At 44.8% G+C, this 144,179-nt stretch overlaps 2 protein-coding genes and 2 non-coding genes across 7 annotated transcripts; 3 read left to right on the forward strand and 1 right to left on the reverse strand.

Moving 5' to 3' along the window:
- Positions 1 to 16,134: 16,134 nt before the first annotated feature.
- TRNAR-UCU (transfer RNA arginine (anticodon UCU)) lies at positions 16,135 to 16,212 on the reverse strand. Its single transcript has one exon. It is a non-coding gene; the product is annotated as a tRNA-Arg (tRNA).
- A 41,428-nt stretch (positions 16,213 to 57,640) lies between these two features.
- Positions 57,641 to 85,406, forward strand: LOC133071753 (sodium-dependent phosphate transport protein 2B). The gene is made up of 13 exons (XM_061164493.1): positions 57,641 to 57,795; positions 70,942 to 71,056; positions 71,161 to 71,295; positions 72,199 to 72,327; positions 73,752 to 73,895; positions 74,729 to 74,840; positions 76,627 to 76,822; positions 77,717 to 77,812; positions 78,219 to 78,339; positions 79,526 to 79,693; positions 81,058 to 81,174; positions 81,270 to 81,394; positions 83,011 to 85,406. Exons 1-13 carry the CDS (start codon positions 57,685 to 57,687, stop codon positions 83,635 to 83,637), a joined length of 2,196 nt encoding a protein of 731 aa, XP_061020476.1. The 5' UTR covers positions 57,641 to 57,684; the 3' UTR covers positions 83,638 to 85,406.
- A 2,441-nt stretch (positions 85,407 to 87,847) lies between these two features.
- Positions 87,848 to 87,954, forward strand: LOC133071991 (U6 spliceosomal RNA). Its single transcript, XR_009696603.1, has one exon. It is a non-coding gene; the product is annotated as a U6 spliceosomal RNA (small nuclear RNA).
- Positions 87,955 to 91,052: 3,098 nt separating this feature from the next.
- On the forward strand, positions 91,053 to 116,733 carry LOC133071754 (sodium-dependent phosphate transport protein 2B-like). 4 transcript variants are annotated; one of them, XM_061164496.1, is made up of 14 exons: positions 91,222 to 91,260; positions 91,353 to 91,434; positions 102,127 to 102,241; positions 102,346 to 102,480; positions 103,378 to 103,506; positions 104,762 to 104,905; positions 105,963 to 106,074; positions 108,125 to 108,320; positions 109,205 to 109,300; positions 109,707 to 109,827; positions 111,022 to 111,189; positions 112,554 to 112,670; positions 112,767 to 112,891; positions 114,499 to 116,732. In XM_061164496.1, the coding sequence occupies exons 3-14, from the start codon at positions 102,130 to 102,132 to the stop codon at positions 115,093 to 115,095; spliced, it is 2,052 nt and encodes a 683-aa protein (XP_061020479.1). In that variant the 5' UTR covers positions 91,222 to 91,260; positions 91,353 to 91,434; positions 102,127 to 102,129; the 3' UTR covers positions 115,096 to 116,732. The 4 variants fall into 4 exon arrangements, with proteins under 4 accessions (XP_061020477.1, XP_061020479.1, XP_061020480.1 ...); XM_061164494.1 differs by lacking the exons at positions 91,222 to 91,260; positions 91,353 to 91,434 and adding an exon at positions 91,053 to 91,088 and having other exon boundaries at positions 114,499 to 116,733; XM_061164497.1 differs by lacking the exon at positions 91,353 to 91,434 and having other exon boundaries at positions 91,241 to 91,260.
- Positions 116,734 to 144,179: the final 27,446 nt, after the last annotated feature.

Consider the following 144,179-nt stretch of genomic DNA (forward strand, 5'->3'; position numbering starts at 1 on the left):
TGCACAAGATTCTAACTGAGCAAGGGGAAGGAGGCGCCCCCAGCCTCCTTAATACACACCTGCCCCCAACAGCAAACTCAACTCAGAGCCAGACTCATTAGCATCCTGTCCCATCACACGCCTTTTCATCTCAGGAGCTCCGCAAACAAGCAGTCTCATTAACGCCCATTTTACAGATGGGGGAAACTTTCATCATCATAATGACATCTCAGGGAGAGTGGCCTTTCATCTGTGGATCACAAAGGACTCTTTCACATACTAATTAGGTCCCAGAGGAAGATTCACCCCTGTTCTTCCCACCCTGTAGTTCTGGAAAGAGGAGGCGGAGGAACCTCAGGATTAGGCTATAGCGATGCGGGGCCCATTTCCCAATTGAGGAAGATGACTGGCTGGGTGGGTGGAGTGTGCACATCAGTAACTGGACCATGGAACCCTCAGGGAAGGGAGGGAGGAATGGGGAAGCCTCGGAATATGACTTGTAACAGTGATAATCACCAGAGCTACTATGGTGATACTTCTTCCTATGTGAGAAGCACAGTTCCGTTATAAACCACAGGGCTGTCGTTCCAGGGGATAAGGTAGGGACAATTTTTAAGCATTTCCCAGCACACCAGTGCTTGCAAGACACTGAAAGTTTCTCAGCAGGTGAAGCATGATGCTCCAGGGCAATGGGTCTTAAAGCCATGCATGAGATGGATTGAGAAGAGAGTGCTAGAAGAGGCTCGGGGCCATTGTCCAAGGGCTGGCTCAGGCCTGGGTTGACCCGGATAGGATCTATTTTAGAACTTGGCAATGGAAAGGAAGAGGGCTGTATATAAGGCAACCTGGCAACTGGATGCTGGGAACATGGACAAGAAAGCAGCTGTTTGCCTTCATGGTTTTAATCTAGGTTTCCCAGAAGTCTGGAAAACAGATGCAGCTGATCACATTTTGGGAGAGTTTTAAAAATGCTTATGTTCAGGGCCCACCCCAGATTTTGACTCAGTAGGCCTGAAGTGGGGTCAAATATGCCCCCTATGTGATCCCAGAGAACAGCCAGAGCTGAAACTCACTGTTCTAAATTTTCACTGCTCAGGGTGTGGACCACACCCTCTAGCCTGGCATCAGCTGGAAACTTTCTAGAAGTGCATGTTCTCAAGCCCTGGCCCTTCAAGACCCGCTGAATCCGGGTTTGCATCCTCAATACCTTTCAGACTTTAATCTGCTTGAGTACTACCTGGGGACCTTGGTAAAACTCAGGTTCTCATTCTCATTTGATTCTTTTGAATGCTAACTCTGAGATCTGCTCCTGAGCCCAAAAGGTTCTCAGCATGACGACAACTGACTTTTCTAGCAACTTGGAGCTGATCAGGCACTTTCGGTGACTTTTACATTTTGCCTGACTCTTACCTTCATGCTACACTTTTGCAAAGCAGGCAGACGAGGCACCCTTAGCTCTGCTTTAGTGGTTCCATTTTACAAACTGGAGGCTGACGTTCAGAGCCATAAGATCACCTCTTGCTCAGGCCTTACATCTGGTGTGTAGCCAAGTTGGAAGTTGCAACTCCACTTCTGGCATCAGATACCAGACTCCACTGATGAGGGTAACCAGCCTCCTTGATCCTTTGCTAGTTGAATGGCAGATGACCACACTCAGTGAAGGCAGAAGATGATTAGCCTGTGACTTGTGTAAGGGGAGGGAAGGTTGTAGGTCAGTGTTTCTCAACCTTGGCTACACAATGGCATCTTCAAAGTGGGCCTTAGAAATACCCAAGCCTGTATCCCAACCTCAGTGATTCTGATTTTACTGATGTGGATGTGGTCTGTGCTTTGAGATGTTTTTAAAGCCACCCCTCTAATTCTCACATGCAGCTGAGTTTGGGAACTTCTTTCTGTTTCCCACATCACATGACCCAGTCCTGTCTTCTCAGTGGAAACAGCTTCTGACTGTTCAAACCTCCCCTCCAGGCCTCGAATCCATGTATTATCCCTGGGCAGCCTATTAGCAGAGAGGCCTGTTGGGAAAACATGCCCTTTTAGAATCCCAACCCACAACTTCATTGGAGATTGCCAGATTTAGTAAATGGAAATGCAGGATGCCTAGTAAAATGTGAATTGCAGAAAAACAGTGAGTCACTTTTTTAGCAGAAGTATGTCCAGTGCAGTATGTGGGACATACTTATACTTTAGATTTATTCATTGTTTATCTGAAATCCACGTTTAACTGAGTGTCCTGTATTTTGTCAGTCATTCCAGATTCTTGTTCCTAGCAACCAGGTCTTCTAAAAGGAGGGCATTTGAGTTGAGCCTGTCTGGGCTGGATGGGGGCATCCAGTTTTGTCAGATGAGGCAGCTGATAAGGATTGGTTTTCAGGTGCCTTTATTGAAACTGCCCCAGATGGACAGACTCAACATCCTTCTTGTCTTTTTGGCTGCGGAATCGGCTTTCCATGAATGTGTCCTATGTGAATGAGTAAACCAGTTTCTCCTCTCCCTGGCCCCAGGCCATGTACACCAGTGACGCAGCCCAGAGAGATGCTACGAGCTCAGAATTTGGACACGGAAAGATTTTTTTTCCTGGAACCAAGTAACATGAGCCAAACAGCTATATATAAAATTTGGTAGAAATGTCATAGACTGCACATTCCAAGAAAGTTGGTTGTAGGGATCCTGACTTACATAGGCAGCTGGCATTCATGCTGTAGGCCTACAACATGTGCTAATAAAAATAATTGTCAGGTGAGGTCAGGTGACAGGAATCTAAACTGCAATGGTATAAATCAGTATCAGTTGCCTGTTTATTCATTAATTCATTCAAAAAACATTTCTTGTCCACTTACTATGTACCAGGCACTGGGCAAAGATGCATCCTGCACTGAAATTGCTCTTATTCTGTTGGGAGAGACAGATAGGTGGAGACAATTACAATTCAACAAGAGGAACACTCTGATGAAGGTAAGTACAAGGTGCTATGAGGACCCTCGGAGGGAACGTGCCCTGAGGTGGGGGCAGGAAAGGGTTTCCTCTAGAGGAAAACCAGAAACATATATGTGAATTAGTGGGATGAAGAAGGCGGGAAGGACAGAGTACCCCAGGCAGCATATGCCAAAGCAGAGAGAAGGAAGAGAACATGGAACTCTGTGGGATATAACTGGAGATGAGATTGGAGAGCTGAGCAGGGGCCACAGAGGACACCAGTATGCCTGAAGTTTGGAACAAAGGAAAATAATAGAAGGATATGAAGCTGGAGAAGGACATGAGCAAACTTGCTCTGGCCATAGTATGGAGGCTGAATGGAAAGGGACAAGCCTGGAGTCAGGGAGACCAAGTTGAAGGCTGGTATAGGCATACACAGGAGAGATGATGGTGGACCTGCTTAGGTGGAGACATAAGGGGTGGAGAGAAGTGGGTATGCCATACAAGATTTATGGAGGGCAGATCTCCAGGATGTGGAGAGTCCATAGGATATGAGGGATGATGAAAGGGCAGTGTCTAGCACGGCTCCTGGGATAGGAGATGCATCTGGATAGGAGATCAACCTGGCACTTGAGTTCAGGCTTAAAGACTGACTTCTTGACCATCCTTATAGGTGATTCTTAGGTTCTTTGAACTGCATGCGGCTATAAGGGAGGGAAAAACTATCCTCTATCTTTTCTTAGGTTCTTTGAATTGCATGCAGCTATAAGGGAGGGAAAAACTATCCTCTATCTTTTTCAGTTCAGTTCCCAGGACCCTGAAAATTAAACTGACACAAGACAGATTAATAGAAGAAAAGCCATAAAAATGTAATTTGTTGTTACTATTTTGATTTTTACTTGTACACAAGGGTCTCAAAGAAAAGGAAGGCAGTTCAGCCTGAGTTTGTATACCAATTTAACAAAAAGTAACAATATGTAGAGAAGTGATAAGACTAATGAAAAGGGTTGGGATTTCTAGGGGTGGTAACTTTCTAGGGGTGGAAACATATGGGTGAAACTAATGGGAGGTGTGTTCTTTCCAGTAAGGTTTGTGAATGCAGATTCAAGTCATACCATCTCCAGCAACAACTTATATCCTCTTCCTAGTACAGAAGAAAGTAAATATTTCACAAAGGGGAATTTATGCCTGCTGTTTTAGACAGAAAGGGGGAAGATAAAGAGCTCTTCCTGCATCTGCTGACTCTCAATTGCCTTCAATTCAAAATAATCCTGATGCTAAAGTGGTTTCTTTTGGGTGGCATATTCTCATCCCCTTCATGGCCAATATAAGAAGTCTTGGGCTCATCTTCCCCAAGCCCCTCTGAGTCTCCTTTCCTTCCTTTTTTCTCTCCCTTAATCCCAGTTCAGATCCCATCTGTTTGACCTCAGGTGAGTCACACAACCCCCCTGGACCTTAGGTTCAGTAAAATGGAGGCACCAGTGAACTTTCTGTAAGTCATCTTTGAGGCCCTGGGCCTTCAAGGAAGCAGAACATAGCATTTATAAGGGTGAGATTCCAAGTCCAACCAGTAGGGTTTTATCCAAGCTGTCCCATTGCTAGTTATTTAATTGAGGGTCAGTTGCATCAACTTTCCAAACCTCAGTTCCCCATATATATGTTTAGAGTGGGAATAATAATAAAGCTCTACTGCATATAGTTTTTTGTAAGGAGATAATCTATTTAGCATTGTGCCTGGCATATATTAAGCTTCCAATATATGTTAGATAATAAAATACAATAATCATGATACATTAATAATCACCATTATTATCATCTATGTACTAGCAAATGTGAACAGGGAAGTGAGCATTACAAATATTTATTGAGCACCTACAATAATGTCAGGAATGTTTATACATTTCACAATAATTCATTCTTGAGGTAGACACCATAATTATCATTATTTTATGTCAAGGAAGCTGAAGCACAGTGCAGTCAAGTAACTTGCCCGAGGTCACATCACTAATTAGTGGCAGAACCTACCCTTCCAAACCAGGAAATCTGGTTTTGTGGACCACACTTGTAGTCACTATGTGGTACATAGACCAACCATAATACACTTAGCATCTTACTCCCTCTCTCTCTTTTTTCTTTTGCAACACTTCCAGTATTTCCTCATCCAGGAAAAATATATGACCTTCGTTTAGCATGTGTTATTTTCTCCACTGAGAGCTCCAGATAACCCAGATCTGTGTTACTCAAACTGTGTTCCATGGTCCATGGAGGATTTCATGGCCAAAAGAGTTTGAAAAATGCTAGACTAAGAAAAATCTGTTGTTCCTGTTGTTCAGTGGCTAAATCATGTCTGACTTTTAGCAACCCTATGGACTGCTGCATGCCAGGCTCCCCTGTCCTTTGCTATCTCCCGGAGTTTGCTCAAATTCATTTCCATTGAATCAGTGATGTTATCTAACTATCTCATCTGCTGTTGATTCTTCTCCTTTTGCCTTCAGTCTTTCCCAGCATCAGGGTCTTTTTCAATGAGTTGGCTCTTGGTGGTCAAAGTATTGGAGCTTCAGCTTCAACGTCAGTCCTTCCAGTGAATGTTCAAGGTTGATTTCCTTTAGAATTGACTGGTTTGATCTCCATGCAGTCCAATGGACTCTCGGCAGTCTTCTCTAGCACCACAATGCAAAAGCATTAATTCTTCAGTGCTCAGCCTTCTTTATCGTCCAGTTCTGACATCTGTGCATAACTACAGATCTGGAAAAACCATAGTTTTGAATATAAGGACCTTTGTTGGCAAACTGATCTCTCTGCTTTTTATACTTTAATACATTGTCTAGGTTTGTGACAAGCAAAGTTTATTTGCTTAGTAAACCACGGAACTTCTGGGGACTTTAAAATACTAGTGTATGCTGGGAATCTCTGGGTGGGAAACCCAAAGAAGTGTTTCTCAGACACATTTAATTATGGACTTCCCTGGTGGCTCAGACGGTAAAGCGTCTGCCTACAATGCGGGTTCCTGGGTCAGAAAGATCTCCTGGAGAAGGAAATGGTAACCCACTCCAGTATTCTTTCCTGGAAAGTCCCATGGTCGGAGAAGCCTGGTAGGCTACAGGCCATGGGGTCGCAAAGAGTCAGACACGACTGAGTGACTTCACCTCACTTCCCTTTTCTTTTCACAGAACATCCCAAAGGACTTGTGTTCCATAGAACACACTTTGGGAAATACTGACCTAGGTGTGAATGGTGAAATAGGACACTGGAGAGCTGGAAAGACTGAAGAGAAACAAGAAATTAAAGCCTGTAGTTTGCAGGGAAGGCCAGTTGGAGTACCAGTTCATAAAGAATGGGAACTCTAACTTAGAGGTCACATACAAGGGCAAACTGAAACAAGGATTGTGTTTGGCCTTCACTATTAAAAAAAAGTGGGGGAAATTTTATATAAAGATCCAGTATCAGAGCATTTGATACCATTGGGCTCACATTCCTACATGACAATAATCGTCTGCCCTGTTTTAATTAGGCAAGTATTCTCCCATTTGCCACAGTCCTCACCACTCCCTATTATTTTAATTGGCCCACTTCCATTATTTATGTTATGTAAAAGTTTTTGAGTTTGTGACCCCTGATCCTACTGCATCTTGTAAACCTCAAGGAAGCTGAAATAAAGGTTTATGCTTGATAAATATCACTCAGGCATACATTTTTATAACTAGCTCTTTTTCTCATTATAAAGATACTCATGCCCATTGCAGAAAACTTGGAAATACAGAAAAGTATGAAAATGAAACAATGGTGTGTATAATAACCACAATTCAGAGATAGCTACGGCTAACTTTCTGTTATATTCCTTCATTTTTGTTTGTGCCTACATATCTAGTCCAACTTTTCATCATATTTTGCTTGGATCATATCATACATGTGATTTTGTATCTTCCTTTATTCAGAGAATATTCTATTATTTACTAAGCATGGTTTATTCTGCTAAATTGTCATAGTTGAGTTTCTAAGAAAACTCACTTAAAAAAAAAATCGCTTACAGTAGGACCAGAGAGGTTAGGGGCTGGAAAATGTTAGACTTGCAATAAAAAAGGTATTTTTTTTCTGCCAGAATGCTTATCTTAGAGTTGTTTTTTATAGTCATAAAGGCACAGCTCTAAAAGTTAAACATTATTGAACAAATCCAACATTATATGGTTGAAAAGTGACTCTAATAAAAAAGAAAGTAATGCCAAAGTACATGTGAAGGGCTTGAATGTTATTTCACTAAATGTGAGAATGGATAAAGTGACTTTTCTAAATTCACATGTGATAATTTTATATAATATATCAATGCAAAGCTTTATGTGGCTGATATCATAAATTAAGCATAGGAATGCATATTTAACTATTCCTCTGCTTCCTAAAAGTTTGTATCCTCAAATTGCTCAAAATTCCTTTTTAATGGAAAAATCAGAGATACTCTTATATTGAAGGCAGAAATAATAGTTATATTTGGCACTTTATTTAGAATCCTAAGTGAGGGGGCTTAGTGATCAGCCTGTAACTGTGCCCTTGAAGTAGAAATCTGCACTATTGGAGTCAGAGGCTGTCCATTCTCAACATGAGTATCTCCTGTGATGAGAGCCCTCACCCTCAGAGATGCAATCCAGAGCTTGTTACTAGACAGTATGTCCTCACGTGGAAGCCATGCATCCTCTGACTTCCACCCAGTCACCCAATTCTGCTCTTCAGGTTGACATCTATTTCTTTTTCCTGCGACAGCCTCAAGTATGTTAAGAAAGCTATTATTTTACCAAACAATCTTTTCTAAGCCAAAGCGCCTTTTGCACTGTAATTTTTGTTTTTTTGGAGGTGTAGTTGATTTACAATATTATGTTAGTTTCAGGCCTACAGCAAAGTGATTTGGTCATAAATATATCTATAGTACATGGATAATAATCTGATATACACCTCTATATATAATATAAATGGGCTTCCAAGGTGGCACTAGTGGTAAAGAACCTGCCTGCCAATGCAAGAGACATAAAAGAAGCAGGTTCGATCCCTGGGTCAGGAAGATTCCCTGGAGGAGGGCATGGCAACCCACTCCAGTATTCTTGCCTGGAGAATCCCATGGACAGAGCAGCCTGGAGGGCTAAAGTCCATAGGTCTGTATGAGTCACAAAGAGTCGAACACAGCTGAAGCAATTTAGTACACACACATAAAATACAGTAATACTTATTATATAAACACATATATACTTCAGATTATTTTCCATTAAAAGCTATTATTTGATATTGAATATAGTTCCCTGTGCTGTACAGTATATCCTTGTTGTTTGTCTATTTTAAGTATAGGAGTTTTATCTGCTAGTCCATAATCCTAATTTATCCCTCACCCCTGACTTTCCCCTTTGGTATCCATAGGCTTCTTTTCTATGACCGTGAATCTGTTTCTGTTTTGTATATAGAGTCATCTGTATTATCTTCTGATTCCACAATGAGTGATACCATACAATATTTATCTTTCTCTACCTGACTTACTTCACTTAGTATGATATTCTCTAGGTCTACCCACATTGCTGCAAATAGCAGTATTTCATTCTTTTTCACAGCTGAATAGTAAATGTATGTACATACTACATCTTCAACCACTCATCTGTTGATGGGCATTTGAGTTGTTTACACATCTTAGCTATTGTAAATAGTGCTTCTGTGAACACTGGGATGTATGTATTTTTTCAAAGAAGGGTTTTCATCTTTTCTGGATATTTGCCCAGGAGTAAAATTGCTAGATCATATGGTTAAGGTAAGCTTTTTAATTTTTTCAAGCTTCTAATATATCATAGTTTTGAGACATTTACAGAAACCCAGAATGATTTTGGTAGTACGTAAAATTTTTAAAGGAGTTAAATGAAGGAAATTCCCTGGTGTCTCAGTGGTTAAGGCTCTTTGTTCTCACTGCCAAGAGCCTGGGTTCAACGCTTGGTCAGGGAACTAAGACCCCTTCAAGCAGCCAGTAGTGCAGCCAAAAAAAGAAAAAGGAGTTAAATTAAGATCGATTTGGCTTCCCTGGTGGCTCAGATGGTAAAGAATCTGCCTGCAATGTGGGAGACCTGGGTTTGATCCCTGGCTCGGGAAGATCCCCTGGAGAAGGGAATGGCTCCAGTATTCTGGTCTGGAGAATTCCATGGACAGAAGAGCCTGGCAGGCTACAGTCCATGGGATGGCAAAGAATCGGACATGACTGAGCGACTTTCACTTTCAAGAACAAGGCAGGGAAAGGAAATCTGATCCTTAGTAGGTTCATGTCGTTCCATCTTGATTAATCCTCACAGCTTCCTAATGAGACCATACTGGTCAAGGCTTACTATCCTACAAGTGACAGAAAGCCCAACTCAAACTGGCTCAAGCAAATCAAACAGATTAAACTATAAATCCCAAGAGCTGGGGTTTTGGCCTTCAGTATAACTTGATCTAAGCACTCAGAGAATGCTACTAGGAATTTTTTTTTTTTTTTCCCCACCTCTAAGCAATATAAGCTGCTTTACTGCCTTGATTCTTGTCAAAAACTTGGTGACTCCCTGCAATTCCTAGAAAAGGAACTGGCAACCCACTCCAGTATTCTTGCCTGGGAAGTCCTATGGACAGAGGAGCCTGGCAGGCTACCGTCCATGGGGTCCCAAAGAGCTGGACACAACTGAGGGACTAACACTCCACTCTCACCTCACTTTTAGAGACAAGGCGACTAAAAGTCAGAGGCAGGAAGCTGTCTGTCCAGGTTCACACTCACAGGAAGTGGCAGGAAGGGGGGTTTGTGCGCGCTCCACTACAAAGGCCTGCTCTTTCCCCTTTTCCCCACAACAGGGTCCGGTTCTGCTGACTGGAGCTGAATCATAGCAAATGTGTGTCTACTTTTTATGATTCAGTAACTTTGGGTGACAGAATAATTAACTAATTGTAAGCCCTGGGGATAAAAGCTCCTGAATCCTTTCATCCAGAATTTCTGGCAAAGGTGCTAGAATTTCTTCATGATTGGTCACTGAACTCATCAGTATCTTTCCAGAACCTGGGGGACACGGCTTTGGGGACTGCACAAGCCAGTTACTCACTTTGATCCCGATTTTCATTTCCTGGTAGCAAGTCTGGTTCTGTCTGCCATGGGGCTTTGATGGTCATGGATAGCCTCTGTGGCATGTCTTGGGGACACAGGAGTGGAACCCCATGACGATCCTGCTCCCCGGCCAGATTAGCTCAGCCAGGGCATTGCTTTAAGATGTAAATGCAAACATCTCAGTCTTCATGGACACTAGTCTGCCTATTATCCCTAGAGCGTTTCGTGTGTTTCTCTAACGCATTTGCTCTGAAGACATTTGAAATTCCACCCCAATAGACCTTAGAAAGTTAAACTACATTCCTTATCAATAGCAGAGTAAACTGTGCTGAAATCACACATGAAATACTTTCATGTATGAATTACCATCTAGCCATTAAAATAATAAAATAAGGCAATTGAGTATCAGTACTGGCAAATCTCATAAACTTAATGTTGAAAAACAAAAACAAAAAAGTTGTGGAAGGAAACATGCAAAATCATGCTATATTTGGCACAGAGCTACTTAAGGAGTAAAAAGGTAAAGACATGTATAGGCATTTCATGCTGTTAAGTCCTTGGGGTAGGAGAAGGGGCTCCAAATGATAAAGGGGAAAGAGGATGTCATCAGTTTTATCTGTAATTTTTTTCTTAATCTGGGTAGTGGATACAGATATTTGTCATATTTTTCCCTATACTTTTTTTTTTTTAAATACAATATTTGATAATGAGACATGTCACCCATCAGTCATGGTCAATTTTCCACTCCTCAGATGCTGTATCGGGCAGAATTCAATGGCAGAGACATAATCCACTCTAGCTCCCTAGTGAGTTTAGGCTGAAGGAGATTTAATACTGTGCTGGAGAAGGAAATGGCAACCCACTCCAGTATTCTTGCCTAGAGAATCCCATGGACAGAGGAGCCTGGCAGGCTACAGCCCATGGGGTCGCAAGAGTTGGACACGACTTAGTGACTGAACCACCACCACCGCAGAATTACTCAAGAGGCTGGAGGGACCACGCTGAGCTTTCAGGAATAGTTCTGAGAACCACGCTGCAGCTCGAGGGGACACGAAGGGCACTGCTGTCTTTTACAATTGGACACTGCCAGCTGGATGGGGAAGAACATCATGGAAATTCCAGACTCCGAAGCAATGGTACTTGCCAGCAGACACATTGCAAGCAGCCCAAGTGCGGTCTCTCCCTCCCTGCTTCCTTCTGGTTGCCGGAACCCCAAGTGCATCTGGGAATTACAGACCTTGATTTTCAGCCTCTGCAGTGGAGAAAGCCCCGTGAGAAGGCCGGAAGTATTGATCCACCACGTTTCTCCCAGGAGCTGCACTGTTCGCTCACATCGTCTCTTACTGCCCCTACACCACCAGGCCCAGCCCTTTAAGCCCACCTTCGTCCCATTCTGAGCGCCTTCCCCAGCCTCCATATCACACTGGGGATTGGTGGTCAGAGGACTCGGTGAAAAACAAAGGCAATTCTGTAGGCCCTGTTATCAGCTGGCAGGTTTATGCATATAGGATCCAGGCATAGGATTGCAAAGAAGGCATTAGACCTGGAGAAATATCTGGGGTCACAGTGGTCTTCAGTCAGCTAGGTGTCCCCCTGGGGAAGGTAGTGGTTTTTAGTGGTGAGAGAGCTTGGCTCCAGACTGAGACCATCTCAGGCCATTTTTGATGGCCTCACCACTTACTCAAGGGTCACTCTGGGCAAGCTGCTTGATTTCTCTGCCCTTCAGTTTTCTTATCTACAAAATGGGAATGATAATGATACTAAGAAAACCTCCCTCATTGGGCTGCTGCGGGGGTTCAATGATGCAGGATTAACAAGATAGCAAGCACAAGCAGTGCTTACCAGGCACTGGGCTAAGTGTAGCATATACTTCGGCTCATTTAACTTCACACTGGTGCTGGAGATGGGTACTTTTTGTTGTTTATATCTCACATATATGGTTCTAATCCAACAGCCTGGAGTCAGACTCTGAGCTCACAATTGCTCCATGATACTCCTCTCAGGATACGCAGAGGGTTCAGGGCCGACTGAGTACCTGGTCAGACTAAATAATCCTTAGATGTTATTATTCAGAAGAGCAGGGGGAGGAAGAGAGGTGAATGTGAAACCAACAATACTGAATTCCATCAAATGGCAAAGTGCCCCACCTGTGGGCCTGGGGATAGGGCCAAGGATCTAGAAACAGGTGTGCTGTCTATCATCAAACGTCCCTATGTCTGATGTCGGGAGTGTGAGTGGGTGAAAAGAAAAAGAGGCTCTAGCAAAAGTGGTTGAATGTTTATGGTTCTTTAGGAAGAAGTCTCCCCGTTTGAACTAGTAGCAACCCAACCTCACTGCCTCAATAAAAAGAGAATCTATTGGAGTCGGTAGGGACTCTCACAATTAGTGAGTGCCTGAAGGTGCAGGCTGGGAAAACAGGTAGGAACTGAAGGGGAGGCTGGGAAGGATGTGCTGTATCCTTTATTTCTTTTACTGAAATCGACCATCATGGCCATCCCACAAGAGAATCTCATCACCTCTTCATCTCCTGGTGGGAGCTGAGGTGTCCCTGGGCTCCTGGCTCCCAGGGGTGGGAAGTACCAAGGTGTTCAAATCTAAGCATATACCTCTATTAATACTTGAGGAAGAGTCTGAGCCTGCAGGCACTTTTCTATCCTAGACAAAGGAACATGGTGAGTGTTATAAAAGTAAAGATATGCTGGAACCCAACTGTGACCTTCTCCTATACAAACTACATCTAATGCTAAAATGCCATTTTAAATTAAGGAACTCTTTCAAGTAAACATGTATTTTATTAAACTCATCCATGACTACATGACTTTTAAAAATAGAGGTAGATAGATATGCAGAAAGACTATAAAATGATAATGAATGCTTGGTGAGTCTGTACATCAGATGACAGGGACTTGGTCTTTGTTTACCAGGGGATGAAGAGTAGGAGGATCTGAGCCCCCAGCCCCTTCTCCCCAACTTCCATACTCACCAGGCAGGACCAACTATATAATTTGCAAAGCCCAGTGCAAAAGGAAAACGTAGGGATCATTGTTAAAAATGTATTAAGAATTTCAGCATGGTGACAATAGACCATCAAAGCAATTTCAGGGACCCTCTCAGTGTGGAGTGCTGGACAACTGCCCAGGTCATGTCCACAAAAAGTTGACCATGCTGCCCAGGGGTTCTCCCCAAATGGAAGCAGAGTGTGGATGCCAGACAATGGCCTCTCCTCTGGTATGTCCTTGTTTATTCTAAGCAATTAGCTGAGCAGGGTGACAAGCCATTTCTTGGGGTATCACAACACACACAGCTCAAAGTTTCCCATTGCCCCTCTTCCCTTCCTTTTCTTACACGCAGCTATGGAGCATTTTCTGTGTGGGGCCCTGGGAAAAATCACAGTTCCAACTTTGGACTACTCACAATCTAGTGAGGGAGATGGTTTTACAGGCAAAATTAAATTCCAGTGTGATCCCTTACAAGGGAGGAGTGCTAGCTTCTCAGTTGTGTCAACTCTTTGCAAGCCCATGGGCTGCATAGCTCGCCAGGCTCCTCTGTCCATGGGATTCTCCAGGCAAGAATACTGGAACGGGTTGCCAAATCCTCTAGGGGATCCTCCCCATCCAGGGATCAAACCCGTGTCTCCTGCATTACAGGTGGATTCTTTACCTTGATGGTCTGAACCACCAGGAAAGCCTTTACAAGGGGGGAGGGTGAGGTGCATTTTGAAGAAGGGCCCCTAGTTGGCCTGGGGGAGGCAAGAAGGGTCATGGATGGCTTCTTCTGAGGAGGGGCTTTGTAGATGTGGAAAGTTGGGCTCTTAGGGCATCACACTGGCACAGTGTGGAGGCTGGGTGTGTGAAAGGCCAGACTGGTACTAGGGAGCCTGGTTATGGGACTGCATGCTGCCCTGGGAGACAATACTGGGTCCTGAATGACAGCAGGGTACCTAGCTCTTCTCCTGAAGAGTTCAGAAGTGGAATCACCTAGCTTTGGTAATTGGTTGGAGGTGCGTGGGTAGTAAAATTGAAAGAAAATCCTAAAATGACTAATTGGCTTCTGACTTTGGGCAGATACACAGACACAATTAAAAAAAAAAAAAAAAAAAGCCAGTTTGGGGGGGAAAGATTACACATATTATTAGTAATTTTGCAAATCAGTAAAGCTATAGGGAGAGCTCTGTATCACTAATGCTTTTCCAATTTTTACATCACACTTTTCCTTCCTCCCCATCAGGATCCCATCCCCCAAATCACCACATAAACAAAAACACAAAAGAATTGCCAACATCTTTCACAGAAATACACAAAATTGAAAAGCAAGGTTGCACAATGAAGTAAATTAGCGATTCCACTCCAGAAGCAATGAAAACAACACAATTTTAGAAAAGGAAGTTTCAGGTCTATAATTGCTTCTAGTTGTGTAATCAAGGGCAGTGATCCTAATACAAATACTTTTTTTAAAAATAGAAGTAATTTCCCTGGCTTTTATCACCAGGTTATTTAGTAACTTGTTTATTTACACATTTAACAGACTATACTGCAGCGGTCACTGAAACTTTTTGACACACAGGACTGTTATGCCCGATGTCCGAATCCCCGAGCGGGAAGAGAGAAGGCTTCCAAGACAATGCAACTCGCAAAAAGAGAAGTTTATTGCTGACTCGAGTCTGGGCTCCTGCCGCATCCATCGCAGTGGTGCGGGTCGGAGAGCCCCGAGCCCAAGCTCTTATACAAATTTATAGGGTGAGCACACGCCGTTGGTAGTTGGTTTAAGCGGATTGGTTACAAGTTTGCAAAGCAATTTCATTGGTCAAAACTTTCCCGCGCGCGGGACTTTCCCGGGGGTTTCCGCCCCGTTCCTAATTTCCTAATTGGCAAACAGCGGTCAGTGTTTAAGCGAAAGCTGATTGGTTGTATCCAGGTGGCCTGATAATCTTACCACCCGGAAGTAGGAAGGCCTGCTCCTAATCTAAGCTGCCTGCCATGGCGTTACTTCTGCTTGCCTCACAGGGACCAGTTTCATGTAAGATAATTTTTCCATGGGTTCCTTGGGGAGGGGTGGTTTGGGGATGATTCAAGTACATTACACATATTGTGCACTTCATCTTTATTATTGCATCAGCACCACCTCAGATCATCAGGCATTAGATCCCTGAGGTTGGGGACCCCTGCTGTAATAGATGAATTCAGATCCTTAGTTAAAAGGAATAGAGATGGGGAGGGGAAAGGAGGATCATCCTCAAGTTCAGCTAAATCTTGAAATTAAAAAAAAAAATACCCTAAAGGGTTAATTGCTTAATAGTCACCTTGTGTGGACAATGTGCTTCCTTGAAATGATTAACAGGAGGGAAAGATTGATGGCAGCCCATAACACTCCCTTTATTTAGAAAGCATTTGGGGCAGACTGTATATTCAGTCTTAAAAGAGGTACTAATCAGATTCTGGTTCTGGGAGCTGTAAGGATGTGGAAGCCCAGCCCCATCACCTGAGTGGTCATTAGCATTAAGCTGCACCACGTCCCTTTCTCATTTCACAGTTTATAGACCCTTTAGTTCCAGCTCAGCAGTCTTGGAGGGAAACTATTCAGGTATTCATATATGCCAAATCACACCAGGTACTCTCAGAGGAAAAACAGTCCTTTGATAGAACTGGGCAAGTGAATTCTTGCCTGTTGAAATACACACCAGTGTTCACGTTAACCCAGATGTGGTCTTAAAGTAGGTCCTCTGCTTTCCTTCCACGTTGTGATGAGGACTCTGACCCTTGGGTGTCTACCTCGAAGCCATGCGCTTTCCTTGGGCTGGCTTTGGGAGATGGCATGGGCTCTGCAGCAGTTGAGACCACTCACCTTGGTAGCTTCTCCGCTTTCTTCATAACTTCTGTAGATGGGTGCTGCTGTTGCACTTGGAGGGAGAGATCAAGAGGGAGACTTTCCTACTGACTTAATCCATGATGTGAGAGCATACTTTTCATATCAATAATTGTTCAGTGCATTTGCTTCTCTTTTTTATTTATCATTAGAATTATATTTTTAAATATTTATTTACTTATTCGGCTGCCCTGGGTCTTAGTTGTGGCACTTGAGTTCTTCAATTTTTATTACAGCATGTGGGATCTTTAGTTGCAGCATGCAGACTCTTAGTTTCAGCGTATGGGGTCCAGAGGCCTGACCAGGGATCGAACCTGGGCCCCCTGCATTAGAAGTGCAGAGTCCTAGCCACTGGACCACCAGGAAAGTCCCACATTTGATTATTAAATTCTTCCACCTGCACGGCTGGGCAGCTGGGGAGGATGCATTGCAAAATGAGGTCTGATGATACAGCTCCTACTCTCTGGATTGTGTCAGAGGCCAAGTCTGTCTAGCAGTACATGCGCCCTCTTTGGCTGAAGGATCTGAGTTGGCTTAGAAGAATTCATATGTGGGAATGGCTGCTATTTCTGACAGGAACTCGTCTCTCTATGCTTCGAACCAGACAAAGCAGACTTCTCTCCAGGACAATGTTTGATTAGGAATGTTTCCATCTCATGACAGGCTGTGCTCTTGGGATTGAAAAGTCCCCAACTTGATTTGGGTTCTAAAGACTTAATCAAGCATCTTAAATGGGATTACACACATTCCTGAGGCATGTGAAGTGAAACAGGAATCTGCTCCAACATTCTCACTGGAAGCAGGTGAAAGCTCTTTGCTGCTGCTGCTGCTGCTGCTAAGGTGCATCAGTCGTGTCCGACTCTGTGCGACCCCATAGATGGCAGCCCACCAGACTGCCGTCCCTGGGATTCTCCAGGCGAGAATAATGAAGTGGGTTGCCATTTCCTTCTCCAGTGCATAAAAATGAAAAGTGAAAGTGAAGTCGCTCAGTCGTGTCCAACTCTGCACAACCCCATGGACTGTAGCCCACCAGGCTCCTCCGTCCATGGGATTCTCCAGGCAAGAGTATTGGAGTGGGTTGCCATTGCCTTCTCCGGAAAGCTTTTAAACAGCCTTTAAAAGAAGATGCCAGGTGCCCAAGGGCTTCCAAGGTGGCTCAGTGTGTAAAGAACCAGCTTGCAATGCAGGAAATGCCAGAGATATGGATTCGATTCCTGGGTCAGGAAGATCCCCTGGAGGAGGGCACAGCAACCCACTCCAGTATTCCTGCCTGGAGAGTCCCATGGACAGAGGAGCCTGGTGGGCTACAGTCCATGGAGTCACAAAGAGGAGGACATGAATGAAACAGCTGAGCACATCACAACCAGGTGCCCAGATGCAGATGAAGTGACCTTCCTGGGGGGGCTGGCAGGCAGAGGGCATGAATGGAATCACAGATTATACATCGGAGCCAGACTGAGATGGTTGCTGGCCCTGGAGGAATTGTTGAGGGATCGCTTGTCAGTGTCAGGCTGTGTGTCCAAGTGTCAGACCATGAAAAGCCTTGGTCCTAGGTAATTTCTGGATGAGTGAGTGCAGAACCCATCCTTCTGCTGAGTTAGTGACAGTCACTGTTTGGTTATCAACTCCTGGGTTGAGGTGGGGAGGAGCAGAGCCTTGGTTGCTAAACAAAGGGAAATAAAACAATCCACTCCACTGAGAGCAGATGACCTGTCTCTGATGTGTACTCTATGTCATAGTGGGACAGCCTTCAGATTAACTGCAAGATGTGTTAATTCAGGTACTGCAAAAACTTCCTTCTAGAAAGCAGGGTTTGAGTTTGCGCAAACCCCTCAAAGAATGTGGTTGTTTTGTTTTCTTCTCTCCACCTCAGGGAAGTCTGTCAGTGGCTCTGTGACACAAAGATTCTTCCAGCTGGGGAAGGGCATGTCTGGGAGCCAAGAGGGTGGGATGGGGGATGGGAATGGCTCCCAACGTCCCTCCTCGGTGAGGCCTTTCATGGCTGCCCCACCCTAGGCACGGTCTACCCCATGATCCTGACACAGCATTCCGATCTAGTTTCATATGTATTACAGCACTTAACTTCTTATCTAAACTTACCTTCTTCACTGAAGTATTTCCTAACTTAAGGTCATTTCCCCACCCAGAATGTAAATTTCAATGGAACAAGGACCCCATCTGTCTTCTCACTCCTCTGTTCTCCCTCATTGGACAGTTCCTGGTCTATGGCAGGGGCTCATAACTATTTTTTGAATGAATGTATGTACGCACTGAGTGTGAATATTCTACAGAGACTCATGCTTAAAAAAGTTTTTAGACATCTGGATTAGAAATTTGACTAAGATGAATCATTTGGTTTTGAGCTTTCCAAATATAGAAGATAACCACAAAATTCAACTTACTCTGAATGACCTGGAACATCACCATGAAGGGTGGGGGGCAGGGAGGGTGACTGGACTGCTCCCTGAAGGTGGAAAAAAGGGTCATGGTAGACAGTTTCACTCCTTCCCAGGACCCGGCACTTAATAGAATTCAATTAATTGCTTTGCAGATGTTAATCAAGTTCTCTTCAGAGATAGATACAGGTTTCTCGTTTTTTTTCAGAGGTTCTTCCTTGGATGGATGGATGATAGATGGTGGATTATGGATAGATGGGAAGAGAGGCCCATTTCAGGTTATAGGGCAGCTCACCTAATGGCTCGAGAAAGCACCATAGTCTCACAACAATAATTCTTTCAAAAGAGCATGTAGACCGAGGGAGTAGAGAAAATCAGAAACTGGCCCTTCAATCCAACTAATTCTTAGTGGCAGGCACTTAGGGTTTGAATATTCATCCTTTAGTAGGTTGAGTCTTGACTCAAAAATGCACATGTATCATTCCAAGGAAACGTTTTCAGTTCTTCTTCACTGCACTGGGTGCTGGATGTGCATCAGTGAACAGGACAGATGTGGTTTCCGTCTTCTCTGATATTTCTGCAGTTAAATAAGATATTTTATGAGAACGTACTTAGTACAATGACTGGAAGCTAGTATGTGCTCAATCAGTGTTGTTATTATTGTTCACTCTCTCAGTCGTATCTTACTCTTGGAGACCCCATGGACTGTAGCACTCCAGACTTCCCTGTCCTTCACCATCTCCCGGAGCTTGCTCAAACCTGGAGCTTGTCCACTGAGTCAGTGATGCCATCCAACCATCTCACCCTCTGTCGTCTCCTTCTCCTCCTGCCTTCAGTCCTTCCTAGTATCAGGGTCTTTTCTGATGAGTCATCTCTTTGCATCACGTGGCCAAAGTATCGGAGCTTCATCCTCAGCATCAGTCCCTTCCATGAATATTCAGCATTGACTTCCTTTAATATTGACTGGTTTGATCTTCTTGTAGTCCAAATGACTCTCAAGAGTCTTCTCTAAGACCACAGTTCAAAAGCATCAATTCTTTGGTGCTCAGCTTTATGGTCCAATTCTCACATCCATACATGACTACTGGAAAAACCATAGATTTGACTATATGGACCTTTGTCTGCAAAGTTATGTCTCTGCTTTTTAATACACTGTGTAGTGTATTAAATAGCTTTTCTTCCAAGGAACAAGTGTCTTTTAATTTCATGGCTACAGTCACTATCTGCAGTGATTTTGGTGCCCAAGAAAATAAAGTCTCTCACTGTTTCCATTGTTTCCCCATCTATTTGCCATGAAGTGATCAGTATTGATGCAATGAAAAGTGAGAGAATGAATGATAATAACAAAGCTATCTATTTCTATGAAATCATCTCATTCAGTGTTTACCACTCTTTTGTCATTTTCATACCATATCATGAGTTTTAGATCTTCCCAAGTGGTTTAGTCAGAGGTAAAGAATCTGCCTGCCAATTCAGGAGATGCAAGAGATGAGATGCGGGTTAGATCCCTGGATCAGGAAGATCCCCTGAAGAAGGAAATGGCAACTTGCTCCAGTATTCTTGCTTGGGAAATCCAATGGATGGAGGAACCTGGGAGGCTACAGTCCATGGGACCAAAAAAAGTTGGACACGACTGAATGATTGAGCACACACGTATCATGACTTTTGCCTTATATATAAGTAACATTACCATTATTTGTTGAATATTCATTCTTAAAATATAATCACTTGATTTTTGCTGTAGAAATGTATCTGAAATGAAATCACCCTATAACTACTACAAATGGAAAGCCATTAAAACTTGCTATTAAATACATGTACCTGTGCAAATACATAGAATAGTAAAAATAAAACAGTGATGCCATTCGGTTATAGCCAGATATTCCTGCTTGGGGACAGTTCTGAGCCTGAGGTTTTTTGTATACAAGAGAGCTTAGCCAGTGTTAGACAAGTGTTAAAGACATGCTAGTACCCAACTGAGAATTTATCTAGTACAAAATACATATAATGACAAAATGCCACTTAGAATCAAGGAACTCTTTCAATGAATGTGGATTTTATTAAATGCAACTATTGCCCATAAGGCCTTGAAAAATAGCAATAGAAAAATACCCCTAAAGTATGCATATAGCGCTTTGAAAAATGAATGCTTGGTGGATATATGCATTGGAAAACAGGGACTTGGTCTCTTTTGCAACTACAGTGTTAGTCTTCTAGGGCTGCAAAAAAAGTACCACAGATTGGATGGCTTAAATAATAGACCTTTGTTTTCTTACAGGGCCTTCCCAGGTGGCTCAGTGGTAAAGAATCTGCCTGCCAAGGCAGGAGACACCAGAGACGCAGTTCCATCCCTGGGTCAGGAAGATCCCCTAGAGAAGGAAATGGCAACCCATTCCAGCATTCTTTCCTGGAGAATTCCAGTGATTGAGCAGCCTGGAAGGCTACGGTCCATGAGGTTGCAAAGAGTTGACACAACAGCATGCACACACATACACATTTTCTCACAATTCTAGAGGCTGGAGGTCTAAGATCAAGGTGTCAGCATATTGGTCTCTTCTAAGACCTTTCTCCTTTGCTTATAGACGGCCATTTTCTACTTGTGTCTTTATATGGTTTCCCTCTATGTCTGTGTCCAAATTTCCTCTTCATATAAGGGCACCAGTTATATTGGATTAAGATAAGCCTAATGACTTCATTTTTATTCAGTTACCTCTTAAGAAATCCTATATCCAAATATAGTCACACTGTAAGATGCTTAGGGTCAGGACTTCAGTATGTGAATCTGGGGTGGAAACAGTTCAGCCCCAAACAAGTTGTATCCTTCCTAGCATCTAGAACTGTGCTTAGCACACAGTACATGCTCAGTAGATGTTTGTTGAATGGGTGAATAGAGATTGAGTGGATGGCCCTGCAGCCCCTGGGGGTCTATGATATCAGAAGAGTCTACCAGCTTAATACTGTTTAATCTGTTTAGGAATTGTTTTTCCTAATTGCCTGTGAATAGTTAGCAGCTTCATGTCCATAAAGAAAGCTACTCCCAGTGAGTTCACAGCAATTTGAAGGACCTAGTCTTGCCCACTCATTTCCTTCATTCCCTCGTTCACTCATTCATCAATAAGTGTGTTTCTAGAAGGGATGACTAAAAATTGGTCTTGAACTCTTTCTCGTGTTTTCATTCCCTTGGTTTCACCTCTGGTTATGTCATAAGTCTTGGCCCACACCCAACTCCAGGAATCCCTGACAGATTATCTGTTTATCTGCAGACTAAGATCCAGCCAAATTAGATTCCAGGGGGCCCCACATTTGTCCATCCCAAACTATATATTAGAATCACTTGGGAAACTTAAAAGAAATTTCTTTTCCATTGCTTAGCTTCAGCTCAGACTCATTGAATTGGAATCTCTGCAGGAGGGGCCCAAGCATCAGTATTTTGTCAACCTTCCCATGTGAACCCACTATACAGCAAGCACTGAGAAGCAAAGAACTCCATGCCCCTTTGGAGAACAAGCAGATGATGTGATTGTAAATAAGAGTTCCCCATACTCTTCATTTACCTAAAGATGTTGCCTTCCTGCTTTTTTTTTTTTTTTTTGCCTTCCTGCTTTGACCATCCTTTTTAACTCTCATTTTCCTGCATGAAGATACTCTTGTTCATCCATTCAACCAAGACTCCTTGAGCACTAATGTAGAAGCCATCGGGAGAGAAATATAAATATGACATGATCTGTCCTATTTAAAAAAAAAGCTTACAATCTTGTAGGAAAATCAGACAAGTGAGTATTTGCTGAGTATAATAATGCTATTCACTCATGTATTCACTCATTCATCAACTATTTTTGAGTCTATTATGTACCAGGCTTGGGGATACAGAGCTGAGCAAGAGAGCCAGTGCCCATCCCCATGGGGTTGACAGTATGGCAGGAAAGAGAGAGGTTAAACAATAGTAAGGTGTGGTGTATGTTAAACAGAGAATAAGGTAACCCAGGGATACACATTAAGGGACTTACCCTAGTTTAGGGGAGAGGGAGCATTTCCTTGAAGAGCTCATATAAAAGCTGATTTCAGGGAATTACCTGGGGGTCCAGCAGTTAGGATTTCAAGCTTTCATTTCTTAGGGTTTAATCCCTGGGCAGGAAAGTAAGATCCCACAGGCCGTGTGGCACCACCAGGGGAAGTGGGGGGAAAGCTGAGATCTCAGTGATGGAAAGAAACCAACCAGACCAGCACAAGCCTCCTGAGGACAAAAATCATGTTTATCTTACTGACCTCCCAGTGCCTGGCTCATGCAAAGGTTCAGTAAATCTGTTGAATTAATAGTAAGTGAGTGAATGGTGAAAACCCTAGGGGAAAGTTTAGCATGTCTGAAGCAGGAAGTGTTAGAGGGAAAATCTCAAAGTTTACAATGGAGAGGTAGACAGGGGTTCGATCAGGAAGTCCCGTAGACCATAAAAAAAGGTTTGGACTTTACCTCGGGGTCAAGGGGAAGCCACTAAAAATTAGGCAGAGCAACAACTGACCAGATTTGTGCCTTATTTATGCTTTGTTGTTATTTTTAAGTTCTACTTATTTATTTATTCATGGCTGCCCTGGGTCTTTGTTACTGCAAGCAGGCTTTCTCTGGCTGTGGTGAGCAGGGGCTACTCTCTAGTTGCGGTGTGCAGGCTCAATAGCTGTAGCACAGAGCCTCCCATGCCCCTTGGCGTGTGGAATCTTCCTGGACCAGGGATCGAATCTGTGTCCCCTGCCTCGGCAGGCAAATTCTTAACCACTGGACCACCAGGGAGGTCCCAGATTTGTGTTCTAAAAGCATCCCTTTGGCTGTGATGTAGGATGGGTCTGGAGGGGGAGGAGGTGGTTGGCGACCAACAATCGTGTGATGGGGCAGGAGTGAAGGTGAGCTGCTGTAGGGAGTGGAGAGATGAGGATTATCCAGGCAGGATGCACCGGGTTCCGAGGAGGATTTGGGCTGTGGAAGGAAGAGAAGTGAGCCCTGGGCAGGTGGTTTAGGAAGCTTACAGATGGCGACGCCATTCAGTGAAGCAGGAAGTTCTGCAGGCAGAGAAGGCTTGGGGTTAAAAATGCAGTGTTTGTCATTGGCTGTGCTGAGTTTGAACCACCCATGGGCCACTGAGGCAGAAGTGTCTGACAGACAGCTGGGGGGAGGGGGTGCAGATAAGAGTCCAGTTGAAGCCATGGGAGAGGTGAGGTCACTGGGAGGATTGTGTGAACGGAGAGAGAGACAGACTGTTATTTCAAATTTTGCACCTGCCTTGGGTGGAGACCTACACAACCCTTCCTCACATGTGGGATGCTACCTAAATCATACACTGACTTTGTGGGACTTGTTAAAATCCTTTGACTAACACACATAACAGCTACCACACAGCAACACAAGTAGGAGGCCCTCTGGCACTTGTTAGCTGTGCAGCTTTGGGGAAATTACTTAGCCTCTCTGATCCACAGTTTCCTAACCTTTAAAATGAGTGAAAGGGTTTACTTCATGGGGTTGTTGTGAATGAGTTACTCTATGTAGGCTCTTTGGACAGGTGATGGAACATGCTAAGCACTAGCTAAAAGTTATCCTCAGTGACTTCATTATTGTTGCTATTTTATCCTTCCAGTTTGTCTGCGCAGCGGGAATCAGTGACACCATTTTCAGGAAGAAGAAACTGGCTTAGAGAGGTTAAGCAACTTGTCTAGGAGCCACCCCCACCTGGAAGAACTCTTGGTCATAAGAAACGGCAATCCACACCATCTCACTGCAGGCTGATGGATGGTCTCATGGAACCCTAGCACATGCTGTAACTGTGAATGTCAACCAGGACTTCTTACTTGTGAACAAGAGAATGCAACTCCTGTTTTAAAAGAAATAAAGTATAAAGGAAGAGTGATGGGGGTGCACGCATGGCTGACTGCAGATGGGGTGAGGCCCCAGGCTGCCTGGAAAGACAAAAGGAGGAGGGCTGAGCTGCAAGAGCCCGGTCAGGCAGCCACTGTTCAGTCGACCGGGGTGAGCGGTCCCTGGTCAGCCACTTGCCATTGTGTTTGTTCAGCTCTGGACTTAAAGCCTGTACGTGGAGGTCCCTGGGGTGGGCAGAAGGATCTTGTTCCCCCACTAACAGTGAGCCTGGAATGACTAACCCCTGCAGTGACTCACAGAGGAGACAGGTCACTCCTCCAAAGGAAACAAAGACTTAATTAGGAAGGCGATGGGCGCTGGATTGTGAAAACACGTAACCCTGCTCTTCGCCAGCTCTTAAACTACCTGCAATAGTGGTTCAATGCTTTGACGTCTCCATACCCACCTCGGGGGGAGCTGGCCTAGTCTGGGGTCACTCCCAGTATCAGTGGTCTTCAGAGACCCTTCCAGCTCAGCAGGACAGATATGACAGGACACTCGTCCTGTGAGACCAGAGGCAAGAGGGAGCCCGCCTTGGCTGAGGCAGCCCTGGAGATATGGGGGGGGGGGAGGAGGCTGGGGGAGGGGTGTGCGCAGGATGTGGGGCCTGTGAGAAGATGTACAAAGTGAATGAAGGCCCAGCTTTGCCCCGGGCAGCTCTGCCCTGACACGCAGGCAGGTAGCTGCGACTCTGGTTCCTGGGGTCTGAGGCGGTGAATCCAGGGACGGAGGAGAGAGTTGGAGCCCAGAATGAGGGGTTAGAACTCAGGAGGGGCCCGAGGGACATCAGCCCAGCTCCCTCACCACAGACTCAGAGCCCCCGGGATGTGGAGCCTTCCTCCCTGGGTTGTGACAGAGCCTGGACCTGCTCATTGGTCTCTGGGTTCTTTGCCTGGGACACTCCTCACCTCATGCACCATCTCCCATGTTTATTTTAGAATAATGCTTTATTCTGAGCTTCTCACCCAAGTAGAGGGAAGGATGTGATCTTTCCTGGGAAGGCTGTGGGTTTGGTGTCACCTTGGATTCTACATGTGTGCTGTGCTGGTAACTCAGTCGTCAGGCTCCTCTGTCCATGGGGATTCTCCAGGCAAGAATACTGGAGTGGGTTGCCATGCCTTTCTCCAGGGGATCTTCCCAACCCAGGGATCAAAGTCGCGTCTCTTATATCTATCTCCTGCATTGGTAGGTGGGTTCCTTACCCCTAACACCACCTGGGAAACCCCTTGGATTCCATAGTTATTTCCAAATGTGAGTCATTGACTGTGATATTTTTTTTTCCTCTCCAATGAACGGAGAGAGTGGTCCAGGCCCGTTACAACTCCTCTACATGCTTCAGGAGCTGTCCTGTGAAGCCTATTCTTGTGTCTGGATCATTTGAGGCTCTGAGGAAAGCCTTGCAGGCCCAATGTCACTCCAGGTCTATCTGATAGAAACAGAAATTTGGACATCTGGAGAATCTAGAATGCGACCCCAAGGGTGAATTCACCCAGGAGAGACTGGCTCCCCTCCCCAGCCAGGGAGGACCATACTAGGGGATCCACTGAGGTTTTGCTGAAACTGAACATATTTAGGGGCTAATCCACTCCAGGATTCTCCTGAAGATAATTCATAAGTCTGTCTTTTCTTTTTTTCTTTTTGAACTTCAATATTAGCATTTATTTTATTTTTTTAAATTTATTTTTATTAGTTGGAGGCTCATTACGTTACAGTATTGTAGTGGTTTTTGCCATACATTGACATGAATCAGCCATGGATTTACATGTGTTCCCCATCCCGATCCCCCCTCCCGCCTCCCTCCCCATCCCATCCCTCTGGGTCTTCCCAGTGTACCAGCCCTGAGAACTTGTCTCATGCATCCAACCTGGGCTGGTGGTCTGTTTCACCTTTGATAGTAGCCAGAAAGATAAAGACCAATACAGTATACTAATGCATATATATGGAATTTCAAAAGATGGTAATGATAACCCAATAGCATTTATTTTAAAACAGGTAATAATTATATTCAGATGGTTCAAAGTTCAAAAGAGCAGAGTACACAGCACGATGTTTTGGTTCCCCCCACCCCTCCCCAGGCAGCCAGCTCCATCATGTAAAAGCAGTCAGTGGTAATGGGTAATTTGCCTTCTCAAGGGGAGAAGCTGCCTGATGAGCATGGGTTACCGTTGGTGTCAGGAATTTTCTGTAAGACAGTGTTAGCTGGCATTCATTCCTCCTGAGCCCTAGCTGCTCCAGACACCTCCTAGGGCTGCCAGGAGGCAGTGGGCGGAAGATCAGCTCTGAGGGCAGGTGTGGAATCCCTAGTCTGTCTCTCGCTCCTTGTGGGATCTCAGCCAAGTCCTGATCTCGCACTGACTGGCCCGGCCTTCAAGATCTGGGAGCAGTGAGAGAACCTCCTTTACAAGCAGGTTGAGAGGGTTACACAACATCCCATGCATCCTCAGTACATTCTCGGGCGTGTGTATTACACAAATAATTCTTTAATATATATATATATATATATATAGTTGAAGTATAATTGCCTTACAGTGATATGTTAGTTTCTGCTGTACAATGAAGTGAATCAGCCATCCATATGTATACACTTATCCCCTCCGTCTTGGACCCTCCTCCCACGCCCAGCCCCTATCCCACTCATCTAGGTCATCACAGAACACTCGGTGAGTTCCCTGCGCTACATAGCAGCTTCCCACTAGCTATTTACTTTGCACGTAGAGTATATATATGTCAGTCCTAATCTTCCCATGCATTCTACCCTCTCCTTTCCCCTCTGTGTCCATGCGTCTGTTTTCTACATCTGCGTCTCTATTCCTACCCTGCAAGTAGGTTCATCTGTACCATTTTTCTAGATTCCACATATACGTGTTAATATACGATATCTGTTTTCCTCCTTTTTACTTACCTCACCCTGTACAAAACTACCATATGAACCAGAAATCCCACTCTTGGGACATACCCTGAGAAAACCATAATTCAAAAATGTACCCCGCATGTACCCCAACATTCACTGCAGCACTATTTACAATAACCAGGACATGGAAGCAACCTAAGTGTCCATCAACAGATGAAGAGATGAAGAATATGTGGCACATATATAAAATGGAAAATTATTCAGCCATAAAAGGGAACGAAATTGGGTCATTTGTAGAGTTGTAAGTGGAACTAGAGTCTGTCATACACAAATAACCCTTGATATCACCTGTTAACAGTCTGACCCTCTCACTAGAACATGGACCCCTGGAGGGCAAGGTTGTGTCTGTCACCAGCAACACTGGATGCCCTGTCCCTGGCACAGAAATTGGCAGGTGGCAGACACTCAATAAATGACCATCACTGCTAATGTTTTGAAGCACTTGCTATGGGCCAGGCACTGTACCAAGCTCACTGCAGACAAACTCACAATAGCCGCTCTCTGAGGTGGTTGCTGCTTCATTCCTGCTGTGTAGATGAGGAGATGCGTGCACAGAGAGGTTGTCCCAAACCACAGAGCAGCCACACCAGGATTTGATATCTGGCAGTCCAGGGGTGACCAACTCTAACTGATTTGCCCGGGACCACCCTAATTTTAAAATGGAAAGATCTACCTCCCAGAAAAGGGCAAAGGAGAAGGTCCAGATCAGGATGAAACAAGTAAGGTACTTGCCTGGAGCCCAAAATTTAAATGGATGCCCAAATACTCAGTATCAAGAGAAATTACATTTTAATGCAATATTTTAAAAATAATCAAAATTCATGTAAAAAATTCATGATGAACAACATAACAAAGTTTAAAGAGTCAATTCCTGTGTGGGTCACCACTCCTCTCCTCCTGCCATGAGAATGTGTCACAATGAGGGAAAACCATGAAGTGTCTCAGGCTGGTCAGTAGAGACAGGGAGGCCAGCCTCTCCTCCTCCCACCAGTTGGGACCCAGGGATCTATCCTTCTGGTTTGCCTTAGCTTTAAGCAAGCGGGCGGGGAATCTCTGGGAGAAGTGGGAATAGCTGCTGCAAAGCAGAAGGAATGGCTGAGCTTAGAGGAATTCCAAGAAGTGGTATTCTCTCCCAGAAACCTGCATGGCTAGCAAGGGCAAGACTTTGGGAGGAAGGCCGGAACAGGAGACAAGAGAGTGTTTTCTCTTAACATCAGTGGAAGAGAGGATGTCTCTGTTGAGAAATGCTTCAAAAGCTCCATTTGCTGCACAGGCTGCAGTCAGGGTGTCACTGGCAGCTGAAAGCAGAGGACAGGGAAAGCTATTGTGTAACAGAGGAAAGAGCACTGAATTAGAGCTGGCTGGAGGATTTTGGATGCAAGAGAGGAGGCAGAGAAGGATGCTACTGCAGTAACTCCATGTAACTCCTCTTTGTGACCTTCCATCTTCATCTTAAATTACATTTCCAACCATCACAAATTGCTGGGAGTGAGGCCCGTCAAAAGACTGCAGAGGCCAGGGTCTGTGTGGTCCTTGGTCCACTTCTGGATTTCATTAACATCACATCTGCAGGAAATGAATTCATCCACTCTTTCTGGGAAGGTTGGCTCCTCTGTGGCTGCTAGCAATTAAGAGGTTCCAGAGTGATTTTGCTATTGACCAAATGCTTATTTTTATATCCACTTTAGTTCTCTCTACTTTTGGGATAATGGTCATGCTCTCCCAGGTTATTATAGTGGCTTTGCCACTTGGTAGAGATTTATGGAGCTCATTTTGGGGTGCTCAGAAATTTGAACTCTTGGTTTTATTCCTGAACTTGCTTTTCTCTCTGTTGGCTCAGATGGTAAAGAATCCACTTGCAGAGCAGGAGCCCTGGGCTCCATCCCCAGGTCAGGAAGATCCCTTGGAGAAGGGAATAGCTACCCACTCCAGTATTCTTGCCTGGAGAACCCCATGGCCAGAGGAGCCTGGTGGGCCACAGGCCATGGGGTCACAAAGAGTCATACACAACTGAGTGACTAACCTTTAGTCCTCTGTCCTTGTAGGATAGCAGTAATACCCTCCCAAGTTATATTCGTGGCTTCGCCACTTGGTAGAGATTTATGGAGCTCATTTTGGGGCACTCAGAAAGTCAAACTCTTGATTTGATCCTTGAACTTGTTTCTCTCTCATCCACCAGTAAATGGCACCCACCATCTACCCAGCTGTTCAAGCTAACTCCTGTCATTCTCTGTAGATTGTCTTTTCTTCCTTCCCTCCCATCCATCAGCAAGTCAGATGGCCTTGCCTCCAAGCGTGGTGGCCTATGATAACCAACCACCCAGGTCAGGGGTTTTCCCATTTTAACAGGAAAGGTCCCATGTCCCAGGAAACCCCTTAGTCCCAGGCCAACAGGGGCAGCCGGTCACCCTAACCTGCTACGGCCTCACCTGTCTGATACACACTACTGCGTATTCTCCAACTGGTCTCCCTCCTTCCCTCTGCACCCACAGCCTTGCTCCACACTGCGGCGGGGTGAGCCTTCAGACAACTGACTCGGATGGCACCCTCTACTTGAGACCCTCTGATGCACCTAAACCCACAGACCCCTCAGCACGTCCTCTCGAGGCCTCATGTGACGGGCTGTGGCCTCACTCGGCCTCTCTGGTATAGCACTTCCTCGGTCACCACACCAGGACCACCATCTCATTAGGACAAGTCCCCTCATCCCACACACATCTGCCCTCACTGCCCCCCTCTTCCCAGGACGCTGCCCCCGGGTCTCCACATGGGGCTTGCTTCTCGTCATTCTGGTCTTGGTACAAATGTCACCATCTCAGAAAGGGCTCTCCTACCATCCAGATGGCAAGTGCCCCCCCCCCCAAACTGTCACACTTTATCCCATAACTCTGTTTCATTCTCCTCATGTACCAGTCACCACTGAAACAATTGTGTGTGTGTATGTGTTTGCTGATTGCCTTTCACCTCCTGTCTAGCCCCCTAAGACATAAACTCCTTGAGAGTAGGAACTTTCTTTCCCTCATTCTCCCCAACACCTAGAACAGTGCCTGGCAAAGAGTTGGTGCTTAAGAAATGAGTGGAAACGAGGCATCCCTTCACAGATTTCACCCTGGCGGAAGGCATGGTTTCTGTCTTCCAGAGGCTTTGAGAACAGAGGGGCTGGAGGACACAGCAACAGAAGACGGATGTGTGATTGTTACTTGAATCGTTTAAAGGAAAAGAAGGCCCCTGAGGAGGTTAAGTCCTGAAGGAAAATGGGATTTCCAGAGGCAAAATTAAGGACACTCCAAGGGCATTCCCTGCATTTGGAGGATGGAGGCAGGAACAGCTGCACTCAGGGATCTGTCCTTGGCGTGACTTTCAGAGTTTGCATAAAGTCACCATTGCCTGGGTGATGAGACCTCCACAGGGGTAGCCAGGAAGTGTGGAAGGCTCTAGAGCAACACACTGAGGGCTTTGGGGGGAACGTCATTCAAGGTGGTGGGGAGAACCATCAGTTGCTGCAGCACTGATGCGTCTGTGAGTACTGGGAGAAAGGAAAACAGGGGGAATACTCAGAGGGAAGAATTACTAGGGCTTGGGGGAAACTTGGATCTTTGCGGCAAAGGGAAAGGAAACAGCCAACCAGTTGTCTAATTCTATTGATCTCCAATAGAATCAATTAGAATTGATCAATAGGTTAGGCAATTGCAGAAATCAATAGAAGAGGGAAAGCCAGTAGAGAGAACAATAGAATTAGGACATTGGTTAGATTTTTTGGTAAAGAAGGGCTTTGGAAGCTGAGAGCATCTGGGTTGCAGGTTGGAGAGGCATCTCTGTGGGAGGGACTGGTTTGGGAGGGTCCCTCTCATAAAATAATGAGCTTCCCAGGTGGTGCTAAGGGTAAAGAACCTGCCTGACAATGCAGGAGACATAAGAGATGTGGGTTTGATCCTTGGGTCAGGAAGATCCCCTGGAGAAGGGAATGGCAACCCATTCTGCCAGTATTCTTGCCTGGAGAATCCCATGGACAGAGGAGTGTGGTGGGCTACGGTCCATGAGGTCACACAGCGTTGGACATGACTGAAGCGACTTAGCATGCATGCACACTCATAAAGTGGTTTTGCAGACTGTTGCATGTGGGGCGCTGGTGGGAGGTCCAAGTGAAGCTCCAGGGTACCCTCAGGACCCATGGGGCTGGAGAGAGAGATGTATAAGTCAGCCCATCCACAGACAAAGATTTTTAAACTTTTGGGATGAAGGACACTTGTGAATGTGAAAAAAGATTGGACCCACTCTCTTGAAAAATGCACAAATCCACTTACTCTGAAAAACTTCATTCAAGTTCAACCCAGCTGTCAACTGGATATTTTTTTGTTTGTTTATTTTTTGTGTGCCCTGGAGACTGGCATTTGGAAAGGATTCTTTTACAGAAAGGATTATTCTGAAAGGATAATCCTTTATGGAAAGGATTATTCTATAAAGATTTAAGTTTCAATTTTTAAAACCTCTACTTCTCCCTTCATCTTTTTTCTTAGCCATGCTCTCAGCAATGAAAGCACAGAATCTTAACCACTGGCCCATCAGGGAATTTCCCTTCTCACTTCATCTTCATTCAGTTTTAAAATATCTTTTTACTATGTATAAACCTACCAAAGTTTGAACAACTAATTTTAAAATCACTTTATTTACATTTTAAACTTCATTTGCACTGTCAATATATTTGGTCTCTTTAAGTCATTGTGATAATTGAATATAACAACTAGATACTTATCTCATTTTTATAAAACAAATTAAATCTTAAAATAATGGATTTCAAGTACTCTTAAGTGTTCTGATATGGTTTACAAACTGAATAAAATTTCAATTTAAGTTCACAAATCTACATCAATTATGCAATCACTATTTGAAATTAAAATTTCTGGGTTCAATTCAGTCACTCAGTCATGTCCGACTCTTTGAGACCCCATGGACTGCAGCGCGACAGGCCTCCCTGTCCATCACCAACTCCTGGAGTTTACTCAAACTCATGTCCATTGAGTCAGTGATGCCATCCAATCATCTCATCCTCTGTCTTCCCCTTCTTCTCCTGCCTTTGATCGTTCCCAGTTTCAGGGTTTTTTCAATTGAGTCAGTTCTTCGCATTACATGGCTAAAGGATTGGAGTTTCAGCTTCAGCATCAGTCCTTCCAATGAATATTCAGGACTGATTTCCTTTAGCATGGATTTGTTGGATCTCCTTGCAGTCCAAAGGACTCTCAAGAGTTTTCTCCAACATCACAGTTCAAAAGCATCAATTCTTCAGCACTCAGCTTTCTTTATCGTCTAACTCTCACATCCATAACATGACTACTGGGAAAACCATAGCCTTGACTAGATGGACCTTTGTTGGCAAAGTAATGTCTCTGCTTTTTAATATGCTGTCTAGGTTGGTTATAACTTTTCTTCCAAGGAGCAAGTGTCTTTTAATTTCATGGCTTCAGCCACCATCTGCAGTGATTTTGGAGCCCAAGAAAATAAAGTCTGATACTGTTTCTACTGTTTCCCCATCTATTTTCCATGAAGTGATGGGACCAGATGCCATGATCTTAATTTTCTGGACGTTGAGCTTTAAACCAACTTTTTCACTCTCCTCTTTCACTTTCATCAAGAGGCTCTTTAGTTCTTCTTCACTTTCTGCCATAAGGGTGGTGTCATCTGCATATCTGAGGTTATTGATATTTCTCCCAGCAATCTTGATTCCAGCTTGTGCTTCATCCAGCCCAGCGTTTCTCATGATGTACACTGCATATAAGATAAATAAGTAGGGTGACAATATACAGACTTGATGTACTCCTTTTCCTATTTAGAACCAGTCTGCTGTTCCATGTCCAGTTCTAACTGTTGCTTCCTGACCTGCATACAGGTTTCTCAAGAGGCAGGTCAGATGGTCTGGTATTCCCATGTCTTTAAGAATTTTCCAGTTTGTGGTGATCCACAGAGTCAAAGGCTTTGGCATAGTCAATAAAGCAGAAATAGATGTTTTTCTGGAACTCTCTTGCTTTTTTGAAGATGTAACAGATGTTGGCAATTTGATCTCTGGTTTCTCTGCCTTTTCTAAAATCAGCTGGAACATCTGGAAGTTCATAGTTCACGTATTCTTGAAGCCTGGCTTAGAGAATTTTGAGCATTACTTTACTAGCATGTGAGATGAGTGCAATTGTGTGGTAGTTTGAGCATTCTTTGGGATTGCCTTTCTTTGGGATTGGAATGAAAACTGACCTTTTTCCAGTCCTGTGGCCACTGCTGAGTTTTCCAAATTTGCTGGCATATTGAGTGCAACACTTTCCCAGCATCAGTTTTCAGGATTGGAAATAGCTCAACTGGAATTCCATCACCTCCACTAACTTTTTCATAGAGGTGCTTCCTAAGGCCCACCTGACTTCACATTCATTCCAGGATGTCTTACTCTAGGTGAGTGATCACACCATCATGATTATCTGGGTCATGAAGATCTTTTTTATACAGTTCTTCTGTGTATTCCTGCTACCTCCTCTTAATATCTTCTGCTTCTGTTAGGTCCACACCATTTCTATCCTTTATTGAGACCATCTTTGCATGAAATATTCCCTTGGTATCTCTAATTTTCTTGAAGAGATCTCTAGTCTTTCCCATTCTATTGTTTTCATCTATTTCTTTGCATTAATCACTGAGGAAGGCTTTCTTATCTCTCCTTGCTATTCTTGGGAACTCTGCATTCAAATAGGTATATTTTTCCTTTTTTCCTTTTCTCCTTTGCTTTTTGCTTCTTTTCTTTTAACAGCTATTTGTAAGGCCTCCTCACACAGCCATTTTTATTTTTTGCATTTCTTTTTCTTGGGGATGGTCTTGATCCCTGTCTCCTGTACTGTGTCACGAACCTCCATCCGTAGTTCATCAGGCACTCTGTTTATCAGATCTAATCCCTTGAATCTATTTCTCACTTCCACTGTATAATTATAAGGGACTTGATTTAGGTCATACCTGAATGGTCTAGTGGTTTTCTCTACTTTCTTCAATTTAAGTCTGAATTTTGCAATAAGGAGTTCATGATCTGAGTCACAGTCAGTTCCTGGTCTTGCTTTTGCTGACTTTATAGAACTTCTCCATCTTTGACTGCAAAGAATGTAATCAATCTGATTTCAGCATTGACCATCTGGTGATGCGCATGTGTAGAGTCTTCTCTTGTGTTGTTGGAAGAGGGTGTTTGCTATGACCAGTGCATTCTCTTGGCAAAATTCTATTATCCTTTGCCCTGCTTCATTCTGTACTCCAAGGCCAAATTTACCTGTTACTTTAGGTGTTTCTTGACTTCCTATTTTTGCATTCCAGTCCCCTAAAATGAAAAGGACGTCTTTTTTGGTTGTTAATTCTAGAAGGTCTTGTAGGTCTTCATAGAACCATTCAGCTCCTTCAGCATTACTGGTTGGGGCATAGACTTGGATTATTGTGATATTGAATGGTTTGCCTTGGAAATGAACAGCGATCATTCTGTCATTTTTGAGATTGCATCCAAGTACTGAATTTCAGACTCTCTTGTTGACTATGAGGGTTACTCCAGTTCTTCTAAGGGATTCTTGCCCACAGTAGTAGATATAATGGTCATCTGAGTTAAATTCACCCATTCCAGTGCATTTTAGTTTGCTGATTCCTAAAATGTCAATGTTCACTCTTGCCATCTCCTGTTTGACCTCTTCCAATCTGCCTTGATTCATGGACCTAACATTCCAGGTTCCTATGCAATATTATTCTTTACAGCATCAGACCTGGCTTCTATCTCCAGTCACATCCACAACTGGGTGTTGTTTTTGGTTTGGCTTCATCTCTTCATTCTTTCTGGAGTTATTTCTCCACTGATCTCCAGTAGCATATTGGGCACCTACCAACCTGGGGAGTTCATCTTTCAGTGTCCTATCTTTTTGCCTATTCATACTGTTCATGGGCTTCTCAAGGCAGGAATACTGAAGTGGTTTGCCATTCCCTTCTCCAGTGTACCACATTCTGTCAGAACTCTCCACCGTGACCCGTCCATCTTGGGTGGCCCTACATGACAAGACTCATAGTTTCATTGAGTTAGACAAGGCTGTGGTCCATGTGATCAGATTGGTTAGTTTTCTGTGATTGTGGTTTTCAGTCTGTCTGCCCTCTGATGAAGAAGAATAAGAGGCTTCTGGAAGCTTCCTGATGGGCGAGACTGACTGAGGGGGAAACTGGGTCTTGTTCTGATGGGCAGGACCATGCTCAGTAAATCTTTAATCCAATTTTCTGTTGATGGGTGGAACTGTGTTCCCTCCCTGCTGTTTATCTGGGGCCAAACTATGGTGGAGGTAATGAAGATAATGGGGACCTCCTTCAAAAGGTCCCATGTATGCGCTGCTATAAGAGTTCCCCCAGCCCTGCAGCAGGTCGCCACCGACCCACGCCTCCACTGGAGACTCCTGGACATTCCCGGGCAAGACTGGGTCAGTCTCTTGTGGGGTCACTGCTCCTTTCTCCTGGGTCTTGGTGCACACAAGGTTCTGTTTGTGCCCTCCAAGATTCTATTTCCCAGTCCGATGTAAGTTCTGGCAGCTCTATGGTGGGGTTAATGGCGACCTCCTCCAAGAAGGCTTATGCCATACCCAGGTCTGCTGCACCCAGAGCTCTTGCCCCTGCAGCAGACCACTGCTGACCCGACAGGAGACACTGCGGGAGACAGACACAGTTCTGTCTCAGTCTCCGTGGGGTCCTGGGTCCTGGTGCACACAAGGTTTGTTTGAGCCCTCTGAGCCTCTCTGGCAGAAATGGGGTTTGATTCTAAATGCAAATTCACCCCTCCTACCGTCTTGCTGGGCCTTCTCCTTTGCCCCTGGGCGTGGGCTGTCCCCTTACAGCTGCTCCAGGGCCACCCAGCAGTGGCTCCAGAGCTTACGGGTCTTGCTGTAGACCTTTTTGTTTGATATAGTCCAATTTGTTTATTTTTACTTTATTGCCTTTGCCTGAGGAGAAAGATCCAAAAAGATACAGCTAAGACCAATGTCAAAGAGTTTACCTACTCCTTATGTTGTCTTCTAAAGGTATTATGTTTCAGGTCTTGCATTTAAGTCTTTAGTCCATTTGAATTTGTTTTTGTGTATGGTGTAAGAAGGTGGTCTAATTTCATTCATTGTATGTGGCTGTCTCGTTTTCCCAGCATCATTTATTAAAGACGCTGTTTTTCCTCATTGTATATTCTTGTCTCCTTTGTCATAGATTGACCGCGAGTGAAAGTGTTAGTTGCTATGTCTGACTCTTTGCGACCCTCACAGACTGTAGCCCAGCAGTCTCCTCTGTCCTTGCAAATCTCCAGGCAAGATACTGGAGTGGGTTTCCATTCCCTGCTCCAGGGGGCCTTCCCAATCCAGGGAGCAAAGCTGGGTCTCCTGCATTGCAGGCAGATTCTGGCACAAAAATAAACCAGTAGATGAATGGAACAGAATAGAGAGCCCATATAGATTGACCGTATAAGTGTAGGTTTATTTCTGGGCGCTCTATTCTGCTCCATTCTGTGTGTCTGTTTTGTGCCGGCACTATACAATTTTGATTACTATAGCTCTGTAGTATAATTTGGAAGCAGGAAATATAATGGTTCCAGCTTTATTATTCTTTTTCAAGATTGCTTTGACTATTTTGGGTCTTTTGCAGTTCTATTTTAGAATTATTTGATCTAGTTTTCTAGAAAAGGTCATGGGTATTTTTATAGGGAGTGCTTTGAATCTGTAGATAGTTTGGAGTTATTATAAACACTTTAACATGAGTATGGAATATCTTTCCATTTACTTTTTTTGTCTTCCATTTATTTCATCATTGTCTTATAGTTTTCAGAGTACAGATCTTTTACCTCCTTGGTTAAATTTATTCCTAGGTATTTTATTCTTTTTTTTGGATGCAATTATAACTGGTGGTGTTGTTTCATTTCTCTTTCTGATGGCTTATTATCTGTGTATAGAGATGTAATGTATTTCTGTATATTGACTTTTATTTTATTCTGTATTGGTATAGAATTGATGAACAGGATTGTGTTAGTTTTGGGTGTACAGCAAGCTGTATATATTAATTTTGTATCTTGCAATTTTACTGAATTTTACTGAGTTTTTTGGTAGAGTCTTTCGAGTTTTCTGTATATAGTATCATCTACCAGTAGTGATAGTTTTACTTCTTCCCTTCCAATTTGAATGTCTTTTACTTATTTTTCCTCCTATGATTGCTGTAGCTAGGACTTACAATGCTATGCTGCATGAAAGTGGTGAGACGGGCATCTTTGTCTTATTCCTGTTCTTAGAGGAAAAGCTCCCAACTTTTACCTTTGAGTGTGATGTGAGCTGTGGGTTTGTCATAAGTGGCCTTTAGTGTGCTGAGATGTGTTTCCTCTGCACTCACTTTGTTGTGAGTTTTTATTGTCAGTGGATGTTGAACTTTGTCAAATGTTTTTTCTGCATATATTGAGATGGTCATATGATTTTTATCTTTCATTTTGTTAATGTGATGAATCATGTTGATTTATGAATATTCAATCATCTTATACTCTTGGCATAAATTCCATGTGATCATGGTGTATACTCCTTTTAAAGTATTATTGAATTCGGTTTGGTAATATTTTACTGAGGATTTTTTGTTCCATCTATTTTTTTATCCAGGATATTGGCATTCAATTTTCTTTTTTTTTTTTTTTGGTGGTGCCTTTGTCTGATTTTGCTATCAGGGTAATGCTGGCCTCATAGAACGAGTCTGTAAGCTTTCCTTCCTCTTCAATTTTTAAAAATAATTTGGTAAGGATAGGTATTATGTCTTTCTAATGTTATGCTCTTAAGTTTTTAATGTGGACAACTGAGTGACTTATTACCAAAATCAGGAAGGCTGGGGGAGTCAGGAGTGGAATTTAGGTCATGTCAAGTTTGAAAGGCTGATGGGATATGCCTATGACAGGAACTGTTGAGAAGCAGTTGGAATTTCATGTCTGAAACTCAGATAATTCCAGGCTGGAAATAAATATTTGGGAGTTGTCAGCAGAGAGAGGGCATTTAAAGGCATTTAATGACCTATGCCCCAGTGGTAATCCTGATCAGCATTTAAAAAAAAGTGAATAAAATAGAAATTTCAGAGTGTGTTATGCATAGTACATGGTCACTGTTTTGTGAAATATTTTATTTCAGCTGTGTTTGTGTACATGCACAAACTGGGTCAGGATGTAAAATGTATTTCTTACTGTGAAAGTGAAAGTCGCTCAGTTGTGTCTGACTCTTTGCAACCTCATGGACTGTGTCCTACCAGGCTCCTCTGTCCATGGGATTCTCCAGGCAAGAATATTGGAGTGGGTAGCCATTCGCTTCTCCGGGGGATCTTACCAACACATGGACTGAACCTGGATCTCCCACGTTGCAGACAGATTCTTTACTGTCTGAGAGTCATGGTCAAAAGTTTGAAGGTCATTTACCTAAGGGTTGAGTAAAAGAGAACTGAGGACTGATCCCTGGGGCACTTTGAGGTATAAAGTTTAGCAAAGAATTCCAACAAGCAACTCATGAGAAGGAGTGATGTAGGAGGAACATTAAGAAGCTGAGCAGTGAAAACATTTGAATCAGCGAGAGAGATGGTGTGCCTCAAAAATGCTATCACAAGATTGAGTAAGGTGACCAAGCACAGAAAATGAGATTAGCAACATGGAAAGCAATGGGCACCTTGAGAAAGTGCTTTAGGTGGCATATGGGGGCCAAAACCTGGTTAGAATGGGTTCCAGAGAGACTGGGATGGAGGAAAGAAGTAAAGACAGGGTCTGGATGACTGAAGGAATTTTACTAAAAGGTGAGAAAGAGAAATGGGACAGTAGAGGGAGATGTGAGGTCAGTGAGGAGGATGACTGGGAGAGATGTCCTGGAGCAGGACAGAGGGAGGAGGGGAGAGGATCTAGTAAAGGGTTGTTTGGTGTAGGAGCCAGGAGGGCTCAGCCATGGACGAAGAGGGAATGCAGAGGACGTGGGTATGAATTCAGGAGGATGAGTCAGCTTGGTGGAGGCATGGGAAGGTCTCTTCAGCTTCCATTTTCTCAGCAAGATTAGAGATGGTATTGTTAGCTGAGGAGAAGGTAGGGGGAGTTAGAGATTCTTGCTCACTCACTCAAACAAAAATTGATAAAGCCCTCCAGTGGTCCGCAGTCTGCCGCTGGAGTGTACCTACCTGCTCTCCCTTGACTGTGGCTGAACGCTTGGATGTCCAGGTGGTGGCTTTAGCTCTGGGCTTACTTGGGGCTAAGTGTAGCCTGCTTTCCCATCAAAATCTCTCCCAAGGGCCCTGAGTCTGCAGCTTATGCTCATCCATGGTAAACAGTGAGGCCACCAAAAAGGATGATTGTGATTCCAAATGGAATGGAGCCAAGTCTGTGGAATCAGCCCAGTATGGATGGAAGTCTGTGCATCTCTAACACAGGCCCAGTTCTGCCTCCCCCTTCCATATGCATAGGGAAGAGGTGTCTTCACTGGTGGTACACAGACCCAGGCAAAAATTAAAAACCAACAAAACACCTCTGGGTGTGAGAAAATAAAACAGCTAGAGTGAAATGCACCCAAACTCGTCATAGTGACTATTCACTGACAGTAACTTCCCTCCTTTTTTGGAAATGTCACAATTTCTACAACAGCCATAGATTCCTTTTATAATAGAAATCTTCAATAAATGTATTTTTCTTCTTTTTTTCTGAATATGAGGACTGATTCAGTTTTGCAGGCTGCAACTCAGAAATCCCAGGGGTTTCACAGAGCTCCCTCCTAATCTGCACCCCTATCCCACCCCAGAGCTCCCACCCAGGTTATAAAGGCTGGAAGGGAGATTGGGAGGTGGAAAGAGCATGGGAGGCTGGGGGATCAGATCATTCAATTCTGCTTTTATCTGTTTTATCTGTTTGCACAGAAAAAAAAAATCACTGGAACGGATGATTTCTAAGGTTTGTTCCAACTTAAACATTCTGTGTTCTGTGTTACCTGTAAATTGTTGAGATGATTGCAGTACTGTAATTTTATCTGAGCAAAGGTTTCCACAGAGCTATACACAGGATGACGCCTTAGATTCCTGGCAGAGTGGAAAGTGCTTTGACAGGTTCCCTGTGTGAGGGCTCAGCATGTACCACAGTGTCTAGATCAGAAGGGTTACTTCGGAGGTTTCTGGAAAGAATTGAAATTTGGTCAAAGTTACCATTCAGGGCAAGGACTATGTAACTTGTGCAGTGACCCCAAATCAGAAGAGGTTCCTTTCCTGAAACAGGATGAGACTAGGTTGTGTTTGCTCCACTGTGTCTACCCACTGCTTTTTTCTGAGTCACATTCAAGGGTCCCCCCCCCCCCACCTCCTATCCCCCACAGATCAGAAAGAATGAAATAACAGCGAACAGTAGCAGTTAAAAATGGCAAACCTCTTGCCCTTTCTCAGGAGTTACAAAGCTTCTAGCAAGGGAGGGAAAGGATTTTCATTTTGTTGAGTTTCTATAAGGACAAAGAGGCTTCATTGTTCCTGGTACCTAGCAGCTGCTCGCAGGATGAAATCCTCTGGACAGTTGCCCAGTACAAACATGGACACCTCACAGGGACAAGGAGGCCCTCTTCACCTTCTTCATTCTGTGATGGGAGAGAGCCAAAGGGCAACCACATCACCGTTAGTGATGGCAAGGCACTGGCGTTTTAAAGAGTTGGGACAGGAATGCGATGCCTGCAATCAGGTGGTTTCTTAGGAGCCTTCTTTCCTGAGATGAGGCTGATTCTGATGAAGGGAAAACTGGCACAGAGGCAGGCCATGATGCTGATGACATAGGCCTGTTCTCTGTGACATTCATTCACTCCACAAACTTCAGCTGAGTTCTACTCTGAGCCAGGTGCCCCTCCAAGTTTGGGGGTCAGAGCAATGAGGGAGAGAAAAACCCCTGCCTCCATGCAGTGTATATTCTATTGTCATCTAGAACTTAGTTCTAGAAAGAACTAAACACTGATGCCATTCAGAGGTAGTGAGCTAGCCAGCAGCTAGCATGCTGCATTTGGCCTGAGATATATTTTGTTCGGCTCCCCAAGATGGGTTTTTGGAGGTTTTTATGATTTAAAATTTTTCAGCCAACCTCAAAAATTCTGAAATTTTATTCTTTTCACTTATTTTTTTGATATCTTATTTATTTATTTGGCTGGGCTGGGTCTTAGTTGTGGCATGTGGGATCTAGTTCCCTGACTGGGGATGGAACCTAGGCCCCCTGCATTGGGTGCATGGAGTCTTAGCCACTGGACCCTCAGGGAAGCCCCCAAATTCTAAAAGTTTCGCTAAAGGGCTTAAGTTTTTGAGCTGTGAGAGATGTAGCAACACAGGTCCTCATGCCAAATAGCAACAGTCAACTGAAGTTGAGGAGTGGCCGCTGCTGCTTTTTATTTTTTTGGTTATCAGCTGGTGGGATCTCAGATTCCTCACCAGGAGTGGGACCTGTGCCCCCTGCAGTAGAAGCACAGAGTCTTAACCACTGGACTGTCAGGGAATTCTGGGGCCTTCTGTTACACTGGGCTTTTTCACTGGAGACTCGCCTGACTGCGGCACTGGCCCCTGGCCAGAGTTCCAGCTCAGGGAGGTGTCGCACTTCTGTGGACACTACCCTGAGCCCCGCTTTCTCATGTCTGCTTTGATTTTATTACTATTCAACAAATATTCACTGAGAACCAGATTCTGTGCTGGGCACCAGGGACACAAAGATTAAGAAGGTACAGGGTTGGCTCTTCCTTGGGAGGGCTTCCTGGGAGAGGTGGCACAGGGGAAGAAAAGAAATGAGGTTGGATGTGTAGGCAGAGCCATGGAGAGACTGCCAGAGCAGACTTTGGGTTCTATCTTATCAGCTAGTGGTTCTTAAAATTAGGTGCACACCAGAATCACCTGTGTGACTGCTGGCCCACATCTCCAGGCTTCCTCATCAGAAAATCTGGGGTGGGGATAAGAAACTGCATTGCCAAAAAGGTCCCAGTGCTGCTGGTCTGGGAACCACATTTAAGGAACTAGTGTTTAGAGGATGAGGAGCTGTTGTGAGTTCTCTGGCCTCTCCTGCCAGCTGCCTGACTCTTGCTTTAATGCCTTGGAGACTATAAAGCATCCTTGGCCTTTGGAGTTGTGTCTGCTCCTGCTGTTAGACCACCGCCCTGTAATTCAGATTTAAGTGAGCCCAGTGCATGGAGCAGCCTTTTTCTTTAGAAACTGCTGGTCCTGAGATTTGTGCTTCTGGAAAACCAGGGATGGAGAGACCTGCTTGCTATGGTTTTAGAGCAGAACAGAGGCCAACTCTGAGGTGGGTCAGACAAAAGAAAGTGGTGGGGGGATGGAGGGAAGAAAGAAGGAGGAAAGGAAGAAAGGAAAGAATGAAGGAAGGAGAAGGAAGAAGGAGGGGAGGAAGAGAAAGGGAGGGAAGAAGTCTACAGGCAGAGAAAGGACATGTTAATTTCACTTTGATTCAAATCACAGAGATTTGAATCTCACCAGGTGTGAAGTGATGCAAACATTAGTAAACTTTTGGGGTCTTGGAGGGAATGTAAATGCCTGCACTTGAACCTGAGCGTGAGTCCGTCCTTGAGTTCTGTGCTTTAAATGCCTGTTGCCTCTCGTGATGCAGGCCCTGGACAGACGTACAAGCTTTGGAGTTAGGCAGACGTGAGTGAATCTCAACAGGTGGGAAAGTAATGAACCTCTTGGTCTGGATTTCTCATCTTTAGCATGTAAATAATTAATAATCCAGTCACTCAATGGGCTTCCCTGGTGGCTCAGTGACAAAGAATCTGCCTCCAGTGTGAGAGACCTGGGTTTGATCCCTAGGTCAGGAAGATCCCCTGGAGAAGGGAACGACAACCCACTCCAGTATTCTTGCCTGGAGAATCCCATGGACAGAGGAGCCTGGTGGGCTATCGTCCAGGGGGTCGCAAAGAGTTGGACATGTTTGAGCAACTAACACACAACAACTGAGGATGAAATGAGATGATGCATGAGGAGCTAGATTTGGGGTTTGGAACATAGAGGCTCCCCACATAGAATTAAGACAAGAATCACAGTGGAGTCCTACTGTGTGCCAAGCTGTATATTTGGTATTGTACACGCCTCTGTTAAATTAGTCTTGATGGCAACCTGCTGCTGTAAGCACTATAAGTGCAGGAACCAGGCCTCCACATAGAGCCTGACACATAGTAGGTGCTCCATAAAGGCTTCCTGCCTATCTGCTGTGGAAGGGCCCCAGTCTCTCAGCTGGCCAGAGAGAAAGGACAGGGGAAACCTCAGATTCCAGAGGAAAATAAATGCAAGAATGATTTATCCCCATAGGAGAGATGGAGAAGAAACTGGTTATGATAAATTAAGTAGCAGTGAAACAAAAGAGGGTAACAGGGGACTTTAAGGAACCATTTATAATTAATAATAATAATAAGATTCAAGGTAAAAAAAAAGCTCAAAGTACTGAAGCCTTCTCATTAAATTGATAATTATACATCATACCTTCTATCTGTTCAAAATGTGTGATAAGGATTTGAGAACCAGAGAGGCCAAGGTTTGCGAGCCTAACTTTGCTTCTAGTTGTTACAGACCTTTAGCAAGAATTAAATGGAATAATAGCTTTTTCCTGAGTCCCTACTGTGTACTAGGCACTATAATAATACTTGACATTCATTAATTTACTAAACAGCTTATGAAATATGCAAAGTTCTATAAACTTTATTATTAGGACCTATTAGTTATTACTCAAACAGAACATTCATATCTCTTAGAAGTACCAACAGTCACTACTGTGGTTGATCGCCTGTGTGTCAGACATCATGCAAGGCACTTTACCCATAAACATTTACATTCATCAGTTTCATAGGAGTTTGTTACACCTGTGATTATAACTCTCTAGGACTTGTTACTAGATACCAGCATAGTACCTGACTATAGCAAGCACTTAATAAATGACGCCATTACTAGTCTCTGCAAGGCTTCTAGATGAATTTTACATCTTACTGAAAATCATCTTATTTGAATACTCAAAACCACCTTTGGAGTGAGTTGAGTAGATACTATCTTATTGAGAAATGGAGTGACACTGCTTCAAATCTGAGAACTCAGGGATGGAGGGCTCAGGTCCAGCACCAATTTCTTTAAAAAGCATTTACCTTAAGAATTTCTGGTTACGAAAGGAAAATATGGTCTTGAAAAATATTTTAATAGAAGGAAAGTCTTGAGCATCTAGTTTTTTTTTTTAATCTAATGGACACCATAGGTTTTTAACTAGTGTTATTTCCCCCTTCCAGTTGGTGACTAGAAAACTGAGAACCAAAGTTGCCCAAGCTCCAGCAAGTATAGATCTGCATTTTATATTAAGTTGGGCCACATGAGATTGGGAAAGATTTTTGATCTACAAAAAATGGCAATTTCATTTGGCTCCACTTAATATACAGCACCTGCCTCTTTCCTACCTCAATCTTACTTCCCCATCTTTCTCTTTGCCTCTTGTTTCTCACTTAATTTTGAATCAATTTCTTTTGTGTCTTTGTAGATTTCCTAAAATCCTCTTCAGTGGTCTAGTTGCTAAGTGGTGTCTGACTCTTATGACCACATGGACTGTACCCTGCCAGGCTCCTCTGTCCATGGGATTCTCTAGGCAAGAATACTGGAGTGGGTTTCCATTTCCTTCTCCAAGGGATCTTCCTGACCCAGGAATCGAACCCGAGTCTCCTGCACTGCAGGCAGATTTTTTACCGACTGAGCTGCATTTCCACTACCAGATAAAGCCACTGGGAACCTTCCTGTGCATTGCTTTCCAGAATTTTTCTCTGCATATGTATACACATATTTAAGCAAAGTTGAAAACAGCCTATAGTTGTGTCAGTCTGTCTTCCACTTCTTTAACCTTTTCCCATTTAAACCTGATTCTTTGAAGCCTAGTGCTGTCTCACAACTATGCAGCATATTCTTTGACATTTCCTGAATTCTGGCTGCACTGAAGAGTGGGCCCGGCTGAACAGTCTAAAATTATCAACGCTGCCACAGGCCCTGAAGAAGCTCCTAATGTATGTGAAAGGTTCTAAGTGGTTTTGTTCAGGTGTTATTTTTGGAGCCACTTTTTCAGGCTTTTATGGTACAAACCACTTTATGCCTTTTTATTGCAGGGGCTGTGGTCAGGACAGAACATGCTGCTTGCCCACTGCCCTCCGGGGTGGGTGCCTGAGCAGACAAGTTCTCCGGGCCCAGTTCTCACGGCTGAGACCCAAACAGGCATATTTGCCATCCCCTTTTTTTCTTGTTTCAGTCACTGGCAGCTTCCCACTGCTGAGGAATTGGGGATGAACTGGGCAAGGCCAGTGGTGGGTTCTCCTATCTGTCGGAGTGCCTCGGTTTTCTCAGGCCTGGTGACCCGGAGGGCAGGGCACTGAGCTGAGGAAGAGAAATGAAAGAGTCTGGCTCCCAGTGCCCATCTCTCAGGGCACAGCCATCTCCCAGCAAGAAAGCCATTGTCTCCTCTTGAGAGCTTCTCTCTACCACTTTAAAGAACACCAGCCCCACCGAGTGGATTAGGAGACCAGCAGGAAGAAGCACCCAGGGGTCCAGAGACAAGCCATGTATTAATACATAGCTGGTGAAAAGGGCCAGGGTCTGAACATCTGAGGACAGATTCTGGCATCAGGATTGAACACCGAATTGGCGGTCCACAGACCTGCTTTGGGGCTTTCTCAGTGTTCCAGTGGTAAAGAATCCACCTGCAATGCAGGAGACACAGTTGACACGGTTTCGATCCCTGGGTTGGGAGATCCCCTGGAGGAGGAAATGGCTACCCAATCCAGTATTCTTGCCTGGAGAATCCCATGGACAGAGGAGCCTGGTGGGCTACGGGGGTCTCAGAGAGTCAGACACAACTGAGCACGCATACAGGCCTGTTTTGTTTGGCCTGCCAATTTTTTTTTCTGGTGGTAAATTTCACATGAAAAACTGACTTCTTCAGAAAAGTCCAAGTATCTGGCAGTATCCCGTCCCTATCTGTCCTGCAACATCTGGAGCTAAGCCCTGGCCTGGGCTTAGCTCCTTGGCAAGAAAACACTAGTGAACAGGCTGACAGTACAAAGTGAACCCTGCTCCCAGATGGTTCTCTCAGTTCCTATGGGGCAGTGCTAGGCTCTCTCTGGCCTCTCCTGTTCAGATTAGCACAGAACACACCTGTCTTCTCCTGCCTGGGGCCTGCCCCTGAGGGGGTAACTCCTGCCTCAATCTGTGCTCAGGCACTTTATCTGTGTCTTTAACAGCTAAGACTGATGAGTTTAAAAATATCTGGAAAAAAGTAAAAAAGATATCTGGAAAAAAAAAAAAGATATCTGACTCCTGCCTTCCAAAGTCTTCCTTCTCCAAAGGCAGGAACTTTGGGGTGGGAGGGGTTTTCTGGAAAGCAGGGACATCTGGGGAGTCTCAGCCTGCTGGATTTCCCCAGGTGGCACTAGTGGTGAAGAACCCGCCTGCCAATTCAGGAGACAAAAGAGACACGGGTTCAATCCCCGGGTTAGGAAGATCCTCTGGAGGAGGAAATGGCAGCCCATTCCAATATTCTTGCCCATGGACAGAGAAGCCTGATGGGCTTTGGTCCATAGGATCACAAAGAGTCAGACAGAAGCAACTTAGCAGCAGTAGTAGCAAAGCTTTCAAGAAGGAAACAGTGGGAAAGGACACTATTTATGAACAAAAAGTCCAAAAGCCTTCTTCTGTTGACTGGTAAAGTGTAAAGCAGATAACAGGGTGGGTGAAAGCAGGATGCATTTCAGGAGGAAGAGATAGGACAGGAGTGTCCTGACACAGGCCAGGCTTCCCCTTCACCTAATCCTGGGTTGGATTGTTACATGCATGAGAGTAGGTATCCCAAAGAGCTAGAGTTTATGTTATAATAATTTATTATGCATTTCAGCAGCTTTTCAGGTAAAACCAAGGACAAATAAGTGATATAAATATTCTAAATGGAATTCCAATCCTTGTCAATGCACAAGTACACATTTGGTAGAGGTTATTGGGGATGCAGAAGGACCACCCTGTTTCTACCTACTGAACACAACAATATTTGTGTATGTGTATATAGAGTGTTGAAACAATCCAACTGTCAGACATCTGTCTAACTCTTTAGAGTTGCTCTTTCCCTGTGCTATCTTACTAAATTTCCATCATCTGTGAGATTGCTGTTTTTCAGTCACTAAGTCGTTTCTGACTGTTTGTGATCCCAGGGCCTGCAGTACATCAGGCTTCCATGTCTTGTACCATCTCCCAGAGTTTGGTCAAACTCATGTCCATGGAGTTAGTTGGTGATGCCATCCAACCATCTCATCCTCCCTGTGGCCCGCTTCTTCTCCTGCTCTCAATCTTTCCCAGCATCAAGGTCTTTTACAATGAGTTGGCTCTTCCTGCTTGACCACCTCCAATTTGCCTTGATTCATGGACCTAACATTCCAGGTTCCTATGCAGTATTGTTCTTTACAGGACTTTACTTTCTCTACCAGATACATCCACAACTGAGCATCATTTCTGCTTGGGCCCAGACTCTTCATTCTCTTTGGAACTATTTCTCTACTCTTCTCCAGTAGCATATTGGACACCTTCTGACCTGGGGGATTCACCTTCCAAATCTTTTTGCCTTTTCATACTGTTTATGGGGTTCTCAAGGAAAGAACACCGGAGTCGTTTGCCATTCCTTGCTCCAGGGCACCATGTTTTGCCAGAACTCTTCACTATGACCTGTCCATCTTGGGTGGTCTTGCACAGCATGGCTCATAGCTTCATTGAGTTATGCAAACCCCTTCCCCACACCAAAGCTGTGATCCATGAAGGGGATGAGTTAGGTAAAGCAGATCAAAACATTGCCTCCATATAACAAGTAAGAAAACTGAGGTTCAATTAGATGACCTGTCCATGTCAGTTAGTGACAGAATAAATCATTATTCTATTCAGATCCACTGTCTATCCTTCTTTCCAAGCTCTCTGCTCCATGAGACCTGTATGAACTCTATCAAAGGGCTCGCGTTCTGCTGGCCTCTAGGTTGGGAATTCAGGAATACTTGGTCAGTCATGTCTGACTCTTAATGACTCCATGGACCATAACCAGCATGGACTGTAGCCCAACAGGTTCCTCTGTCCATGAAATTTTCCAGGCAAGAATACTGGAATGGGTTGCCATTGCCTCCTCCAGAGGATCTTCCCAACCCAGGGATGGAAACCATGCCTCTTGCATCCCTTGCATTGGCAGCCAGAGTCTTTACCTCTGTGCCACCTGGGCTTTTAGCAATAAATGGATGGATAATGGATAAAAATTAAATTTTTATTTCTTGGGAATTTCCTGGCAGTCCAGTAGTTAGGACTTGGTGCTTTCACCACCAAGGACCTGAGTTTGATCCCCGGTCAGGGAACTAAGATCCCACAAGCTGTGTGACATGACCAATAAATAAATAAATAAATTTCTGTTTCTAATTTCAAAATAAATATGTATAGATACATACACATATATACAAGAATAAATTGTTAAATCCTCAGATTATCCCTGTTAAGACTCGTATATACCTTCTAATGTTTTTCTCTCTGTATCTAGTCTGTGCTTTTTCAGTGATACCCCATTGGCTCAATGGTAGTCTGGATGTAAGGATTTTGTTATGTATATATGAAACAGTAAACATTGTATCTAGCCTATACTATAGCATTACCTATAATAGATGTCAATGTGGGAAAGATTGTGAGGTTTGAAGTTGTTATACACTCGTTTAAGTGATTTCCAATTGTTTGGCACCAGAAGTATTACCTTTGTTGCTGCTGCTGCTGCTGCTAAGTCACTTCAGTCGTGTCCGACTCTGTGCGACCCCATAGACGGCAGCCCACCAGGCTCCCCCGTCCCTGGGATTCTCCAGGCAAGAACACTGGAGTGGGTTGCCATTTCCTTCTCCAATGCACGAAAGTGAAAAGTGAAAGTGAAGTCGCTCAGTCATGTCCGACCCTCCACGACCCCATGGACTGCAGCCCACCAGGCTCCTCCGTCCATGGGATTCTCCAGGCAAGAGTACTGGAGTGGGGTGCCATTGCCTTCTCTGAAGTACTACCTTTAGGAACATCTAAATACATAATGCTTTGGCGGGGGGGGGGGGCGGAGAGTAGAAGCTAAAGCTGAAGCAGAATAGGTGCTAAAGCAAAGCAGAAGACTTTTTATTTGGGGGTCGGGGTGATGGGCTGTGGGATTTTAGTTTCCTGACCAGGGATTGAACCTAGGCCCTTGGCAGTGAGAGCACTGAGTCCTAATCCCTGGATTGCCAGGGAGGTCCCAAGATCATAGCTAAGCACTGCTTTCAGCTGTCAGCCTTGCTCCTGAGATAATACACACACCCTCTTTCCCCTCCACCCCCCCGGAACTCCACCCACACTGGGTTCTAAAACTTCCACTGCGGGGGCGGGGGGAGGTGTGATTGCACAAGATAGAAATATGAGATGCCCTACAGGGCTATTAGGAGATCTCTCTGTGTGGGTGTGGTGCTTGGGAATCACTCACTTCTCTTTCTTTGGTGTCTTCAACCAGGCCTGTTGGACCCAGAGATACCAGAGAGTAGAAGGGTGATGCAGGCCTCCTGGATGGCATTCAGACTGAAGTTCAGAGCTATGAGTTTCTCTTGAACTTCAAATTATTATTAAAATCTTTAGATTTTAATTAAGAATTAATTTAAAATAATGTGATAAAAAATTGTATGTTCTAAACTTTAAATCCCCTTGGTTATGAAATGCAAAGGTCATTAGAAAGCAAACTTATGGTTGCCAGGGTTAAGTTTGGGATGGTCATGTACACACTGCTATATTTTAAATGGATAATCAACAAGGACCCACTTAATAGCACGGGAAACTATGCTCCATGTTATATGGCAACCTGGATGAGGGGGGTGGTGTAGGGGAGAATGGATACATGCATATGTATGGCTCAGTCCCTTCACTGTTCGCCTGAAACTGTCATAACATTGTTAATTAGCTATAGTAGTAGTAGCTGCTCAGTTGTGTCCAATATCTTTGCGACCCCATGAATTGCAGCCTACCAGGCTCCTCTGTCCATGGGATTTTCCAAGCAAGAGTACTGGAGTGGGTTGCCATTTCCTTCTCCAGGGGATCTTCCAGACCCAGGGATCGAACCTGGGTCTCCAGCATTGCAGACGTTACCGTCTGAGCCACCAGGGAAGCCCCGGTGGGGGCTATACCCTAATACAAAATAAAAAGTTCAAAAAAAAATCTTAAGTTGAAAGTGAAATATTTATGGAGCAATCAGAGCCTCAAACCCCAATCCCTCAGCCCAGGAATAAGTCATCTTTTTGGAGGTCTACTGTTGAAAAACACAAAACAAAAAAAGCCTTACAACAATCTCTGAAGGAGATAAAAATAGGATGACAATGGTGGGCCAAGAAAATGCACAGCAAAGGTCTCTGAGATCTAAATGATAACGAGGCATGTCCTTGTGAGCGCCCAAGTGAATGTTTCCCTCAGAGAATGGCAAGAGCAAAGGCCCTGGGGTGGGAATGAGTGACAGAAGGAGAAAGCAGACCAGATGGCAAGGAAGCCACCTTTTATCCATACTGGACCCCTGGCTACCACCCAGGCTGTGTATCTGAGGCTCAGATACACACATATACACATATATACACATACACACATACATACTGGTCCACATTGAAGTCAGCTTGTTAGGCTTATTCCTATTATGGTATGTCTTTTTAAAATAGGAGTTTAGTGGCAATGGCCTCAAATATTTAGAATCTAGCCCAGTAAGTAAGTAAGGAAATGTTTTCTGATTATCCTAAGTAAATGTTATTAAGTCTAGGTAGCACAAGATGCATATAAACAGATTTAGGCTGACTTACTCTTGCTTGACACACAGTTTCAATGACTGTTAATTGAACAGATAAATAAATGAAATGGGCAATTTTCTTAATCCACAACTGGTTAGAAATAGCAATATAATCAAAATAATGAATGATGATGATAAAGCATACACACATGGGGGAAATTTAAAGGTATGTTAGTAATCTGGACCTATTTAGGTTATAAAAACAGCTCTCAAGTGCTTAAGGAACTTTGGGATTGTCTTTGGATTTTGTAAAATGATCATAAGTCAATAAGCCATCAGGAGGTGGTTATATTCAGTTTACTCCCCCTAGGAAAGTCTGTGTGTTCTATTTTAAAAAGTTTATCACATAATTGGTGTTGGAGGAGGTAATAGAGAGGATGTGACCACTGGCTGACCCTGGAGCTAGACCCAGGCACTTGGTTCCTCACTCCCTCCCCTGTTCTTGGAATGTACATTCTCCCAGTGGTTTCAAGGACACAGCCTTGGGAGAGTACAGTGTTGTTGAGACCATCTGGGTGATATGTGTGACTGAGCCCAGTTAAGGCTTCCATAGAAACTTAAAATTCTGGCAGCAGGTGCACAAATCTACTTGTTTTGCAGCTGCCCAAGGCAAGCCTCACATGAGAGTTTCCCGGCTTACTAAACCTGCCACCTTCCAATCTAAAGTGGTTGCCTCTTTCTAGATCTCTGCCTGCCTTCTGTGTGTGGAGCCAATCAATGAACCAACAATTGATTAAGCATCCTACACAGAGCAAGAAATATAGAAGGACTAGCTCTGCTACTGATGAAACATTCATGTGACATAGCTAGTAAGTGGCTCAAACTTACTGGCTTTAAAAGAATTCCAACTCAGTGAAATAAACCCAGAACCTATCTTCTTCCCTGAATTCCTGCCTAATGCTAATGAAGTTTTTAAAAAATCTTTTAATTGTGAGACATTCCTAGAAAAAAAAAATACATAGGATTAGTGTAACTCAAAGATTTATCACAAATCAAACAGTCACAACCAAGAAGACTGCCACCATCTCAGAAATCTCCTCATGTTCCCTCAGTCTTACTCCCTCCTTCCCACCAAAGTGACCTGGACCTGACTTTTCCTTCTTTTTTGGCCACACTGCATGGCTTGTGGGACCAGAAATGGAACCCAGGCCCTCTGCAGTGGAAGCACAGAGTCCTAACACTCAACCGCCAGGAAGTCAGACTTCACTTCTTTTCTTCAGTTACCGCTTAACCACATATTCCTGATCACTAAAATCTCATTTTGGCTGTCTTGGGACTTTTCTACAAGTATTAGAATCAAACAGTATGAAAGTTTCAGTCTGGCTTCTTTAACTTAACATCATGCTTGTGAGATGAGACTTATCCATTTTGTTCCATGGGATAATAAATAAATTGTTCATTATCACTGATGCATACTATTTGACAAATTTTTACTACAAAAATGGCAATTGTATAACAGTATTTCATTGTGGGAGTGTTTCACAGTTAATATTCCATTCTATGAATGGAAATGGACATCCAGGCCATTTTGTGGGCATTTTTGTGTGTGCTTTTTGGTGAACACATGGGTGCATTTCTCTTGGGCAGTGGCGTGGGCGTGGACAGACATACACTGGGTTTAAATCTCACTGTGGTTTAAACTGCATTCCCCTCAACTGTGATAAATAAACCTTTTAATGTGCTTATTAACTACCTCCATTTGTGAAGTCCCTATTCTAGTCTCAACCATTTTTCCTTTTTTTTAACTGTGCCCCACGACATGTGGAATCCTAGTTCTCCAACGAGGGATTGAACCGTGCCACCTGCAGTGGAAGCGTAGAGTCCTAACCATCGGCCTGAAAGGGAATTACCAAACATTTTTCAATTGGATTCTTTTTTCTTTATGTACAAACATTCTTTACAAATTCTGGAATAAGCTGTTAGTCAATTATATGTGTTCCAGATCTTTCCCTTGATTCTGGTTGTCCTTTTCTCCTTGTCAAGAGCATCTTTTTCTTTATGGTTAATATATCTTGTATCCTATTGAAGAAGTCTTTCCTACCTTTCGTTCATGAATATTTGTCTGTTTTGTCTTCTAGAAGTCCTATTGTTTTGCCTTTTGCCTCTAGATAAATTCTTGGGGAGGGGAAGGGGGGCTGCGAGAGAATAAGTGGAGAGTTTCATTTGAAAGTTTCATTTGTTTCCATCTGGATACCATTTATTGCAGATTTTCTGTACCTACTGCCTGCAGTGATATTGTTGTAAAGCAAGTATCCATATGTGTTTCTGGGTTGTCCATTTTATTTCATCCTCCTCATCACACAAGTCCTCTGGCAACAAATATCCCTATAAGGAAAAGGAGGTAAGAAAGTAGCAGAAAACTTTGCTGATTATGTGATTGAAATTGGTAACTGGGTTAAGATCTTAATTCTGCCACTTACTAGTCTTGTAACATTGGGGACATTGTTTGACTTCTCTGGGGCCCCATTTCTCCACCTTTATATTTAGCTCATTGTGTTACAAGGAGTAATGACTATATATATATGTATATATATGTATATATAAAATGTTTACAACAGTACTTGTACACAGTAAGCACTCAATAAAGGACCTTAAAAGTCTTCATTACAAGAAAAACATTTTTGTAACTATGCATGGGGACAGGTGTTAACTAGACATACTGTAGTGATCCTTTTTACTGAATATGCAAATAGTGAACATTTATGTTGTACACCTGAAACTAATATAATGTTATATGTCAATGATACCTCAGTTAAAAAAGTAGAAATGCTACTGATACAGGCCACATTAGTTTAAGTGAATCACATCTGTCACAAGAGAGCACATACTATACATTTCCCTTTATATGGAGTTTGAGAACAGGAAAAGCTAAACTCTTATGGAAAACAATTGTGTAAAAGTCATGCCTTTGAGGGAAGGTGAGTTTAGAGTTATTGGGAAGAGGTATGAAGGAATTTCTTAGGGTGACAGAAATATTCTGTACCTTGATAAAGAGTTTGAGTTTCACAAGCTTATACATTTATCAAAATGTGTCAAAAGATACATTTACAATTTGCATTCACTTTTGTAAATATTACTTAGAAAATAAACCAGAAAGAAATACTGAACTCTGGTTACTAATATGCATGCTGAAGAATTTATAGCTGATGTGAACTGATGTAAAAATTAAGCAAAATAGTGGATTTACAGGAAAATTGATAAAAGGATAGATACATAATAAAAGCAAGTAGTATAGTAAAATGTTTATTATGAAATCTAGGTAGAATGTATACACATATGCAGTGTAAAAATATTTCCACTTTTCTGCATGTTTAAAAATGTTTATAGGGAATTCTCTGGTGGTCCAGTGGTTAGGACTCCGAGCTGCAGGGGCATGGGTTTGACACCTGGTCTCCTGACCATGTGCGGGCACACACGCCTACACACAGGAAGAACTAAGATCCTGCACAGCCAAAAACGAACAAACAAAAAATTAATAAAAATAAAAATGTTTATAGTAAAAGTATAGATACATGGAAAACATGTATATATAATGAAGAATATCCTACACATGTAAAATATTATAAATAAATATAAAATACTTGGCCATGGCAAAAAAAAAAAAAAAGCAGTTATGATCTCTAATCTGCCATTTAAAAACTCAGTCCATGCCCTAGCCTGATGTATAAAGTCAAGTTTATTCCACTTAATACCAATATGTATACATTTTTACAGTAAAAATATCAATGAGTTTGATCACAGGGTACTGCCCAAGTCCCATTGGAGTATCTGCATCTTGTTTTCTAAAAATACAAATTTTTATATTCTGAACTACATCTGGCCCCAGGGACTCAATAAGGAATGTGGACATGTATTAGCACAGAGATTGTAACTTTGGACAAGATACTGTGTGGCCTCTAGGTGGGCTTATCTAAATCAGCCAGTTCTACCTTGTAGGACAGCAGTATGCAGATCAAGTTTGCTGAAGGAAAGCAGTTTAGAAGTTTACGGCTAGGGACGCAACCATGCTGCTGCTGCTGCTAAGTCACTTCAGTCGTGTCCAACTCTGTGCGACCCATAGATGGCAGCCCACCAGGCTCCCCTGTCCCTGGGATTCTCCAGGCAAGAACACTGGAGTGGGTTGCCATTTCCTCCTCCAGCGCATGAAAGTGAAAAGTGAAAGTGAAGTCGTTCAGTCGCTCCTCCGTCCATGGAATTTTCCAGGCAAGAGTAGTGGAGTGGGGTGCCATTGCCTTCTCCGAGGGAAGTAACCATAGGCTGTGCTTGATAGTGCTGAGTGATGATAGCCTTTTGTATTAGGATTGGAATGAAGATAGGAAAGTATGTTCCCCTAAGGGGACAGATTATAGACTTTATATGCACACACCCTATCCACCCTTTTGCTAGTGGTAAAGAGCTTACCTGCAAATGCAGGAGACATAAGGTTCGATTCAGGTTCGATCCCTGAATCAGGAAGATCCCCTGGAGGAGGGCATGACAACACACTCCAGTATTCTTGCCTGGAGAATCCCCAAGGACAGAGGAGCCTGGAGGGCTACCATTCATGGGGTTGCAAAGAGTTGGACACAACTGAAGTGACTTAGCACACACAAAGTAATATAAAACCCCACAATCCAAAACCAGAATCAAACAGATAGCATCTCTGATCTGTAAATGAAATCCATTTTCATTAAAAAAAAAAAAGCGCCTCCTGACTGAACCAGTATTTTGCCTTTTTCATTGGACCATAAAAGGGAGACCTGAGACCTACTCCAGGTTTTCTGAAATTTCCATTTGTCAGATCCTTGTTGGGAGTGATAGGAAGGCATTGTGAATTGAGTTAGATCCGTATCCCACACAGAGTCCACACCTACTGGGGGAGACTCAGCAGGACCAGTGTGCAATTAAGGCCCGCCCTGGGAGTCCCCGAGATGAATCTGCCGCCTGCCCAGGGCTAGAGGCAGAGCTGAGCTCCATGATCCACGCCAGCAGATCCCTATCACTGGTGGACTCTGCTGTGGAAGTCGCTCCCAGGAGAGGTGCTGCCTGCTCACTGTCTCCAAGGGCTGGATTTGAAGACCAGCACCCACCGGCAAAATCGTTCTAATAATAAGAACAGGCCCGCTGGATTTGATTTCTAGTGCCCACTCTCGAGCAATACGTGTCAGCCCTTGGACTAAAATGACCAGCATTTGAGACTGTGGAGTAATGACCTCAGACTCCCAAGGTTCCAGGTGAGTCTAATCACATCTTCCCACCATCTCCCAACACCAGAGGCTTCCAGTGAAGGTCTAACAGTTGACCTGTACCCCTCATGTGGCAGGTACTGTTCTATGTGTTATATATATTTTAGCTCACTTTACTCTAACAGACAGAGACCATTATTCCCATTTTACACACAGCAGGCAAAGGCAGGGAAAAAGCAAGGGGCAAGACAGGACACTGGTCTCAGGCAGTTGGGCCCAGGAGTTACTGTGAGTGACTAACTTTTCAGCCCCAGAGAGCCTGGCTCTGGTTTTCTGGGAGCAGCACTCCTGAATTTCTCCCCCTTATGGCCAGAAAAGGAAACCACCCTTGTTCCAGTGGGATACTTCCACTATTAGTTGCTGGCAGCTGAGCAACAAATAAATTTGCTAAGCCTTTTTCTCAGCTGTAAAACCAGGACTATTTGACAGAGGAAAAGGGCCTCAGTATTGGAATGAAACCCAAGCTTGATCCCAGCTCAGCAACTCTAAGGGATCCTATGTCCGCTAACCTCTCCAACCTCCACTGGAAAGGGAGTTTGCTCTTTCCCCAAGGAAGTGAAAGTGTTACTCACTCAGTTGTGTCTAGCTGTTTGCAGCCCCAATGGACTGGAGCATACCAGGCTCCTCTGGCCATGGGATTTTCCAGGGAAGAATACTGGAATGGAAAGTAATTAGCCTCCAACAAATAAAAATAAATGAAAAAAAAAAAAAGATACTGGAATGGGTTCCCATTTCCTCCTCCAGGGGATCTTCCCCACTCAGGGATTGAACCCAGGTCTCCTGCATTGTGGTCAGACCATTTGCTCTATGGTCTGAGGCACCAGGGAAGCCCTTCTGGGGGAAATGTTTGCTCCACACTTAATTGGGCTGTTACTGCGATCAGCGTCATGATGGGGTCTCCCTGGGACAGGTCTTCTCAAAGCCAGGATGGAGAAACATGTGGCCACACCGGGAATACAGGGCAGAGCAGAAGGGTCAAGTTTTGCCCAAGCCGGGACAGGCAGGTGGGAGGATCTGGTGGTGAGCAGCCCTGCGATTTTCTCAGCCTGTCGCAGACCCAGGGCTCCAGCTGGCCAAGTGTCTGACTGTCCAAGCTACCAGGACAGAAAGCATCTCCGAGCCTGATAAGACCAAACAATCCTGGCTTTGTTTTGGAAGGATTTGTCACTGAGGTTCCAGTTGGCTTCTAAAGTCTCAACGTCACTGACCTTTTCGGACTCAGAGCAGCTAAACTAGAGGATTCAGGTTCTTGGGGAGGAGAAAGCTGGGGAGACAAGGAGCTCCGCTAGATCGCCCTGGCTGGGATCTTGGGGCCGGTGACAAGGCGGGGCTCAGGGCGCAAGGGCCGCCTGCCTACCGGGCGCGGGGGCATTCGCCGCGGAGCCGGCGCGGGGGGCGCCCTCTGAGATCTCGCCCCCAAGCCCGGCCGCCTCTTTCCTCGGCGTAGCCGGCTAGGTCACGATGGGCTCATTAAACCGGCAGGTAGTCAGTGCCCGGGCGGCGGCGGCAGCAGGCGGTCCTGGAATGTGCGAGGGGCGTGATGACTGCAGCTGCCGCCGGCCTTTTTGCGCAACACCTTCCCTATATATACCAGAGCGCCGCATTGTACCTGGGTGCCTGCTCCGGTCCATTACCTGCAGAGAGAGCGCCAGTGAGTACCGCCGCTGGGGTCTGGGCGCTTCTTCCTCGCTCCTGCCTCTTGAAAGAAACTTCATTCACTTTTAATTTACCTAATTCTTTTAGATCTGCCTCGATCCTGATCTCAAGGAACTTGGCTGACTTTGGGCTACAGAAGAGGGGAAAAGAACTTTCTCCACATTTTCAGATTTTTCTTTTTCTTCTTTATGTCGTTACTGTTGCAGTTATTTCAGCTCCAGTGACTATCCTATTAATAATGGCATACTTGGGGATTCTAAAATTAAAGATGTGGGGGGATTCCTACCACATAGGAATCAGGACAGCTAGGCTATCTTTTTGGTCACTAAGTAGCTGTGTGATCTGAGGCAGGTCCCTGTGAGCCCCAAGGCCTCAGTTTTCCCCCCTCTTTCCCAGAAGGGAAACAGCAGGGTCTGTCCTTTGTGCTGTCTTCACTGCGCAAGTTCCAGGTTTGGGTGGCTGTCTACTGACGCAGCGCCTCCTGCAGCGTGACCCCCACATGCTGCTATTCCAGTGGCAGGGTTATTTACCCAAAGGGACTGCAAGGCACAGTCCTGGTCTGCTAGTCCCATCAGCGCAGGCGGCATCAGCAAAGGGCCCAGCCTTCGGCTTGTCTTGGGAGAACGGAGCCCCCAGTTTTCCAGTGTTTTTGGAGGTAGACGCAGCAGGGTGGGGGTCTAGGGAGATGTGGGCAAGGTGCCGTTGTGTTGGGGAGATCAAACATCTCCAGGTCAGGAAGAGGGAGGCATGTGGAATGGAGTGAGTTCAGTCTTCAGATTCTCTGGGTAGCCGGCACTGAGGTTGATTGTCTCTCCTATCCTCTCAGTGAAGAGGCAGCTTTCTCAAACTTGGTTTCATGGAGGCAGCTTGTAGATTTCATCACTTAGAATCCTCTCTTCCTCCCTTTTTGGGTTCATCATGAGATCTGGGTTAACTCTGCTTGCTGCAGCCCTGTTGGACTTTTTCTTCTCCACACCACTTTCCTCCTAGGCTGGAACCCTCTAATCTGTTGTGCATTGGGTATTCTTAAAAAAAAGCTGTGCCTCATGGCAGTGACCATTGTTTCAGACTGTAGAGCATATTTGAATCTCTAGCCCCTGCCAGCCAGTTAACTGATGATGATTTCTAGTTTTGTAACTTTGGGAACTGGTTGCTAGAAGGGCATGCTTTGTAAAGGCTCAGTGTTAAACTGCCCCCACCAAGATCCACCCTAAGTCAACTCAACTATTTCAATGAAACAAGTTCCCGGTTTTGGGAGGATAGACGTCTAGTTTATTGCTGTTACACACTAAGTGGGCAAAAGTACTGCTTGAATTCACTTTAATGAAGATAATAGCTTCTCAGGATCACTGATTTGGAATAAACTTAATTCTTAGCTCTACACAGTAGCAAAAACAAGAGTGGGATCTGACTGTCGCTAAGATCATGAACTCATTATTGCAAAATTCAGACTTAAATTGAAGAAAGTAGGGAAAACCACTAGACCATTCAGGTATGACCTAAATCAAATCCCTTATGATTATGCAGTGTAAGTGAGAAATAGATTTACGGGACTAGATCTGATAGACAGAGTGCCTGATGAACTATAGACGGAGGTTCGTGACATTGTACAGGAGACAGGTATCAAGACCGTCCCCAAGAAAAAGAAATGCAAAAAAGCAAAATGGCTGTCTGAGGAGGCCTTACAAATAGCTGTGAAAAGAAGAGAAGTGAAAAGCAAAGGAGAAAAGGGAAGATATAAGTGTCTGAAAGCAGAGTTCCAAAGAATAGCAAGGAAAGGTAAGAAAGCCTTCCTCAGCGATCAATGTGAAGAAATAGAGGAAAACAACAGAATGGGAAAGACTAGAGATTTCTTCAAGAAAATTAGAGATACCAAGGGAACATTTCATGCAAAGATGGGGGCTCGATAAAGGACAGAAATGGTATGGACCTAATAGAACCAGAAAATATTAAGAAGAGGTGGCAAGAATACACAGAAGAATTGTACAAAAAAGATCTTCATGACCCAGATAATCACGATGATATGATCACTCACCTAGAGTCAGACATCCTGGAATGTGAAGTCAAGTGGGCCTTAGGAAGCATCACTATGAACAAAGCTAGTGGAGGTGATGGAATTCCAGTTGAGCTAGTTAAAATCCTGAAAGATGATGCTGTGAAAGTGCTGCACTCAATATGCCAGCAAATTTGGAAAACTCAAAAATGGCCACAGGACTGGGAAAGGTCAGTTTTCATTACAATCCCAAAGAATGCTCAAACTACCGCACAATTGCACTCATCTCACATGCTAGTCAAATAATGCTCAAGATTCTCCAAGCCAGGCTTCCGCAACATGTGAACCGTGAACTTCCAGATGTTTAAGCTGGTTTTAGAAAAGGCAGAGGAACCAGAGATCAAATTGCCAACATCCTCTGGATCATCGAAAAAGCAAGAGAGTTCCAGAAAAACTTCTATTTCTGCTTTATTGACTATGCCAAAGCCTTTGACTGTGTGGATCCCAATAAACTGTGGAAAATTCTGAAAGAGATGGACATACCAGACCACCTGACCTGCCTCTTGAGAAATCTATGTGCAGGTCAGGAAACAACAGTTAGAACTGGACATGGAACAACAGACTGGTTCCAAATCGGAAAAGGAGTACCTCAAGGCTGTATATTGTCACCCTGCTTATTTAACTTATATGCAGAGTACATCATGAGAAACACTGGGCTGGAGGAAGCACAAGCTGGAATCAAGATTGCCGGGAGAAATATCAATAACCTCAGATATGCAGATGACACCATCCTTATGGCAGAAAGTGAAGAGGAACTAAAAAGCCTCTTGATGAAAGTGAAAGAGGAGAGTGAAAAAGTTGGCTTAAAGCTCAACATTCAGAAAACTAAGATCATGGCATCTGGTCCCATCACTTCATGGGAAATAGATGGGGAAACAGTGTCAGACCTTATTTTTTTGGGCTCCAAAATCACTGCAGATGGTGATTGCAGCCATAAAATTAGAAGGCGCTTACTCTTTGGAAGGAAAGTTATGACCAACCTAGATAGCATATTAAAAAGTCCATCTAGTCAAGGCTTTGGTTTTTCCAGTGGTCATGTATGGATCTGAGAGTTGAACTGTGAAGAAAGCTGAGTGCCAAAGAGTTGATACTTTTGAACGGCAGTGTTGGTGAGGACTCTTGAGAGTCCCTTGGACTGCAAGGAGAGCCAACCAGTCCCTCCTAAAGGAGAACAGTCCTGGGTGTTCATTGGAAGGACTGATGCTGAAGCTGAAACTCCAGTAGTTTGGCCACCTGATCCGAAGAGTTGACTCATTTGAAAAGACCCTGATGCTGGGAGGGATTGGGGGCAGGAGGAGAAGGGGACGGCAGAGGATTAGATGGCTGAATGGCATCACCGACTTGATGGACATGAGTTTGAGTAAACTCCGGGAGTTGGTGATAGACAGGGCGGCCTGGTGTGCTGCGATTCATGGGTCGCAAAGAGACAGGACTGAGAGACTGAACTGACTGAACTGAATTGAGCTAATTCTTAGCTACCTTCCACCCGGCCTTTGTCCTGCCCTCCCGCCAGCTCCACCCTGGGAACAGAAAGGCAGTATCAGCAGGGAGTAATCAGGACATCCCAGCAGAATTAACTCTTATGAATTTAAAGATGCAAAAGTGTGCAGAAAGAAGGCGGCAAAAAGATGACAATGCATTTTAAGATGTTTATCTTTTATAAATTAGCTCTTTTAACCCCCCCATACAATGAAAAAATAATATGGTTATAAGTTAATTATAGGATTTATTTTAAAGTAAATGCAAATTGGAAGTGCAGATGAGGGCAGGTGTGGTTTGGTTAAAAGGGTCTTAGTTTAAAGTGATAGTGAATGTCTTTTTAAAATCCTATTAGTTCATACCTTCAAAAGTCTAAAAGCCATTCATCAGGTAACAGTGAGCTGCTTTTGTCTCTCACACCTTCACCATTCTGTCCTCCAGGGCTTATTCTTGCAATGTTTAGAGGAAGTTGAAGGAAAGTAACCGCCATTCTCTTGGGAATTTTTGAATTCTTGGTCATTCTTTCAAAGTAGAAGAAAATGTATCTCAAGTATATTGAGACCACTGAAGTTAAAATACTCAAGTTTGAATTGTCTCTACAGGCTTGGTGTGACTTAAAGTGATTTATTTCTTTGTGCCTCAGTTCCCTTTCCTGTAGAATGGGGGATCGCATTGATATTAAGGTAACAAGTGTTAGTCGCTCAGTTGTGTCCAACTCTTTGTGACCCCATGGACTATAGCCCACCAGGCTCCTCTGTCTGTGAAATTCTCCAGGCAAGAATACTGGAGTGGGTTGCCATTTCCTTTCCAGGGGATCTTCCTGACCCAGGGATCGAGCCCGGGTCTGCTACATTGCAGGCAGATTCTTTACTGTCTGAGCCACCTCGAGCAAATTGACAGGAATACATCAAGTGCTTGTAAGACTAAACAGATTAATCTGTTAACAGGGCTTACTGCAGTGCCTGGCACAAAACCCCCTGGAAGAATTTGGCTGGCAGACACTGTCCGGCATGCTGGGGAATGGGGTCATCCCCCCACTATGCTTGTGGAGGTCATAGGCCAGTGGGAAAACGCCTGTGTGCTTCGGTCTCTCAGCAGGACGATGCCCCTTGCCTCCTTCCTCCTCTCCCCACTTCTTCAGATGGCCTTGAGCTACTGCTGTTCTGAGCAGAGGTGGCCCAGAACAGGTCCTGGTTGGAGAGGCTCAGACAATGCAAAGCGTAGGGGTTGGGTGACTGCCAGCTGCCTTACATTTCCCCACTGCCCAGGTCTTAGAAGGGCTGAGCAGGTTTTTTTTTTGGTTTCCCCCTTGGCCCTCAAGAGTTCCTCTTGGCGTCCTATGCACATGTGGATGCAGGAAGTTGAGCCTAAAGAGTTATCAATACAGCCAGCTCAATTGTAGGGAGGAGCCTGGGGTGGGGGCAAGGGAGCAGAAGTGTGGTCAGAGTCAGTAACCTTGTGCCTGAGCAATAAAAAACATTTTCCTGGGTATTAGCACCAAATCGCCCAAAGGGATGACTTAATCCTTCATTGCTTCTGGCTGGTAGTAGGAGAGCACAGCCCTGGGGGAAGGCAGGGAGAGGGAACAGCGGAATCAGAGGGAGGGGGATGGGAGAAAGCCTTTGGAGGGGACCACAAGCTCTAGGGACCCCTCTGAGTGCCAAAGCGCCTCCCAAGGGAATCGGCACTGGTGTCTGCCACACCCCTGGGAGCAGTGGCCTCAGGTTCAGTCTACATCTTCTGTCAGGCTCATTCACTGCCTATTCTCCTGCTCAGCTGAGCCTCCTGAAATTTGGACATACGCCGAATCCATGCCCTTAGTATGCCTGAGCCTTTGTGCGGAGTCAGCAGCCTACCTTTAGAGTATCTTGACTGGCATTTCCAGCTGTCTGAATGGCTAGGTAAGACCGACCCTGCAGAGGTGTCAGTCAGCTAGCTATCCCAGACACTTCCAGAGCCCCACTGAGCCTGGACCCGAGGTAGATGCCTCACTGCTCTGATGGGGCCTGGACGATATCTCACTCCTTCCTCCTTCTCGACACTTGGTGGGGTTCTGTGGAAAGGCCATCTAGCTTTGGAACCAGCAGTCCTCGCTTCAAATTTGACTCTATCCTTGGGCTTCCCAGGTGGCACTAGTGGTAAAGTACCTGCCTGCCAGTGCAGGAGACATAATGCAGGTTTGATTCTTGGGTCAGGAAGATCCCCTGGAGGAGGGCACGGCAACCCGCTCCAGTATTCGTGTCTGGAGACTCAGAGCCTGGTGTGCTACAGTCCACGGGGTCGCAAAGAGTTGAACACAACTGAAGCAACTTAGCATGATCCTTGGGAAGCTGTGAGACTCTTAATTTCTCTGGGCCTGAGTTTCTTTGTAAACTGGATAGAAGACCTCTTTATCCTAAGATTTAATGAAGTCACAAATCATATAGAACACATTTACCGGGATTCACTCAGCTGTGCACCTAGATGAAGAACTTATGGGCTGGGGCAAAGTGGAGTTGAGTCTATTTGTTGTTTGTGATGCAGTTCATTTCACAAAGTGCTGAGTGTTTACTCGGGGCCTCAACTACACTCATTAATCAGTTAGTCTAATAACAGCTCTTTAGGGAGGGAGACACATTATCCATCATTTTGGAAAAGGTGAAACTGAGGCTCAGAGTCTCACACAGTAAGTGGCAGGGCTCTGCAGAGGCAGCCCTCCCCTGCCGATGGTTTGCTTTCCACGCAGTGTGCCAGGCACTATGATGGCAGCAGACTGAACAGCTCCCTAGTCTCAGGGCTAATCGTGCTGCGTTTGCTCCAAGTCCCCCTTTACTCGGAATCTGCAGGGTCAGCCTGCTCAGAGTGCTGAGGCTTTGGCGACTGGGAAGGCAGTGGGAGTAGGGACTCTGTAGCCACCCTGCCAAGGGCAATGGTTGGGTACCTGGTGGCCTGCATTTCCCCACTTTCCAGGTGCTGAGAAGAACATCTTGAGCTGTGGGGTGGGGAGGACAGGGAGGGGCTGTCCGTCACTTCAGAATGCTCTGGGCTGGGTCAGATGCCTGCTGGCTGCCTGCCCCTCCGGGGGCAGTGGACCCCTTCGATATGTGGACCTGCACATTCTCTCCTTTCCTTCAAGTGACTAGCGCCGTGACCACCCCGTGAGTGATGGTGGAGTAGATGAATGTACCAGACAGTGAAGTACAGTGGTCCCCAGGTGTCTGCCGGGTTTGGTTCCAGGACTTAGCACAGATCCTGAGATCTACAGAATCTCATGTTTAAAATAGTGTAATTGCGTATAGCCAATGGGATCCTCCCATATACTTTAAATCATCTCTAGATAGATTGTTTATAATACCTAACAGTGTAAATGCTATGTAAATAGTTGTAAAGACAATGTAAATGCTAGGGAAATAGTTGCCTGTGTGCTTCAAATTCAGCTTTTGCTTTTTGGAACTTCCTGGAATAATTTTTTGCCCTGAATGTTTTCCATCCCTGGTTGGCTGAAACTGCAGATGCAGCAGCCAAGGACAAGGAGGACTACTGAACTGGATGTAGGAAAATGCTTCATCAGGAATGTGTCTGGAAAGGGGATTTGGGCGAGGGACAGATGGCTGAGTAGGGGAAGCAGGATTTCTAGGAAGGAAGAGTAGAGACTTCCATTAGAAAGTTGCCTTTGCTTCTTGGTGATGCTGATTAACAGGAAATGAGGATGCAGGGAGGAATGAAGCCAGCACAGGCCTCACACAGAGGAAGGATTCAAGGCACCCTAGTTTGTTGAATCCCTTGGGGTCATATGCTACTCTCCCTTCTGTCCAGTTCAGTGGAAATGTGTGTCTGCCTATTCCATTGCTTGTATTATTGTGAATTACTTGTGTTTCGGACCATGGAAGTGTCTGGTTCTGAATTCGCTAGATACTTTGTACACCCCTTAAAAGAATATGATTCTGATCAGTCAGAAATCCAGTCACTGGGAATAGTTTAAATAATAACACCTTACTGCTGATGAGAATTTCCCAAGCCAGGCTGCTATGACATCCAGATTGTAGCTTCTTGAGACAGCTGCTCCATCCAACAGATCTTGGCCAAACGGGCTGCATATGGTGATGAGGAGCAAGCACTCATCATAAGATTCAAGGATGACTCGTTTCCTAGTCATGATCAGTGTGGATCTAGGGTGTTCCTACAGTAAACCCTGGATGTTGACTTCTCCATTCACAGAAGTCCAGCACGTACTATGTGACTGGGAGAAAATGTGTAACAGGGTTCCAGCTCTCCAAAGCTTAAATTTTAATTGAGAAGTCAGTGTAAATGTGCGTAAGAGTAGGACAGCTCTAGGGTGAATTCAGATTATAAGAGAAAGAGGTGATAGAATTACCAAATTTTCCCTTCAAAATGCCCTCCAAAATAGAGAGCCAGGTGTTTGAATCCTTGGACATTGGTGAGAAAGCCCAGAACAGCTGGTTGCAGCTCAAACCAGATTTTTGTGTCCTTCTTTTTAAACTAAGACAATTTATATACATTTTGCATTCTATACTATAATATGTCCATGTTTGTTTTAGTATGATCATTGATAACCACACAAGTTTACAATATGTGGCACCATTTTGAGGGCTTTTTAACCATCAAACACTTGATCATCTCAATAATCCTTCATAGGGTTAATCAAGTGTACATCATTTAACAGTAATAATGTTAAGTCATTTAACATTTCCTTACCCCTTTATGTGTATAAAAGTAGTGCTCCATGAAATTATGTCTGTGTCCCAGCCAAGGATATGTTTAATCAGGGCCCCAACCTCCCTGACAGGTAGAGCTGTGTTTAAAAACTGGCTCCGTCACTCACCTACTGGGTGACTTTGAACAAGTTGCTGGGATGTCTTGCATTCACAGGGTTTTCCCATTTGCAAATGACAATGTTCATGATGAAATGTGTACCTTGGCTCAGTGGTAAAGAATCCGCCTGCAAAGCAGGTGACCCAGTCGATCCCTGGATCAGGAAGATCCCCTGGAGGAGGGCATGGCAACCCACTCTGGTATTCTTGCCTGGAGAGTCCCAGGACAGAGGAGCCTGGGGGCTACAGTCCGTAGGATCGCAGCGTCGGACACGCCTGAAGCCCCTGAGCATAGCACAGCGCGGTGTTCACGATTTTCTGCCTAAAGATTTGAGTGGCGTGTGTGTCAAGCAGCGGCAGAGCTCCTGGCACCTGTCACTGTTTAAAATGGAGTTGTTATTATCAGAAATCAAGTACAGATACCACAGTGGTGTGTGATGGAGTGCCAGATGAGTCACATGGGTAGGACACATGCTTAGAGAAGGAAACGACTGGAGGCCTGGGGAACCCAGGCAGAGGAGGGAGAGAGAGGGCTGGGGTTGAGCGTAAAGAGGTAGAGAGAAAGGTGGGGGGAGGGTCTTCTATTAGGGGGGAATGCCTGGGCAGAAGCAGGGGAGAGGGTTCAGGGTCCCAGTTTTAAGCTGGTGTGACCAAGGCCACGGATCATTTGGGGAGCAGTAAGCCATAAAGAGATGAGTACACACGATCACAGCTGTGTCTTGGGCAAGTTAAGCTGTAGAGAGAGGCTGGGCCCAAACCAGTTCAACAGGCTGCTGTGTCCCTCTAGGCAGGAGGTACAGAGGCTCAGCATGGGGAGGTGGCCCCAAGGAGCCAGACGCCAGGAACCAAGTTGCTCCCAGGTAAAATGCACAGTCCTGGTGCTGGCTGGGTTTGGGAGCTGTCAGAGATGACTTGGAGATTCTTGGCTGATGATGGCAGGAATCACATGAACAGCAAAGTTCCACCAAGGGGAACTTTAGGAATGATGGGGAAATGAGTTGGATTTAAGTTAAGGTGACGTCTAAGTGCTGACAGATGTAAATAGTCCGTGAACAGTGTAGATAGGTAGTTTGGATGCAGGCTCAGTGCTTTTGTACAAATATCTGGGGTGGGGGATGCTTGGAGACTGTGGGAGACTCACGTCCTCCCTGGAATCTTTTTTTTTTAATTTATTTATTTTTGGCCGTGTTGGGTCTCTGTTGCTGGGTGGGCTTTTCTCTGGCTGTGGCGAGCTGGCGTCACTCTCTAGGTGCGGTGTGCAGGCTTCATTGCAGTGGCTTGTCTTGTTGCAGAGCATGGGTTCTAGGTGCCCAGACTGCAGTAGTTGTGGCTCCCAGCCCTAGAGTGCAGGCTCAGTAGTTGTGGCTCCCGGGCTTCGTAGCTCTAAGACACGTGGGATCTTCCTGGACCAGGGATTGAACTCACAGTCTCTCACTCTGGCAGGTGGAGAAGGCGCCCTGCCTGGATTCTGTGTGCAGAAAGTGGGATGCTGACTTCCACTGGAGTGTGGAAGCATCTTTTCCATTTGTCTAGATTTGGGCCTTTAATCAGATAGATATGACTTTTGATGCTATTAATGCATGACTCACTGCTTCTATGAGAGTTCCAGCCCATCTAGTTATTGAGAGGCAAGCATGTGGACTCTGGAGTCTGAGAAACTCTCAAATCATGTCTGTGACCTTGGGCCAAGTGACTTCATCTGTCTGGGTGCTCTGGTTTTCTCATCTATAAAATGGGAACCACACTAACCCCTTGCAGAGTTGATGAGAGGAGTTAAGAGGATCAATTTATTGAGCAGATTACTGTACAGAAATTAAGTCATTGAAGCTGCCTAGTAACCCAGTGGTTTATAAACATAAACCACATTCCTATGTATGGGAAACGGAGGCACAGAGCAGTGACTTGCCCAAAGTCGCAGTGTATCTGGGGCAGAGCTGGGGTTTGGTTCTAAACCTCTGTGCTATATAATACCTAGCCTAGAGCCAACCCTGTGTTTTCTTTTTAACCTCAGAGCCATTTCAAACCCACATTTCAGATGTGGCAGCCTTGAGCTGAGGTTGAAGTTTTCCTAGGTCAACCTTGGTCTCTCCTCCCCAGCCACCCAGCTTCACCCCACTACCCCTGTCCAGACCCAGCCTCGTAGCTGCGTCTCAGCACACCCCGGACTGTGCCCCGTCAGCAGGCCTGGAGAGCAGTGGGCTTTGCCCCACCCAGGGTGGTCAGCTGTACTGCAGGCTCTGCCATGGGGGACAGTAGGCAAGTCACAGGTCTCCCTGTAGCTGAGTTTTTCTTTTTTTAATTGGGTATAATTGCTTTGGGGGCTTCCCTGATGGCTTAGTAGTAAAGAATCTGCCTGCCAGTGCCGGAGATTCAGGAGATATGAGTTCGATCCCTGGGTTGAGAAGATCCCCTGGAGGAGGAAATGGCAACTGACTCCAGTGTTCTTGCCTGGAAAACTCCATCGACAGAGGAACCCGGCAGGCTACAATCCATGGGGTCACAAAGAGTTGGACACGACTGAGCACAAATGCACATGCACATGTTTTTCCATGTTGTGTTCGCCTCTGCTGCACAACAAGTGAATCTGCTATTTGTACACACACGTCCCCTCCGTCTTGGACCTCCTTCCCCACCCCATCCCCCCCCAGGTCGCCACAGAGACTGCGCTGAGCTCCCTGTGCTAGAAAGCAGGCTCTTCATCTTGGATGCCATATAATGGCAGAGTAAGAACAACACTTCTCCGAATGGGCGGTGGTGAGGTTGAGCACAGCTATTGGCGCTTGCTGGCTAGGCAGGTCCCAGCATCCTGTTCGGAAAGCACACGAAGCCTAGGTGCCAGGCCCAGTGCTGGGTGCTCGTGAAGCTGAAGTGAAAGAGCTGGTCTGTGCCTTCCTGGAAGCCAGTGACGGCAGGATGTTGGCTTTGATCACAGGATGTGTGCCATGCTCTGTAGTCACACAGGGAAAGTTCCCTGGGCCACACAAATGCATGAAATCCTCTCGTGATGGGAACTCACAGAATCAGCTTCTTTCACCTCCTGGCTTTATCAGTATGAGTAACAGTAACCATACAAGTGCTCCTGAATCACCTAACTTCTGTGAGTTTGGGGATGGGGCTGCATCTCTGAAGAAAATAAATATCGCAGATAAACCTACCACCCCTTGTGTCCCTCATGGAACATTTCTGGATCCTTTCGTGATCATGCTGTGAATGGGACATAAATATGCCTTCTATTCACAATTTATCTAGAGCATTTTCCTGAGGTTGTATTTAGTTTGTTTTGCTGGTTCTTTATAATGGCATGCTCTTTGCTGCGTGGATGAACCATAGTTAATACAATAGTTTTCCGGTTTTTATTTTTGACCCTGGAAATAAGAGTGCATTTTGGTTTGCATCACATTCCTCCATCAGTCAATGTTACTGGGCCTCATCAACGTCCCAGGTAGAGATGTAGACATTGAAGATACAGTTACGAGCAAGACAAAGGCCCCTTTTTTTGGTAGAGCTTACATTCTGAGAGGCAGAAATGATTTTGGTTGAAGAAAACCGGGATAGGAAACAGACCCAGGTTCTGGGAAACCCTCTCCAAAGAGGTGATCAGAGCAAGGCAGTACTTTTGATTTTCTGAGAAAAAAAAGCTGTCCCTAGATTTTTAATTCCTACAGGTAAAATTACTGGGTCAGAGATGTATGAAATATGTTTGGAGTTTAGACATTTGCCAACGTCTTTCCAGAATTTTGGCAGTGCTCATTTATCGTCTCCAGAATGGTACATTATACTTAAATTTTTATTTTTTGCTAATGTGATAGTTGAAACTTACCTCACTGTTTTGCATATTTTGGGTCATTAATGAGGCCAAACTCTTACTTTGTAATATGTGTTTGAGCCACTTGTACTTCCTCTTCTGTGAATTGTTCATTCCAGTCCTTTGGGTTGCGTTGTCTGACATGTGTGTTAGGACAACAAGTGCAAGTAGTCGATGTCCCGGATGTAGGGAGCCAGGTTTCCGCTCCACGGAGCTGAGAAAGGCTTTTTTGAGAAAATGGGTTATGAGGAAGTCTCTATCAGAGTCTGGGAAGAATGTGGTTCTGACAAAGGGTTGTTAATCTAGGCAGCATAGCCTAGTAATCATTGCTACTATTTACCAGGCACTTTCTGGACATAACCATTAATCTCATAACCCTACAAAGCAGGAGCATTGTCCCCATTTAATAGATGGCTCAGAGGCCTAAAGGGACTCTCCTAAACACACACCCACGGATAAGGGGCACCTGTGGGCCTTGAACCAGGTCTACTATATCGTGCTTCTCATAGAGGACCCAGCGGCAGGTAAAGCAGGTAGAGTGTATACAAGCATGAACACAGACCGTAAGTCCAGTAGGTGAAGTCTGTAGCAGATCTGCAGGTGAGCTGGTCCTTTCATGAGAAGCAGATGCGGCGCCCATTGGATGATCGTGAGCACTTAGCGGGACCACGAGTTAATGAAGATGAATGGCTTCGTGTTCCCTTTCTGACTAAAGGAGAGAGTCACGACAGACCAAGACAAACAGAGCAACCAGAGGAGGCTCAGCTGATGTACGGATTTGAGGCTGGGATGGAAACATAGGAAACAGTGATTTGGTTTAGTGACAGCCTGGGTGAGTGAGGGAGGGAGGCCCCCAGGGGCATGAAATACGGTGCTTGAGGGTCCACACGTAGGACATACAAGCATGAATCTTTGCAACCACTGTCTCTTCTTGTGGAAACTGAGTGGGCTTCCTTTCAGCGGCTGCTTCTTTAAGCTGTTTTCCTATCACAGACCATGGCTCCTTGGCCTGAGTTGGAAAATGCCCAGCCTTCCTCAGAGAAATACACTGTAAAGGCTGATGGTGAGCAGTCTGCCAAGCCTGAGAAAGGCAAGGAGACTGAAAAAGGTAAGCGCCCCCCCTCCAGCCCTGGGCTGGCCCCGTTGGGAAGGCCCCAGGAAACCCAGGCCTGGTTCCTCATTCCTCATGGCCTTCTCTGCTTGTCTGGGCAGATGACACTGGTGCCCCTATCACCAAGATAGAACTTGCACCGTCTCATTCCACTGCGGCACTGATCGAGGAGCCCACCGAGGTGGAAGACCCCTGGGACCTGCCCGAGCTTAAGGACACGGGGATCAAGTGGTCAGGTAAATGAGGGCAGCTGAGGCAGGCAGGAGGAGACTGTCCGTTGGCAAGAGACTGAGATCACAACTTTACGGTGTCACCTTGGGTCATCTTCCCTTTGATTGTTCAAGCAACGGTCCTGACTTTAAGAGTCAAGCCTCCTGTGATGACTGGGAGATCTTTTATCCTTTCATTCATTCATTCAACAAATGAACCAGGTTATAAACAGACCAGACCCTGTGCAGCAGGAAATGGACGAGGCCCCATCTCTGAGACACCTGGGGGTTGGGGAAGAGGGGTCCCCAGACCTCAACGTGGGAATCAGAAAGAGATTATAGAAGGCAGTCTACATAGACTAAACAGCAGAGATGCAAGCAGATGCTGCACTTCTGTTCCAAGCAGTAAGATCAGTCTGCAGGTCAGGTAGAAGGAGGATGTAAGAACCACTCTAAAAGTGAGTGGAGAAAACGATAGCCGAGGATGTAGGCTTCCAGGACCTACAAGGGTCCAGACCCTCCCCAGATGGAGGCTGTGATTGCTACCTTGCAGTCACGTTGTTGAAAATATTCTGTGTGGTTCTGAAGGTGCTTAGAAAAGCCTTTATCTCTGACCTTGGCATTTAGCAGGGTAAAGTGCTCTTAAGTGGCTCATCAGTGACACTTGCTCTTGTCCCTGTGAGCCCCAGACCTCACCAACACCCTCCTCCCAAGAGCCCAATCCTTTTCACCACATTTCACCACAGGTTTCAACTAAATGGACTCCAGTGGTAATTACTTTGAAAACTACAGCCAGCCATGAATGCATCCCATTGCTAGGTCTTGCTAGATTTAAGACTATAGCTGCCTGGCTAGGAGGAGAGTTGGGGGAGTTCTGAGCTCGTTGTCAAACTTCTCAGTGTTTCAGCCATGCCTTTTCCCCTCCTCCAGAGAGAGACACCAAAGGGAAGATTCTCTGCGTCTTCCAAGGGATTGGGAAATTTATTTTACTTCTGGTGTTTCTCTACTTCTTCGTGTGCTCCTTGGATGTCCTGAGCAGCGCCTTCCAGCTGGTTGGAGGTATGGATGGAAGAGGTCAAAGGTCCAGGGTAGGGGTTTTGGTTTCTGTGAATTTATTTCAGAAAGTCACAACTCAGCAAGCCCCATGCAGTTGCAGTCTACCCGAGTGTTCTAGAATGGAAGTCACCTGAGATCATCTGAGGTCATGCCCCATTTCACAGAAGAGAAAACCGATGCCCATGAGAGGGTTATGATAGGCTGGCTGAAGTGGCTTAGGCCAGGCCAGAGCCAATGCCAAGGGCAAGCGGTCAGCTCCTTGTGTTTGTCTGCGATCCCCAGACAGGAAGCTGTTTGACCAAAAGGCTTATGTGAGGGTTTCTGGCTGTCTTGGGTCCTCCACACCTCAGGGGACCATTGACTAAGAGTGTTCTTAGTCTAAAGCAACTACTCAAACTCAAAGTTGGTCCTTTGCTGGAAAAGGACAGGGGTCCCTTGTTGGGGGATCTGCTTCACTGCAGTTGCCTAAACACCTCCCAGGACTGAGCATGAAAATGAGGGGTGAGGGGACCCAGAAGTGAAATGACTGTATGCTTGGTCACCTGCCTATCCCCGATGGGCAACAGTAGTAAGAGCCAGCCCTTGAAGTGCCTACTGACATAGGGGCATTGTCTTAAACATTCCTTCCCAAAGTCCTTCCCACTTACAGAGGAGTGGGCCACGGCTCTAGAAGGTTGTACCCAGCACTGAGTTTCACAGCCCGTAATTGGCCTAGTGGGATTCAAACTGAGATCTGGTGACATGGAAGACCGTAGGTTTCTGCATCCCTTGGTTCTGTTCTTGAGAACTCATCTCTGTGGTCTAGGAGAGCTGGGGGAGTGTGAGGGACAGACTGACTTGCTGAATGCCACTCTGGTCTGCCCCTATCCCACACAGCATCAGCAAGGGGCCTTGCTGTCTCTCAGACAAGGCATTCCACTCCCCAGTCTCAGTCTTCTTTTAAACATTAACTGGGGGGATGGATTGATGGTCTCAGAGCACACTCTCAAGTGATGTTCCTAGTGTTCAGTTATGGACTAGGGCTAGGGGCTTGAATCGAAGGGGTTGGATAGAGAAGAACGAGAAGATCCACATAAATCTCGTGAGTTGGGAATACATCCCTGACCAGAACGAGGCCATCAGGAGATGCACTGGCATTCATCAAACGAAGTACAGAGCTGAGGCCAGATTCGTGATCAAAGATGACTAGAGGAGGGCTTGCTGATGTACGTGGTTGAAGTAGATAGAAAGGTGCAGGGTGAAGGAACAAGAGGAACAGGGGTGGGTGGGATTAGAGTAGCACTGGGGAGAAGCCTGAAGAAGCAAGACGCCTGAGATACCACCAGCAAGTCTGCAGGCTGGTACCTACAGCCTCCGGCCAGTAACTTGAGGCTGGTCGCTCAGCGCCCACCTAACACCCATCACATGGCTATGGGTTTGTTTTTCAGGAAAGGTAGCCGGGAAATTCTTCAGCAACAACTCCATCATGTCCAACCCCTTGGCAGGGGTGGTGATTGGGGTGCTGGTGACGGTCCTGGTGCAGAGTTCCAGCACCTCCACGTCCATCGTCGTCAGCATGGTGGCCTCCTCATGTGAGTCCAGGAACCTAGGGTCCAGACGCATTTCCCTGTTCAGCGGTGGAGGCTGGGATTTACTCTGAATATGTCCAGGCTTGTTGCCATTACTTTCCTAACTTGTGCAATTATGATGTGCTCTGCTTAGACGGTGGGCAGCCTCCTGTTTCCCTTCCCAGGGCTGAGCCTTAAGATTGGCCCCAACACTTGAAGACTCAGTTCCGAATTCTCTAGAACTATTTTGTCTAGTCTAGTAGCCACTAGTTACATGTGGCTGTTTCATTTAACCTTAAATTCAGCTGATAAGCTGCAAGAGCTGTATTTCAAGGGATCACATGTGGCTAATGGCTGCCATATTGAACCACATAAATTTAGAACATGTCCATCATTGCTCTCAGGGCTAAGAATAAAACCTCATGTAATCACATCACATGTTGGCCTTGAGGCATCTGTGCTTGGGGATCTGAAGTTACAAACTTGAATCCACTCAATGTTTGCCCTGGCTATGTTGAGATAGACCCTCTGAGGGGAGCCAGTTTGAACTGGTTAATTTTCAGCCCAAGCCAGTATTAACTGAAACTTTTAAACAGGAGGATTTTGTGGAGTCTCTGAATTCCCTGCAATTAAGTGCTGAAATTTTTTATTTTAATCTTTGGCATACGTCCTATTTTTATAGTGAGATGCCCAAGTTTTTTTCAGATTCACAGTGAGGTGCAGACCCTAAGGAGATTAAGAGCTGGTGATTTAGGGGATTATCTGCCTGAATGAGGTCAGTTTGCCTTGGGCCACATCAGGAACACAGCTAAGATGCCTTCCTCAACTTTGCTAACTTACTCTTTTCCACCCTCCAGTGGTGCCTGTGCATGCTGCCATCCCCATTATCATGGGGGCCAACATCGGGACTTCAATTACCAACACCATTGTGGCGCTCATGCAGGCAGGAGATCGGAAAGGGTTCAGAAGGTAGGAGGCTTGGAGTCAGCCTTGGCCACCACCAGGCCCATATAGGGGGTTGGTCAAGTTTTCCTAACTGTCGTTGACAAGAGAGCATGTTTGTTATCCCTGGACCTCTTAGAAGTAGCTACAGTGGAGTAGGGCTGAAGGCTGGGATCACATACCTATCAGTTGGTAACTCAGCTCCCTGATCTGCAGAGCTTGGATAATAGTATCTATCAACCTCCATGTTGCCTAAAGAAATTAACACAATCATATAGATAAATACTTAGCAAGGTGCCTGGCACCTATCAGGGCTACCTGAATACAAGTTTTAGCTAGAAGCTTGACCTGTGGCATAGTTAAAACAAGGCCAGTTAGAATAGCATTTACTATCTCACTTGGAAATAATGATAACTTCTTAAAGCTTCCATTAAACACAAATTCCCAGCCTCTCTTCTGACTGGTTATGGGTTTTTGTTGTTAAAATAGTGAAACAGTCCCCATCCAACAAAGCCAAAAACACCAATGCAAAGGTACAATGCACCGCCAATGATCATAGCAGCATTATTTAGAATTGCCAGGATATGGAAGCAACCTAATTGTCCATCAACCGATAAACGAAAGACATGATCCATCTACACACACACACACACACACACACACACACACACAATGGAATACTACTCAGCCACAAAAAAGAACAGATTTTTGTCACTTGAAGCAATATGGATGAACTTGGAGGCCATTATGCTCAGTGAAATAAGTCATATAGGGAAAGACAAAAATTGTATGCTATCACTGATATCTAGAATCTAAAAAATACAGCAAACTAATGAATAAAACAAGAAAGAAGCAGACTTGCAGATTGGGGAACAAACTAGTGGTTACCATCCAGGAAACAAAAGGGGGATGAGCAAGATAGGAGTAGGGAAATAAGAGGTACAAACTATTAGGTATAAAATACACTACAGGACATAGAGCCAATATTTTCTAATAAATGGAATGAAACCTTTTAAAATTGTGAGTCACTGTATTGAACACCTGTAGCTTATATAGTATTGTACACCAACTATACTGCAACTGTCACATCAGACAGATGACATTAAACAGGCTGCTGGGGGTGGTCAGCAAACACCATGCCTCGTCCATGGGTGAACTGGCAGGCACCAGATGTCCTCAGAGTTGATCATTTTCTATCAACAATAGCTGAACTCCTGGTCCGTGATAAGATGTTCTGAGGTCTAAATTATAATACCTATCACCCAGGGTGTTTGCTAATTTGATCTTAAGAAACTGAGTAGACTTTTCTATGCACCATTTTATTAATATAGAAGCACAAAGAGGTTAAGTAACTTCGCTGAGGAGTATAGCTGGGACTCGATCCAGGTTTTCTTATTGGGAATTCTGGGTTCTTTTCACTGGTACACTGATTTTTACCTCTGGATGTATAAAGTGCTTACATAGAATATAATTGATCTAGCTCACCCCCTTTTGAGATATTTAAATAGATTGCTTTCAATAACATCTTTGGGGATGTGTATTATTCTTTTCTGGTAATTTTTTCTTAGATGATTCCTGAAACAACAACAACTATATCAAACACCCCATCTTTGGCGGGGGTGGGGGGGGTAGTATTAATACTACTCACTTTGGGGATTGCTATAAGAAGAAAAGTGAAATTGTATACCTATATGCATATAGGTAGGTGACACCTGGCAGTGATGACCTGTAAGTCACCTGCAAGTGATGACCTGCCTAGGTGGTACCCAGCCACTCGATGACCAATCTGTCTCGGGGTGGGGTTCTCCTGCAGGGCCTTTGCGGGCGCCACCGTCCACGACTTCTTCAACTGGCTCTCCGTGCTGGTGCTCTTGCCTCTGGAGGCTGCCACCGGCTACCTGGAGCGCCTGACCAACTTAATAGTGGAGAGCTTCCACTTCAAGAATGGAGAGGAAGCCCCAGAACTTCTGAAAGTTATCACAGATCCCTTCACAAAGCTCATTATCCAGGTAACCTGGCTTCCTGCATAGAGGGAAAGGGGATGGAAGAGATGGATGAGGGTCTGTAATCACTGCCTTTTAGCTGCCACTGAAAAAAACCAAGGGAAGCAGAACTTCAGGAACACCAGATGGGATGGAGTTCTTGTTGTTCAGTTGCTCAATCATGTCAGACTTTTTGTGACCCCATGGACTGCAGCACACCAGGCTTCCCTGTCCTTCACTATCTCCTGGAGTTTGCTCAAATAAATGTTTGTTGAGTTGGTGATGCTATCTAACCATCTCATCCTCTGCTATCCCCTTCTCCTGGAGTAAGTGGCATTTATTATCTGTGACCTCAGCACACATGTATCATATTTATTAGCGTGGGAGTGGTGGGTGGTATGAGTCCTTCTTGAGACTCAAGGATTCTCCATTGCACAATTCGTTCCCACCTCTGACCTCGGCACCCCTGGGCTCACTGATTAAAGTCACAGCCTACTCACAGCCAGAGAGAAGAGTTTACTGCCTTTCCTCACATCTTATCCCTCTGCTCACCAAGGTCTGTCCATATTGTTGAAATAAATGGAAGAAGGCTTTGCAGATGTTGCCTTGGGGAGAAGGAGCCAGCTTGGACCTTGCTCATTCACTCTTACCTTCATTTTTTTTTCTCTTATTTGATTATCCAATGAATATTCTACTGCATGCTTCCTAGATACAGGTCCATTGTTCATACCAGTCCTTCATTTATTGAGCACCCACTGACATCAAGGTGCTATGCTCCACCCTGAGAGTGCAGATAGGGTGAGTCCCAGCTCACAGCTGCAATCTGGTTCACATTCTCAGCGCCCCTCCTAACAGCTTAACATCTGTCCCACAGCGGTTTTGACAGTGGGCTGACTCTCTTCTGTCCATTGTTTTCCTTAGCTGGATAAAGATATTCTCAACCAAATTGCAGTGAATGATGAGTCGGTCCAAAACAAAAGTTTGATCAAGATTTGGTGCAAAACTTTTACCAACGTGGTAAGTTTCTCAGAATATTGCTGGCTCAGTTACCTGTTTTGTCTGTACTGGATGAAGTAAGATCTTGCCTTCAGATTGGGCATATAAAAGGTCGGGAGAAAGAAAAATCAAGGATTCCTGAAAAGTCAAAACTAGCCAGTGAGAATCCTTAAGTCCTTGAATTCTAGATGGACAAACATACTGTAGGACAGACAGGACCAGCTCACGTCACGGACACGTTATTCCTGGCTAATTATGTTTATGTCTCCTGGCCTATCTCTGGCTGCCACCTTGCTTCCATTTATGGAGGGATTTGTGAAAGCAGTGTACCACACTTATGGAGTCTCCCTGATGCCCCGAATTTCCCTCCATTCCCCAACCAGAGGGTTGTAGACGATGCATAGTATTTCTCATGTTTGCCACTCAGACTGAGAGAAATGTCACCGTCCCCTCGCCTGAGAACTGCACCTCCCCTTCCCTCTGTTGGACGGATGGTTTGTACACCTGGACCATCAAGAACGTGACCTACAAGGAGAACATTGCCAAGTGTGAGTGGAACTCACAGAGCATCAGCCATTGGGACAGGCTGTCTGGGGTGATGGTGATGATTTCCTATCTGTGTGGAGCCCCAGTGAGTGGAAGCAAAGAAGGGCAGTGAGAGTCACTGAACAGCAATCCTACATGGGACAGTGAGCTGTGAGCTTTCATGGCAGAAGAAACTAAGGCGTGGGGACCGGGGGGCAGGCTAAAGGTCCCCCTGTAAGGGGAAGAGCTAGGACCTGGAACTCAGTTCTTCTGGCCATTTCAGACCAATTCAGAACTCATCAACAGATTCCAAAGCACTCCCTCCATGGGCTTTGGTATCTCTTTGGCAGTAACTGTAGGGAGATGACAGCCTGATTTGAAGGTGGTGTGGGGCATACACACAGCAGATACCATCACCCTTGAGTCAGGAGTCCCTGTTGTACAGTAGGCCCCATTTGAGGCACTGGGGCTATAGCACTGAAGAAAGCAGTGAGCTGACTGCTCCAATTGGAACAGTGATGCTCCATTTCTTTAAGAAGCTATACTGTTGCCTCTGGACTCTTTTATGGCCCTGATGCTATTTCTTCTAATTATTTATTCCTTATGTGTCCATTTGCGTATCTCTGCCTCTCCTCTCCATCCATCCCCACATTAATTCTGAGCCATATACCTTACTACTCCAGTTGTGGTTTACCTCACAGAATCATGTGAATGTATCACCTCTTCTATTGTAGCTGCTGTACATCCAATAAAATAACCATGTTTTTCCTGGAATCAACATGGGGACACACAGGGATTTAAAAAAAGAAAAAAACACAAGCACTTTTATGATTAACAATTGCTACCATTCTGATTTTCCCTTCCTGCCCCAACTTGCTCCTTGAATACTTGTAGGTATCCTCATTATCATGAGTAAAACACGGAACGGGATTTAGAGGCAGAAGAATGGAGCTGGAAGCCTGAGTCTGCCCCTGAATTTTACTACATCTTCACCCTCATGAGATCCCATTGGCCTAAACATAACCTCAGGGTTATACTTAGCTGCAAGGGAAGCTTGAAAGAGTGGTCTTAATTCTGGGCTGCCCTGTGTCAAACTGACAACCAAGATTCTGTTCCTTTGAGAGAGAAGGATGTTGGGGAATCAATAACAATCTGTGGCCGCCAGAGGCTCCATGCCCTCCTAACAAGGGCTGTCTATGGTCTCTCCAGGCCGGCACATCTTCGTGAATTTGAACCTCTCAGATGCTATTGTCGGCACCATCCTCCTGGTAACCTCACTGCTGATCCTCTGTGGCTGCCTGATCCTAATCGTCAAGCTCTTGGGCTCTGTGCTCAGGGGGCAGGTGGCCGCTGTCATCAAGAAGACAATCAACACTGGTAAGCTTGCCGCCTCTCATTCTGGACCTTCTAGGGGTGGTGTCACTGTGCCCCTCCCCTAGAGGGGAGCTCCTGTTGATTCTCTTCTAGCAACAGCCTCCACATGGAGTTTCTCTCTTGGCTTGAGAAGCTGTGAAAGTTACAATGCCACTTGCCCTCGAAATCCTCCTTAGTATTTTGAGCGGAGCCTGGGAAGCATTTGTTTGCAAGGTCTTGAGAAAGAGCCAGCTTAAGTTCAAATTGCTGTGAGTTAGGCCTTCCTTCCTGCCAGGTTCCCTGTTTGCCCAGCACTTACTGAGTCCATCAGGATCCCTTAGGTAATAAAGGGTAGCAGAAGTCTACTGTGACCCTTACTTCCCTTCAGCTCTTGGGAAGAACATGTGGTTCTGGATAAATACATCAGCATTTTGAAATAGCCAGTGAGACTCTATTGCTGAGAATGGCATCCTGGCCAATGAAAACATACCCCATGAACTCTGCCTGTGAAATGGGGCTGAGGATGTCTACCTCCCAAGGTTGTCATGAGGGTGAGCTGAGTGACTCTTCTCTGGGTGCTTTTTCCTATGCGGGGCATGGGCCTGGACTGGTGGTGCCAAGAACAGGGTTCCTGGGGCTTCCAAGCTGCTTCACATCCTCAGTGCCCCTTTAAGTGGAAACAAAAGTGGAGGGTATGCAGGACTGGGAGACCAAGACAGGAGGAAAGCTAGAGTCTCAATGCTCAGAGTGCTTTGCTGTTATTTGGGTGACATCTTGGCCCAACCACTGTAACAAATTCTCATAGACTGGATGGTTTAAACAACAGAAATTTGTTTCACACAGTCTTGGAGACTGGGAGGTCTAAGGTCAGGGTGCCAGCACAGTTGGGTTCTGGTGAGAACCCACTTTCTGGTTTACAGATGGCTGTCTTTTCACCATGTCCTCAGGTGGACAAGCTCTCCCTTCTAAAAGGGCACTAATCCACTCCTGAGGACTCCAACCTCATGACCTAGCCATCTCTCAAAGGCCTCACTTCCCAATACAATCACATTAGGGGTTAGGGTTTTAACACATGGATTCGGGGTGGGGGAAATGACACAGACATTCCATGCATAACAGATGGGTTCAGCATTCAGAACTCCAGTGAATATGTGATTTTGTCTTGGCAACACATCATTGCTTCCACCATTGGAATATGCAAGGTGAAAGAATGCTAAAAAATCCAATTTGCAGCTTCTGACTTCTGTGTGGGTATGGAGAGGAGTTTACACAACCTAAACCTCTGGCCCAGTTGTGTTGCCTGGGCCCTAGGGAGATGCCAGCTGGGCCTCCCAACCCATGCCTCCTCCAGAAGGATTGTGATGCATCTCTTATCCTCTGTCTTCCAGATTTCCCTTACCCCTTTGGCTGGGTGACTGGCTACCTGGCCATCCTTGTGGGGGCAGGTATGACCTTCATCGTTCAGAGCAGCTCTGTGTTCACGTCTGCTATGACCCCACTGATCGGTGAGTGTTTCCCCGGGTCTCCCTCTGTCTGCCATTACCATCTCCTGCCATCCTCTGCGGCTGATGCCACGGGCTTTGTATTTTCATCCCCCCAGGCATCGGTGTGATATCCATTGAAAGAGCATATCCACTAACGCTAGGTTCCAACATCGGCACCACTACCACCGCCATCTTGGCTGCCTTAGCCAGCCCAGGCAATACTTTGAAGAGCTCACTCCAGGTAAGGAAATGCTTCACGGGACAGGGGCTCTGGGAGGGATCCAAACCCATCCATGGTCTTGTAAGCACATGGTTTCTAAACAAGAAACCAAGTCAAGCTTTTCTCTGTTGTGTCCAAAACTGTGAGGTGGAGATGCCTCAGGGAGACAGATTTGAGAACAACCAAAGGCACCTGATCCCTAGAGTGGTAGTCAGGCTCCCGTCACCAGAGGTTGTTTAAACAAAGGTGAGGTGGCTGTTTTGCTGGAGGAGGAAATGGTATTCCAGAAACATAGATACTACTTCCTGTCTCCTTGCCCTCCTCTTGGCAAAGTCTGCCTGGACAATGAGAGGTCACTTGTGTTCTAAGCCTTGCGTTGAGAAGAATCAGGAGGATCTGCCTTGCCTGGATCAGCTAGGTGACCTTGGGCAAGATGACCTTTGATGTCTGAATCACTGTCCCCCAATTACACACCCAGTGCCCTTAGACAGGTGACCTAACCTTTGAGCATCAATTCCCTCATCTGAAAAACAGGAACCATAACCTCTAGCTCACTAGGATTATTTTAAAGATCTGATGAGGCTCTGTCTAAAGCCATGCTGTCAATAGAAGTATAGAATGAGTATAGAATATGTGAATCACTCATGAAATCTGAAACTTTTAGTACTGCAGTTTTAAAAGTCAAAAAGGAACAGGGAGATTAATTTTAATAACGTGTATGATTGAACCATCATCATTGCAACATATAACTGATATTAAAAATGATATTTTATATTCCTTTATTAAAAATGAATTTATTAATCCATTTATTAATTTGCTTTTGGCTGCACTGGGTTTTTGTTGCTGCACATGGTCTTTATCTAGTTGCAGTGAGTGGGAGCTATCTTTATTGCCTTGAGTGGGCTTCCCGTTGTGGTAGCTTCCCTTGTGGAGCATGGGCTCTAGAGCACAGCCTCAGTAATTGTTGTGTACAGGCTTGCTTAGTTGCTCCATAGCATGTGGAATCTTCCTGGACCAGGGATCGAACTCATGTCCGCTGCATTGGCTGGTGGATTCTTAACCACTGGACTACCAGGAAAGTCATTTACAACTTTTTTGGACTGTCTTGGAAATCCAGCAGATATTTTACACTTATGCCACATCTCAGTGGATAGTGACTAATGTATCGGATAGGGCTGGTCCAAAGCCCCTAACATCATGCTCCGTGCCTGGTGGGAACATATAGGAAAGTACAAAGTGTGTGGCCCCTGGAGCCAGGCTATCTGGGTTTGAATCCCATCTCCCATCTGTGTGACTTGAGGAAAATCGCTTAACCTCATAGTCCTTCAATTTCTCAAAGTTCATTGTTAGATGTGGCCTAATGGACTCCAGGCCCTATAAACTAAACTGTGATTCAGGTGGTCACTTCCCTTGCCTTCCCCTCTCCCCAACTCGCCTGCCCCCGCCCCCTCCCCCGGCCCCCGCCCCTACACAGACACACACACACATATTAGGCCCCCAGCTAATGTAATCCCTCCGACTCTGGGCTGAGTACAAAGGTGAGGAAGACCCATGACTCCACTTCTAGATGACGCTCTCTTCTCTCCGATGCCGCCGTGCGGCAGACCCGTTCACCTCTCCAACCCCTTGCTTTTCAGATTGCCCTGTGCCACTTTTTCTTCAACATCTCAGGCATCATTCTGTGGTACCCAATCCCGTTCACTCGCCTGCCCATCCGCCTGGCCAAAGGGCTGGGCAACATCTCAGCTAAGTACCGCTGGTTCGCCATCGTCTACTTGATCATCATCTTCTTGGTGATCCCTCTGGCGGTGTTTGGCCTCTCCCTGATTGGCTGGCCGGTGCTGGTGGGCGTGGCTTCGCCCATCGTCCTTGTGATCTTACTGGTGGTGGTCCTCAAGATCCTGCAGTCCTTCTGCCCTGGCGCCTTGCCCCAGAAGCTCCGAAGCTGGGCCTTCCTGCCCGTGTGGATGCGCTCCCTGGAGCCCTGGGACAAACTCATCACCTCCCTCACCAGCTGCTTCCAGAGGCGCTGCTGCTGCTGCTGCCGGGTCTGCTGCCGCATCTGCTGTGAGCTGTGTGGCTGCTGCAAGTGCTGCCGTTGCAGCAAGTGCTGCGAAGACCTGGAGGAGGTGAAGGACGAGCCCGTCAAGGCCCCTGAGGCATTCGATAACTTGGGCATGGACAAAGAGGCCTGGGATGGGGTCACCAAGTCTGAGGTGGATGCCTCAGGCACCAAAACCATTTCCAGCGTCACAGCCTTGTAGGTAGGGGCTGCCCGGAGGCGGGAGGAGGGCCCCATAGTCCACACGCTCTCCCTCCCTCCTGGTTCTTCCTCCATTTCAGGGGAATTCTTTCCCCACTGAGAAATGACATCCATCCCAGCTCTCATGCCCTTGGCCCAGTGTATCAAGCCCACACAGTAGTTCCATCCCAGCCCCACACTCCCTGGGCCTTTGAGGCTCGTGAAGGGGCAAAACAACACTGAAAGAGAATTAGTGAAACCCGGCCAGAGAGATGATCACAATTGCCCCAGCACACAGCTGGGTTGGTCAATAGGCCTTTTTTCCCCCCTGACCATCCTCTTCCAAAGGAAAAGCCCCAAGGGAGGAATTTAAGGCAGGTTCTCAGAGGTGCATATTCAGTACACCTTTCTTTATTATGATCCAGCTCAGGCTTCTCTCTTTTACCAAAGACTGGCTTCAACCAAGAGCAGCTGCTCCCTTACAGTCGAAGGGCAGCCCAATCCAGGGGAAATGGTGTAATTGCCTGGGATTTGGAGAATACGTTGGTGTGGCCTTTTCCCTTTCTCAGGGCTCCTCACATCCCCTGGCAGGGTTTTCATAAGAGAGCAGTCCTGGCCCTGAGCTGGCCGGTGGAGGATGAGTGCTGGGAATTTGAGGGGATTTGAGGAACATTTGAGGGAGATGGTTCATCTCTGCCACAAGAGCCTTGGGTGCTTCTTAACCCAGCTAATTTAAAAACCAAATCAGCATATGTCCTGGCTAAAGCCTAGTGCTGATAAAAATCATCCCTGCTGAGTCTTCTGGAGTAAGATATGCCGGTTCCGAGTCCCCTCCACTCTGCCCCCTGAATCATAAAGCACCTGAGCTTAGGACAGCTCTACACCTCTCTCTGTACAAAATGACTGTCTGGGTCAGCTTTCAGTGGTCAGCTTCCGTCCATACTTCCACCCACCCATCCATCCGTCAAAGCAGAACATCTTTCCAGATATTCTCCCATAGTCCCATCCATAAATGAACTTTGGTTCATCTGCCCTCTCTCCACGTCTGCAAAGCTCCAAATTTTTCATTGAGAGTAGAACCAGGGCATGGCTGGACTGCCCACAGTACCATGATCATCAAGTTGCAGTGGGGTGCGTGCATGTCTGTGGATCCAACAAGTGTGCTCCTTCTTGGCCCAGATGCCTTCTCTGTGCCTTCGAGAGCCCCCGTTGTATTATTACTTACACCTCCTCTTGCCATTGCTTCTTATCCTCAACAAACCTAGTTCTCCCTGGAGAGTGAGCTTCAACCAAGCCTGGGAAATGGGATCAATGCAGCCATGCTCCCAGACCCTGTCCGTCCCTATCCTAGCTTCTCAATCACTTTAGCAGGTTGGGATACCGAACTGAGCCTTCCCTGTCCTTCCCTGTGTAGATACAGATTCCAAAACTGAGCATTTATACTCTATATTTATACTCTTGCAACTGTACAGCATTTTTCCTAAGTTATATAGTAAGTAGTACTGTGATTTGTGTGATGTAGCACTCTCATTTGGAAGCCAGGCCAGGTTCTACTAAGAAAGACCACTTTTGTATATTTTGTAATACTGCCTTTTAAACGTGCTTCCCCAGCCTCACCGACACCACACACCCCTGGAAATATGTAAATATGTAAGTTAAACCTGGGCAGGGCTGTGGTCCTCTTTGTACTCTGATTTTTAAAAATTGGATCCTTGTACCTGCATTGACTGTATCTTTCTTTTTTTTAACTGGTTGTGGGAAGTGAGAGAAATAAAAAGGATAATCAAAATCCCAAAGGAGTGCGTTATTTTCAATCATAGGGAAATAAGGACCTCCTATATCTATTTCCTAAAAATTTGAGGTCGTTCCCTCATTTAATGTCACTACTCACCAACAGCACGAGCTACACAATCTGTGGAGTCCCTCATTCAAAAAGCAGGAAAAAAATGCCATGAGAGGTACTAAAAATATCAAGTTTTCCTTTCTACAATGGTCCTTCTTTTTGATTTTTAAAAAAATTACTATTTAATGCTAAGTTGAAATTTTAAAATTATTAGTGTGACTTTTATGGTTCCTCTTTATATTGTGATGCCAGCTTTAGACGCAAGCAGGGCTTCCCTGGTGGCTCAGATGGTAAAGAATCCGTCTGCAGTGCAGGAGACCCAGGTTCGATTCTTGGGTTGAAAAGATCCCCTGGAGAAGGGAATGGCAACCCACTCCAGGATTCTTGCCTGGAGAATTCATTGAACAGACCATGGAGTCGCAAAGAGTCAGACACGACTGAGCGCCTTTCACTTCACTTCACTTCAAATACAAGCAAGAACTTTTTAACTCAAATGGAGTATTCCTAGAAGTACACAATTTGTATCTGTTAATTCGGACACCTAGTTTGTGTCCACCAGAACAGCAGGGACACCGCACAGAATTCACTCAATTGTTTTAATTTCTTTTCTTGTTTGTGCACATTCTGCTGACGTTCCCTACCTTACTGATGAGTAAGGAGGCAATGAAAGGGAGAACTCGAGGTTACGCTTTCCTTCTGTGTCAGCATTTTCAGCCTTGAGTGGATCGCTAACACAAGAAAGTAACAGTGGTGAGGAAAGATGTGATACGGCTTCCTAGTAATTTCTTGTGTTGTATTTGGACAAAACTCTGGTTTGAATGGGAAGCATGGCCTGTTGGGGGCCCTTGCTTGATCAGTTATAGATGTAGCACACCTATACTTTGAGGTCTTGCTGTACTCCCACTTGTGATCTGCTGAAGTTTTGTACTCATGCATGTGTGCTAAGTTGATTTATTCGTGACTGATTCTTTGTGGGACCCTATGGACTGAGGCCACCAGGCTTCTCTGTCTGTGGGATTTTCCATTGCATTGCAGGTGGATTCTTTACTATCTGAGCCACCAGGGCATTGCACCTGCTCTGTGTGAATATCTTGCATCTTGTTGAAGAAGGCTTTCCTACCTTTCGTTCATGAATACTTGTCTATTTTGTCTTCTAGAAGTCCTATTGTTTTGCCTTTTGCCTCTAGATAAATTTTTTGGGGGACAGGGGGGCGGTGAGGGAATAGGTGGAGAGTGAAGTTTCATTTGTTTCCATCTGGATACCATTTATTGCAGATTTTCTGTACCTACTGCCTGCAGTGATATTGTTGTAAAGCAAGTATCCATATGTGTTTCTGGGTTGTCCATTTTATTTCATCCTCCTCATCACACAAGTCCTCTGGCAACAAATATCCCTATAAGGAAAAGGAGGTAAGAAAGTAGCAGAAAACTTTGTTGATTATGTGATTGAAATTGGTAACTGGGTTAAGATCTTAATTCTGCCACTTACTAGTCTTGTAACATTGGGGACATTGTTTGACTTCTCTGGGGCCCCATTTCTCCATCTTTATATTTAGCTCATTGTGTTACAAGGAGTAATGACTATATATACATATACATATATAAAATGTTTACAACAGTACTTGTACACAGTAAGCACTCAATAAAGGACCTTAAAAGTCTTCATTACAAGAAAAACATTTTTGTAACTATGCATGGGGACAGGTGTTAACTAGACATATTGTAGTGATCCTTTTAACTATATATGCAAATAGTGAACATTTATGTTGTACACCTGAGACTAACATAATATTATATGTCAATGATACCTCAGTTAAAAAAGTAGAAGTGCTACTGATACAGGCCACATTAGTTTAAGTGAATCACATCTGTCACAAGAGAGCGCATACTATATATTTCCCTTTATATGGAGTTTGAGAACAGGAAAAGCTAAACTCTTGTGGAAAACAATTGTGTAAAAGTCATGCCTTTGAGGGAAGGTGAGTTTAGAGTTATTGGGAAGAGGTATGAAGGAATTTCTTAGGGTGATAGAAATATTCTGTACCTTGATAAAGAGTTTGAGTTTCACAAGCTTACGCATTTGTCAAAATGTGTCAAAAGATACATTTACAATTTGCATTCACTTTTGTAAATATTACTTAGAAAATAAACCAGAAAGAAATATTGAACTCTGGTTACTAATATGCATGCTGAAGAATTTATAGCCAATGTGAACTGATGTAAAAATTAAGCAAAATAGTGGATTAACAGGAAAATTGATAAAAGGATAGATACATAATAAAAGCAAGTAGTATAGTAAAATGTTTATTATGAAATCTAGGTAGAATGTATACACATATGTAGTGTAAAAATATTTCCACTTTTCTGCATGTTTAAAAATGTTTATAGGGTGCTTGTTTAGGCAGCACACAAACTGAAACTGGAATGATACAGAGAAGATGAACATGGCCCCTGTGCAAGGATGGCATGCAAATTCATGAAGCGATTAAACAATGTTCATAGGGAATTCTCTGGTGGTCCAGTGGTTAGGACTCCGAGCTGCAGGGGCATGGGTTTGACACCTGGTCTCCTGACCATGCGCGGGCACACACGCCTACACACAGGAAGAACTAAGATCCTGCACAGCCAAAAACAAACAAACAAAAAATTAATAAAAATAAAAATGTTTATAGTAAAAGTATAGATAAATGGAAAACATGTATATATAATGAAGAATATCCTACACATGTAAAATATTATAAATAAATATAAAATACTTGGCCATGGCAAAAAAAAAAAAAAAGCAGTTATGATCTCTAATCTGCCATTTAAAAACTCAGTCCATGCCCTAGCCTGATGTATAAAGTCAAGTTTATTCCACTTAATACCAATATGTATACATTTTTACAGTAAAAATATCAATGAGTTTGATCACAGGATACTGCCCAAGTCCCACTGGAATATCTTCATCTTGCTTTCTAAAAATACAAATTTTTATATTCTGAACTACATCTGGCCCCAGGGACTCAATAAGGAATGTGGACATGTATTAGCACAGAGATTGTAACTTTGGACAAGATACTGTGTGGCCTCTAGGTGGGCTTATCTAAATCAGCCAGTTCTACCTTGTAGGACAGCAGTATGCAGATCAAGTGTGCTGAGGAGCAGTTTAGAAGTTTATGCATAAGCATAGGCTGTGCTTTATAGTGCTGAGTGATGATAGCCTTTTGTATTAGGATTGGAATGAAGATAGGAAAGTATGTTTCCCTAAGGGGACATATTATAGACTTTATATGCACACACCCTATCCACCCTTTTGCTAGCGGTAAAGAGCTTACCTGCAAATGCAGGAGACATAAGAGATTCAGGTTTGATCCCTGAATCAGGAAGATCCCCTGGAGGAGGGCATGGCAACCCACTCCAGTATTCTTGCCTGGAGAATCCCCAAGGACAGAGGAGCCTGGCGGACTACCATTCATGGGGTTGCAAAGAGTTGGACACAACTGAAGTGACTTAGCACACACAAAGTAATATAAAACCCCACAATCCAAAACCAGAATCAAACAGATAGCATCTCTAACCTCTAAATGAAATCCATTTCCATTTAAAAAAAAAAAAAAGCGCCTCCTGACTGAACCAGTATTTTGCCTTTTTCATTGGACCATAAAAGGGAGACCTGAGACCTACTCCAGGTTTTCTGAAATTTCCATTTGTCAGATCCTTGTTGGGAGTGATAGGAAGGCATTGTGAATTGAGTTAGATCCGTATCCCACACAGAGTCCACACCTACTGGGGGAGACTCAGCAGGACCAGTGTGCAATTAAGGCCCGCCCTGGGAGTCCCCGAGATGAATCTGCCGCCTGCCCAGGGCTAGAGGCAGAGCTGAGCTCCATGATCCACGCCAGCAGATCCCTATCACTGGTGGACTCTGCTGTGGAAGTCGCTCCCAGGAGAGGTGCTGCCTGCTCACTGTCTCCAAGGGCTGGATTTGAAGACCAGCACCCACCGGCAAAATCGTTCTAATAATAAGAACAGGCCCGCTGGATTTGATTTCTAGTGCCCACTCTCAAGCAATATGTGTCAGCCCCTGGACTAAAATGACTAGCATTTGAGACTGTGGAGTAATGACCTCAGACTCCCAAGGTTCCGGGTGAGTCTAATCACATCTTCCCACCATCTCCCAACACCAGAGGCTTCCAGTGAAGGTCTAACAGTTGACCTGTACCCCTCATGTGGCAGGTACTGTTCTATGTGTTATATATATTTTAGCTCACTTTACTCTAACAGACAGAGACCATTATTCCCATTTTACACACAGCAGGCAAAGGCAGGGAAAAAGCAAGGGGCAAGACAGGACACTGGTCTCAGGCAGTTGGGCCCAGGAGTTACTGTGAGTGACTAACTAACTTTTCAGCCCCAGAGAGCCTGGCTCTGGTTTTCTGGGAGCAGCACTCCTGAATTTCTCCCCCTTATGGCCAGAAAAGGAAACCACCCTTGTTCCAGTGGGATACTTCCACTGTTAGTTGCTGGCAGCTGAGCAACAAATAAATTTGCTAAGCCTTTTTCTCAGCTGTAAAACCAGGACTATTTGACAGAGGGAAAGAGCCTCAATAGTGGAATGAAACCCAAGCTTGATCCCAGCTCAGCAACTCTAAGGGATCCTATGTCCGCTAACCTCTCCAACCTCCACTGGAAAGGGAGTTTGCTCTTTCCCCAAGGAAGTGAAAGTGTTACTCACTCAGTTGTGTCCAATTTTTTGCAGCCCCAGTGGACTGTAGCCTGCCAGGCTCCTCTGGCCATGAGATTTTCCAGGGAAGAATACTGGAATGGAAAGTAATTAGCCTCCAACAAATAAAAATAAATGAAAAAAAAAAAAAAAGATACTGGAATGGGTTCCCATTTCCTCCTCCAGGGGATCTTCCCCACTCAGGGATTGAACCCAGGTCTCCTGCATTGTGGTCAGACCATTTGCTCTATGGTCTGAGGCACCAGGGAAGCCCTTCTGGGGGAAATGTTTGCTCCACACTTAATTGGGCTGTTACTGCGATCAGCGTCATGATGGGGTCTCCCTGGGACAGGTCTTCTCAAAGCCAGGATGGAGAAACATGTGGCCACACCGGGAATACAGGGCAGAGCAGAAGGGTCAAGTTTTGCCCAAGCCGGGACAGGCAGGTGGGAGGATCTGGTGGTGAGCAGCCCTGCGATTTTCTCAGCCTGTCGCAGACCCAGGGCTCCAGCTGGCCAAGTGTCTGACTGTCCAAACTACCAGGACAGAAAGCATCTCCGAGCCTAAGACCAAGCAATCCTGGCTTTGTTTTGGAAGGATTTGTCCCTGAGGTTCCAACTGGCTTCTACTTAAGTCTCAACGTCACTGACATTTTTGGTCTCAGAGCAGGTAAACTAGAGGATTCAGGTTCTTGGGGAGGAGAAAGCTGGGGAAGACAAGGAGCTCCGCTAGGTCGCCCTGGCTGGGATCTTGGGGCCGGTGACAAGGCGGGGCTCAGGGCGCAAGGGCCGCCTGCCTACCGGGCGCGGGGGCATTCGCCGCGGAGCCGGCGCGGGGGGCGCCGTCTGAGATCTCGCCCCCAAGCCCGGCCGCCTCTTTCCTCGGCGTAGCCGGCTAGGTCACGATGGGCTCATTAAACCGGCAGGTAGGTAGTGCCCCCGCGGCGGCGGCAGCAGCAGGTGGTCCTGGAATGTGCGAGGGGCGTGATGACTGCAGCTGCCGCCGGCCTTTTTGCGCAACACCTTCCCTATATATACCAGAGCGCCGCATTGTACCTGGGTGCCTGCTCCGGTCCATTACCTGCAGAGAGAGCGCCAGTGAGTACCGCCGCTGGGGTCTGGGCGCTTCTTCCTCCCTCCTGCCTCTTGAAAGAAACTTCATTCACTTTTAATTTACCTAATTCTTTTAGATCTGCCTCGATCCTGATCTCAAGGAACTTGGCTGACTTTGGGCTACAGAAGAGGGGAAAAGAACTTTCTCCACATTTTCAGGTTTTTCTTTTTCTTCTTTATGTCGTTACTGTTGCAGTTATTTCAGCTCCTGTGACTATCCTATTAATAATGGCATACTTGGGGATTCTAAAATTAAAGATGTGGGGGGATTCCTACCACATAGGAATCAGGACAGCTAGGCTATCTTTTTGGTCACTAAGTAGCTGTGTGATCTGAGGCAGGTCCCTGTGAGCCCCAAGGCCTCAGTTTTCCCCCCTCTTTCCCAGAAGGGAAACAGCAGGGTCTGTCCTTTCTGCTGTCTTCACTGCGCAAGTTCCAGGTTTGGGTGGCTGTCCACTGATGCAGCGCCTCCTGCAGCGTGACCCCCACATGCTGCTATTCCAGTGGCAGGGTTATTTACCCAAAGGGACTGCAAGGCACAGTCCTGGTCTGCTAGTCCCATCAGCGCAGGCGGCATCAGCAAAGGGCCCAGCCTTCTGCTTGTCTTGGGAGAACGGAGCCCCCAGTTTTCCAGTGTTTTTGGAGGTAGACGCAGCAGGATGGGGGTCTAGGGAGATGTGGGCAAGGTGCCGTTGTGTTGGGGAGATCAAACATCTCCAGGTCAGGAAGAGGGAGGCATGTGGAATGGAGTGATTTCAGTCTTCAGATTCTCTGGGTAGCTGGCACTGAGGTTGATTGTCTCTCCTATTCTCTCAGTGAAGAGGCAGCTTTCTCAAACTTGGTTTCATGGAGGCAGCTTGTAGATTTCATCACTTAGAATCCTCTCTTCCTCCCTATTTGGGTTCATCATGAGATCTGAGTTAACTCTGCTTGCTGCAGCCCTGTTGGACTTTTTCTCCATACCACTTTCCTCCTGGGCTGGAACCCTCTAATCTGTTCTGTGTTGGGTACTACTTTTTTTTTTTTTCCTGTGTTGGGTATTCTTAAAAAAGTTGTGCCTCATGGCAGTGACCATCATTTCAGACTGTTGAGCATGTTTGAATCTCTAGCCCCTGCCAGTCAGTTAGCTGATAATGATCTCTATTTTTGTAACTTTGGGAACTGGTGGCTAGAAGGGCATGCTTTGTAAAGGCTCAGTGTTAAACTAACCCCACCAAAATCCACCCTAAGTCAACACAACTATTTCATTGATGAAGATTAATGAAGACAATAGCTTCTCAGGATCAGTGATTTGGAATAAACAATTCTTAGCCACCTTCCACCCTGCCTTTGTCCTGCCCTCCCGCCAGCTCCACCCTGGGAACAGAAAGGCAGTATCAGCAGGGAGTAATCAGGACATCCCAGTGGAATTAATTCTAGTGAATTTAAAGATGCAAAAGTGTGCAGAAAGAAGGCGGCAAAAAGATGACAATGCATTTTAAGGTGTGTATCTTTTATAAATTAGCTCTTTTAACCCCCCCATACAATGAAAAAATAATATGGTTATAAGTTAATTATAGGATTTATTTTAAAGTAAATGCAAATTGGAAGTGCAGATGAGGGCAGGTGTGGTTTGGTTAAAAGGGTCATAGTTTAAAGTGATAGTGAATGTCTTTTTAAAATCCTATTAGTTCATACCTTCAAAAGTCTAAAAGCCATTCATCAGGTAACAGTGAGCTGCTTTTGTCTCTCACACCTTCACCATTCTGTCCTCCAGGGCTTATTCTTGCGATGTTTAGAGGAAGTTGAAGGAAAGTAACCGCCATTCTCTTGGGAATTTTTGAATTCTTGGTCATTCTTTCAAAGTAGAAGAAAATGTATCTCAAGTATATTGAGACCACTGAAGTTAAAATACTCAAGTTTGAATTGTCTCTACAGGCTTGGTGTGACTTAAAGTGATTTATTTCTTTGTGCCTGTTTCCTTTCCTGTAGAATGGGGGATCGCATTGATACTAAGGTAGCAAGTGTTAGTCGCTCAGTTGTGTCCGACTCTTTGTGACCCCATGGACTACAGCCCACCAGGTTCCCCTGTCCATGAAATTCTCCAGGCAAGAATACTGGAATGGGTTGCCATTTCCTTTCCAGGGGATCTTCCCGACCCAGGGATCGAGCCCGGGTCTGCTACATTGCAGGCAGATTCTTTACTGTCTGAGCCACCTCGAGCAAATTGACAGGAATACATCAAGTGCTTGTAAGACTAAACAGATTAATCTGTTAACAGGGCTTACTGCAGTGCCTGGCACAAAACCCCCTGGAAGAATTTGGCTGGCAGACACTGTCCGGCATGCTGGGGAATGGGGTCATCCCCCCACTACGCTTGTGGAGGTCATAGGCCAGTGGGAAAACGCCTGTGTGCCTCGGTCTCTCAGCAGGACGATGCCCCTTGCCTCCTTCCTCCTCTCCCCACTTCTTCAGATGGCCTTGAGCTACTGCTGTTCTGAGCAGAGGTGGCCCAGAACAGGTCCTGGTTGGAGAGGCTCAGACAATGCAAAGCGTAGGGGTTGGGTGACTGCCAGCTGCCTTACATTTCCCCACTGCCCAGGTCTTAGAAGGGCTGAGCAGGTTTTTTTTTTTGGTTTCCCCCTTGGCCCTCAAGAGTTCCTCTTGGCGTCCTTTGCACATGTGGATGCAGGAAGTTGAGCCTAAAGAGTTATCAATACAGCCAGCTCAATTGTAGGGAGGAGCCTGGGGTGGGGGCAAGGGAGCAGAAGTGTGGTCAGAGTCAGTAATCTTGTGCCTGAGCAATAAAAAACATTTTCCTGGGTATTAGCACCAAATCGCCCAAAGGGATGACTTAATCCTTCTCTGCTTCTGGCTGGTAGTAGGAGAGCACAGCCCTGGGGGAAGGCAGGGAGAGGGAACAGCGGAATCAGAGGGAGGGGGATGGGAGAAAGCCTTTGGAGGGGACCACAAGCTCTAGGGACCCCTCTGAGTGCCAAAGCGCCTCCCAAGGGAATCGGCACTGGTGTCCCGGGCACACCCCTGGGAGCAGTGGCCTCAGGTTCAGTCTACATCTTCTGTCAGGCTCATTCACTGCCTATTCTCCTGCTCAGCTGAGCCTCCTGAAATTTGGACATACGCCGAATCCATGCCCTTAGTATGCCTGAGCCTTTGTGCGGAGTCAGCAGCCTACCTTTAGAGTATCTTGACTGGCATTTCCAGCTGTCTGAATGGCTAGGTAAGACCGACCCTGCAGAGGTGTCAGTCAGCTAGCTATCCCAGACACCTCCAGAGCCCCACTGAGCCTGGACCCGAGGTAGATGCCTCACTGCTCTGATGGGGCCTGGACGATATCTAAGTTCTTCCTCCTTCTCGACACTTGGTGGGGTTCTGTGGAAAAGCCATCTAGCTTTGGAACCAGCAGTCCTCGCTTCATATTTAACCCTATCCTTGGGCTTCCCAGGTGGCACTAGTGGTAAAGTACCTGCCTGCCAATGCAGGAGACATAATGCAGGTTTGATTCTTGGGTCAGGAAGATCCCCGGGCACAGCAACCCGCTCCAGTATTCGTGTCTGGAGACTCAGAGCCTGGCGTGCTACAGTCCACGGGGTCGCAAAGAGTTGAACACAACTGAAGCAACTTAGCATGATCCTTGGGAAGCTGTGAGACTCTTAATTTCTCTGGGCCTGAGTTTCTTTGTAAACTGGATAGAAGACCTCTTTATCCTAAGATTTAATGAGGTCACAAATCATATAGAACACTCCCGCATCACAAAGCAAACATTAGATCCTCTTTCTTATGTCCTTTGAATTCAGTGGCCACACAAATATTTACCGGGGTTCACTCAGCTGTGCACCTAGATGAAGAACTTATGGGCTGGGGCAAAGTGGAGTTGAGTCTATTTGTTGTTTGTGATGCAGTTCATTTCACAAAGTGCTGAGTGTTTACTCGGGGCCTCAACTACACTCATTAATCAGTTAGTCTAATAACAGCTCTTTAGGGAAGGAGACACATTATCCATAACTATGGAAAAGGTGAAACTGAGGCTCAGAGTCTCACACAGTAAGTGGCAGGGCTCTGCAGAGGCAGCCCTCCCCTGCCGATGGTTCTCTTTCCAGGCGGTGTGCCAGGCACTATGATGGCAGCAGACTGAACAGCTCCCTAGTCTCAGGGCTAATCGTGCTGCGTTTGCTCCAAGTCCCCCTTTACTCGGAATCTGCAGGGTCAGCCTGCTCAGAGCGCTGAGGCTTTGGCGACTGGGAAGGCAGTGGGAGTAGGGACTCTGTAGCCACCCTGCCAAGGGCAATGGTTGGGTACCTGGTGGCCTGCATTTCCCCACTTTCCAGGTGCTGAGAAGAACATCTTGAGCTGTGGGGTGGGGAGGACAGGGAGGGGCTGTCCGTCACTTCAGAATGCTCTGGGCTGGGTCAGATGCCTGCTGGCTGCCTGCCCCTCCGGGGGCAGTGGACCCCTTCGATATGTGGACCTGCACATTCTCTCCTTTCCTTCAAGTGACTAGCGCCGTGACCACCCCGTGAGTGATGGTGGAGTAGATGAATGTACCAGACAGTGAAGTCAGTGGTCCCCAGGTGTCTGCCGGGTTTGGTTCCAGGACTTAGCACAGATCCTGAGATCTACAGAATCTCATGTTTAAAATAGTGTAATTGCGTATAGCCAATGGGATCCTCCCATATACTTTAAATCATCTCTAGATAGATTGTTTATAATACCTAACAGTGTAAATGCTATGTAAATAGTTGTAAAGACAATGTAAATGCTAGGGAAATAGTTGCCTGTGTGCTTCAAATTCAGCTTTTGCTTTTTGGAACTTCCTGGAATAATTTTTTGCCCTGAATGTTTTCCATCCCTGGTTGGCTGAAACTGCAGATGCAGCAGCCAAGGACAAGGAGGACTACTGAACTGGATGTAGGAAAATGCTTCATCAGGAATGTGTCTGGAAAGGGGATTTGGGCGAGGGACAGATGGCTGAGTAGGGGAAGCAGGATTTCTAGGAAGGAAGAGTAGAGACTTCCATGAGAAAGTTGCCTTTGCTTCTTGGTGATGCTGATTAACAGGAAATGAGGATGCAGGGAGGAATGAAGCCAGCACAGGCCTCACACAGAGGAAGGATTCAAGGCACCCTAGTTTGTTGAATCCCTTGGGGTCATATGCTACTCTCCCTTCTGTCCAGTTCAGTGGAAATGTGTGTCTGCCTATTCCATTGCTTGTATTATTGTGAATTACTTGTGTTTCAGACCATGGAAGTGTCTGGTTCTGAATTCGCTAGATACTTTGTACACCCCGTAAAGGAATATGATTCTGATCAGTCAGAAATCCAGTCACTGGGAATAGTTTAAATAATAACACCTTACTGCTGATGAGAATTTCCCAAGCCAGGCTGCTATGACATCCAGATTGTAGCTTCTTGAGACAGCTGCTCCATCCAACAGATCTTGGCCAAACGGGCTGCATATGGTGATGAGGAGCAAGCACTCATCATAAGATTCAAGGATGACTTGTTTCCTGGTCATGATCAGTGTGGATCTAAGGTGTTCCTTAGGTAAACCCTGGATGTTGACTTCTCCATGCAGAGATATCTAGCACCTACCACCCCACACTTGATCATCACAATAATCCCTCATAGGGTTAATCAAGTGTACATCATTTAACAGTAATAATGTAAGTCATTTAACATTCCCTTGCCCCACATGTGTGTTAAAGTAGTGTTCCGTGAAGATATGTCTTTGTCCCAACCAAGGATATGTTTGATCAGGGCCACAACCTCCCTGACAAGTAGAGCTGTGTTTAAAAACTGGCTCCGTCACTCACCTACTGGGTGACTTTGAACAAGTTGCTGGGATGTCTTGCATTCACAGGGTTTTCCCATTTGCAAATGACAATGTTCCTGATGAAATGTGTACCTTGGCTCAGTGGTAAAGAATCCGCCTGCAAAGCAGGTGACCCAGTCGATCCCTGGATCAGGAAGATCCCCTGGAGGAGGGCATGGCAACCCACTCTGGTATTCTTGCCTGGAGAGTCCCAGGACAGAGGAGCCTGGGGGCTACAGTCCGTAGGATCGCAGCGTCGGACACGCCTGAAGCCCCTGAGCATAGCACAGCGCGGTGTTCACGATTTTCTGCCTAAAGATTTGAGTGGCGTGTGTGTCAAGCAGCGGCAGAGCTCCTGGCACCTGTCACTGTTTAAAATGGAGTTGTTATTATCAGAAATCAAGTACAGATACCACAGTGGTGTGTGATGGAGTGCCAGATGAGTCACATGGGTAGGACACATGCTTAGAGAAGGAAACGACTGGAGGCCTGGGGAACCCAGGCAGAGGAGGGAGAGAGAGGGCTGGGGTTGAGCGTAAAGAGGTAGAGAGAAAGGTGGGGGGAGGGTCTTCTATTAGGGGGGAATGCCTGGGCAGAAGCAGGGGAGAGGGTTCAGGGTCCCAGTTTTAAGCTGGTGTGACCAAGGCCACGGATCATTTGGGGAGCAGTAAGCCATAAAGAGATGAGTACACACGATCACAGCTGTGTCTTGGGCAAGTTAAGCTGTAGAGAGAGGCTGGGCCCAAACCAGTTCAACAGGCTGCTGTGTCCCTCTAGGCAGGAGGTACAGAGGCTCAGCATGGGGAGGTGGCCCCAAGGAGCCAGACGCCAGGAACCAAGTTGCTCCCAGGTAAAATGCACAGTCCTGGTGCTGGCTGGGTTTGGGAGCTGTCAGAGATGACTTGGAGATTCTCGGCTGATGATGGCAGGAATCACATGAACAGCAAAGTTCCACCAAGGGGAACTTTAGGAATGATGGGGAAATGAGTTGGATTTAAGTTAAGGTGACGTCTAAGTGCTGACAGATGTAAATAGTCCGTGAACAGTGTAGATAGGTAGTTTGGATGCAGGCTCAGTGCTTTTGTACAAATATCTGGGGTGGGGGATGCTTGGAGACTGTGGGAGACTCACGTCCTCCCTGGAATCTTTTTTTTTTAATTTATTTATTTTTGGCCGTGTTGGGTCTCTGTTGCTGGGTGGGCTTTTCTCTGGCTGTGGCGAGCTGGCGTCACTCTCTAGGTGCGGTGTGCAGGCTTCATTGCAGTGGCTTGTCTTGTTGCAGAGCATGGGTTCTAGGTGCCCAGACTGCAGTAGTCGTGGCTCCCAGCCCTAGAGTGCAGGCTCAGTAGTTGTGGCTCCCGGGCTTCGTAGCTCTAAGGCATGTGGGATCTTCCTGGACCAGGGATTGAACTCACAGTCTCTCACTCTGGCAGGTGGAGAAGGCGCCCTGCCTGGATTCTGTGTGCAGAAAGTGGGATGCTGACTTCCACTGGAGTGTGGAAGCATCTTTTCCATTTGTCTAGATTTGGGCCTTTAATCAGATAGATATGACTTTTGATGCTATTAATGCATGACTCACTGCTTCTACGAGAGTTCCAGGCCATCTAGTCATTGAGAGGCAAGCATGTGGACTCTGGAGTCTGAGAAACTCTCAAATCATGTCTGTGACCTTGGGCCAAGTGACTTCATCTGTCTGGGTGCTCTGGTTTTCTCATCTATAAAATGGGAACCACACTAACCCTTTGCAGAGTTGATGAGAGGAGTTAAGAGGATCAATTTATTGAGCAGATTACTGTACAGAAATTAAGTCATTGAAGCTGCCTAGTAACCCAGTGGTTTATAAACATAAACCACATTCCTATGTATGGGAAACGGAGGCACAGAGCAGTGACTTGCCCAAAGTCGCAGTGTATCTGGGGCAGAGCTGGGGTTTGGTTCTAAACCTCTGTGCTATATAATACCTAGCCTAGAGCCAACCTTGTGTTTTCTTTTTAACCTCAGAGCCATTTCAAACCCACATTTCAGATGTGGCAGCCTTGAGCTGAGGTTGAAGTTTTCCTAGGTCAACCTTGGTCTCTCCTCCCCAGCCACCCAGCTTCACCCCACTACCCCTGTCCAGACCCAGCCTCGTAGCTGCGTCTCAGCACACCCCGGACTGTGCCCCGTCAGCAGGCCTGGAGAGCAGTGGGCTTTGCCCCACCCAGGGTGGTCTGCTGTACTGCAGGGGCCTGGACGGAATCTCACCTGGGTCCAAGGCTCTGCCATGGGGGGCCGTAGGCAAGTCACAGGTCTCCCTGTAGCTGAGTTTTTCTTTTTCTTTTTTTAATTGGGTATAATTGCTTTGGGGGCTTCCCTGATGGCTTAGTAGTAAAGAATCTGCCTGCCAGTGCAGGAGATTCAGGAGATATGAGTTCGATCCCTGGGTTGAGAAATCCCCTGGAGGAGGAAATGGCAACTGACTCCAGTATTTTTGCCTGGACAATTCCGTCGACAGAGGAGCCTGGCAGGCTACAATCCATGGGGTCACAAAGAGTTGGACACGACTGAGCACAAATGCACATGCACATGTTTTTCCATGTTGTGTTCGCCTCTGCTGCACAACAAGTGAATCTGCTATTTGTACACACACGTCCCCTCCGTCTTGGACCTCCTTCCCCACCCCATCCCCCCCCAGGTCGCCACAGAGACTGCGCTGAGCTCCCTGTGCTAGAAAGCAGGCTCTTCATCTTGGATGCCATATAATGGCAGAGTAATAACAACACTTCTCCGAATGGGCGGTGGTGAGGTTGAGCACAGCTATTGGCGCTTGCTGGCTAGGCAGGTCCCAGCATCCTGTTCGGAAAGCACATGAAGCCTAGGTGCCAGGCCCAGTGCTGGGTGCTCGTGAAGCTGAAGTGAAAGAGCTGGTCTGTGCCTTCCTGGAAGCCAGTGACGGCAGGATGTTGGCTTTGATCACAGGATGTGTGCCATGCTCTGTAGTCACACAGGGAAAGTTCCCTGGGCCACACAAATGCATGAAATCCTCTCGTGATGGGGACTCACAGAATCGGCTTCTTTTACCTCCTGGCTTTATCAGTATGAGTAACAGTAACCATACAAGTGCTCCTGAATCACCTAACTTCTGTGAGTTTGGGGATGGGGCTGCATCTCTGAAGAAAATAAAAATTGCAGACAATCTTACCACCCCTTGTGTCCCTCATGGAACATTTCTGGATCCTTCTCATGATCATGCTGTGAATGGGACATAAATATGCCTTCTATTCACAATTTATCTAGAGCATTTTCCTGAGGTTGTATTTAGTTTGTTTTGCTGGTTCTTTATAATGGCATGCTCTTTGCTGCATGGATGAACCATAGTTGATACAATAGTTTCCCAGTTTTTATTTTTCAGCCTGTAAATAAGAGTGCATTTTGGTTTGCATCACATTCTTCCATCAATGTTTACTGGGCCTCATCAATGTCCCAGGCAGAGCTGTAGACCTTGAGGATGTAGTTATGAGCAAGACAAAGGCCCCTTTTTTGGTAGAGGTTACATTCTGACAGGCAGAAATGATTTCTGTTCAAGAAAAATGGGAAAGGAAACAGACCCAGGTTCTGGGAAACCCTCTCCAAAGAGGTGATCAGAGCAAGGCAGTACTTTTGATTTTCTGAGAGAAACAAAAAAAAACTGTCCCTAGATTTTTAATTCCTACAGGTAAAATTACTGGGTCAGAGAAGTATGAAATATGTGTGGAGTTTAGACATTTACCAACTTCTTTCCAGAACTTTGGCAGTGCTCATTTCACTGGATTGCCTCCAGAATCATACATTATACTTAAATTTTTATTTTTTGCTAATGTGATAGTTGAAACTTACCTCACTGTTTTGCATATCTTGGGTTGTTAATGGAGCCGAACTCTTATTTTGTAATAAGTGTTTGAACCACTTGTACTTCCTCTTCTGTGAATTGTTCATTCCAGTCCTTTGGGTTGCGTTGTCTGACGTGTGTGTTAGGACAACAAGTGCAAGAAGTCGATGTCCCGGATGTAGGGAGCCAGGTTTCCTCTCCACGGAGAAAAGCCTTGTTGAGAAAATGGGTTGTGAGGAAGTCTCTATCAGAGGCTGGGAAGAATGTGGTTCCAACAAAGGGTTATTAATCCAGGCAGCATAGCCTAGTAATCATTGCTACTATTTACCAGGCACTTTCTGGACATAGGACTTCCCAGGTGGCTCAGATGGTAAAGTGTCTGTCTACAATGTGGGAGACCCAGGTTCAATCCCTGGGTCGGGAAGATTCCCTGGAGAAGGAAATGGCAGCCCACTCCAGTACTATTGCCTGGAAAATCCCATGGACAAAGGAGCCAGGTAGGCTGCAGTCCACGGGGTAGCAAAGAGTTGGACACGACTGAGCAATTCCACTTTCTGGACATAACCATTAATCTCATAACCCTACAAAGCAGGAAGCATTGTCCCCATTTAATAGATGGCTCAGAGGCCTAAAGGGACTCTTCTAAACACACACCCACGGATAAGGGGCACCTGTGGGCCTTGAACCAGGTCTACTATATCGTGCTTCTCATAGAGGACCCAGCGGCAGGTAAAGCAGGTAGAGTGTATACGAGCATGAACACAGACCATAAGTCCAGTAGGTGAAGTCTGTAGCAGATCTGCAGGTGAGCTGGTCCTTCATGAGAAGCAGATGCAGCGCCCATTGGATGATCGTGAGCACTTAGCGGGACCACGAGTTAATGAAGATGAATGGCTTCGTGTTCCCTTTCTGACTAAAGGAGAGAGTCACGACAGACCAAGACAAACAGAACAACCAGAGGAGGCTCAGCTGGTGTACGGATTTGAGGCTAGGATGGGAACATAGGAAACAGTGATTTGGTTTAGTGACAGCCTGGGTGAGTGAGGGAGGGAGGCCCCCAGGGGCATGAAATACGGTGCTTGAGGGTCCACACGTAGGACATACAAGCATGAATCCTTGCAACCACTGTCTCTTCTTGTGGAAACTGAGTGGGCTTCCTTTCAGCGGCTGCTTCTTTAAGCTGTTTTCCTATCACAGGCCATGGCTGCTTGGCCTGAGTTGGAAAATGCCCAGCCTTCCTCAGAGAAATACACTGTAAAGGCTGATGGTGAGCAGTCTGCCAAGCCTGAGAAAGGCAAGGAGACTGAAAAAGGTAAGCGCCCCCCCTCCAGCCCTGGGCTGGCCCCGTTGGGAAGGCCCCAGGAGACCCAGGCCTTGTTCCTCATTCCTCATGGCCTTCTCTGCTTGTCCGGGCAGATGACACCGGTGCCCCTATCACCAAGATAGAACTTGCGCCGTCTCATTCCACTGCGGCACTGATCGAGGAGCCCACCGAGGTGGAAGACCCCTGGGACCTGCCCGAGCTTAAGGACACGGGGATCAAATGGTCAGGTAAATGAGGGCAGCTGAGGCAGGCAGGAGGAGACTGTCCGTTGGCAAGAGACTGAGATCACAACTTTACGGTGTCACCTTGGGTCATCTTTTCCCTTCAATTGTTCAAGCAACGGTCCTGACTTTAAGAGTCAAGCCTCCTGTGATGACTGGGGAATCTTTATCCTTTCATTCATTCATTCAACAAATGAACCAGGTTATAAACAGACCAGATCCTGTGCAGCAGGAAATGGATGAGGCCCCATCTCTGAGACACCTGGGGGTTGGGGAAGAGGGGTCCCCAGACCTCAATGTTGGCATCAGAGATTATAGAAGGCAGTCTACATAGACAAAACAGCAGAGATGCAAGCAGATGCTGCACTTCTGTTCCAAGCAGTAAGATCAGTCTGCAGGTCAGGTAGAAGGAGGGTGTGAGAACCACTTTAAAAGTGAGTGGAGAAAATGACAGCCGAGGATGTAGGCTTCCAGGACCTACAAGGGTCCAGACCCTCCCCAGATGGAGGCTGTGATTGCTACCTTGCAGCCACTTTGTTGAAAATATTCTGTGTGGTTCTGAAGGTGCTTAGAAAAGCCTTTATCTCTGACCTTGCATTTAGCAGGGGTCAAGTGCTCTTAAGTGGCTCATCAGTGACACTTGCTCTTGTCCCTGTGAGCCCCAGACCTCACCAACACCCTCCTCCCAAGAGCCCAATCCTTTAGACATTTCACCACAGGTTTCAACTAAATGGACTCCAGTGGTAATTACTTTGAAAACTACAGCCAGCCATGAATGCATCCCATTGCTAGATCTTGCTAGATTTAAGACTATAGCTGCCTGGCTAGGAGGGGAGTTGGGGGAGTTCTGAGCTCGTTGTCAAACTTCTCAGTGTTTCAGCCATGCCTTTTCCCCTCCTCCAGAGAGAGACACCAAAGGGAAGATTCTCTGCGTCTTCCAAGGGATTGGGAAATTTATTTTACTTCTGGTGTTTCTCTACTTCTTCGTGTGCTCCTTGGATGTCCTGAGCAGCGCCTTCCAGCTGGCTGGAGGTATGGATGGAAGAGGTCAAAGGTCTGGGCTGCGGACCTTGCAGAAAGTCACAACTCAGCAAGCCCCATGCAGTTGCAGTCTACCCGAGTGTTCTAGAATGGAAGTCACCTGAGATCATCTGAGGTCATGCCCCATTTCACAGAAGAGAAAACTGATGCCCATGAGAGGGTTATGATAGGCTGGCTGAAGTGGCTTAGGCCAGACCAGAGCCAATGCCAAGGGCAAGCGGTCAGCTCCTTGTGTTTGTCTGCGATCCCCAGACAGGAAGCTGTTTGACCTAAAGGCTTATGTGAGGGTTTCTGGCTGTCTTGGGTCCTCCACACCTCAGGGGACCATTGACTAAGAGTGTTCTTAGTCTAAAGCAACTACTCAAACTCAAAGTTGGTCCTTTGCTGGAAAAGGACAGGGGTCCCTTGTTGGGGGATCTGCTTTCACTGCAGTTGCCTAAACACTTCCCAGGACTGAGCATGGAAATGAGGGGTGAGGGGACCCAGAAGTGAAATGACTGTATGCTTGGTCACCTGCCTATCCCCGATGGGCAACAGTAGTAAGAGCCAGCCCTTGAAGTGCCTACTGACATAGGGGCATTGTCTTAAACATTCCTTCCCAAAGTCCTTCCCACTTACAGAGGAGTGGGCCACGGCTCTAGAAGGTTGTACCCAGCACTGAGTTTCACAGCCCGTAATTGGCCTAGTGGGATTCAAACTGAGATCTGGTGACATGGAAGACCGTAGGTTTCTGCATCCCTTGGTTCTGTTCTTGAGAACTCATCTCTGTGGTCTAGGAGAGCTGGGGGAGTGTGAGGGACAGACTGACTTGCTGAATGCCACTCTGGTCTGCCCCTATCCCACACAGCATCAGCAAGGGGCCTTGCTGTCTCTCAGACAAGGCATTCCACTCCCCAGTCTCAGTCTTCTTTTAAACATTAACTGGGGGGATGGATTGATGGTCTCAGAGCACACTCTCAAGTGATGTTCCTAGTGTTCAGTTATGGACTGGGGCTAGGGGCTTGAATCGAAGGGGTTGGATAGAGAAGAACGAGAAGATCTACATGGATAAATCTCGTGAGTTGGGAATACATCCCTGACCAGAACGAGGCCATCAGGAGATGCACTGGCATTCATCAAACGAAGTACAGAGCTGAGGCCAGATTCGTGATCAAAGATGACTAGAGGAGGGCTTGCTGATGAACGTGGTTGAAGTAGCTCAGCGCCCACCTAACACCCATCACATGGCTATGGGTTTGTTTTTCAGGAAAGGTAGCCGGGAAGTTCTTCAGCAACAACTCCATCATGTCCAACCCCTTGGCAGGGATGGTGATTGGGGTTCTGGTGACGGTCCTGGTGCAGAGTTCCAGCACCTCCACGTCCATCGTCGTCAGCATGGTGGCCTCCTCATGTGAGTCCGGGAACCTGAGGGCCCAGACGCATTTCAGGCATTTCCCTGTTCAGCTGGGGAGGCTGGGATTTACTCTGAATATGTCCAGGCTTGTTGCCATTACTTTCCTAACTTGTGCAATTATGATGTGCTCTGCTTAGACTGTGGGCAGCCTCCTGTTTCCCTTCCCAGGGCTGAGCCTTAAATTGGCCCCAACACTTGAAGGCTCAGTTCTGAATTCTCTAGAACTATTTTGTCTAGTCTAGTAGCCACTAAACTACATGTGGCTGTTTCACTTAACCTTGAATTCAGCTGATGAGCTGTAAGAGCTGTATTTCAAGGGATCATATGTAGCTAATGGCTGCCATATTGAACCACATAAATTTAGAACATGTCCATCATTTCTCTCAGGGCTAAGAATAAAACCTCATGTAATCACATCACATGTTGGCCTTGAGGTATCTGTGCTTGGGGACCTGACACTACAAACCTGAACCCACTCAATGTTTGCCCTGGCTATGGTGAGATAGACCCTCTGAGGGGAGCCACTTTGAACTGGTTAATTTTCAACCCAAACCAGTATTTTTATCTAAAATTAAGTAGAACATCTTTTTGAGGACCAAATTAGAAAAATATTCATTGCTTCTGCAAAATACTTTTCTACTTTTATAACTTATACTTTTTAATAATTCTTAGTACCTTTATAACATTTACTTTTTCCTGGTCTTCCTTAAGCTACCCTGCCATCTGGAATGGGGGGACAGAGGGATTTAAAATGGAACTTTTAAACTGAAACTTTTAAACAGGAGGGTTTTATGTAGTCTCTGAATTCCTTGCAATTAAGTGCTGAAATTTTTTATTTTAATCTTTTTTGGCATATGTGCCTATTTCTATAGTGAGATACCCAAGTTTTTTTCAGATTCACAGTGAGGTCAGACCCTAAAGAGATTAAAACCTAGTGCTTTAGGGAATTACCAGCTTGAATGAGGTCAGTTTGCCTTGGGCCACATCGGGAACACAGCCAAGACGGCTTCCTCAACTTTACTAACTTGCTATCTTCCTCTTTTCCACCCTTCAGTGCTGCCCGTGCGTGCTGCCATCCCCATTGTCATGGGGGCCAACATCGGGACTTCAATTACCAACACCCTCGTGGCGCTCATGCAGGCAGGAGATCGGAAAGGGTTCAGAAGGTAGGAGGCTTGGCCACCTCGGTCAGCCTTGGCCACCACCAGGCCTATATAGGGGTTGATCAAGTTTTCCTAACTGTTGTTAGGAGAGCATGTTTGTTATCCCTGGGCCTCTTAGAAGTAGCTACAGTGGAGTAGGGCTGGAGGCTCAGATCACATACTTATCAGGTGGTTACTCAGCTCCCTGATCTGCAGAGCTTGGATAACAGTATCTATCAACCTCCATGTTGCCTAAAGAAATTAACACAATCATATAGATAAATACTTAGCAAGGTGCCTGGCACCTAGTCAGGGCTGCCTGACTACAAGTTTTAGCTAGAAGCTTGACCTGTGGCATAGTTAAAACAAGGCCAGTTAGAATAGCATTTACTATCTCACTTAGAAATAATTCTGACTTCCTAAAGCGTCCATTAAACACAATGCCCAGCCTCTCTTCTGAGTGGTTATGGGTTTTTCCAGAGCTTATTAAAATAGTGAAACAGTCCCCATCCAACACAGCCAAAAACACCAATTTGCAAAGGTACAATGCATCCCCAATGATCACAGCAGCATTATTTAGAATTGCCAGGATATGGAAGCAACCTAAGTGTCCGAAATAAGTCATACGGGGAAAGACAAAAATTGTATGCTATCACTGATATCTAGAATCTAAAAAATACAACAAACTAATGAATAAAACAAAAAAGAAGCAGACTCACAGATATGAGAACAAGCTAGTGGTTACCATTCGGGAAACAAAAAGGGGGTGAGCAAGATAGGAATAGGGAAATAAGAGGTACAAACTATTAGGTATAAAATACACTATAGGACATAGAGCCAATATTTTCTAATAAATGGAATGAAACCTTTTAAAATTGTGAGTCACTGTATTGAACACCTGTAGCTTATATAGTATTGTACACCAACTATACTGCAACTGTCACATCAGACAGATGACATTAAACAGGCTGCTGGGGGTGGTCAGCAAACACCATGCCTCGTCCATGGGTGAACTGGCAGGCACCAGATGTCCTCAGAGTTGATCATTTTCTATCAACGATAGCTGAACTCCTGGTCCATGATAAAATGTTCTGAGGTCTATATTATAATACCTATCACCCAGGGTGTTTGCTAATTTGATCTTAAGAAACTGAGTAGACTTTTCTATGCACCATTTTATTAATATAGAAGCACAAAGAGGTTAAGTAACTTCGCTGAGGAGTATAGCTGGGACTCGATCCAGGTTTTCTTATGGGAAATTCTGGGTTCTTTTCACTGTTACACTGATTTTTACCTCTGGATGTATAAACATGAAAGTGCTTACACATGGACTATAATTGATCTAGCTCACCCCTTTTGGAGATAATTTAAATAGATTGCTTTCAATAACATCTTTGGAGATGTGTATTATTCTTTTCTGGTAATTTTTTCCTGGATAGATTCCTGAAACAACAACAACTATATCAAACACCTGTAAGGCTTTTTAACAGTTTTCCAAACTACAAAGAAATATTTGTAACACTTTGAGTCAGCAGTGTATGAAAATGTCTTAAATCACCCTCTGCCGGAAGCATAAGTAAAAATTTGTACTTGCAAACAAATTGCAAATTTCTAAAGGAAGATTGTGTTCAGTATGCACGATTCAGAAGCAATCTTGATGAAGTTTTTTCAAACAGCCACTTGCTGCATTAATAACTGCAGCCAAAATAACCTCTATTGATAGTTCCCTTCCACCACGCAGAGCAAACTGTCCACTGTCTGATCTGGTAGGAAAGGCACTGCCAGGCAGTAGGAGATGAGATTCCTGGGCCCAGCACTATGCAGTGATCTTCAATTCCTGTATTTGCTGGTCCTCAGTTTCTCCATCTGATGAATGGCTGGGGCAGGGGGTAGTATTAATACCACTCACTTTGGGGATTGCTATAAGAAGAAAAGTGAAATTGTATACCTATATACATATAGGTAGGTGACACCTGCCAGTGACGACCTGTAAGTCACCTGCACGTGATGACCTGCCTAGGTGGTACCCAGCCACTCGATGACCAATCTATCTCGGGGTGGGGTTCTCCTGCAGGGCCTTTGCGGGGGCCACCGTCCACGACTTCTTCAACTGGCTCTCCGTGCTGGTGCTCTTGCCTCTGGAGGCTGCCACCGGCTACCTGGAGCGCCTGACCAACTTCGTAGTGGAGAGCTTCCACTTCAAGAATGGAGAGGAAGCCCCAGAACTTCTGAAAGTTATCACAGATCCCTTCACAAAGCTCATTATCCAGGTAACCTGGCTTCCTGCATAGAGGGAAAGGGGATGGAAGAGATGGATGAGGGTCTGTAATCACTGCCCTTTAGCTGCCACTGAAAAAAACCAAGGGAAGCAGAACTTCAGGAACACCAGATGGGATGGAGTTTTGTTCAGTTGTTCAGTCGTGTCAGACTTTTTGTGACCCCATGGACTGCAGCACACCAGGCTTCCCTGTCCTTCACTATCTCCTGGAGTTTGCTCAAATTCATGTTTGTTGAGTTGGTGATGCTATCTAACCATCTCATCCTCTGCCATCCACTTCTCCAGGAGAAATTGGTATTTATTATCTCTGTGACTTCAGCACACTTGGATCATCTAAGTGGGAGTGGTGGGTGGTAGTGAGCGCTTCTCGAGAATCAAAGACTCTCCATTGGACAATTCGTTCCCACCTCTGACCTTGGCACCCCTGGGCTCACTGATTAAAGTCACATCCTACTCACAGCCAGAGAAAAGAGTTTACGGCCTTTCCTCACATCTTATCCCTCTGCACACCAGGGTCTGTCCATATGTTGAAATAAATGGAAGAAGGCTTTGTAGATGTTGCCTTGGAGAAGGGGCCAGCTTGGACCTTGCTCATTCACTCTTACCTTCATTTTTTTTTCTCTTATTTGATTATCCAATGAATATTCTACTGCATGCTTCCTAGATACAGGTCCATTGTTCATACCAGTCCTTCATTTACTGAGCACTCACTGACATCAAGATGCTATGCTCCACCCTGAGAGTGCAGATAGGGTGAGTCCCAGCTCACAGCTGCAATCTGGTTCACATCCTCAGAGCCCCTCCTAACAGCTTAGCATCTGTCCCACAGCGGTTTTGACAATGGGCTAACTCTCTTCTGTCCATTGTTTTCTACAGCTGGATAAAAGTATTCTCAACCAAATTGCAATGAATGATAAGTCGGTCCAAAACAAAAGTTTGATCAAGATTTGGTGTAAAACTTTTACCAACGTGGTAAGTTTCTCAGAATATTGCTGGCTGAGTTAGCTCTTTTGTCTGTACTGGATGAAGTAAGATTTTGCCTTCAGATTGGGCATATAAAAGGTTGGGAGAAAGAAAAATCAAGGATTCCTGAAAAGTCAAATCTAGACAGTGAGAATCCTTAAGTCCTTGAATTCTAGATGGACAAACATACTGTAGGACAGACAGGACCAGCCCACATCATGGACACGTTATTCCTGGCTAATTATGTTTATGTCTCCTGGCCTATCTCTGGCTGCCACCTTGCTTCCATTTATGGAGGGATTTGTGAAAGCAGTGTACCACACTTATGGAGTCTCCCTGATGCCCCGAATTTCCCTCCATTCCCCAACCAGAGGGTTGTAGACGATGCATAGTATTTCTCATGTTTGCCACTCAGACTGAGAGAAATGTCACCGTCCCCTCGCCTGAGAACTGCACCTCCCCTTCCCTCTGTTGGACGGATGGTTTGTACACCTGGACCATCAAGAACGTGACCTACAAGGAGAACATTGCCAAGTGTGAGTGGAACTCACAGAGCATCAGCCATTGGGACAGGCTGTCTGGGGTGATGGTGATTTCCTATCTGTGTGGAGCCCCAGTGAGTGAGGCAAAGAAGGGCAGTGAGAGTCACTGAACAGCAATCCTACATGGGACAGTGAGCTGTGAGCTTTCACGGCAGAAGAAACTAAGGCGTGGGGACCGGGGGGCAGGCTAAAGGTCCCCCTGTAAGGGGAAGAGCTAGGACCTGGAACTCAGTTCTTCTGGCCATTTCAGACCAATTCAGAACTCATCAACAGATTCCAAAGCACTCCCTCCATGGGCTTTGGTATCTCTTTGGCAGTAACTGTAGGGAGATGACAGCCTGATTTGAAGGTGGTGTGGGGCATACACACAGCAGATACCATCACCCTTGAGTCAGGAGTCCCTGTTGTACAGTAGGCCCCATTTGAGGCACTGGGGCTATAGCACTGAAGAAAGCAGTGAGCTGACTGCTCCAATTGGAACAGTGATGCTCCATTTCTTTAAGAAGCTATACTGTTGCCTCTGGACTCTTTTATGGCCCTGATGCTATTTCTTCTAATTATTTATTCCTTATGTGTCCATTTGCGTATCTCTGCCTCTCCTCTCCATCCATCCCCACATTAATTCTGAGCCATATACCTTACTACTCCAGTTGTGGTTTACCTCACAGAATCATGTGAATGTATCACCTCTTCTATTGTAGCTGCTGTACATCCATTAAAATGGATGTTTTTAAAATCCATGTTTTTCCTGGAATCAACATGGGGACACACAGGGATTTAAAAAAAGAAAAAAACACAAGCAGTTTTATGATTAACAATTGCTACCATTCTGATTTTCCCTTCCTGCCCCAACTTGCTCCTTGAATACTTGTAGGTATCCTCATTATCATGAGTAAAACACGGAACGGGATTTAGAGGCAGAAGAATGGAGCTGGAAGCCTGAGTCTGCCCCTGAATTTTACTACATCTTCACCCTCATGAGATCCATTGGCCTAAACATAACCTCAGGGTTATACTTAGCTGCAAGGGAAGCTTGAAAGAGTGGTCTTAATTCTGGGCTGCCCTGTGTCAAACTGACAACCAAGATTCTGTTCCTTTGAGAGAGAAGAATGTTGGGGAATCAATAACAATCTGTGGCCACCAGAGGCTCCATGCCCTCCTAACAAGGGCTGTCTATGGTCTCTCCAGGCCGGCACATCTTCGTGAATTTGAACCTCTCAGATGCTATTGTCGGCACCATCCTCCTGGTAACCTCCCTGCTGATCCTCTGTACCTGCCTGATCCTAATCGTCAAGCTCTTGGGCTCTGTGCTCAGGGGGCAGGTGGCCGCTGTCATCAAGAAGACAATCAACACTGGTAAGCTTGCCGCCTCTCATTCTGGACCTTCTAGGGGTGGTGTCACTGTGCCCCTCCCCTAGAGGGGAGCTCCTGTTGATTCTCTTCTAGCAACAGCCTCCACATGGAGTTTCTGTCTTGGCTTGAGAAGCTGTGAAAGTTACAATGCCACTCACCCTCGAAATCCTCCTTAGTATTTTGAGTGGAGCTTGGGAAGCACTTGTTTGCAAGGTCTTGAGAAAGAGCCAGCTTAAGTTCAAATTGCTGTGAGTTAGGCCTTCCTTCCTGCCAGGTTCCCTGTTTGCCCAGCACTTACTGAGTCCATCAGGATCCCTTAGGTAATAAAGGGTAGCAGAAGTCTACTGTGACCCTTACTTCCCTTCAGCTCTTGGGAAGAACATGTGGTTCTGGATAAATACATCAGCATTTTGAAATAGCCAGTGAGACTCTATTGCTGAGAATGGCATCCTGGCCAATGAAAACATACCCCATGAACTCTGCCTGTGAAATGGGGCTGAGGATGTCTGCCTCCCAAGGTTGTCATGAGGATGAGCTGAGTGACTCTTCTCTGGGTGCTTTTTCCTATGCGGGGCATGGGCCTGGACTGGTGGTGCCAAGAACAGGGTTCCTGGGGCTTCCAAGCTGCTTCACATCCTCAGTGCCCCTTTAAGTGGAAACAAAAGTGGAGGGTATGCAGGACTGGGAGACCAAGACAGGAGGAAAGCTAGAGTCTCAATGCTCAGAGTGCTTTGCTGTTATTTGGGTGACATCTTGGCCCAACCACTGTAACAAATTCTCATAGACTGGATGGTTTAAACAACAGAAATTTGTTTCACACAGTCTTGGAGACTGGGAGGTCTAAGGTCAGGGTGCCAGTACAGTTGGGTTCTGGTGAGAACCCACTTTCTGGTTTACAGATGGCTGTCTTTTCACCATGTCCTCAGGTGGACAAGCTCTCCCTTCTAAAAGGGCACTAATCCACTCCTGAGGACTCCAACCTCATGACCTAGCCATCTCTCAAAGGCCTCACTTCCCAATACAATCACATTAGGGGTTAGGGTTTTAACACATGGATTCGGGGTGGGGGAAATGACACAGACATTCCATGCATAACAGATGGGTTCAGCATTCAGAACTCCAGTGAATATGTGATTTTGTCTTGGCAACACATCATTGCTTCCACCATTGGAATATGCAAGGTGAAAGAATGCTAAAAAATCCAATTTGCAGCTTCTGACTTCTGTGTGGGCATGGAGAGGAGTTTACACAACCTAAACCTCTGGCCCAGTTGTGTTGCCTGGGCCCTAGGGAGATGCCAGCTGGGCCTCCCAACCCATGCCTCCTCCAGAAGGATTGTGATGCATCTCTTATCCTCTGTCTTCCAGATTTCCCTTACCCCTTTGGCTGGGTGACTGGCTACCTGGCCATCCTTGTGGGGGCAGGTATGACCTTCATCGTTCAGAGCAGCTCTGTGTTCACGTCAGCTATGACCCCACTGATCGGTGAGTTTCTCCCCCGGGTCTCCTTCTGTCTGCCATTACCATCTCCTGCCATCCTCTGTGGCTGATGCCACGGGCTTTGTATTTTCATCCCCCCAGGCATCGGTGTGATATCCGTTGAAAGAGCATATCCACTAACGCTAGGTTCCAACATCGGCACCACTACCACCGCCATCTTGGCCGCCTTAGCCAGCCCAGGCAATACTTTGAAGAGCTCACTCCAGGTAAGGAAATGCTTCACGGGACAGGGGCTCTGGGAGGGATCCAAACCCATCCATGGTCTTGTAAGCACATGGTTTCTAAACAAGAAACCAAGTCAAGCTTTTCTCTGTTGTGTCCAAAACTGTGATGTGGAGATGCCTCAGGGAGACAGATTTGAGAACAACCAAAGGCACCTGATCCCTAGAGTGGTAGTCAGGCTCCCGTCACCAGAGGTTGTTTAAACAAAGGTGAGGTGGCTGTTTTGCTGGAGGAGGAAATGGTATTCCAGAAACATAGATACTACTTCCTGTCTCCTTGCCCTCCTCTTGGCAAAGTCTGCCTGGACAATGAGAGGTCACTTGTGTTCTAAGCCTTGCGTTGAGAAGAATCAGGAGGATCTGCCTTGCCTGGATCAGCTAGGTGACCTTGGGCAAGATGACCTTTGATGTCTGAATCACTGTCCCCCAATTACACACCCAGTGCCCTTAGACAGGTGACCTAACCTTTGAGCATCAATTCCCTCATCTGAAACACGGGAACCATAATCTCTAGCTCACTAGGATTATTTTAAAGATCTGATGAGGCTCTGTCTAAAGCCATGCTGTCAATAGAAGTATAGAATGAATATAGAATATGTGAATCACTCATGAAATCTGAAACTTTTAGTACTGCAGTTTTAGGAGTCAAAAAGGAACAGGGAGATTAATTTTAAATGTGTTTGATTGAACCATTATCATTTCAACATATAACTGATATTAAAAATATTTTATATTCCTTTATTAAAATGAATTTATTAATCCATTTATTAATTTGCTTTTGGCTGCTCTGGGTCTTTGTTGCTGCACATGGGCTTTATCTAGTTGCAGTGAGTGGGAGCTATCTTTATTGCTTTGAGTGGGCTTCCCATTGTGGTAGCTTCCCTTGTGGAGCATGGGCTCTAGAGCACAGCCTCAGTAATTGTTGTGCACAGGCTTGCTTAGTTGCTCCATAGCATGTGGAATCTTCCTGGACCAGGGATCGAACTCATGTCCGCTGCATTGGCTGGTGGATTCTTAACCACTGGACTACCAGGAAAGTCATTTACAACTTTTTTGGACTGTCTTGGAAATCCAGCAGATATTTTACACTTATGCCACATCTCAGTGGATAGTGACTAATGTATCAGATAGGGCTGGTCCAAAGCCCCTAACATCATGCTCCGTGCCTGGTGGGAACATATAGGAAAGTACAAAGTGTGTGGCCCCTGGAGCCAGGCTATCTGGGTTTGAATCCCATCTCCCATCTGTGTGACTTGAGGAAAATCGCTTAACCTCATAGTGCTTCAATTTCTCAAAGTTCATTGTTAGATGTGGCCTAATGGACTTCAGGCCCTATAAACTAATGACCAGTGATTCAGGTAGTCACTTCCCTTGCCTTCCCCTCTCCCAACCTTGCCCGTCCCCCGTCCCCACGGCCTCTCCGCAACACACAGGAAGAAACGTATTAGGCCCCCAGCTAATGTAATCCCTCCGACTCTGGGCTGAGTACAAAGGTGAGGAAGACCCATGACTCCACTTCTAGATGATGCTCTCTTCTCTCCTACCCCACCGTACGGCAGACCCGTTCACCTCTCCAACCCCTTGCTTTTCAGATTGCCCTGTGCCACTTTTTCTTCAACATCTCAGGCATCATTCTGTGGTACCCAATCCCGTTCACTCGCCTGCCCATCTTCCTGGCCAAACGGCTGGGCAGCATCTCAGCTAAGTACCGCTGGTTCGCCATCGTCTACTTGGTCGTCTTCTTCTTCCTGATCCCTCTGGCGGTGTTTGGCCTCTCCCTGATTGGCTGGCCGGTGCTGGTGGGCGTGGCTTCGCCCATCGTCCTTGTGATCTTACTGGTGGTGGTCCTCAAGATCCTGCAGTCCTTCTGCCCTGGCGCCTTGCCCCAGAAGCTCCGAAGCTGGGCCTTCCTGCCCGTGTGGATGCGCTCCCTGGAGCCCTGGGACAAACTCATCACCTCCCTCACCAGCTGCTTCCAGAGGTGGTGCTGCTGCTGCTGCCCCGTCTGCTGTGAGCTGTGTGGCTGCTCCAAGTGCTGCAAAGACCTGGAGGAGGTGAAGGACGAGCCCGTCAAGGCCCCTGAGGCATTCGATAACTTGGGCATGGACAAAGAGGCCTGGGATGGGGTCACCAAGTCTGAGGTGGATGCCTCAGGCACCAAAACCATTTCCAGCGTCACAGCCTTGTAGGTAGGGGCTGCCCGGAGGCGGGAGGAGGGCCCCATAGTCCACACCTCCCTCCCTCCTGGTTCTTCCTCCATTTCAGGGGAATTCCTTCCCCACTGAGAAATGACATCCATCCCAGCTCTCATGCCCTTGGCCCAGTGTATCAAGCCCACACAGTAGTTCCATCCCAGCCCCACACTCCCTGGGCCTTCGAGGCTCGGGAAGGGGCAAAATAACACTGAAAGAGAATTAGTGAAACCCGGCCAGAGAGATGATCACAATTGCCCCAGCACACAGCTGGGTTGGTCAATAGGCCTTTTTTCCCCCCCTGACCATCCTCTTCCAAAGGAAAAGCCCCAAGGGAGGAATTTAAGGCAGGTTCTCAGAGGTGCATATTCAGTACGCCTTTATTATGATCCAGCTCAGGCTTCTCTCTTTTACCAAAGACTGGCTTCAACCAAGAGCAGCTGCTCCCTTACAGTCGAAGGGCAGCCCAATCCAGGGGAAATGGTGTAATTGCCTGGGATTTAGAGAATACGTCGGTGTGGCCTTTTCCCCTTCTCAGGGCTCCTCACATCCCCTGGCAGGGTTTTCATAAGAGCAGTCCTGGCCCTGAGCTGGCCGGTGGAGGATGAGTGCTGGGAATTTGAGGGGATTTGAGGAACATTTGAGGGAGATGGTTCATCTCTGCCACAAGAGCCTTGGGTGCTTCTTAACCCAGCTAATTTAAAAACCAAATCAGCATATGTCCTGGCTAAAGCCTAGTGCTGATAAAAATCATCCCTGCTGAGTCTTCTGGAGTAAGATATGCCGGTTCCGAGTCCCCTCCACTCTGCCCCCTGAATCATAAAGCACCTGAGCGTAGGACAGCTCTACACCTCTCTCTGTACAAAATGACTGTCTGGGTCAGCTTTCAGTGGTCAGCTTCCGTCCATACTTCCACCCACCCATCCATCCCTCAAAGCCAGAACCTCTTTCCAGACATTCTCCCATAGTCCCATCCATAAATGAACTTTGGTTCATCTGCCCTCTCTCCACGTCTGCAAAGCTCCAAATTTTTCATTGAGGGTAGAAACCAGGGCATGGCTGGACTGCCCACAGAACCGTGATCATCAAGTGGCAGTTGGTCTGTGGATCCAAGAAGTGTGCTCCTTCTTGGCCCAGATGCCTTCTCTGTGCCTTCGAGAGCCCCCGTTGTATTATTACTTACACCTCCTCTTGCCATTGCTTCTTACCCTCAACAAACCTAGTTCTCCCTGGAGAGTGAGCTTCAACCAAGCCTGGGAAATGGGATCAATGCAGCCATGCTCCCAGACCCTGTCCTTCCCTATCCTAGCTTCTCAATCACTTTAGCAGGTTGGGATACCGAACTGAGCCTTCCCTGACCGTCCTTGTATAGATACAGATTCCAAAACAGAGCCATTTATACTCTATATTTATGCTCTTGCAACTGTACAGCATTTTTCGCAAGTTATATAGTAAGTAGTACTGTGATTTGTGTGATGTAGCGCTCTCATTTGGAAACTAGGCCAGGTTCTACTAAGAAAGACCACCTTTGTATATTTTGTAATACTGCCTTTTAAATGTGCTTCTGCAGCCACACCCACACCACACACCTCTCCATAAATGTAAATATGTAAGTTAGACCTGGGCAGGGCTGTGGTCCTCTTTGTACTCTGATTTTTAAAAATTGGATCCTTTTACCTGTGTTGATTGTATCTTTTTTTTTTTTTTTTACTGGTTGTGGGAAGTGAGAGAAATAAAAAAGATATTCAAAACCCCAAAGGAGCCAGTTGTCTTCAGTCATAGGGAAATAAAGACCTCCTGGATCTATTTCCTAAAAATTTGAGGTCGTTCCCTCATTTAATTTTTTCAGTGGGTTTTGTCATACATTGATAAGAATCAGCCATAGATTTACACGTATTCCCCATCCCGATCCCCCCTCCCACCTTCCTCTCCACCCGATTCCTCTGGGTCTTCCCAGTGCACCAGGCCCAAGCACTTGTCTCATGCATCCCACCTGGGCTGGTGATCTGTTTCACTATAGACAATATACATGGTGTTCTTTCGAAACATCCCACCCTCACCTTCTCCCACAGAGTTCAAAAGTCTGTTCTGTACATCTGTGTCTCTTTTTCTGTTTTGCATATAGGGTTGTCGTTACCATCTTTCTAAATTCCATACATATGTGTTAGTATGCTGTAATGTTCTTTATCTTTCTGGCTTACTTCACTCTGTATAATGGGCTCCAGTTTCATCCATCTCATTAGAACTGGTTCAAATGAATTCTTTTTAATGGCTGAGTAATATTCCATGGTGTATATGTACCACAGCTTCCTTACCCATTCATCTGCTGATGGGACTACTTAATTTTAAGTTGAAATTTTAAAATTATTAGTGTGAATTTTATGTTTCCTCTTTATATTGTGATGCCAGCTTTAAACACAAGCAGGGCTTCCCTGGTGGCTCAGATGGTAAAGAATCCGTCTGCAGTGCAGGAGACCCAGGTTCGAATCATGGGCTGAGAAGATCCCCTGGAGAAGGGAATAGTAACCCACTCCGGGATTCTTGCCTGGAAAATTCTTAGAGTCGGACACGACTGAGCGCCTTTCACTTCACTTCACTTCAAATACAAGCAAGAACTTTTTAACTCAAGTGCGGTTTTCCTAGAAGTACACAATTCGTGTCTGTTAGCTCGGATATCTAGTTTGTGTCCACCAGAACAGCAGGGACACCGCACAGAATTCACTCAATTGTTTTAATTTCTTTTCTTGTTTGTGCACATTCTGCTGACGTTCCCTACCTTACTGATGAGTAAGGAGGCAATGAAAGGGAGAACTAGAGGTTACCCTTTCCTTCTGTGTCAGCATTTTCAGCCTTGAGTGGATCGCTAACACAGGAAAGTAACAGTGGTGAGGAAAGATGTGATATGGCTTCCTAGTTATTTCTTGTGTTGTATTTGGACAAAACTCTGGTTTGAATGGGAAGCATGGCCTGTTGGGGGCCCTTGCTTGATCAGTTATGGATGTAGCACACCTATACTTCAAGTCTTGCTGTACTCCCACTTGTGATCTGCTGAAGTTTTGTACTCATGCATGTGTGCTAAGTTGATTTAGTCGTGACTGATTCTTTGTGGGACCCTATGGACTGAGGCCACCAGGCTTCTCTGTCCGTGGGAGTCTCCATTGCATTGCAGGTGGATTCTTTACTATCTGAGCCACCAGGGCATTGTACATGCTCTGTGTGAGTTGGGGTGGCAGAGAACTGCAGGTATGCACACTGCCCATCTGCTTCTGCCCCGTTGCCTCATTGCACTTAACTTACCAAGCTAAGTTAAAAGAAAAAGTTGTTAAGAATTTCAGGACCCTGACAACAGAGCATTTCAGCTAAAGAATGAGGCCCCAGAATGGGGGTTGGGATCATCTGAATATCGGGTTCCATCCCTGACTCTGTCATTTACTAACAAGCCTAGTATCCTTTCTCGGTGTCAATTTTCTCATCTGGAATATGGGACAGAAACACTTGGCTTCCTATGGTTATTAAAACGAAGTAATGTATGTAAGTTTCCCAGGTGGCTCAGTGGTAAAGAATCTGCCTGCCAAGCAGGAAACATAAAAGATGCAGGTTTGGTCCCTGGGTCAGGAAGATCCCTTGGAGAACGAAATGGCAACTTACCCCAGTATTCTTGCCTGGAAAATCCCATGGACAGAGGAGCCTGGCAGGCTACAATCTATTGGGTCACAGAGTCAGACACAACTTGGTGACTAAACAACAATATATGTAAACATTTAGCCCCAGAGCTGGTTTACTCCAAGCACTTGGCACACAGTTATGCCTCAAAATATATTGGACTAAGATATGTGGTACATATACACTTCCCACACTTCTTTGCATTTTTGTTTCCTTGAGTATTTCTAAAGTGAAGTAGCAAGTCAAGAAAGCTACTATCAAACCCAAGCCATAGAGGTCAGAACTAGCCTTGGATTCATTATTAGGATGAGCTGGACTAGGGTCTCATGGTTCATCTCCAAGTGGATCTGGGGTCAGTTGAGAGACAGGGTGAGAGCAAGTGGGGGATAGGATGCAAAGCATCACTAGGAAACAGACTGGTGTTGTCCTCTAACAAGTGACTTACTTTCTAGCCGCAGTCTAGGATGTGGTAGTGGGCATTGTTTTACAGGATTTTTACATTATTTGTGTCAAGGTTAAAAATCCAATATTTGGAGACAGTTTACAACTGTCAGCATTGTCATTTGCCTCATCCAGTAGTTAGGACCTGGTGCTCTCACTGCCAGGGCCCAAGTTGGACCCAGGTTGGACCCAGTTTCACTCCCTGGTGGGGAAACTTTAAGATCCCGCAATTTTGGCAAAAACATAAATAGAATAGAATAGTGCTTCCTCACTTGGCCCAAGTTCATTACATAGGCTGCAGACGGGTTCTAGGGTCTGCCCGTTAGTGCTGAGTATTTACATTTTCCACTGGAATCTTAGTAGTCCAAAAATATTGTCCCTTTTTTCCCTTATAGAATTTGGAATCAAGTGAAAAATAAGGCAGAATATAGACTTATGGAGATGAAAATATCCATTGTATTACTAAAGAAGCTGATTGTTAAGACATGGCTTTCTTTTAGCTCTGCGGAGAGGGGAAAAGCTTGCTAACATTCCACCTTGGAATGAAACCAATTTACTCAGGCAGATGTGAATGCCACAGGTGTCCCCCATGGGGCATCATCAAACCCCCAAGGCCAGCTCCCTTGCCCTCACAGGTGTCCTGGTCCTTGAGTGAAGTACGTGTTGGACATGTCTTGAGTCAAGGCCGCAAGTCACTTCCCAAACACCCACGGTTGAGGTGAGAAAGGGGGCGTTTTTCTTCCCCCTGGAGTTTTAGTCCCAAGTAAGACAACAGGCAAGCTTTGCTCAAGGAAGTGAACATCCCCTGACTTTATCCTACTCCCAGCTCTCCTCATTCTTTCTGAAAACAATAAAGGAGTCTCGTTCCTTCTTTGTTCCTCTTAACAGTCATTTTTGCTCCTCAAGAAAACTTCCTCAAGGAAGGAAGGCATTAAGAATTTAAGTGTGGTGGTGAAAAGATATTATCAGGAGACTTATTTTAGATAGAGCAGGGAGTTAGTTAGGGTAGAAACAGGTCTGGTAGTTGGTAGCTGTGATCATTAACTCCTGCTCCCGACTCCCTCACATGTTTCTGTATGAATACCAGTCCAGACAGGCATGCTGCCTTTCACTCAGGTCTGGTGAGATGACTTCAGTGAAACCCTCAGAGAGTGAGGTAGGAGTGTCCCACAACTGGGGACCCATCTTATGTCAGAAAAAAAGGCTGTGTCTGAGAAATAGCAGCAGTCCTATCTGACAGACAGTTGAATGATGTCCAGTATGGCTCACTCACACGAATACACATAAAAATTAGAGAATGTAATGAGACAAAAAATAATCTCTCTACACATTGCCTACTTTCAGGGCTGTGGATATTCAAGGAATGAAGAAATGAATAAAGGCTGCCACATTTGGATAAACGCTGCAGTGGAAATGTTTGCATAACCAGAAATAAGATATATAATAAATAAACAGTCTTAGGATCACTTACGTCACAAATTCAAGCTGACTGGGAGCCCAACTGTGACTGTCAACCGGGGTGCCATGGTTCTCTTTCATGTGACCTCTCCTTGTAGCTTGGGCTTCACAAAGTGTGGGGACTGGCTCAAAATGGGATTGGACCATGACTTGGGAAGAAGCAGCTCTGGACCTCTTATATATGGCCTTTCCTCAGAAGTTATATAGCATCACTCCTACCACATTTTATTGTTTAAAGCAACGACAATCCCAGTAAAAGGGGAAGAGACTCCACCATTCCATAGGAAGAATGGCAAAGAATTTGCAGCCATCTTTAACCCACCCCATTAGATTTGTGAGTTAAGAGATCCTAAGACAATGAACACCCAGGACTGATCTCCTTTAGGATGGACTGGTTGGATCTCCTTGCAGTCCAAGGGACTCTCAAGAGTCTTCTCCAACACCACAGTTCAAAAGCATCCATTCTTCTGCACTCAGCTTTCTTTATAGTCCAACTCTCACATCCATACATGACCAATGGAAACACCAAAGCCTTGACTAGACAGACTTTTGTTGGCAAAGTAATGTCTCTGCTTTTTAACATGCTATCTAGGTTGGTTATAACTTTCCTTCCAAAGAGTAAGTGTCTTTTAATTTCATGGCTGCAGTCACCATCTGCAGTGATTTTGGAGACCACAAAAATAAAGTCTGACACTGTTTCCGCTGTTTCCCCATCTATTTTCCATGGAGTGATGGGACCAGATGCCATGATCTTAGATTTCTGGATGTTGAGCTTTAAGGCAACTTTTTCACTCTCCTCTTTCACTTTCATCAAGAGGCTTTTTAGTTCCTCTTCACTTTTTGCCATAATGGTGGTGTCATCTGCATATCTGAGGTTATTGATATTTCTCCCGGCAATCTTGATTCCAGCTTGCGCTTCTTCTAGCCCAGCGTTTCTCATGATGTACTCTGCATATAAGTTAAATATGCAGGGTGACAATATACAGCCTTGACGTACTCCTTTTTCTATTTGGAACCAGTCTGTTGTTCCATGTGCAGTTCAAACTGTTGCTTCCTGACTTGCATACAGGTTTCTCAAGAGGCAGGTCAGATGGTCTGGTATTCCCATCTCTTTCAGAATTTTCCAGTTTATTGTGATCCACACAGTCAAAGGCTTTGGCATAGTCAATAAAGCAGAAATAGATGTTTTTCTGGAACTCTCTTGCTTTCCCGATGATCCAGCAGATGCTGGCAATTTGATCTCTGGTTCCTCTGCCTTTTCTAAAACCAGCTTGAACATCTGGAAGCTCACGGTTCATGTATTGCTGAAGCCTGGCTTGGAGAATTTTGAGCATGACTTTACTAGGGTGTGAGATGAGTGCAACTGTGCGGTAGTTTGAGCATTCTTTGGCATTGCCTTTCTCTGGGACTGGAATGAAAACTGACCTTTTCCAGTCCTGTGGCCAATGCTGAGTTTTCCAAATTTGCTGGCATATTGAGTGCAGCACTTTCACAGCATCACCTTTCAGGATATGAAATAGCTCAACTGGAATTTCATCACCTCCACTAGCTTTGTTTGTAGTGATGCTTCCTAAGGCCCACTTGACTTCACATTCCAGGATGTCTGACTCTAGGTAAGTGATCACACCATCATGGTTATCTGGGTCATGAAGATCTTTTTTGTACAGTTCTTCTGTGTATTCTTGCCACCTCTTCTTAATATCTTCTGCTTCTGTTAGGTCCATACCATTTCTGTCCTTTATTGAACCCATCTTTGCATGAAATATTCCCTTGGTATCTCTAATTTTCTTGAAGAGATTTCTAGTCTTTCCCATTCTGTTGTTTTCCTCTATTTCTTCGAATTGATCACTGAGGAAAGCTTTCTTACCTCTCCTTGCTATTCTTTGGAACTCTGCATTCAGATGGGAATATCTTTCCTTTTCTCCTTTGCTTTTCACCTCTCTTCTTTTCACAGCTATTTGTAAAGCCTCCTCAGACAGCCATTTTGCTTTTTTGCATTTCTTTTTCTTGGGGATGGTCTTGATCCCTGTCTCCTGTAAAATGTCATGAACCTCCATCCATAGTTCTTCAGGCACTCTGTCTATCAGATCTAGTCCCTTAAATCTATTTCTCACTTCCACTGTATAATCATAAGGGATTTGATTTAGGTCATACCTGAATGGTCTATGAAGGACTGATGCTGAAGCTGAAGCTCCAATGCTTTGGCCACCTCATGCGAAGAGTTGACTCATTGGAAAAGACCCTGATGCTGAGAGGGATTGGGGGCAGGAGGAGAAGAGGATGACAGAGGATAAGATGGCTGGATGGCATCACCGACTCAATGGATGTGAGTTTGAGTAAACTCCGGGAGTTGGTGATGGACAGGGAGGCCTGGCGTGCTGTGATTCATGGGGTCACAAAGAGTTGGATACGACTGAGCAACTGAACTGAACTGAAGACTATTTATTTAGTATTTTATTTCCAGTTTTGCAGATATCTTCATTGTATCATTTATCCAAATCCAGAAGCCTTTATTCATTTCTTCACTCTTTGATCTACAGCACTAAAACTGGGCACTGTGTAGAGAGATTACTTTTAGTCCCACTACATTCTCTAATTTTTATGTGTATTTAGACTTTTCTCTTCATCTCTATGATAAACATCTAGGGACCTTCTGGGACTCACAGAAATGCTCACTGGTGGATCAATTACGTATTGAAATTGATCTGAAGGGGATCTTTTGTTTAGATTTTTTCAGTTTTCCTGCACTGTGTGGCATATAGAATCTGAATTTCCTTCTGGCTTACTTCACTCTGTATAATGGGCTCCAGTTTCATCCATCTCATTAGAACTGATTCAAATGATTTCTTTTTAAAGGCTGAGTAATATTCCATGGTGTGTATGTACCACAGCTTCCTTATCTATTCATCTGCTGATGGACATCTAGCTTGCTTCCATGTCCTGGCTATTATAAACCAATACAGTATACTAATGCATATATATGGAATTTAGAAAGATGGTAACGATAACCCTATATGCAAAACAGAAAAAGAGACACAGATGTACAGAACAGACTTTTGGACTCTGTGGGAGATGGTGAGGGTGGGATGTTTCGAGAGAATAGCATCGAAACATGTATATTATCTAGGGTGAAACAGATCACCAGCCCAGGTTGGATGCATGAGACAAGTGCTCGGGCCTGGTACACTGGGAAGACCCAGAGGGATCGGGTAGAGAGGGAGGTGGGAGGGGGGATCAGGATGGGGAATACATGTAAATCCATGGCTGATTCATGTCAATGTATGGCAAAAACCACTACAATACTGTAAATTAATTAGCCTCCAACTAATAAAAATAAATGGAAAAAGAAAAATAAAAAGAATCTGAATTTCCTGACCAGGAATCAAACCCATGCCCTCTGCCCTCTTGGAAGTGTAGAGTCTTAACCATTGAGCCATTAAGAAGGTCCCTGATTTTTCTAATCTCAATATTCAAACACTGCAAGCAATTTTTTGGATATAATTTAGGCAGCAGTGAAGTTCACCTTTGTTAGAAAGTCCCTCCTTCCTAATGTAGGTTAATCATTTCAACAATATCACAGGGGAGAATGATCAGTACCTGAGAACAATGCAAGTTTGCTCAAGGATGCCCCAAGTCCTCCTTTGTTTCACGGCTGACAAGTCAGTACAGCTCACTTAATAGGGAGGAAAAAACCAGGAGTTTTTTCCTTACAAAAAGTTTTGGAACACTTTGAGATCTTCCTCTTTTGCGTGCTTTTGATAAGAAATATCTTACTGAATTTTCTACTTATCTAGAAAAACAGCATAGAGTCAGTACTCCCAAGCAAATAACATAGAGACATTAAAGGAAAAACTGAAGAGAAGAAAGCATGCTTGCCCCCTCCAAGATAACTGGTGCCAATATTTTGAAGTATTCTTTCAGGTTTTTTTTCTTTTCTCATGCTCAAACTTATCAAAACATGTTTATTCACATATAGTTTTGCTTTCTGCTTTGTTTTCTTTTAACATACAGTGATTAATTTAAATGTTTTCTCCTTTTTTTAATTAATTTTTTTCTTTTACACTAAGTCCTTGTTGTTTATCTATTTTAAATACAGCAGTGTGTACGTCAATCCCAAATTCCCAATCTATCCCTCCCTCTCACGCTTACCTCCTGATAACCATAAGTTCATTTTCAAAACTAACGCTTTTTTAAAAAATTGAAGTATTGTTGATTTACAATTCTGTGTTAGTTTCTGGCATACAGCAAAGCAATTCAATTATATGTATTCTTTTTCGTATTATTGTCCATTATCATTTATATCATAGGATGTTGAACACAGCTGCCTGTGCTATACAGTAGGACCTTGTTGTTCATTCATTCTATATACAATAGTTTGCATCTCCTAGTCCCAGGTTCTCAGTCTGTCCCTGCCCCAGAACCCTCCCTCCTTGACAACCGTAAGTCTGCTTTCTTTATCTGTGAGTCTGTTTCTGTTTCATAGATAAGTTCATTTGTGTCATATTTAATTTTATTACTTTTTGGTCACACCCCATGGCATGTGGGATCTTAGTTCCCCAACCAGGGACTGAACTCATGCCCCCTGCACCAGAAGCGCAGAGTTTCAGCCAGGGAAGTCCTTCATTTGTGTTATATTTTAGATTCCAAACTAAGTGATATCATACAGTTTGTCTTTTCTTTCTGACTTACTTCACTTAGTATGATAATCTCTAGATCCATCCATGTTCCTGCAAATGGCATTATTTCATCCTTTTTTATGGCTAATATTCATTGTGTATATGTGTGTGTGTGTGTGTGTGTGTGTGTGTGTTCAATTCAGTTCAGTCGCTCAGGGTTGTCCGACTCTTTGCGACCCCATGAATCGCAGCACACCAGGCCTCCCTGTCCATCACCAACTCCCGGAGTTTACCCATTGAGTCGGTGTTGCCATCCAGCCAACTCATCCTCTGTCGTCCCCTTCTCCTCCTGCCCCGAATCCCTCCCAGAATCAGGGTCTTTTCCAATGAGTCAACTCTTCGCATGAGGTGGCCAAAGTATTGAAGTGTCAGCTTCAGCATCAGTCCTTCCAATGAACACCCAGGATTGATCTCCTTTATATGTGTGTGTGTGTGTGTGTGTGTGTGTGTGTGTGTGTGTGTATACACTACATCTTCTTTATCCATTCATCCATGGATGAGCATCAGGTTGTTTCCAAGTTAAGACTTTCTCTTTACGTAACAAGGACTAGAAAAATTATAGTGATTTATGAGGAAGCAAATAAAGAACTTTCCATTAAACAACTTTTAAAGATAAAAAATACAGCACTGAAATACATAAAACAAAATGCAGGGAACATTTAATAGAAAAAGATTCATAAGGGAAAATGTTTGGTTTACTCCAAAGTGTTTTTTTGATGCTTTCTTTTTTTAGTCACAAAAAAAACTAAACAGAAAAGTATAATGAATTCCTACATGCCTTTCACTAAGCTTCAGTAATTATCAATTCAGAGCCAGTACTTTTTCATCTATACCCCAACCCACTTTCTCCCTTCCCACTTTGTTTCAAAACCAAGCTCAAAGATCATATGATTTCATTCATAAACATTTCAACATGCATTTCTAAAAGATAAGAATGCTTTAAACAAAATTGTCACACAATGATGGGTGTTATCTAGACATTGTGGTGATTGTTTTATAATATATAAATACAATGAATCATTGTGTTGTGTACTTGAAACTAATAGAATGTTATATGTCAGTTATAGCTCAATAAAAATCTTAAAAAATATAATACCATTAGCATATCTTAAAAATTAACAATAATTTATTTAAAGTAGTTGGACATTTTAATACACATCTATTTAGTAGATCTTGCAGTAAAAAATAAGTAAAATAAAGGACATAGTTCTTCACTGCCCAATGCAATATGTTGTAGTTACAAGTGTTGAGTACTTGTGCTTACTGTAACTGGGAAATTAAATTTTTATTTTAATTAATTTTAATATAATTTTAAAAACGATACTTGATTCAGTATTGACAATTTTTAAAGAATGTTTAGAACAATTTGGATATGTGAATCTACTTTTGAAACTGTAAATTTTATGCAATCTAAATACTGAGCAATAACTGATGACAATTTAGCATCTGAATTGAGATACACTGTAAAGGAAAACACATCTTGGATTTTATGAAAGAACTTTGAGGAATAAATAATTCCCATAAGAAAGAAATTGTTGCAGAACAAAGGATAGAAGAAACTATGGGTTCTGTCACAACTCAGTTTTTAAAGCTAACGCAGACACAAAGTTTAAAAAGAAAAGATAAATGATGTATATGTTGTTTACTTATATAGAGACAAGAATTTTAAACACAACTCCAGTAAATAAGTCAAGCAGTACATAAAATAACAAATTATGTTATGGCAGAAATTTAAGGAAGGTTCATTATAGAACTTCTATTCTTAAAAAATCACATCAATTCTCTGCCAAATAGTTTTGAAAAAAATTAATAAACTCCAATATCCACTTCTGATTTATCTAAAAAGTGAACTTTGATTTAAAAAAAAAAAATGCTTTCTCTTCATGATATAGAACATCCATCTCAACATCCAATCTCTAACATGTATAAATAAGAATTAATATCAGGGCTTCCCTAGTGGTCCAATGGGTAAGAATCTGCCTTGCAATGCAAGAGACACCATTCAATCCCTAGCCTGGGGAGATCCTACATGCCAAGGAGCAGCTAAGCCCAGGCACCACAACTGCTGACGCTGGGGCACCTAGAACAGTGCTCTTCAACAAGAGAAGCTACTGCAGTGAGAAGCCTGAGCACTACAATAGAGAGTAGCCCCTACTTGCCACAACTAGAGAAAGCCCTCGTGTAGCAACAGACCCACCATAGCCAAAAAGTAAAATAAATCTTAAAAAAAAAAAATAGTATCACGCTTAAAAGTTAAATACCAAAAGGAGTCTCATTAAAATTAGGAACAAGACAAAGATTCATATTACCATCACAACTAAATACCATGATTCCAAAAGTCTAAACCATTTCTAAAATAAAGTGCAAAGAAATATCACTCACAATAGTAATAACGCCATTAGCTACCCAGAAATAAGCCTAGAAAGAAATGTGGAAAAAGGAGGAATCAAAATTACATATGCAATGTAATATTTATTAAACAAAAAAGTGTATAATTAGTAGGCAATTTTTATTATACCTTCCTAAACTTTCCATTAACATAAGCATACACTGTATGATCATTAAAAGATAAACAGCAACAACAAAACAAAAAAAATCCAGAGACAGAGAGAGAGTTGGAGTTGACAAAGGGATGAGTTTGCAGCATCAGGAGAGGGAAGTTGGGAAGGGATCACCTGGGAAGCCAGGTGCTTGCCCTCCTTTCCCCAAGACACCTTAGGAGATACCACTTCCTGGAATATGTCTCTATTCTTCCAAAGCTGAGTGTGACATTCAGGGATAAACCACTGGGGTTCAAATTCCTCAGTGAGTCAAAGCTGAAACTTGCCAATAATTAGATGGCTGTAAAAGTCATGAGAGGGCAAGCAGGCCATGTGATAAAATTTTTCCATCTGGCTAAAGTCCTCTAATCCCAGATAGTGTGCAGATTGGGCCCCTGGGGCAGTCAGCCTCCTAAGGGCCCACCTCTTCCCAGTGAGTGAAAGGCCCCAGCCTAGGGCAGGATAGAGCCTTTGGAAGCCAACTTTATTTTTCACTTCCATGCTCCTAGGGCCCAGCTGGAGAGAGGCAGAAGTGAGGGGTCTGTGTGTGTGGATGTGTGTGGAGACACAGGGGTCACTGTCACCCTCAGCCCAGTCTCTATATTCTCGACATTTCCTTTAAAAATCACCCTCAGTCTAGGATAACAGGAGTTCTGGTTCATTCCTGGTAACTCGAGGCTTGCCAGGAGTGCTCACACCTTTGGTTGTGACTGGCCACCTTTGGTTCCAAGCTGCACTTGTCTTGTCTCCTGCTCATAGCTGGACTCATTGGTTACTACTTCCTCACTTGGTGTTACTTCGCCCTTTCCATTCCACTCCCAAAGCACCGAAACTGCGTTAAAGTCACAGGCTTTCCTGAAACCTTGAGAATGTCATGGGGCAGACAAGGCAAGATGCAAAATTTCCATCTCACCTCCACCTGTCGGCTTCCTGTGCTCACCCGGCCGGTTTGTTCCCTGGCCTAGCTCCCTGTGCTGAGCAAGCGCCCTCCTCTGGGATCACAGCCTCCTTTCAGTTCCCCTTGGCCCACGCCCAGGGACCTCCAAACTCCCTCCCTGTATCCCGGGTGTCCACAGAGGAATCCCCAAATCAGTGAGCATTCTGGTAAGCTGAGGCGGGCACCCTGATCCCGGGCTCTGCGGAATGGTGGGGCTCATCCTTCTAAACCGCAGGTGTCCCGGTCAGGCCCTGGTATGAGCGTGGAGTGGTTTTCCTCCACCTAAAGCAGCTCCTCCGTCGCCTGTCTCCAGGATGACGTCTATGGGTCCCTTGTTACTGGATGACTTCTATGGGTCCCTTGTTACTGGAGTGTTGCAACTTCACAGAACCTGTTAAAATGCAGAACCCCAAGCCTCATCTCAGACTCAGTAGGTGGAGGGCCAGGAATGTTCATTTCTCAAGTAATCCTGATGCTGTTAATCTTCAAATCATACCCGGAGAGACTCTGTCCTCAGCAAAGGGCAAAAATGAAGATGCTTTTTCATATAGTCTGCCAAGCCTTTTCTTTTTCTCTGCTTTTCTCCCTCTGTCTCTCCATTCTTCCTTCCTTCCTCCTCCTCCATTTTTCTTATACATGCAAAAATGTTCGCAGTTATTCCTGGGTGGTAATAAACATTTATAAAGAAAATTATATATGTGTGTGTGTGTGTGTGTGTGTGTGTGTGTGTGTGTGTACACATGTCCTATCCATTGGACTTCTCTGGTGGTTCAGTGATGTAGAACCCACCTGTCAACACAAGAGACTCAGGTTCATTCCCTGGGTTAGGAAGATCCCCTGGAGAAGGAAATGACAACCCACTCTAGTATTCTTACCCAGAGAGTCCCATGGACAGAGGCGTCTGATGGGCTACAGTTCCTAGAGGAGCAAAACAGTCAGATACGACTTAGTGACCAAACCACAGCAACAATTTAGTCATTATATTTGAATACATAAGAAGATAGAAATGCTTATATTTATGTCTTTTGGCCCTCTTTCCAATTTTTTGAATTTGTTTTGTCACTGGGAAAGAAATAAAATAAAGAAAATAAAAACTTGAACGACTTTTAGGAGTGTGTCAATTGGGAAACCAGATTTGACCCCTGAGTGTCTCCTTGCTCAAGAACAAGTCTTCATCTCCTAGTATCAGTGAGAGACTATATTTTTGGACTCCAAAATCACTGCAGATGGTGACTGCGGCCATAACATTAAAAGACGCTTGCTCCTTGGAAGAAAAGCTATGACCAACCTAGACAGCATATTAAAAAGCAGAGACATTACTTTGCCAACAAAGGTCTGTCTAGTCAAAACTATGATTTTCCAGTGGTCATGTATGTATGTGAGAGTTGGACTATAAAGAAAGCTGAGCACCGAAGAATTGATGCTTTTGAACTGTGCTGTTAGAGAAGACTCTTGAGACTCCCTTGGACTGCAAGGAGATCCAACCAGTTCATCCTAAAAGAGATCAGTCCTGAATATTCATTGGAAGGACTGATGCTGTAAGCCGAAACTCCAATACTTTGGCCATCTGAAGCGAAGAACTGACTCACTGGAAAAGAGCCTGATGCTGGGAAAGACTGAAGGCGGGAGGAGACGGGGACGACAGGATGAGATGGTTGAATGGCATCACTGACTTGGTGGACATGAGTTTCAGTAAGCTCCGGGAGTTGGTGATGGACAGGGAAGCCTGGTGTGCTGTAGTCGTGGGGGTCACAAAGAGTTGGACCCAACTGAGCAACTGAACTGAGGGAACCAGGGGGGTGTTCCTGTGACTGCAAAGAAGCCTCCCAAGTGACCACGTGTGCTGTCCAGCCAGGAAGTTCCTTTGGCCTGGGCCTGCTGAGCCCCGCAGGGTGCCTCTCCTCTCCCCACCCACCCCGCCTCCGCCTCACACCACAAGGGGCTTGGGAGAATCAAATGCAGATGCTTGTGAAAGTGCTTTGCAAACTGTGCCCAGCCGTCACCCCTGCAGCCTTCAGTGCTTCCCACAAAACCTTAGGAAGTTCTGCTGTGCTTCAGAATGCACTGGGCATGGGCTATACGCACAGTGAAGGCACTTTCCTGCTTTCAAGGCACTTCAGCTGTCCAGAGAAAGGAACACACTTACACAAAGCCAGTGTTGAGTTTTGCTAGGGCAGGAGGAATCAAGCCAATCTGGAGCAAATTCTAGTCCTTCCTTAAAGCTGTGGCCTGAGGCAAGTTACGTTTAGGAGCTGTTATCTCAGAAATGTGAAGATAGCTATTTCACAGGTGGTTGTAAGGACTGAAATGAGATTGTCCCAAACCTCAGGAATTATTATCATCTCTCCTTTAAAATGTTTTCTCCACCTCCCTGTAACCTCTACAACTATTTCATTAATACTGTCCCCCATTTTTGCTTCCTGAGTACGAAAGCTAAGCTGCTTCAGTTTGCAACCCCATGGTCTGTAGCCTGCCAGGCTTCTCTGTCTATGGAATTCTCTAGGCAAGAATACTGGAGTGGGTTGCCATTTACTTCTCCAGGGAGTCTCCCCAGGGGTCTTTGCTTCCTAAGCAGCAATATTCGTGAAATCCTGGTTTTGATGCATGAGTCCTATCTTTTCTTCTAATGAACATTAAAACAAATGCATAGCTGTAAAAATTCAAGTTCCCGTAGAAACACTTCATGTAACCCCAGAGGGCATAAATACCATACTTAGGGCAGGGAAATATGGATTTTTTTTTATATTCTTAATTATATTGTTTCAGATGAGACTTAAATACACACGATTTTATTAATTCTGAGAAATAAGCACAGAGGAAGTAAGAGGACCTGATGCCTTAGGGCTGGAGTTGGGGGGGAGGTTACCCAGAGGGGGTGATATATGAACACAATACTGAATTTTGACCTATGGTGGGTCATCAGATAAGTGAGAAGAGACTTGGGGGGGGGGGGGGGGGCGTGGCTAAAAGAGGCACTTTCCAAGAAAAGGGGAACAAAGGCTAGGAGCAGAACAGGACATTCGAACATTTTCAAGGAATTGCCTACAGGGTAGCAGGTTGGGCTGTAAGTGGAAGCCTCTGAGAGATGAGCTTGGAAGGGTCGATGAGCCGGCTCAGATCCAGATAAAGAAGGGAGTGCATGCTCTTTGAGGAATTTGGACTTGATCCTGATAGTCAGAGTGAAACCCTGAGGAGTCATGTGTTTCTAATAACAGCCTAAGAAGATGTCAGAATTATTTAGAGTAGCTCAAGATGGGAGGTGCGCAAGGCTGCCTGACAAATCTGTAAAAGCACCTCTCATACTTCCTGGTTCTCATCCCTTCGTTCACTAACTGGGACTTCCACATAAATCACATAGAACTATTTATTTCAGCAGAAAGGAGCCTTTTTTTGTGATGTCAGCTTCTACTGCCCCGAAAAGCCATGACTGTTAGAATTGTCAGAGCGATCTTTGTTTCCTTCCTCCGCTTTGCCTGCCACAAATTGAGCAACTTGTCAATTTCCACTTTCTGATAACTGATCAAATCCTGTGCCCTGTCTGCTTCCCACTGCCCCTGCAGTTTATGCCCTCTTTATCTCTCACTTCTGTGCTTTGTCATGGTCTCCAAACCCTCTCAATGCTGGTTGTATCTGTATGCCTCCACATAGGGAGTGATAAGATCCTAAGCAAATCCCTTCATCTTCAGGGTCCCAGTTTCTCCATCTATCAAATAGGGATGATGTGTTTATATAGGATTGCTTTGGGGATTATGTGAGCTACTGAGTATCAAAGATTTCCTATATTGCTTGGTACATAGTAGAAGTTCAGTGAGGATCTGGCATTAGTATTATATCCCCTTCCATTCTGTAGGGTTTCCCTGGTGGCTCAGATGGTAAAGTGAAACGTGAAAGTGTTAGTCACTCAGTCATGTCCGACTCTTTGCAACCCCATGGACTGTAGCCCACCAAGCTCTTCTGTCCGTGGAATTCTCCAGGCAAGAATACTGGCGTGGATTGCCATTCCCTTCTCCAGGGGATCTTCCCAACCCAGGAACTGAAGACAGGTCTCCTGCACTGTAGGCAAATTCTTTACCATCTGAAGTACCAAGGAATACCTCAGATGGTAAAGTATTTGCCTGCAACGTGGGAGACCTGGATTCAATCCCTGGGATGAGGGATCAACTGGGATGAGACTGGGATGAGGTGAGAGAGGCAACAGGGGCACGAAATTGAAGGAGGCGCTGCCTCTCAGGGTCATGCAAGTGCTCCCTCAAGTCCTGGGTCCTAGTTCCAAATGTGGGTTTACACCCTACTTTGTTTTCCTCTAATTCAGTAATCCTCTATGCAGAGGACCAAACTCTCTAGCTGTGCATAAAATGCAAGCAAGCTCCAGTGCAGCCTTCCAGGTACCCTGCAATGGAAGGGAGTAAAAGGAAGAGGGGAAGCCCAGGAGAGGTCTAGGGTTACCGTGACCCAGGGGAGGGGAGTGCCAAGGACGAGATGAGTGTCAGTGTCCCAGGCATCCAGACAGCCCATGGTAAGGGTCGGCCGCCACCAACCCTGAGTCATCACAGGCTGCCTAGTATGTTTCAATATCAAAATGTGGATCTGTAGTTTCTCCCACCCCCAGCTCAGTCTTTCATCAAGGGAGCAATGCCCCTGCCTCCCTTTTGGTTGACACTGGGCCCAAGCAACTAAAGTGTGTGCTGATCAGCTGAGGTCATTCTTCCACGCCCTGACCAGTTTTATATTGCTGATTGATTACCTGGGCAACTCTGGATCCATTGGGATTTTGGGGGGTGGCTGAGGTCAGGGACCAGGTATCATCTTATGAAGAGGTGACCCGGACAGACACGTATGTCTTGACCCCTCACACCCTGGGTGAGGTGATGGGCATGGGGCAGGGGTGAGGTGGAAGTGGAGGACAGGTTTCAAATTTTCTGTGCATCTGTCCTGCCCAATATTTGAGAACTCCTTTCAACTCAGCAAGTTAATGTAGCGAGGTGAGGCCACATCAGGCTGGTCCCAGTCTGGCGCTTATGATTAATGTATCATGAAAGAAATTGAGGATGTTGCTGAGGCCAATTAGAAAGTCAGTGGTGTTGGGAATACCAGTCGGCAAGGTGTGCACCCCGGACCCCAGGAAGGCTTACCCTTTGCCCCAAGGTTCATTCTTCCTCATCTTCCTTCACCTCTCATCCTGCTCCCCTCCAATGGGCTTGACCCAGAAGAAGACTGTACATTTAGGTCAATGCCAGGCTGGCTTTGAACTCTGGATCTCCAACTGACCATCGTTGAGGTATTGGTCAAATTTCCCAATCTCTTTGAGTCCCAGTTTCCCCAGCTCAGGGTGGAAATTGTATATCCACCCAGAAGATGGAAGAACAAATGTGGTAGTATTTGCCCAGCACCTGCCCACAGTTTCCACTGATGCTAGTTACCCAGGTTACTCAGGTCAGTTCCGCCCCACCTTTTTTTCAAATGCAGAACAGTTTATTTATTTTTACAATTTTAACATAAATGAAGGAAGAAATGGTTAAGACTTTTGAGGAAGCTTTCTAGTGGGTTCCTTGGGCAAGAGTTATTAATAATAGTGGTAAAAAAAAAATGTATGGAGTATTTTCCATGAGCCCAGCTCTGTTCTCAGTACTTTACGAGGACTAGCTCATTTATTCCCCCACCAGATCTGTGAAGCAGGAACTACTGTCATCCTTATTTTACAAATGAAGAGAAATACTCTCATCCCCTAGCGAGCAGGCTCACCTATCTACTCCTGCTGGATTGTCTGTTAAAGAATGGCTTTGGACCTCTCATGATTTAAAATAATAATTTGTTGAGGACAAATTCCTATAACACAAAATTAAGCATTTTAAAATGAACACTTCAGTTGCATTTAGTACATTCCAAAATATTTTCATTCTCCCCTAGCCCCTGGCTACCGCCTAGCTGTGTTCTCTCTCTATGGATTTATCTATTCTGAATATTTATATAAATGGATCCTATAATATGTGACTTTGTTGTTTCTGGCTTTTATCATAAAGCATCGTGTTTTCAAGGTTCATGGACATCGTAGCATGTATCAATGCCTTTTTATGGCTTAACAATTCTTCATTTTGGGTACCATGATTTGCTTATTCACTCAATCCTTGATGGACATTTGGACTGGTTCCACCTCTTGGTTATTGTAAGTCCTGTTGCTATGAACATGCTTGTACATTTATTCATTTGAATCCTTGCTTTTAATTTTTTAGTTGTATGCTAAGGGGTGGAATTGTGGAATCATGTGGTGATTCCACGTTTAAATTTGGAGGAACTATCAAACTGTTCTCTATGGCACTATGTTATCTTACATTTCAACCAACAAGTGTATGAGGATTCCAATTCTTCCACATACTTGCTGTCTCTCTTTGTTGCTTTCTGTTTTTAAAAAACTTCCAGTGAGTGTAAGTAAAGTGGTAACTCATTGTGGCTTTGACTCGCATTTCCCTTATGAAGAAGAATGTTGATGCCTTTTCATGTGCTTTGTAAGCTCTTTGTGTATCTTCTTTGGGGGAAAAACAGTCTGTTCAAGTACTTTGCATATCTTTTAAATTGAGTTGTTTGTCTTTTTATTGAGTTATTATTTATATAAAATGAATACCAAACCCTTATTAGATGTATGAGTTGCAAATATTTTCCCCCATTCATAAGTCATCTTTTCACTTTCCTGATGATGTTAGACACACAAAAGTTTTTAATTTTGATGAAGTCCAATTTATCTACTTTCATTGTCATTGTTCTTGGCTTGTCATCACACCTAAAAATCTATTGCCAAATCTATATTTGTGAAGATTTACTCCAGATTTCTACTAAGAGTTTTACAGTTTTAGCCGTTACATTTAGACCATTATCCATTTTGAGTTAGTTTTTCCATATAATGTGAGGTAGGTGTTGAAATTAATTCTTTTGTGTGTGGAAATTCAGTTGTCCCAGTACCAATTGTTGAAGAGAGGTTTCTTTCCCCGTTGAATTATTTTCTTCCCCTTGTGATCTGAATTTCTGTGGAACAGGCATGAAGACAGTTAAGAAGAGCAGGCATCTCAAGCCCTGGCGTGGGAATGAGACCAGGGCAGCTATCAGGACAGGTTGCTTAGCATGTCAAAAAAAAAGACTGGGAAAAACTGTAAAATACTGTTTTACAGTAAAATACTGTAAACTGTAAAATACTTCCAGAGCTGCAGCCCTGCGTGTCAGTAGAGGGGCTGCTTGACATTTATGAATTCGTCAAGCATGAGTTGAGTTACCTTTCCAAATTGATTTGATTTCTCCAGTGCAATGGAAAGAATGAATGATGCAAACCATCCAAATGGTTATATCCAGATCCCCAATTTAGAACTCAGTGCAAATGACATATCGACAGGCCAGGCTCACCTTTGTACAAGGGAGGCTACGTGATTTCCCTCACTTGAGTCATTTATTTCCTCTACTTGCTTCTCTAATATTCCCAACATTATTCAAACTGGTAATTATAATACAGTATTTTACAGTTTTCAAGAAGTATTCACATTCTATTGCAGTGAATTATTAACTGAAATAAAAGCTTATACTAATCTGAGAGAGTCAATGAACTTGAAATTGTAAATAAAGCACTTAGGAAGGACTCCACATTTATAGTATAGAAACTACAACTGACTTGCTTTGAACTAAGAGAACAGGGAAAGAGGATTCCTGTTTTCTAAGTATTTACCATATACTAGACACACAGACAAATGCACAACCTTTATTTCTCATTTAGTGCTTGCCATAGCCTGAGAAGCAGATATTCTGAGTCTCATTTTACAGATGTGAAAACTGAGGCACAAAGAAGTTAAGTCTCTTGACCCAGGCAGATCTCTAAGAAGTGTTAAAGCCAGGATTTTAGCTCAGATCACATGATCTCAAAGGCCACACGCTCTCTTTTAAGGACTGAAATATTGAAAACAAAGGTCAATCGTAATTTTAAAAAGTGAAAAAATAAAAAGCCAAAAAAAAAACCCCAATTCATCTAAACTAATCTAGTTTCTCTTATCTATGTACATTTAAACTGCTCAAGGGCTTCTCTGGTGGTGCAGTGGTAAAGAATCCCCCCTGTCAGTCAATATTGGCAACCCCCTCCAGTATTGCATGTGTTAGTCATTCAGTTGTGTCCAACTGTTACTGACCCTTAAGACTGTAGCCTGCCAGGCTCCTCTGTCCGTGGGATTCTCCAGGCAAGAATACTGGAGTGGGTAGCCATTCCCTTCTCCACAGGATCTTCCTGACACAGGGACTGAACCTCAGTGTCCTGCGTTGCAGGCAGAATCTTTACCGTCCGAGCCACCAAGGAAGCCTCCAGTATTCTCACCTGCAAAAGTCTATGGACAGAAGGGCCTGGTGGGCTACAGCCCATGGGGTCAGAAAGAGTTGGACATGACTGAGCACAATAAAACTGATCAAACAAAGCACCTGTTTGAGAATCATTTGATTCCTTTATCTAAAGTTGACAACTTCAAGAGACAGTTTCATCTTCCTTTTTCCCTCACACAGATCTTCATAGTTGTTGCTAACCTGAACCTATCAGTTCTTCCTGAAGGTTAGCCAGGTTCTAGATTCTAGCTAGTTCTAGGTTCTGAATCTAGAATTCACAGGGCAAGAACAACATGAGCAGGAGTGTCTGGTTACCAAGGGTTGCAGAGCTGCAGGCCAGCTGGGCAAGCCAGCAGCTGAGCCCTCAAATGTACTCTCACCCTCAGAGGCCAACTCATTTTTTGCCATAGAAAGCTGTTAAGTGAAAACAAGAGCTAAAAGTTTACGAGATTACAAACTATAAGTCAAAAAGATGACAAAGCAGTACTATCTGTCCATCTATTATCTCTAGGTCCAAAAGCTGAAAATATAAACCCTACTAGCAACAGGAGACCTTGGCTATAGGAATTATGGAGATGTGGGGGATTTTCCATATTCTCCAGATTTTTCTATAATTTACTTGTAACTTTTGTAATTGGTAAAAAAATATTATTTAGACAAAAATTAAAATAGCACCAGAATCTCAGCTGTGTTTGGAGAACATAAAACTTGAGTGATTCAATAGAATTTGCTTTCCAGAAAATGAGATTTGCAATTTTAAACATATATTTAGTCCCTCTCACTGACCAACCTGAGTAGTTGAGAGCAGAGTGTGTCGTGGTTGTGATCTTTTGGGGATCCTCTTTCCTCTTTATCTCAGACCCCTGGCTCCTCTGTGATCAGGCCCCTGTGATTGGCAGATCCCTGAGCAGCTACAGAGCAGGTACTGACCAGCCTAAGAAGGGTGGGAAGGACTTACTGCCTTGCACACAATTCCAATTCATTACATATTTGTTAGTTGATTGACAGAGCTCCTTGACTCCTTCAGAGGTCTTCCCAAGAGTCAGGAGGGAGGTCTAACTATAACCTCCGCACTTCTCATTCATTTATTCAAACAATGCATTGCAATAGATGCAGGATAAGCATTTGACAAAATTCAACATCCATTTATGAAAAAAAAAAATGGACAAAGTTGGTATGGTAGGAACATAGCTCCATGTAATAAAGGTGATATATGACAAGCCCAGAGCTAGCATTCATACTGAATGGTGAAAAGTTGAAACCTTTTCCTCTAAGGTCAGAAACAAGACAAGGATGCCCACTGTCACCAATTTTATTCAACATAGTATTGAAAGACCTAGCCACAACAGTCAGACAAGAATAAGGGGGAAAAAAAAACATGCATATTGGAAAGGAAGAAGTAAAACTGTCATTATTTGCAAGTGACATGGTATCATATATAGAAAACTCTAATAACTTCATCAAAAAACACTTAGAACTAACAAATGTTCAGTAACATTGTAGAAAAAAAATCCATTTTGTTTATATACACCAATAATAAACTATTAGAAAGAAAAATTAAGGAAATATGTTTTACAGTTGTTTCAAAAAAGAATAAAATACCAAAGAATTCATTTAACCAAGGAGGTGAAAGATCTGTACTCCTCAAAAACTATAAGACATCAGTGAAAGGAATCGAAGACAGCCCAAATAAATGGAAAGATATTTCACACTCATATTAAAATGTTCATATTACCCAAAGCAATCTACAGATTAAGTATAATCCCTATCAAAATACCCAGGACATTTACACAGAAATAAACAGTTTCTTCAATAAATGGTGCTAGGAAAACTAGACAGCCATATGTAAAAGAACGAAACTAGACCAATTTCTTATACCATCTCTAATACAAAAAACAAGCTTAAAATGGACTAAAGACTTAAATTAAGGCCTGAAACCACCAAACGCTTAGTAGGAAACACAAGCAGTGAGATCTTTGACATCAGTGTTACCAATGATTTTTGGATCTGTCTCCTCAGGTAAATGTTTCTTCTCTTGAAAACTATAACTCATCGATGAAAGAAATTGGAAGAAGACACAAGTAAATGGAAAGATATTCCATGCTCAGTAATTGGAAGAATTAATATTATTAAAATGTCCATACTATTCAATCTGCAGATTGAGTCCATACTAAACCATCTGCAGAGTCGATGCAATTACTTTCAAGATTCCCATGGCATTTTTCACAGAGCTAGAGCAAATAGTCCTAAAATGTGTACGGAACTACAATAGACCCTGAACAGTCAAAGCCGTCTTGAGAATAAAGAACAAAGCTGGAGACATCACACACCTTGATTTTAATGGATGAAGAGAAGAAATTGTGGTATATATATGAAATGTTATTCATCCATAAAAAAGAATGAAATCTGGTTATTTACAACAACATGGATTGACCTGAGGGCACTATGCTGAAACAAGTGAAATTAGACAGAGAAAGACAAAATACCGTGTGATCTCACTTAATCTGTGGAACTTAAGAAACAAACAAAAAACCAAATTCATAGATAAAGAGAACAGACTGAAGGTTTCAGAATCAGGACATGGGAGTACTGTGAAATGCATTAAGGAGGTCGAAAGGTACAAAATTACAGTGATAAATAAGTCAAAGGAATGTACTGTATAGCAGTGATGATAATAATATTGTATTGTATTTTTGAAAACTTCTGAGTAAATCTTAAAAGTCCTTGTCACAAGGAAAATGTTTTTGTAATTATGTATGGAGATGATTGCTAATTATGCTCATTATGGTGATCATTTTGCAATACACACTAATACCAAATCATGAAAAAAAAATTGGAAGACAAGTACAAAAGCAATGAAAAAATAAAGTTGAGGCATTTTCTCATTTATGCTATTTGTACTCATACTTGGCAGTATAGGACTAGCATCGGTTGGGGGTTTCTAAGCCTGGTACTCCTGAAAAGTCATGCAAGAGAGTGACTCTACTGGCTCTGGAATACAAGAGAAGAGCAACCACACAACACAGGGTCTACAGATGGGCAGGCACACACTGACATCACAGGATGCATCCAGCCTGCATCTCGGGCAAATTACTCATCTATCTGAGTCTTGGATTCTGCATTTTGAAAACAAAAATCATAATTCCCGCTGTGCAGGATTGCTGTGAGCCCTAAGTAAGATTGAAAATACGTGACCCAATCTGTGTCACAGAGCATGTGTTCTGTAGGTGGCTCCTTCCCTCCTGGCCTTAGAGGTTTCAGAGTATCTAAAATAAACTACCATTGACTATCACGTGATTGGAAAATATTAAAAATTTTGACCATTTCAAATGTTGGTAAGGATACAAGATACGCACAACTCTCAGATCTGCTGGTGGGAGTGTAAATGGATATTAACACATTAGCCAGCTACATAGCTATAAAGTAGAAAATATGCATATCTTTTGACACAGTAATTGAACTTTTGTTATGTATTATCAAAAACTTCTAGCACACGTGTATGAAGAAATATGTTCAGAAAACAGCCATTGACATACTGTTAGTACTAAAAAAAAAAAACAGGAAAATGGATAACTAATAGTGTAGTTGCAAAATGAAATATTACATACAAGTAGTCCTGTTTTAATGTTCCTGTATATATATCAACATATATAGCAAACACACAGGGTGGAATGAAAAGAAAATTTGAGTAGGATACTATTTAAATATAATTTTAAAACATTCAAAGTGATTCTATATAATGTTTGTCCTTATTTACATACACAGAAAACATCTTAAACGTTCACTAAAATGAGAAATTCTAAATTTGAATAGTGGATCCCCCTGGGCATAGAGGGCTTCCCAGGAGGCACTAGTGGTAAAGAATTCTCCTGCCAATATAGAAGATGCAGATTCCATCCCTGGGTCAGGAAGATCCCCTGGAGGAGGGCATGGCAACACACTCCAGTGTTTTTGCCTGGAGAATCCCATGGACAGAGGAGCCTGGTGGGCTACAGTCTATGGGGCAGCAAAGAGTCGGACACATCTGAAGCACCTTAACCCTAGGCATACAGGGAGGGCACAGGGGGAAGGAGGGGTTTCTGCGTCTGCATGTTGTTTCATTTATTCAAAAATTTTTATCCCTGCATGCAGGATCTTTGGCTGGGCCTTAGCTCTCCGACCAGGGATGGAAACTGGGCCCTCTGCAGTAGGAGTACAGAGTCTTAACCAAGCATTTTATAAAACTGGTTGGTGAGTACCTGGCCATTATTTTTTTACAATGTTTGAAATAGTTCATTAAAATAAAATATAAAAAAGAACACAATAGAGATTTAGAGCACTAAAGAGCACAGATTTTTCTTTGGTTAGGGTTGATGTCCCATCTCTATCATTCCTAAACATGATGACCCTGGAAAAGTCTCATAATCTCTTTAAATCTCATTTTCCCCAGCTGCAAAACGGGAATAATTTTAACAGTTATAAGATGGGGTAAGATAAATATTGAATAAGCTTATGAATGCATAATCCTGGTATATAATACTGCTTAGTAAATGTTAACCAGTATTACCATCATCTCTGATTGACTAGGGGAAGGGCATTCTTGAATCACTCTGAATCTTCATTTCTTAAGTCTAGAAAGTGAGATTTTGTGCACTATATCTCCAGAGTTTATTCCTCTTCTAACTGCCAATTTGCACCCTTTGACCTGTATCTCCCCAGTTCACCCACCTGCATCCTGGGTAACCCCCACTCTTCTTCCTATTTGTTTGGTTCTTTTAGATTCCACATAGAGGTGAGATCTTACAGTATTGGTTTCTCTCTGTCTGATTTGTTTAGCATAATGCCCTCAAGTTCCATCCAAACTGGCACAGACAGATTTCCTTCTTTCTTGTGGCTGAATAATATTCCGTTGTATATTTATACTATGTCTTCTTTATTCATCCATCAATGGACGCTTAGGTTGTTTTCATATCTTGACTATTGTGAATAATGCAACAATAAACATAAGAGTTGCAGACATCTTTTCAAGCCCCTATTTTCATTTCCTTTTGCTATATAACCAGAAGTGGGTTTGCTGGATCACAGGGTAGTTCTATTTTTAATTTTTAACAATATTGTATTTGAAAGTTAGTAAGAAAGTAGAGCTTCGATGTTCTCACCAGAAAAAAAGAGATGAAAATTATGTGGTGTGATGGAAGTGTTAGCTAACGCTATGCTAGTAATAATATAGCAATACATAATTGTATCAAATCAACATACTGTACACCTTAAGCTTCACAAAGTTATATGTCAATTATAGCTCAACTTTAAAAAAGAAAGTGAGATTTTGGTGTCATGTCTGGATGAAATGTAACTGAAAATAAAGAGAAAATCTTGGAATAGTTTTTTTTTTAAGTCTGTTTTTAACAGGAAGCTGAGTTTTGACAAGAGCTGCTAATTAAGTCTGTAAGGAGGACACTGTGCTGATTAAATCAGCTGTACTTGCTGGTGGAAGATCCTCCGAAATAATGAAGAGCTGTCGAAATCTTTCAGCACTGAGCAGCCGCAGTCTATATGTTCAGTTCTTTGGGGCTTGTTCTCATGTAATCTGGCAGGATACCCACAGTGGCACTTATTTCAGGCTTCCTGGTAGGAAAATAGGAAAAATATACCTGACTAGTCCTTCAACAATTCTTTACCATTCTCCTTCTCTGTGCCATCATTGTAGGGGTGCCAGGAGTGACCCTGAAGCCCCTGCTTTAATAACTAAATGATCCCACAGCGGAAACAGAGCAAATACCAAAGAACATTGGCCTGAACAATGTGACAGAAGTATGTAATTGAGTGATGAAAACAACAAGCTTCACTGAGTGGTAAAGACAACAAGCCTGGGGGAATTTATAGGAGGGAGCAATCAATGAAGGCTGCAAAAAAGAAGCTCCAGTTTTGGTATCAGACAAATGGAAGTTGAAAGCAAGCCCCCTCCCACATCTACAGGAAGCATAATCTTCCTGATTCATGTGGTTACCCATATGACTTGCTTTAGCCAACAGGACCTTAGTGGAGCTGATATGAATGAAGGCTTTAAGATGCTTGCCTGACTGGGTTTTGAACCTTTTGTCCTGAAATTTTTGGTGAAGATAAACTTCACCTATACCTTCTTCAGTTCTTTCAATGGGGACCTGCAGATGAAAGCAATAAATGACAACAAGGGAAAAGACATACACTTTTTAAGTTAATATTTTACACATGTGAGAATTTACAGAAAAAGAGAAACACAAAGAAATGGCTAGACCCAGGAGTTTATATACCATTTTAACAAAGGAAAGGGGGTTTGGGATTTGAGGGATGATGTATTGTGGGAAGTAACTAGGAAATATATGGGGAAACTAATGGAACATAAGAGTTATTTTAGAAAGATTCTTTAACGCAGACTCATCTCAGTGCTGACTCTCCACCTCTAGTGATAGGAGTTGCTCTCTTCTTCCTGGTATGGGAGAGGAGGGGACATCATTACAAAGGGAAATTTGTGCCCTGCTTTTGGGCAGAAAACAGAAGGGCTTTTCCTGCATCTGCAGATTCTCAATAACCCTTATGCCAAAGCAGCATATTTTGGGGTTGCATATTCTAATCCCATTCAACATGCCCCAGCTGCCTGCTGACCCCAGAAGACAAAAAGATACACAAGGCATGCTTGGACCCCCTACAGTTTGGAACGAAGCCCAGCCTAGATGAGCTGAACTACAGCCAACCCACAGGTGCCTGAGTGAGAAATAAATGCTTATGGCCGTGTGCCACTGAGAAAATCTCCTAATGGATAGATGAGATATGTAATACAATCATATTATAATCTCAATATGATTGCAATAATAGTTTATTAATCAGTGAAACGGGGGAAATGTGTATATTATTTGCAGTGGTGTATGCTAAGTAGCTTTAGCTGTGTCCAACTCTATGTGACTCTGTGTATAATATCCCACCAGGTTCCTCTGTCAATGGGATTCTCCAGGCAGGAATACTGGAGTAGGTTGCCCTCCTCCAATTGCAGTGGTATCATGAGAATTA

This window comes from Dama dama, chromosome 17, assembly GCF_033118175.1.
Source record: "Dama dama isolate Ldn47 chromosome 17, ASM3311817v1, whole genome shotgun sequence".
Taxonomy (NCBI): Eukaryota; Metazoa; Chordata; class Mammalia; order Artiodactyla; family Cervidae; genus Dama; species Dama dama.

Coding starts and splice junctions, on each gene's coding strand:
- LOC133071753 (XM_061164493.1), top strand. CDS start 57,685: ATGACTGCAGCTGCCGCCGGCCTTTTTGCGCAACACCTTCCCTATATA. Junction 71,296..72,198: donor CACGGGGATCAAGTGGTCAG/GTAAATGAGGGC, acceptor CCCCTCCTCCAG/AGAGAGACACCAAAGGGAAG. Junction 79,694..81,057: donor CAAGAAGACAATCAACACTG/GTAAGCTTGCCG, acceptor TCTGTCTTCCAG/ATTTCCCTTACCCCTTTGGC.
- LOC133071754 (XM_061164494.1), top strand. CDS start 91,068: ATGGGCTCATTAAACCGGCAG. Junction 109,828..111,021: donor CAAGGAGAACATTGCCAAGT/GTGAGTGGAACT, acceptor TGGTCTCTCCAG/GCCGGCACATCTTCGTGAAT. Junction 111,190..112,553: donor CAAGAAGACAATCAACACTG/GTAAGCTTGCCG, acceptor TCTGTCTTCCAG/ATTTCCCTTACCCCTTTGGC.